At 53.4% G+C, this 132,248-nt stretch overlaps 5 protein-coding genes and 1 non-coding gene across 7 annotated transcripts; 2 read left to right on the top strand and 4 right to left on the bottom strand.

Annotated features, from left to right (window-relative positions):
* Positions 1 to 10,773: 10,773 nt before the first annotated feature.
* On the bottom strand, positions 10,774 to 35,860 carry DRAXIN (dorsal inhibitory axon guidance protein). 2 transcript variants are annotated; one of them, XM_065894208.1, is made up of 7 exons: positions 35,791 to 35,860; positions 21,968 to 22,428; positions 19,384 to 19,574; positions 17,954 to 18,065; positions 17,444 to 17,533; positions 15,604 to 15,693; positions 10,774 to 11,802 (listed from the first exon to the last, which is right to left on the bottom strand). In XM_065894208.1, the coding sequence occupies exons 2-7, from the start codon at positions 22,422 to 22,424 to the stop codon at positions 11,690 to 11,692; spliced, it is 1,053 nt and encodes a 350-aa protein (XP_065750280.1). In that variant the 5' UTR covers positions 22,425 to 22,428; positions 35,791 to 35,860; the 3' UTR covers positions 10,774 to 11,689. The 2 variants fall into 2 exon arrangements, with proteins under 2 accessions (XP_065750280.1, XP_065750288.1); XM_065894216.1 differs by lacking the exon at positions 35,791 to 35,860 and adding an exon at positions 19,139 to 19,141 and having other exon boundaries at positions 11,690 to 11,802; positions 21,968 to 22,418.
* Positions 35,861 to 38,944: 3,084 nt separating this feature from the next.
* On the bottom strand, positions 38,945 to 39,048 carry LOC136140564 (U6 spliceosomal RNA). The gene has a single exon (XR_010657633.1). It is a non-coding gene; the product is annotated as a U6 spliceosomal RNA (small nuclear RNA).
* Positions 39,049 to 42,728: 3,680 nt separating this feature from the next.
* MAD2L2 (mitotic arrest deficient 2 like 2) lies at positions 42,729 to 48,216 on the top strand. The gene is made up of 9 exons (XM_065883334.1): positions 42,729 to 42,836; positions 43,264 to 43,315; positions 43,410 to 43,528; positions 44,986 to 45,057; positions 45,653 to 45,753; positions 46,562 to 46,656; positions 46,980 to 47,053; positions 47,552 to 47,644; positions 47,884 to 48,216. Exons 2-9 carry the CDS (start codon positions 43,276 to 43,278, stop codon positions 47,923 to 47,925), a joined length of 636 nt encoding a protein of 211 aa, XP_065739406.1. The 5' UTR covers positions 42,729 to 42,836; positions 43,264 to 43,275; the 3' UTR covers positions 47,926 to 48,216.
* Positions 48,217 to 48,317: 101 nt separating this feature from the next.
* On the bottom strand, positions 48,318 to 63,862 carry FBXO6 (F-box protein 6). Its single transcript, XM_065877112.1, has 7 exons — positions 63,751 to 63,862; positions 61,932 to 62,065; positions 52,818 to 53,113; positions 50,566 to 50,692; positions 49,996 to 50,091; positions 48,975 to 49,110; positions 48,318 to 48,734 (listed from the first exon to the last, which is right to left on the bottom strand). The coding sequence occupies exons 3-7, from the start codon at positions 53,080 to 53,082 to the stop codon at positions 48,561 to 48,563; spliced, it is 798 nt and encodes a 265-aa protein (XP_065733184.1). The 5' UTR covers positions 53,083 to 53,113; positions 61,932 to 62,065; positions 63,751 to 63,862; the 3' UTR covers positions 48,318 to 48,560.
* A 1,283-nt stretch (positions 63,863 to 65,145) lies between these two features.
* On the bottom strand, positions 65,146 to 69,655 carry FBXO44 (F-box protein 44). The gene is made up of 5 exons (XM_065877094.1): positions 69,387 to 69,655; positions 67,835 to 67,961; positions 67,588 to 67,683; positions 67,344 to 67,479; positions 65,146 to 66,276 (listed from the first exon to the last, which is right to left on the bottom strand). Exons 1-5 carry the CDS (start codon positions 69,649 to 69,651, stop codon positions 66,133 to 66,135), a joined length of 768 nt encoding a protein of 255 aa, XP_065733166.1. The 5' UTR covers positions 69,652 to 69,655; the 3' UTR covers positions 65,146 to 66,132.
* Positions 69,656 to 70,852: 1,197 nt separating this feature from the next.
* FBXO2 (F-box protein 2) lies at positions 70,853 to 76,891 on the top strand. Its single transcript, XM_065885991.1, has 6 exons — positions 70,853 to 71,285; positions 74,498 to 74,872; positions 75,332 to 75,461; positions 75,533 to 75,628; positions 76,078 to 76,216; positions 76,447 to 76,891. Exons 1-6 carry the CDS (start codon positions 71,264 to 71,266, stop codon positions 76,579 to 76,581), a joined length of 897 nt encoding a protein of 298 aa, XP_065742063.1. The 5' UTR covers positions 70,853 to 71,263; the 3' UTR covers positions 76,582 to 76,891.
* Positions 76,892 to 132,248: the final 55,357 nt, after the last annotated feature.

The following is a 132,248-nucleotide window of genomic DNA, read 5'->3' as shown; positions in this document are numbered from 1 at the left end:
CCAGCTGGGGCCAGAGGCACTCTGGGATGGGGGTGGGGCAGAGTGCGAGCAGACCCAGCAGAGGTGGGGAGGGAGCCCACAGGGAAAAAGGAAAGTGAAACTGTTCTTAAAGCCAGAGTTCCTGCCATGATCTATCCTGACTGTGGAAAGACAAGGGGACCCCCACAAGGTACATTCCACAAGGCTTTGGGGTCATATTTTTAGGGGGTACACTTCTGGAAGTCAAGTTTAAAATTTTCATGTCCCTCACCAATCCTGTCTGTCTCAGCCGAGTTTTATCTTCATACCTTCAACAAAGAAAATGACACCACACAGCAATGTGAATGTACTTGACATTACTGAACTGTACACTTTAAAATGGTTGGGATGGTAAATTTTATGTTATGTAGTTTTTTTTTTACCATAATTGAAGACAAAACAAAAAACTGACATGCAGAATGGATTCATTCAGTCATTAAGGGAATAGTTATTGAACACCTGCTTGGGTGAATATCTAGGAATGGAATGGCTGGACCACACGGCACGTGTATACTTAAATTTTTAAGAAATCGTCAAACTGTTTTCCAAGGCCGTGGTGCCGTCCTATTTTTTCTTCGTAGCACTTATCAATACGTGACGGTATTGCCCTATCAATTTACTTGTCACCTTGTTTATTGTCTGTCCCCCCACCTAGACTGCAAGCCCTAGGAGGGGCTTGCAACCTTGACACTCGCCTGGTGCATAGCAGGTGCTCAGGGAATACACCAGCCGAACCAGTACGTGTGCACCACTTCCTCCCATCACGGGCACCAGGGAAGACCTGCCACCCAACTCTCTGCTCGTCCTCAGGGTGCCACTAATATAGTCCAGGTTCTGCCCTGGAAGCCACTCAGTCAATGTTGTTGGTTATGCAAATGGCCGATGAAGCAACCACTGCCGTTTCTTCCCCATAGTTGCTTGTGTCCTTCAGATAAAGATATTATTTGGATCCCTGCTCTGCCTCGCCTCCTCCTGGCAGAGTGATCTTAAAGCTCAGGGTGATGGTGGGGATCCTGTGAGAGAGTTTACACAGCATGCCTGGCACAACTCCTGGCACTTTGTAAATGCTCAGTAAGCAAATAGCTGCTGCTATGGGAAAACCACAGCATCTTCCAGCGTCTCTCAGGATCTCCTGGCCCCTGATAACGCCTGCTGAATTGGAGCAGCAGAGAAAGGCCCCTCGGATGGGGAGAAGACGCCCATAGCCCTTTCCTATGAGCAAAGCCTGGGAGATGGACCTCAGTGTTGCAGCACGCTGCCGCCTTCCCAACCTTGACCCCCTCGGCACTGCCACTCTGTATCTATGTGACCTTGGGTTAGTTGCTTAACCTCTCTGAATTGTTTTCTGCATCTAGAAAATGGGGACAGTGATAATCAGTCCTCAGGCAGTGTGAGGCACCAAGGAGGCACTGAATATGAAAAGGCTTTGAAATGATTTCCAACTGGCCTTTGGTCCACAGTGTACTAGACACCCAACAATTCTCATGTGACCCGGCCACTTCCTTCCCTGAGTGGGTACATCAAACTGGAAGAAACAGAGCAGAGAAAATAACCAAAACACCGTCTGAAAGTCACAGGCACCTGTGAGAGAGCAGGCCCTCCACAGGAAGCTCATCAGAGAGGGGCCTAGAAGGCAGAGCCGTGGACCCTGGGTGCCACCAGGATTCATGCTGGATCCGGATTCGATCTGGAGACCTTTCCTCCAGTGCTTCTTGGCTTGACCCAGACACACTGGCTCTGTGTTTCTTGGCCTAAGGTCTGGCAGGATGGGGGAAAGCCCGGGTGTTGTTGGTCAGGGTTGTTCCTTGTATCTGAGGATGTGATCTTTTCTCTTTCTGAGCAAAGACAGCAGGAAAGGAGGAGCAGAAGTGAAGGAACCGAGTGGCACCCTGTAGGGTTAGAGTCGGGGCATCTCTCTTAGGCTCTCAGATCCTGCGGCCCGTTCTCCGGTTGATGCCAAAATTCTGAAAGTATCGGAGATCATCATGACTTGTCAGTAAGATCGGCCGTGTCCACACATCATTCACTCGGAGCCGGGCAAGGGATGTGATCCTGGGGAAGCACATGCCCAGGGGGCATTAAGGTGGGCGATTCTGCTCCTTTCCTCTTCCTGGGTTTTCTGGAGGAGCTTGGACATTGCTGGGAGGTGTGAGAGCCCCCTCTCCAGAGAGGCTTTTGTTTGTGTGACTGGTCAAAAGCGGGGGGGCTGATTCCGAAATACTTGTCCCGGTGGCACAGAATTGGAACTTACGGCAGCGTCCACCACTAACTTTTATAGGCCACGGTCAGGCTCCTTAAATACTCCTCCTTGAGCCTTAAAACACAGCCAGTAATTCCTAATGTTCCTGTTGCTTTGCCGCCTCATCAGGGTCCTATGAAAATCACTGCTGGGTGAGCCCCATCCTGGGACGGCCTCACCGAACACTTAGTGATATTACCCTGTCCCTCCAGAGGCCGGTGTGCTCAAGTCAGGCATCAGAAAACCCATTGGAATGCCCCGTGGACCCCTTGGTGAGCGTGCAAAAGGCAGAAGGGAAATTGCCTGTGCCCTGCCGTGTCCCAGGAAACAGTGGTCCTGTTAGACACCAGCCAGAAAGAAAGCGATAGAAGTGGCTGTTGCCCAGGACAAAGCCAGCCCCCCGCTGCATTCTAATTCTCTATCCTGTGGCATTTTCTGCCTCCATACTCCAGCAATCCTCTTTATTTTTATTGAAGTAGAGTTGATTTACAATGTTGTGTTAATTTCTGCTGTACAGCAAAGTGATTCAATTATATGTTCAATTATATATATATACACATTGTTTTTCATGTTCTTTTCTATTATGGTTTATCACAGCATATTAAATACAGTTCCCTGTGCTCTGCGGTAGGAGCTTCTTGTTCATCCATCCTGTATATAGTGATTTGCATCTGCGAATCCCAAACTCCCACTCCAGCAATCCTCTTATGTCACCGTGTGTATGCGTGTGTGTGTGTGTGTGCGCGTACACGCACGAGTGAGCTCCCAGGCCATCACTAAATGTGTGTTGACTGCCTCTCGCCTCCCCCTGCCTGTGCCGGTTCTGTCCCTCTGTCCCGGTTCTGTCCGGAGTTCAGGCTGCTGCCTCCTCTCCTCTGTCGGGCCTCCCATCTCTCCACATGGGTAGGTTGGAATTCCAAAGGAGGCATCTGAGGGCTCCGGCCGCGCCTTAATGATCGCTCAGAAACCCAGACAAGGCCAGTTATGGCTGCTGAGGCCTGCGGCCCCCAAGATACCTGTCTGCGGTGGGGTTTATCTTGGTGTTTGCTTTCACCCGCTGCCCGCCGCTGGCTCACCGCCGATGGCCTTCAGTCTCTGCGGCAGGCAGGAGAGATAAGAGAAGAATGAGGACGCCGTGGTGGGGCTGGGCAGGGTGCCTCCATGGTTCCACCAGTTGGAAAGCCCCTGGGAGGAATCCCGAACTCTTTCCTCTCTGAGGAGTCCCCCAGGAGGTGGCCTGAAGGTGAGTGCGGGGCCTTCGGCTCAGGCAGCCCAGGGCTGGGACCTGCCGGCAGAGCTCCTGCCCACCCCGCCAGATGGCCCTGACAGCAGCCTTGACGGTCCTGGGTGAGCTGCCCAGCCCTGTGATGGGCGGAGTGGTGTGGTTGGGGGCAGGGGTGAGGATCGGTGACCCACTCCCAGTAGGTGCTCAGTGAACTGCTGGCCTTTGAGAGGAACGTGGGGTTGGTGGACATAATCAGGTTTCAGACTCAGAGAGACTCGGGTAGGGTCCCTGGCACTGCCACTAAGTAACTGTGTCACTTTGGACAAGTGGCCTTTGTTTCTTAGTGCCTTAGTTTTCCTCCTCTGCAGAATGGGCTCTAACAATTTCCGGCTACACCAGAGGATGGGTGCCCCGTGCAGGGCACTCAGCTCAATAAACAGAGGTCGGGGTTTTCTTTGGATGAATGCGTTTCCTCTCTAACCCTGGATTTCACTCTCTGCTGGGCGCTGACGCAAGGTCAAGGCTGGGAACACAGCGGGACAGTTCGGGACCACAATGTGCAGAACTGCCTAACCTGCCCTGCTGCACTGACCAGTCACCAGTGTGGAAGGAGCCCGGGTGTCCTGAGGCTGGTCCAGTGGCACAAACAGGCGGGTTTCGGGATAAACCATTGTGAGGGGTGTGATGAAGGGAAGGGGCACCTCTGTTAGCCACTTGCTTACGTGGGTCCACTCACACCACCCTCCCCCACCCTATGCATCCCGACCAGAACTTCACGTCCAGGCACTCCTCCGGGCACACCAAAGCACCCATGCCCACGTCCGTGACAGATGGTGGCCGCTGCTGCCACCTGATGCTAAGGCTAGCAAACAGACTGTGGAAGCCCAGTGCTTCGTGACACACCACAGACAATGCTACCACACACCCAGGTGTTGTGATCCAGATCTGGAGCTGGGGAGCCCAGCTCCAGGAGCCTTCCTGTGATGGTGAGTTTTCTCTGTCAACTTGGCCAGGCTGTCGTACCCAAGGATTTAATCACACACTGATCTAGGTGCTGCTGTGAAGGCATTTTGCAGATGTGGTCAACATCGACAAGCAGTTGACTTCAAGTAAAGGAGATGGACGTGCCAGAATGTGGGTGGGCCTCACCCCATCAGATGAACGCCATCAGAGCAAAAACTGCGGTCTTGGGGAACAAGAAATGTGACCTTGGGGCTTCCCTGGTGGCGCAGTGGTTGAGAGTCCGCCTGCCGATGCAGGGGACACGGGTTCGTGCCCCGGTCCGGGAGGATCCCACATGCCGCGGAGCGGCTGGGCCCGTGAGCCATGGCCGCTGAGCCTGCGCATCTGGAGCCTGTGCTCCGCAACGGGAGAGGCCACAGCAGTGAGAGGCCCGCGTACCGCAAAAAAAAAAAAAAAGAAATGTGACCTCAAGTGTGCACCATGAACCTTTACCTGAGCTTCTGGCCTGCTGGCTGTGGCCCCTACAACAGCATGAGCCAACTCCTTAAAATATATCTCTTTATACAAATACATATAGAAAGAAGAGATAAATACAGAGATACGTAAAGATACATAAATATATTGGGACTTCCATCCACCTGCCAATGCAGGGGACACGGGTTCGAGCCCTGGTTCCAGGAAGATCCCACATGCTGTGGAGCAACTAAGCCCGTGCGCCACAACTACTGAGCCTGTGCTCTAGAGCCCGCGAGCCACAGCTCCTGAGCCCGCGTGCCACAACTACTGAAGCCCGTGCGCCTAGAGCCCGTGCTCCGCAGCAAGAGAAACCACAGCAGTGAGAAGCCCGCGCACCGCAACGAAGAGGAGCTCCCCCTCGCCGCAACTAGAGAAAGCCCGCGCGTGGCAAGGAAGACCCAGTGCAGCCAAAAATAAATAAATTTTTAAAAGAAGATACATAAATATAAATATTCTATTGGTTCTGTTTCTCTGGAGAACTCTGAGACACCCCCAGTCTAGCCACCTGATCCCCTGAGGGGCAGCACCCACACTGCCAGGAAAAGCATCAAAGTGACTGTGGCCTCGGGTTCAACAGGTCTTGACTTTTCACTTCAGACTGCTCTGACTCTCGTTAGCAGAAATGGGTTTGAGTTGACATCCCACGACAGAAGGGGTTTATAGAAGCCCAGCATGCTTTCTGCAACCACTGACCCCGGGATCAGCCGTATAGACTAGGAGTTGGCAAACTACAGACCAATGGCAGATCCAGGCCGCTGCCCTTTGGTGTAAATAAAGTTTGGTTGGAATACAACCATGCTCATTCATTTGTGCTCATCTATTTCCATGTTGTCTATGGGGGCTTTTGCACTACAACGGCCGGGTTGAGCAATTGGGACAGAGAGGGTGCGACTTGTGACACCTATATGAAGGGGGACCTTCTGGGCTTGATTCCTGAGACCCATCCCCAGTGGGAGGTTTGCCAGCTCCCTGGGGCCTAAGCAGGGAGGAAAGTGAGTTCTCAGGAGGGTTTGGTGCAGTAGTTCTCAGACCTGGGGAATGAGGGGGGTGGTTATCAAACATGCAGATTCCCAAGCCCACCTCTGGAGATTCTGAGTCAGAGGCCCGGGTAGGCTCAGAAACCTGGGCCTGCTCCCCAGAGGAGCTTGATGCTGGTACCCCAGGCCCGTGTTATAGGAAACCCTGGATTAGCCAGTCCCTCAGTGGTGCCTGGGCATGGAGATCCCCACAGGTACACTAGGCCTTTAAGGGCTTCCCACACCTGTGGTTACCCTGGCCCCCAGGAGAGCCTGGACCCTACCTTGGCTTTAGGATGCAGAGCTGCTGAGAGCCATGACATAGCCTTGCTCTGATCAGATAGGCTTAGGGGGGTCTGGTCTGCAGAGCTGGGTGGTGCTGCCTGGAGCTGCTGGCTGGAGATAAGGGACGTCTTCCCTGGTGCTAAGCCAGGCTGCCCAGTTCGCACCCTTTCCCGAGATGGCATCGGAGCCTGCCCAGGCCTGGCCTCAGGCGGTGGTGCTTTGCTCTTCCGCGTTCTGCCCAAGCTGGCATCTGCTCGTCTCTGCACTCTGCCTGGAATGAGCCTGCCAGCCTTGTATGTGGCCAGCCTTGGAATCTCTTTGGGACTTTAGCTGCCCCAACTCTAAAATGGGAGAGAAAAATATGAAACTCCCACCCAGGAGGTCTGGTTAAAGGACCGTGATGCAGTCCAGGTGAGGGCAGAGACCCTGTCTGCCTGTTTACTGCTCAGCCCTGAGCAAATGCTCAATCCAAGGTGCGGAGTGAATGAGTAAGTAGCTGGAGAAATACCAGGCTCGGAGTCCCCTCCAAACACCCTGACAGTGCTCCCTGCCTGCACATCTCTGGAGGGGCAGAGAGAGACGACACGGCAGCTTATTAATCATCATCTCTTTATTTACGGCTCAAGAGAGCGCATGCAACAGGCCATCACAGGACTACAAGGGCGTAGCACCTCCCCCCTCCCCTGCTGCCCCAACACCTTAAAGAGGAACGACAGCCCCCACCCCCAGGGAAGTTCCCAAGAGTCAGAAAACCCAATGACTGAGGCCCCAGGCCCAGGTGCTTCAATTCATTTCCTCTAAAAATAAAGGCCAGTTCCAGCCCGGGAGACAGGGCCTCAGAGCCTGCGAGGTGGTCATTGCTGGTTACTCACTAGGCAAACTGGATCTCAGACTTGCCAACTCACATCTGAATGCAAACGCCCCCAAATCATCCAAATGTCCCTGACCGTCTGACAGTCCTGTCTCCCCCTCTGCATCCTAGGCCAACGCCTCTGAATCTTTATGGTGCACAAGCACGGCCTGGAGAACTTGTGGTTCAGCAGGTCCCGGCGGGACCGGGATCCCACATTTCTGCCAAGCTCCCAGGTCTTCGTTCCTTTTCCCACAAGAATGTGGAATGGACATTGACAGTGGGGAATTGTAATAGGGAAGAGCCTTTTGTATCCTATTACAAGTTAATCACTAAAGGGATATTGCCTATAAGCTCAAATTGTACACAATGGCCCATCTCTGGGAACCCTTCTTCCCAGATAATGAGCATTAAGCTAAAATACCTTTGTTTAGCTCACAAGAAACATTCTGGCCAGGCCCATCTGTGAATGACTGCAGGGAGGAAGAAATTAACACATCCCTTCTGGAGGCTGATGGGAACCGGGAAGTGTTTGACTTTACTCGCTCCCCTTATAGTATAAAAGGAGCCTGAATTCTAACTCTGGCAAGATGGTTCTTTGGGGCACGCGCTCCCCATCTTCTCGTTTGCTGGCTTCCCAGTTAAAGTCATTAGTCCTTGCCCCAGCAACAGCAATAACGACAAAAAAGGATGGAGGGACCAAAAAGCCTCTTGCTTCCAGAAGAGGCTGCTTGGCCTCCATCAGACCACCCGTCCTGACGTAGGGCTCAGAAAATACGCTCCCTGCAATGGAAGCCCCTGGCTCTTCAGACTGGCAAATCCTGTCACCCCTCCCCAGCACACACCCTGTTGTCTCCCGTAGGAGTGAAGGTCATCTTGAAGGTCATGGTGCACCTTTCAAGCCCATGAAGCCCCCCCAATGAGTAGCCTAAATGGTTTGATCTTCTGGCCCCTTCCCGCTGTCTCTTCCAGCATGTATTTTTTCCCTGCTCTTCTGCTGTTTTATAAACATGTTCCTTGCAGGTTGCATATATGTTCGCTGTCTCTCCAGCTGCAAAGCGGATCCCCTTCCAGGGAGCTGATGCCCACCATCTTGACATCAGATTTTATTGGATGTGTTGAATATGGCTTGAAGTAAGCATCCACTTGCAGCTTCTCAGTGGTGGAAGGGATCGTGGCTTTGGGAGATGAATCGTGGCCCCGTGACTCCACAAGGGGCAGGTAAAGCTGTCACGTTCCCACGTGGCGTGGCTTTCATGTCCTCTGACCCTTCACTCATTCCCAGCAGGCTCAGGAGCCCCTCTTGGCATCGCCAGACAAATCCCAGAAAGGCAGCCTCATGGGAACGGTGGGTATCTCTGGGGAGTGGCTGGAAGACTCCCGCAGGAAGAATGCAGGGGTCACAGGTGACCGTCCCTGCAGCTATTGGTTTCCACTTGGCCTCCTGCTCGGCTCTTCCCGGCCCCGGGGGGGGGGTGGGGTGGGTATTTTTAGAAAGTCCCCATCTTGTTGTTATTGCAAAGCCACTGACCCCTGCAGCTCTGCCTCAGTGGCCAGAATCTGTACATGCTGCCTCGGGCTGAGTCCAGAGCAGTTTTCCAAACCTCTTTGACCCAGAACCCCATCCCCTCTCTCCTAATGGAGCATCTCACGGCCCCCGTGTTCCAGGGGACACGCCTTGGGAAAGGAGCCTGAATGGCAACCTCTGAGTATGTGACGGATTGTTATCTCAAAAAACAGAACACCTACTAAAATCATCCTAAAAATAAATTAGCTAACACTGAGGGCTTCTTATGTGCCGGGCACTGTTCTGAGCATGTTACCAGGATTTTGTGTTTACATCTCACAGCACTCCTATGAAGGAAGATTTATTATCCCTATTTTACAGATAAAGAAATCAAGGCACAGAGATCTTAACTAAGTTTCCTAAGGTCACCGAGGTGGTGAGCGGTGTAGTAGGCCGTTTGTGGGCAGCTGTACCTGCGCAGTCAGCAGGGCGAGGGAAGGGTCTCGGGCCCAGTGTACATCAGAGTCACCGGGACGCTTTGCAAACGCACGAAGCCCAGAGACAACCCAGACCAATTAAACCAGCATCTTCGCAGGTGGGCTCGGGCATCGGTACCTTTGCAAGTTCCCCAGACTGTTCTAATGTGTGCAGCCAGGGTTGAGACCAGCAGATTAGAGCAGCGATCTGCAAACTGTGGCCCAGGGGCCAAATCCAACCCACGGCCTGTTTTTTGTGTAGTCTGCAAGTTAAGAGAGGTTTTTACATTTTAAAATGCATTTTAGAAAATCAAAAGAAGAATAATGGGTCTGTGACAAGGAACAATTACATGAAATTCTGTGTCCATAAACCATTTCATTGGAACACAGCCTAAATATTTATCTGGCCCTTTACAGTAACAGTTCGTTGAACCCTGGATTAGAGGAAATTGGCTTATGTCCCAGCAAAAGAAATTTAAGATAGACCAAGGAAGAACTTCCTGGTAGAGAGGTTTGTTAAACACACAGGGGGCTCTGGGATCCCTGACTCTGGAGTTATGAGGATTCCACCCACCCTGCCTTTGCAAATGCAAAATGCAAGTAGCTAGGGCAAAGAGATAGGCCTTGACTGTCTAGCTATGGAGCTCCCTTGGTAGTCAGTGGTAGTTCTGTGGGGCCTTTCAGCTTTGTCCCGATCGGTGTTTTCCATCATTGATGGCCCAGGGCTAGCCTAACTGCTGCCCTCCAGACAAAAGCAATTCTGGGTTCCCCGCCTGCAGCCACCCCTGCTAGGGTTCTATCACTATCTCGAATCTGCCACTCCATGTGAGGCCCACAGTGTGGGCCTTGTCTGGTCTCGAACAGACAAAACTGCCAGTGGATTCAGTTTACAAACAGCCGGCTTTGATCTCTTGCAGTCCCCCTTCTCCCCAAGATTCCCATGCCCGTCGAACTTGAATAGGGCAAAAAGAGCCAGTGTATTTGGTTTCTCCTAGATCTGTCTGCTTTCCTTGGTGCCGGACCCTTGACCCCCGACTGATTTTCCCAGTGGAGTAAACAGCCCTGGCATCTCGTGGGCGTGGTCCCCCGGCTGGGGTCCAGGCCAGCAAGGACTCTGGATGGAGAAGGCTTGCAACCTTCTTTGCCCTGGACCTGAGGGTTGGCCAGGAGTGAGATGCCAGGTGGGGGGGATTTAAGTGGCTCTCCTGAGGTGGCCACTAGAGTCACATCTGCTCAGAGAGGTGCTTGGGGTAGGCATCGTGAGTCTGGCCTGTGGGGAGCTGTTAGGAGAGGTGCCCCAACTCCTCAGTGGGTTCTGCTGCCGAAGTGTAGGCTGGGGGTCCTGGGATGGTCTCTGGGGGGCCTGGGAACCACTAAGACGTATGCAAAGTGGGTGCACACGGGCAACGTGCGTACTTTTTGAGTCCATGCTTGCATTAGATTCTCAAAGGACATGAACTACCAAAGCCAAAGAACCCCCCTGGGGTGGCAGCTTTCAGGCAACTCCAAAGTGCATGTCCCAGGACGGGGTGAGTGGGGCCACAGAAATAAGAAACAGCTTTACTGTGTACCCCAAACACTTCATGTCTCAGAATACCAGCTCCCAGAGGGCAGGGGTCAATCTGCCCAAATCATGCCTTCTAGGCAAGCAGGTGCTTAACGCACATTTCCTCTTGTTTTTTAAATTATATACCTTTGTCCAGGGAAAGAAGAGAAGAGTCGGTTATTCCAGCCTTCACCACAGTGAAAGGAACTACTGGAGAACACGTCTCTCTCACCGAAAGCCGTGGAGAACCTGAAGTGCGTCCTTAGTTGTGGAGGAGCAAAGACGTGGGCCTTGGAGCTGGTCGGACCCAGGTTCAGATGCCAGCTTCACCCTGAGTCTCCAGGACCTGGTGCTTTCAGTGGGGTCTTGGGTCCAGCAGCATTGGCATGCCCTAAAGCTTGTTAGAAATGCATTATCGACTGAATTGGAATCTGCATTTTAACCAGATCCCTGGGGATTCTTACACAGGTGAAGGTTTGAGGAGAATTGATGTGGGACCCTGGACAAGTCATAAAACCTTGCCTCAGTTTCCTCCCCTGTAAAATGGTGATTATGCCTACTTTAAAGGGCCATGTGACAAATGAGATAATGTATGCCCTTCATTTAGCACAGTGCCTGGTACATAGGAGGTGCTTCGTACTCGTCTCCCGCCCTTGGGCTCCCTTATCTCTCAGGGAGTTTCCATTCTTTTCCAGCTCGAAAACCTCTTCCTTTTTAAACTTGAAACAATTGCAGTGCTGCGGTCGGACGCTAGAGGGTGCTCTCGACGTTGCCATCGCGGAGAACGCGGACACCGGGATGCGCTGGCGGTGTGGCTCTCCCATTGGCCAGGTGGTGGCTGCAGGTGTGCTGCTGCTCGGCTCCTGGGCGGGGGCAGTTCGCCCAGGGCTCCCCTCCTGGGGCTGAGTGTCCTGGGTCTGAGCCTGCAGCCTCAGTCATCTGCCTCCCCATTTGATCTGCCACCGCGAGTTATAAACAAACTGCCCGGCTTCTCCAAACCTCCCTCGCTCAGTCCCCTGGCCGGTAGGGAGGCGCCTCACGCGGCCCGCTAGACGTTGATGAAAGATCCCTGGTCGCCGTTGGCCGTATCGGGCTCCACGCAGCGCCCCTTTCTCCGGGTGACCCTGCGGTTCCGGTGGAATTTGACGTAGCAGCGCAGCCCTGGGTGAAGAGAGGCAAGGGGGTCAGGGATGTGACCAGCCAGACCCCTCCGCGCCCTCTGGAACCCCCTGCATCCTCTCACCACCACCCCCTTCTTTTTTCCGTCCTACAACCAACCCATCCCCCGCAGAGCAGCCTGAATGGGCTTAAAAAAGCGAATCACAGATGGAGAAGGCAAGAGTGAACAGATGGAGCACAGGGGATATTTAGGGCCACGAAACTATTCTGTGTGATACTGTAATGGTGGGTACATGTCTGTACATTTGTCAAAACCCAGAGAATGTGCGACACAAAGAGTGAACCCCTAATGTAAATTATGGACTTTAGTGAATAAGGTATCACTATTGGTTCATCAGTTGTAAAAAGTGCACCACACTAAAGTAGGATAATAGGGGAAACTGTGTGTTTGGGGGGGGCATATGAGAACTCTGCATTTTTTGCACAGTCTTTCTGTAAACCTAAAACTGCTCTTAAAAAATAGTCCATTAGGGCTTCCCTGGTGGCGCAGTGGTTGAGAGTCCGCCTGCCGAGGCAGGGGACATGGGTTCGTGCCCTGGTCCGGGAAGATCCCACATGCCGCAGAGCGGCTGGGCCCGTGAGCCATGGCCGCTGAGCCTGCGCGTCCGGAGCCTGTGCTCCACAACAGGAGAGGCCACAACAGTGAGAGGCCCACGTACCGCAAAAAAAAAAAAATAGTCCATTAAAAACCTTTTGTTAAAGGGATGCAGATTCTGCCCTCCCCTATAAAACCTCCCATGACTCCCCATTGTACTCAAAAGGAGATCCAAACTTCCTACCTTGGCTTATAAGACCCTCTGGGACCTGGACCTGCCTCCTGTCTGCTCTCTTCACCTCCCACTCCCCTCCTCACTCTCTAACTCCAGCCACACCCAGTTTTCTTGCTTTTCCTCATACACCCATTCATTTTTGGCTCCAGGGCCTTTGCACTTGCTGTTCTCACAGCCAGAAATGCCTTCAGGTCTCACAGCCTTCAGGTCTCAAAGGGACCCTCCCTGACCACCCCAATTAAAGTAGTCGTGGCCCTCCTGGCCCACCAGTGGCAGGGGTTCCTGGCTGTGGCTCTATCGTAACCATATGTCAGGCATCCCCTGACATACATGGGTAGACATGTTTTTCATTTAAGGCCACAGAAGGCCACATCCTCCTGATTGGGGGTGGGAGGGTTAGGGGAAGAGATTGCTCAGTGTGGCCTGAGCAATCCCTACATTTCAGGTTAGGAGTGACCACAGGGAGAGAGGAGGACATCACCTGCTTAAGATCTGCTTACATCACTGTCAAGAGAATAAAGGAATTGCTGTGAAGTTTGTGCTTTGGGGTCTAGAATTGACACCTGGATCGCAGCTTTCAGACCTGTGGCCACACAAAATACACTCAGGAGGGGGGCAGGGGATTATAAGCAGGAGTGGTTGGTAGCCACAGAAGCCCTTCTGGAACCTTCCAGAATCCAGGCTGGCCTAGACTGCTGGACTTCAGCCCTGGAACCTGAATTCAACATTGTGGGATTTCTCAGAAGTCGTCAGGACTCTTGGTCCTCAGAGGGTTCCTGACAACCTCTTCCTGGACCATCTTTAATGAGCTGTCATTTCTACTCAATTTTTTTTTCCTGGAGCCTGAGTCTCCACGGAGGAAGCAAGAATTTTGGTGGGACCAACCAGGGTGGGAGAGGCCACGGGAAACGAGCAGATGGGCTTTTGGCCGCACACATATCTTTTGGATGCCTGAAAAGCTACCCCCTCCTACCCGAGGCCCTGGGGAGGAAGGAAGGGCGCCTTCCTGGGCAGAGGGGCTGGGCACCAGCTGGGTGTGTGAACTCAGCCGGGCCACATCCCCCTCACGTGGGCAGGATGGATCTGGAGGCCCTGGCGCTATTCCGGGCTTCCTGGACCTCCGGGCCATTCTGCACCTCAGTCTCCTCCTCTGCGAAATGGGCCGCCAGCCCTGCACACGGGTAACAGAAGGCAGCTCCCCGGCATCTCCACCCCTGCCTGCCTCCATCCCCTCACCTCCCAGCTGGTCCTCTGTGTCTCCACTCCCGCCCCCAACAGTACTGCAGCCAGAGTGAGCTGTTACACTCCTAAGTCAGACCAGGTCACTCCCCTGCTTAAAACCTGCCGACACCTTCCCATTATAACTCAAAGTCCTGCATGATCCTCCCCGCCAGCTTCTCCTACTTCCCCTTCTGCCACCTTCCCCGTTGGCTACTGTGTGCCAGGCGCCCTCAAACACGCCAGCCTCATTCCTGCCCGAGGCCCTTGGCTTTGCTCTGCCGCTTGCCTGGGACTCTCTCTCCCTCCCCCCACCCCCTCATCTTCAGGCGGCTGATTCTGCAGTCCGCTCCTGCCCACCCTTTCTAAAACACCTCCCAGCCTGCTCATCAGGCCAGTCTGGATTATTTTCTTGACAGCCCCTCTTCCTTTCTAGAGACATCTTGTCTGCTTATTTGCTATGTTCATCTCACTAGAATGCGATCCGTGGGCGCAGAGCTTGCTGGCTCCCTTTGCCGCTGAATCCCCAATGTCCTTATCAGAACCCAACACGTAGTAGGCACTCAATAAATATCTCTTGACAGACTGGATGAATAATTGGACCTAAGCAGCTTTATTGCTCTCACAGAAGATAATTTTTGAGGCTAATGTGAGAAAAAATTGGGCATGTATCTCAGAACGGTCAACAGAGGGACTGAGACTCAGGAAATGTGAGCCCTGGATGTGGGATGACACTCAGTAATTACTGTGCATTTTTGGTATTTTGTTTTTAAAAGAGTACTTATCTCTTAGATGTGTATACTGAAATATTCACAGATGAAATAGCTACACTTCCAGGAGTGGCTTCAAAATCCTATTGCAGGGACTTCGCTGGCGGTCCCGTGGTTAAGACTCTGCGCTCCCACTGCAGGGGGCGCAGGTTTGATCCCTGGTCGGGGTAAGATCCCACATGCTGCGCGGCGTGGCCAAAAAAAAAAGATTAAAAAAATCCTATTGCAACCGGGGAAGCAGATGGGAGGGGAGACAGCACAGATTGGCCACGTGTGAGCATTACTGAAGCTGGGTGACGGGAAATGGGGGTTCATTATACTATACTGACGACTTTAATATGTGTTTGAAATTTTTCAGAATACAAAATTTAAAATGTTCTCCCACTTTTCTAGCTATGTAGGTTTGGGCAAGTGGCTTAACCTTTCTGTGCCTCAGTCTGCTCTTGGGTAAAATGGGGAGAACAATAGCTCCCTTCCTGGGATCGTTGGGAGGATTAAGGAGATAATGGGTAAAAGGCTTAGCACAGAGCCGGGTACACCTGGGCCCACCTGGGCAGGAGGGCACATACCGCTCCACGTGGGAGCTCCGAGGAGTTAAAGAGGGAGCCAGCCGGGCAAGTGCATCCTTCCCTGGGACAGTGCTGGGAAATCCACCCCCCACCCCTTGTTATCACACTTGGAATGTCTCCCCTGGGATAGAATTCCGGTATGAAAGCACCAGGCTTCTCAGGTTTGATCTTATTTTAAAAGATACGCTCCTCTCTCCTCCCCTCTCCCGCCTCCAGATCATGGGAGATCATGCCAGCTTGTATTTCAAGAGGTGAGAAAAGCAAATTTGACCAACGATGCCAGGAATCGAGACTAAATGAGTTCACAGATTGTGAAGGCACCGAGCAAAGCTGTTCCTGCTTGTGTCTTCAGCTCCCCAGGGATTCTCCCACCCCCTTCTCTGCCCACCCCAGCTTGGAGGAGAAAGGGAGGTTGCGAGGTCTCGGCACCGAGGGAGCCCCCGACGTCGGGCTCACCTTCCACACACATGCAGTCGTCAAAGCATTTGTTGTTCAGGCCTCGGTTGTGGGGCGTGCAGAGGTGTTCCCGGAGGTCGCAGCAGGTCCCTGCCCACAAGGCAAAAGCACACTCGGTCAGCCACGCCGAGCGGACCCTCCCTGTGCCCTGCACACGCTCCCACTGGACAGGAGATATATCATCTCCATGGTGGGGCCATCCCGGGCAGGATGGACCATCTGGTGCGCAAGGCTCCCAGCTGGAACCACTGACGAATGTCACGGCCGAGGCCCCTGGGGGCGGGCGGCAGAGACCCCAGACGCCCCAGATGGGCAATTGATTGATCATGGGAGGAGCGAGGGCGCTGTGGGATTCCCCCCCTGGGTGGAACGGCTGGGGGCTGTCAGGTGTGAAGTTAGCATGGAGCTGGGAGGGGCCTCAGTGATCATGGAGCCAACGTCCTCTTTGGACACATGGGGAAACAGAAGCCCCCGAGAGGCAGGCCCTAGGCACGGCCTCGCCCACCATGGAGCCAACTCTCAGAGCCACTGTTCAGTTGGCCCAAACTTGAGCCTTTTCTTTCTGCTCAGGGTGAAAACAATGGTTTGGAAAGAAAACAGCCTTTCAGGGAGCTGGCGGTCTGGCTTATCCGATGCCAAATGGCTTGTTGGGTTGCTGTTTTGTAGAATATTCTGGTCACTGAATTAACGAGCATCGTGGAGGTGTGCACCTCAGATGTCCCTCCGGAAGGCACTTGCCATCCATCGGCCAGGAGAGCAGTTAGCTGCCAGCCTCCAGCTGTTAACACCTGCAGGAGCCTCCTGAGCCACTGTCACACTGTTCTGGAGCAGAAGAGCCCAGGCAGTCACTGGCTCAGCGGGGGTGCCAGGGCCCGGCTACCGGCCCAGCAGGGGCCTCTTCTAACAGGGAATCTTTGCTCTGGAGCTCCCCGCTGGGCTGGCGGGCGACTGCATCACAGTCTCCTGTCCATTCCTCCTTCGTTCCACTTTTATCGTTCACAGGCCTTACCCTACCCCCCACCCCCAGAAACCTCCTGCCCTTCTAACTCCCCCTTCCTGTCGTCTCCTCAGAAGTTCCGACTGACCCAATCAAGGGCCAGCAGTTTAGACCATCAATCAAAACCCCAGGCCTCAGGGCTTCCCTGGTGGCGCAGCGGTTGAGAGTCCGCCTGCCGATGCAGGGGACACGGGTTCGTGCCCCGGTCCGGGAGGATCCCACATGCCGCGGAACGGCTGGGCCCGTGAGCCGTGGCCGCTGAGCCTGCGCATCCGGAGCCTGTGCTCCGCAGCGGGAGAGGCCACAACAGTGAGCGGCCCGCGTACCGCAAAACAAACAAACAAACAAAACCCCAGGCCTCTGTTTTCAGACTGTCTTAATGGGGTCAGCTGCTGGACAGGTCAGGATGTCATCAAAGTATCCCAAGAAGCCCAGCAGTGTCATGATGGGACAAGGACAGAATTAAGCCCAAAAAGACGTTAGGAGAGAGAAGTCGAGAGAAGGGTCATCATGGTTTAAGGCAGCGTGGGGCATTGGTTCAGAACTAGGCAGACTCAGGTTTGAGCCACTTCCTAGCTGTGTGACCTCGGCTGAAACACTTAGCCTCTCTGAGCCTCAATTTCCTTGCCTGAAAATGGGGAATGACAGGGTCCCTTTCTCTGGGTTGCTGTGAGGATTAAATAGAACAAAGTATGACAGCAACTCTCAAGTGGTAGCCGTGGTTGTTATCATTTACCATCCCTAAAGGGTCCTGCTCATGTGTCTGGGAACACCCGCCCCCATCCCCATGCAGGTTTCCCCAGCGCCCGGCCTAGTGCCTTGAACGCGATGCTGGTTCGGTACCTGGCAGGCAGTCCTGGTGATGGTCGCAGGGCTCCACTTCAGCCGGTGATGTTTCATTCCCATCACTGGAGAGTTTGCCCCGGTGTTTCTCTGGGGAAAACAGGATCTGTGGTCAGAGGCTGAGGCTCAGCAGGGCAGAGAGATAAAGCACAGAACACCAGGGTGAGAGCGCTCACACCGCCACTCCCACAGTGTGGCTTGGATAAGACACAATACCTCTCTCTGCCTCCGTTTTCTCTTCTCTAAAGTGGGGTCAACAGCAGAACAGACCTAACTTTTTTTTTTTTTTTTTTAAGGTTAAGTGAGTAGCTACGTGGAAGGCGTTTGCCGTGCGAGAGCACTTGAGAGCAGCAAGTCCATTTCAGTTGTCCGTTCCATTACAGACTCCAGGCCCCCTATCCCACCTTGGACATATGTAGGTCAGGCTGGGGTCACTGAGGCCCCTACCCCAGTGGATGGTGGGAGAGGGGAGGGAGCCCAGCAAGGGGGTGGCGGGGTGGGTAGACATACCTTTCTTCTTCGTAGACGGCCAGACCTCAGGCTTTAAGTCTTCATAATCGGTCCAGTCAAACAAGGCCATGTCCAGTGTGGGCATCACCTCCCCGTCGGGCCTGGGATGAGCCTGCAGAAGGGGGTGGAGCGGAGGGAGCTTGAAGATCCCAACAGGTGAAAGAAGAAACGTGGGGCCCCAGGACCAGAGAGCAAAGGAGGGGCTCCTCAGAGGCCAGCTCATCTTGTGCTGGACAGCCTGCAATCCCAGCCCGGGGACATCGAGGGGCCGCCCAGAGCAGCCACCCCCAATGTGGGACGGTGCCTACAGGCAGCTGATGTAGTCGGGCAAGGGATCCACCAGGCCCTCTGGGGGAGGTGGGGGGAGGCAGCAGTGTCCGCTCAGGAGGAAGCCCAGCTGCTTGTTCCCCTGCCCCTTCTCTCCCCTGCAGACGTCATCAGCTCTCTGTGGCACTGTTGAGGCCACGGCCATGGCTCAGTTCCACTCACAGTCCTGGCCACAGTAGGATGTGAACCCACCTTCGAGGGCTGGGTTCTCAACACATGGGCTTCAGGGGCCCTGAGACAGCATGGGTAACCATGGATTCGTCGGAAATGGCGCATAGTCTTATCAGAATCTCAGGGGGGGGTGTAAGACCCAAAAAGAGAATAAGAAAGATCTACTGCTAAAAAAAGTTTTATTTCTTCTACACATATATTTATTTTTGATCATTTTTAATGATTTTATTTTGAAACAAATTTCAAAGCCCCAGAAGAGGTGCAATGATGCACCTCACGTTAATTGCAACAATAAGTCCCCTCCATCTAGACTCACCAATGGTTGGTGTATTTGCCACGTTTGCTGGCCTGCTCCCTCTCTGTATATCTTTTTGTTTCTGTTCTTGTTTTTTTAGTCTGTGCCACGCGGCACGTGGGATCTTAGTTCCCCGACCAGGGATCGAACCCACGCCCCCTGTAGTGGAAGCGTGGAGTCTTAACCACTGGATCTCCAGGGAAGTCCCTTCCATATATCCTTTTTAAAGGTCTGAAGCAGATGGGTCAAAGTGTTAACTAAAGCTTGTTAATTCTGGATCATGGGGACATGGTTTTAAAGATTATTATTCTCTGTACTTTTCAGCACGTATAAAATTCTTCCCCAAAGGCCCTGCTCTTCTAGATGCAGAGACCAGTGTGCTGAGCCAGCACTTGCTTCCTTGGCATTCCCTAGAGTGAGCCCCCAGGACCACTGCCTGGACAGCGGCAGCCCTCCCCGGCCAGTGGGCCCACTGGCCTGGACGGGCATCAGGAGACCTGGCTTCCATCCAGCCCCGCCGGCCTGGACCAGCTCCTTCCTGCCACTGTGCCTCAGTCTCCCTAAATGTACTAAGAGGGGTTTGCATGACATCATCTCAAGGACCCTTCCATCTCCGAGGCCGCCCCGGGCCCCTTACCTGGGGCCACAGGGATGTGACAGGCAGGATCAGGGACTCTTCTGTGGCAGGTGCTGCCTTAAAGGTGGTGAGGTAGAGTATGGTGGGGGCCAGGCTGGTGGAGGATTCCTCCATCGTGGCATCTGGGGCCTGGTCTTCTGACAGCTCCACCTTCTTCATCAGGGAGCTGGGACCTCTGACCAAGGCTCGGCCTGAGACAAGGAGCAGGAAACACAGCAACTGTATCTGCTTGCCACCCACCACCCCGTATCGGCCCACAGCTGGACCCACATTTCCTGCTGCGAACAGGGGGGCGGCAGGAACCATATGACAAGCTATTGGCTCAGCCGACATCGCTGCTGCCCACCCTCCTGCGGGGGTGGAAGCAGGAGTCTGGGGGCAGGACGAGGGGGAAAGTCTTGGATGAATTTGCAGTGTTGCTGGGGAGATGGCCCAGGATTCTTGCTCTAAAGCAATAGTCCAGCAAGTTCAAGTCTGGGTTGGTTGGGTGCAGCCAGCAGTGTAAGTGCAATGAATGGAACTTAGTAGGATTAACCATGGAAGGCTTCCTGGAGGAGAGTGAGTTTGAGTAGGGGAGCAACGTGATGAGGCTGAGAGGCACTGCAGGGAGGCAGAGGCCTTTGAGAAGGCTGGGAGGTGAGAGCTCCCTACGTGGTGATAATGACCCTGTTCATTGAGTACATGCTGTGTGCTGGGACCATGTTGTACGCTGGGTCCTGCTTTACAAGCACTATTTCACCTAACCTTTGCAGGGGCTCTGGCAGGGAGGTACTCTTTCAGCCTCATCTACAGGGAAGGAAACTGAAGCACAGAGAAGTTAGGCAACTTGCCTGAGAGCACACAGCTAGTGAGTATCAAAGTCTGAATTCGAACCCAGGTCCATCTGTTGCAAAACCAATACTTTTAACCACTGATGCTGCCTTCCAAGATATGTGGGCAGGATGGGGTAGGATGACTGTGAGGGGGGAGAGTGTGCAGGTTTGGGGGTGGTCCGGAACCAGGGGGCTTCGAGAAAAGCTAGAGGCCCCAGGCTCATCCTTGCCTCTTTTTCTCAGGCAAGATCTGACTTTAAGGTTGGTTGGGTCAGTTGGGGCCTCCCCACCATCCAGAGATGAACCCCAGAGAGTAGGAAGGGGACTCGGGGACCACTGAATCTGCTCTATTCATTTTACAGAAGGAAACTGAGGCCCCATCAGGCTGAGACCTTACAGCTGGTCAGCAGGCCTGGGCCTGGACTCCAGACCTCCACTCACCCACTCTCGTGGGAGCGCCCCGCTGGTCCACAGGAGCTGGGGCTGGAGCTGGGCTGGGCTGAGTCCACGCCCCGTGTATGCCTGCTTGCTTGCTGTCAAGGCTGCCACTGCCCCCACCCCACCTGACACGTGACCCCCAGGGGCGGGAGGCTGAGAGTTTAAGCTGGGCCCACTCCCCTGTGTTCTGTCCACCTGGGGGGTCTCAGCGGGCCTGGAAGGGAAGCAAGCCCCAGCTGTTTGCAGGAGAAGGTGGGGCTGAGGCTCCATCACCCACCTCCTGCACAGCCCCCGCCCCCATCCATGCCTGTGGCACTCGGTCTGCCCCTAGAGGCAGTCATGTCACATGTAGAGACTTGGAAGCCGAGGTTGCCTGCCTGGGCTCTGGCCAGGGGAGACTGGGGAGGAGCCTGCTGGGTGGGGCCGCTGGGACACGTTTGTTCTGGGGAGGCTGGGACCAGTGGGTGGTTCGGCTCACAGGGGATTTGGGAACGTGGAGGGAACTAAAGGAAGGTCAGAAAGACGAGGAAGAAACCCCATCAAACAAACAGAGCAGAGGCAGGAGAAATAAGGACGTGACCGCTCTCCTTGGTCAGCCGTGTCCAGGTCGGAGGACACTTGACTCAGCACTGAGAGAAAACCGAGAATTAACTAGTGACAACCACTGCCCATTGCCCCCGCCACGTGCCAGGCACCATTCTGGGTGCTTCAGATAGCAAGCCGGCTCTGAATCTACCCTGAGGGCAGAAGGGGCCATGACACTCACTTTGCAGAAACTGAGGCACAGAAAGATGACTTGCCAGTAAGTAGTGGAGCCAGAATCAGACCTGGGGAAGATGTGGCTTCAGAGTCTAAGCCCTCGGCCTCTGCTCTGTGCCTCGGACTTGATTAAGTGATGTGCTTGGAGGGCACCGAACTGTCCCATCTCTATTCAGGACTTACAGTAGGATGGATTTAGGTCAGATACGAGGTAGAACTTCCTGATTTAGGAGGACGATCTACTGATAGGACTGAGCTCCTATGGCCACATGTCCTTCTCTTCCTCCCATGCTCCATGCCCAGGCCTTTCCCAGCGTCCACTTCTTACCAGACCCCTCTGACTTCAGTGAGACCCCTCCCTTCCTCTGGGGGTCCACTACCTGCCCCCTTTGGGGCCTCTGGATGTCCTCCCAGGGACCTCACACCATTGACACCGCCGCCCCCCACTTCCCCCCCTCCCCCGCCTCCCTGTCCTGTCCCTGAAATCCCCTTGGCCATTTGGATCTGATCCCTCTCCCCGACTCTCCCTCCCCCTTTCGTTGCAGGGCCCCACCCCCTCGAAGACCTCCAGCTACCTCTGTGTAGTTTCAACCTCTCCTTACGTCTCTTGTGCTCCCTGCCTCGTTTCTTCACCCTCTCGGACCCTGGAGACCGGCTCTGCTTCTCAGGGTAGGGCAGTGTCAGCCCCAAGAGCAGATCCTTGTCCTGCAGCAGGCCTGCAGGACTCTGCCCAGGCAGCAGCCCCCCTGCCCCTGGCAGCCTGGAGGCCTGCCTGGTGGTGGCAACCACAGCCCCATCCTGGGCCCGGCCAGGTGTGCCTGGGTCGCGCTCCTTCTTGCCCAGGCCCTGCCGGCGGTGGTGGCTGGTCTGGGGCGTCCACACTGCTGGGCCCGGGAGGTCGATGTGATTCTCCGCGAGGTTCCGAGCAGAGCTTCCGGGTCCCAGGGAGACTGCCAGGCTCAGCTCCAGTAGCGGGAGGAGGGCGAGGAACAGCATGGGGGCAACGTGGGTGGCGGGCCCAGCCATGGGCATTTCCCTGCAAGAAAAGCAGGACTCTAAGGGGGCAGCCCTCCTCCTCCTGCACGGCCCGGCTCCCCAGTCCCCGCACCCCCACTATTATAGCCTAGTGTTCCTCAACAGGGATGGAGGGGGACTTGGCCCCCTCACCCCTCCAGGTGACATTTGGCAACATCTGGAGACAATTTTGGTGGTCAAAGCTAGGCAGCACCACTGACTTTACTGGGTGGAGGCCCGGGATGCCGGTAAACACCCTGCAATGCTCAGGACTCCCCCATGACAGGGAATCACTGGCCCAGAAAGACCCCAGTGCTGAAGCTGAGAATCCCTGGTTTCAATAGTTTAAGAAGCGCCCAGGTTCCAGATTAGATTCCTCTTTCTGTACAAACCTCTCCCTTTGGCTAAGTTCCCCGGAACGAGCTGAGTCCCTCCAAGCTCAGAAACAGGCCGACAGTCCCAGAGCCTTGCCTCAAAGCCTAAATTCAAACAGCTGGAATAATAGCATGTGAGCACGTGCTGTAAGTAAGAATCGTGTTCAGCGCTTGGTGTGAATTTCTATCACTTGGTCCTTTCACCGAGTCTCTGAAGTAACGCCTGTTATTTTCTGAAGTGGAAATAAAGGCTCAGAGAGGCTGTCACACGGAGTATGTGGCATTTATACAACTGCTATGCCTGTGCTCTGAGCTCCCACGTGCTGTCCCAGGACAGCCCAGGCCTTGCCTTTTCTTTTCCTCCAAGTTCCAGGCAGGTTCTGACATGGCAGGCACTGTCCCTGCTGGGGCCAGGGAGCTTTGGAGGCTGGACTCTGACCCTGCAGGGTGGGGTGAGCTGCCTCTGACCTACACTGGGGACAGCCCATCTTTCTGCACCAGAAGTGGTGTCTCCTCAGGGGACCTCACTGCTCCCCACTCTGCGCCAGAGGAAGAGTCGGAAGCCCCAGATGCTCCAGAAGCACTTGGAGCTAAGGCTCAGGAGACTCGTGGCTGGGGGACAGTGGGAGTGTCCCACCCCCCTGGGGCCCCTCCCCCATAGCCCTCCCCCCTACACCAACCTCACTGCGTCCGGCTGAGCCGGGCACCAGGTTAGCCAGGCTGATGGAATTTTCATGGCCTCCCTGGGCCCCCTGCATATTCCATTAGGTTCACAAAGGTGCTTACACAACCGTTTCCTTGTGATTTGTGGCCTTGTAATTACCCAGGGCTGAGGAAAGGCCGGTGGCCTGGGGATGACTGCTGGCTCTCTCCCTCCAGCCCCCTCAGTTCCTGCAGCCCCTGCACTGGCCATCCCACCCCAGGTTCACCGTTAGCCAACGCTGAGTGAGGGGCCCTTGAAGTGGCTGGGGAGGACAGGCTGACCCACCCTGGGAAGAGTGAGGGGTCTGGGGGAGGGAAGCGGTTCCTCCCCAGCTCGCCTGGTCACCAGCCTCCTGTTATCCTGCTGCTCCTTCATCCCCCAACTGGCGTGTAGTGGTCCCCTGGGAGGTGCGGGCCTCTACCGCCCTGGGCTCTGCCCCACCAGCCTCAGCCCCAGCCTTTCCATAATGAGGGCCCGGGAGGCCGGTGCTCAGGCAAGGCCTGCACTCCTGAGGCAGCCAGGTGGGAGAAGGAGGGGCCCTTTGAGAGGCCTGTCAGTCAAGCATTGTTCTGCCCCCGGGGACCCCTCAAACCCTATTTCCAGGCCTCAGGCAGATGCCAGGCTGCATTTACCAGACTCCACCCTCCTCTCCCTGTGGCTGAAAAAGGCTGAGTCTGTGTTGGATGCTGCCCTGACCCAGCCCCGCCCTTCTGTCCTGTGGGGACATCATATCGATAACCTGGGAGAAACCCACAGAACACCATCAACAGGGGACCTTTGGGACACTGGCCCGGTGAACAGAATCCCTCCACCTTGAGAGTAGAGAGGAGCAAGGTGGGACACCCAGAAAGTGCAGGCAGGGGCTTCCCTGGTGGCGCAGTGGGAAGTCCCACCTGACAGTGAGAGTCCGCCTGCCGGTGCAGGGGACACGGGTTCGTGCCCCAGTCCGGGAGGATCCCACATGCCGCAGAGCGGCTGGGCCCGTGAGTCATGGCCGCTGAGCCTGTGCGTCTGGAGCCTGTGCTCCGCAACGGGAGAGGCCACAACGGTGAGAGGCCCGCGCACCGCAAAAACAAACAAACGAACAAAAAAACCATATCTGTTGTGGCTACACAACACTATGAATGTACTAATGCCACTGAATTATAAAATGGTTAATTTTATATTATGTGAATTTCATCTCAATTTTAAAAAACATAGAGGGGGCTTCCCTGGTGGCGCAGTGGTTGAGAGTCTGCCTGCCAACGCAGGAGACACGGGTTCGTGCCCTGGTCCGGGAAGATCCCACATGCCGTGCAGCGGCTGGGCCCGTGAGCCATGGCCGCTGAGCCTGCGTGTCCGGAGCCTGTGCTCCGCAACGGGAGAGGCCACAACAGCGAGAGGCCCGCTTACCGCCAAAAAAAAAAAAAAAAAGTGCAGGCAAGGCACCAGATGAGGCTTGGCAGAGGGGTGAGGAGTGGGCAGCCCCACGGCGTGTATGGGCAGCGTGCTGTCCCTGTGGACACACATGAGGCCCATCAGTGACCCTGAGCCAGCCTCTGAGCTCAGTGACCAGCCTCGGCACTAGTCCCAGAGGACAGCTCCTCCCCTGCAGAGCCAGGAGCTGAAGTCCAGCCCCATCCCAACCCTACACCCCCATGCATCACGACCCCACCCATACTTGCCATCTCTCCCAATGAAGTCCTCTTACCAAGCCCTTGCCAGTGGCCATGGGTCTGTTCATCATACCCAGGAACCCCAACTTCAGTGCCATCTTTGTTCCCTCCCACCCTTTGCACCCCACAAATCATGTACGCAGCCAGCCTGGGGCAGGGAGCGGGGATTTCAGCGTGCAGACTGAAGCACCTGAGAGGCCATCCCTCTCCTGGATGGATATCAGCCCCGTCCAGCCCCTGGACCCAGCCCACACTGCCGCCAAAGTACTCTGATCCTGACCCTCTCCTGCCCAGAACTGTCCATGGCTCCCTATCCATTTCCCATTTAACCACAGACTCCTCACTGTGGCACTCAAGATCTTGTATAATGTGGCCCCCACCTAACTTTGCAGCCCCGACTTCTATTTCCTCCCCATCACAGCCAATAGAGACGATGCCCTGGGCCTCGAGCACCTCCCATCTTTCCTGTCTCTCTCTTCTCGTTGAGGCTGTTCCCTCTGCCCGGAACAGCCTCTCCTCTTCACCCTCATCTCTGTCTCTGTGGAACTCCTGCCCATCCTCTGGGACTCACCCCAAATGTCCCTTCTGGCAGCAAACTCCCCCCTCGGGGCTCCCACACAGCTCTGCCTGGCTCATTTCCTGCTGGGGCAATCAGCCTTTTTTAAAGTCCCCACTCGGAACCTCCCTGGTGGTCCCTGGTCCCTCCCGGGTTCGATCCCTGGTCGGGGAACTAGATCTCACGTGCCACAGATAAAAGATCCCGCACGCCGCAACTAAAGATCCCGCACGCCGCAACTAAGACCCGGCGCAGCCAGATAAGTAAATAAATATTAGAATAAATAAATAAAGTCCCTGAGAAGATCTGGGGAAGATCCCTTTCCCCTCTGTCCCTGTCAGATTTACAAGACCCTGCAAATAACAGGCACTGACAACTACAGATCGGGATGGAATCAAACTGACACCTGAGCAGAAGATCATAAAGAATTCCCAGGGAGGGTGTGCGTGTGCGTGTTTGTGTGTGCGGCAGAGAGACAGAGAAGGAGACAGCTAAGTGAGGGTTGGGGATGCTGACACCTCTTTGCCCTGAAGACCGCATGGAACCCTGTCCCCAAGCCCACAGCATTTGTACTTGAATCTTGGCACATTCCAGCAGCCAAGATGCCAGCCTGGCAAAGAGCCACTTGGGGAACACGGGCTGCTAGAGAAGCCGCACCAAGGATCCACAGCGATGCGGGCTCCAATCCACTCTGCCGGTCTGGAAGCCAGCTGGAGGCTGCCTCCCAGAGCACCAAGCAGCCGGGAGAAAAGGGGCAGCAGGTGCCCCACGTGCCCCACCCCCATCAGCCTGGGATGGTTCTGCCCGAGGTTTGCGCATAAAGCCTGCTTTTTGGGGCCTGGGTCGCTTTCCCTCAGGATTGGGGACGCTCAACAGCTTTCAGTCGCCCGGGACAAGAGAACCACCCAGAACCCCGAGACAGCCGTCTCACAACAGAGATCTACTAGTGACTCCTTAAAAACTACACTGAACAAGAGCAATCGTCATCATAGGAGCTGCCACTCCCTGAGCAGTTGGAAAGCCCAGGCTCTTACAAGCTTACTTCATCCGTTTCTTATTGAATCCTCTCAATTGTCCTGCACAGGGCAGGTTGTTCTCCATTATTTTTAAAATGAGGAAACCCAGGCTCTGGGAGGGTAACCCACAAACACAAGGTGACAGCACTGGTGAGTGACAAAGCCCCACCTCAAGGCCTGGGCTCTCTCTGCACCCCATCGCCCGTCCACTGAGCTTTACCGGGGGTCGCCTACCTCCCCCACGTAACCTCCTGCCATTGCCGAGAGTGCAGTCAGGGCCCCGGAGCGGGGACCAGGCAGCTGGGAAGATGAAACTGACAAAGGAGGGGAAAGGGGCTTGTCTGGCGCCCTTATCCTGTCCCCATACTGTGCAGGGTTGAACTGCCAGCATGGTCTCCATCCAGAAGCCTGCAGGGAGGCAGTGTTAATGCAAATGAGGGCAGCTGATGGAGCCCGGAGCTCGCTTTGATTCCTGAGCCTCCTCCCCCGTCCCCACAACAGCCTCGCATTTGGGGGCCGGGCGACTAGGGGAGCTCCTGCCCACCTGCCTGGCAGACAACAGTGAGGCCTGAATTTCTCCTTTACTGATCAGCTCACCCATGCCTGATGGGTTGGACGGGAGAAGGGGGCGGGTAGGGGGGTGGGAGGTGGGAGCAGTGCTGGCTGAAGGGGGTCCGATGGGAATCCTGGGCCAGGAATATCAGTGATGCTGTGATGGAGCCTAGGGATTATGACGCTCAGTCCAGGCTGTGAGCCAGACGACCACCCCCCAGGAGAACTTGGCCGTCAACCCCCCTCCCTGACCCTGTGTCTCCTTCTCGCGTGTGAAAGTGACGCATTTGAGCCACCATATGTGGTAGAGATGTCTCAGGGGTTCTCTAAGCCTTTGATTCTAACCTCACTTTTAAAAAATATTTGTTAAGCTATTTTGAAAACTGTAGGTGAAAACAACAGACACTCTCAAATGCGTCCTCTACACGCTTTTAACTCGGGCACAACCCCACAATAACCTGGCCTTCTCCCGGGTCACTGCAGAGTGTTCCAGGGATGCGAGGTGAGCAGTTTAAGAGAACTGTTGCCATTTGCAGCTACTTATTGACATGTTCCAGGATTTTCTGGACACCAACGACCAAAGCCTGTTAGAGGCCCGGTCTCATACCGACAAATGCAACTGACATCCATAGCCTGCTTTTATACCATTGAAGACAGCTTCTTCTTTCTCTTTGACTTACTGTAAAATGGGCAATATTGTACATTGGGGGCATAACAGTGGTCACACAGCATCTCCATGGAGGAGAAGCTGAAGAGAGTCTGACGGCATGTAGGGCTTGAAACTGTATCTGCACGAAACGGAGAACGTTTTGGTTTGGGGAAGAGATTATTGGTGGTGTTGGTGAGGTGCTACACCGCTCGTAAAATGCTGCCTTTATTGATTTTATATGTTGGGATTGTGGATAAGATTTCATGGGAAATGATTCGTACTGCGCAAAAAATAATGGGGGGCGCACTAGGGGAAGACCACTGGATCACTGGGTTAGATTAGATGGTCTCGAGGGCTCGGTCTGCCAAGGGAGCCCAGGAATTTATGATCCACAGTGACAAGACTCCTCCATCTGTCTGTCTATCCAACTGACAGCCCCCTGTGGGGAGGGATGACACATCATATCCTCCAGGTTCTGGAGTGATCCCCCAGGGACCAGGGACAGGAATTGTGAAGTAGCATGGATTCAGAGGACATATTTGTGAATGTTCAAAGACAAACGTGGGAATTCCCTGGCGGTCCAGTGGTTAGGACTCTGCGCCTTCACTGCCGAGGGCACAGGTTCAATCCCTTGTCGGGGAACTAAGATCCCGCAAGCAGCTCGGCCAAAAAAAAAAGACAAAACACAGCCATGCGTGCCCATTCCTGGGCCATCCCTCCCTCTCACTCGCTTTTGGAGGAGCTCTGCCTTGCTTTGGTCACCTCTCTAACCGTGACTGACCCCCAGCACCCAGATGAAACCCTAACCCACCGAGCCGCTGGGATGGACATCCTGAGACCAGTACAGGGGTCTCTGGGATGACTGGGACACTTCTGTCTTTCAAGGGCTCTTCAGAAAGGGGTGCACAGTGCTGGGGGTCAGGGATCTGAACAGGAAGGGGCCCTGATTCCTGCCACTCCCCTGGCCACAGCTCAGGTCTTGAAAGGACCCTCCACATGGAAACATCCTAACCCTCTTTAGCTCATAAGAAACTGGAAGGTAGCTGCCTTCTGCTAAACCTGGACCAGAAGGGACCTCTACCCCTGAGAGGCCAAGAAACATCTCCAAGGGGACCTTGCTCCCTTAAGAGAACCCAGCCTTCCTCTGGGGCAATCTGGGAGCCAGTATTCTTAGCCACAGGTGATGAGCTCTCCCGGCTCATGGGGGAAGTGGGTCTGGAGTTTTGTGGCCTGCTGGGCATCTCTGGGGACCCTGACACTAAGGGCTGAATTCTGTCCTTCACAGTAGCTGCCTCAGGCCAGACTGGACTCTGTGTAGGTGCCCCCTTATCGCAGAACTCTTGCCACATTCCCTGCCATGTTTCCAGTAACACAAACATTCTTCGGTGCTGCTGTCTGCCCAGGCCCCAGCTTATCACCCAAACATCCTCCACTTTGTGGTCAGAAGAACAAATCGGACACTAGCATTCCTGCTTAAAACTCTTCAGTGGACATTTCTGCAACTCATACAGCAGACAAGAGATTAACTCCTTAATATATAAAGAACTCTCACTCCACTCTCATCCCTGGGAGCCCTGGGGGCAGTGTTTGTATGCCCAGAACCCCAGGTCAGTAGCGCTTAGGACAGGACAGATTTTGTGAGATGCAGGAATTCTCTCGGATTTTGTTTCCACACTGCCGTGAAGATTTTAGGAATGCTCTAACTTGGAATTATCTGCCTGACTCTTCCCTCTGGCACCTCCTCATGACTTGACTGGACACTTCCTGGAATGGCTGGAATCAGACAATGGAGGTGGCCATCCCCAGGTACCCTCTTCTGCTCTTAGAACAGTGGACAGTGGGGCCACCTGGTAGTCAGCTCCACAAACCTGGAACTCCAGTTGGGGTCTTAGAGCATCTAAGACAGCAGGTTCCCGTCTTCTTTAGGGGGAGTGGATTCCCCCAGGGCTGGAAAATGAGTAGTTGTAATTGTTCAATCAAAATAGTTATGTCCCATAATTCAAAAAGAGTCATGTACCCCAATGTTCATTGCAGCTCTATTTACAATAGCCAGGGCATGGAAGCAAGCTAAGTGTCCATCGACAGATGGATGGATAAAGAAGATGTGGCACATATATACAATGGAATATTACTCAGCCATAAAAAGAAACGAAATTCAGTTATTTGTAGTGAGGTGGATGGACCCAGAGACTGTCATACAGAATGAAGTAAGTCAGAAGGAGAAAAACAAATGCCGTATGCTAACGCATATATATGGAATCTAAAAAAACAAAAAAAGGTTCTGAAGAACCTAGGGGCAGGATAGGAATAAAGACACAGATGTAGAGAATGGACTTGAGGACATGGGGATGGGGAAGGGTAAGCTGGGACGAAGTGAGCGAGTAGCATTGACATATACACGCTACCAAACGTAAAATAGATAGCTGGTGGGAAGCAGCCGCATAGCACAGGGAGATCAGCTCGGTGCTTTGTGACCACCTAGAGGGGTGGGATAGGGAGGGTGGGAGGGAGACGCAAGAGGGAGGAGATGTGGGGATGTATGTACATGTATAGCTGATTCACTTTGTTATACAGCAGAAACTAACACACCATTGTAAAGCAATTATATTCCAATAAAGATGTTAAAAAAAACAAAAAACAAAAATAGTTATGTCCTCAATGACAGTGGGGGAGAGGAGGGGGATCCTAAATTCTTGGGCTGGGCTCTTCCCAAGTCAATTTGGGGCTAGATTCTGTCTCCCTAGCCCCTCCCACGATCCTCCCACCATCACACCTCATCGTGAGTCATAATTTCCCTGTCTGTGAGATGGGGTTATTAGCCTGTCATGAGATTTGACTATTTAGGAAATGAGGACTTCTGTGTGATTGGGGAAGGGGAGGTTTCCAGGTATGGAAGGAACTCAGGCAGTGTAGGTGGGATGGAAGGCAGCAAAGATGAGCTTCCTGGAAGTGGGAAGGGGAGATAAGAGTTGAAACATCTGCCCTGGGGGGTACTCATCGGTGGATTGGCCTTGACAGTCCTGAGCTAGTCCCTACCCATCTCCCCTGCCGCCCTGAGGCTCTGTGCCCCCAAAGTGCCACCTGTCCAATAGGAAGGGGCCTCTCAGCGCCCCCTAGGCCTCAGAACAGCCAGAGCCCCACCTACCCCTCCACATGCCTTTGTGCCAACCTGGCCTCACACAGAGAACTCTGCCTCTTGACCCGTGGAGCCCCAGGGTGGAGACTGCCAGGGACAGTGAACCAGATAGTCACCACTTGCTGAGCTCTTCTGGGTGCAGGACCTGGATGCCATCCAAGGGAAACTGCTCTAGTCTGAAGACCTTGTCCCTGCTTCTGGAAATTGCCAGTCTGACTGGGGACAATAGCCTGGCCCTGGGGAGCTCCCACTGTAACAGGGAAGATCTTGGTCTTGCCTTGGAGGACTCTTAGACTGATGAGACACGGCTCCTGTCCTCAGGGAGCTCTCAGTCTGAACAAGAAAAGCAGCCCCTGCCCCAGGAAGCCTCCAGTGTAACAGGGGGGACCCTGTTGCTGCCCTTAGGGATTTCCCAGTCTGATAGGGGAGACACAGCTCTGGCCTTGGACGTTCCCAGAACATGGGGAAAACATACACTTCGCTGCAGGGAGCTTCTATTCTGTGGGCAAAGACACAGTCCTTGCCCTCCAGGTGTCCCCACTCTGACCTGGCAGGGAGGCCACAGACCTAATGAAAGATTGAGGCACAGATGTAATTATTATTGATTCAAACACAAAAATGTCAGCCCAAATCCATTACGCTGAGCCATGGGAGAGCCCCCCCCTGACCAGAGCGGAAGGAGCTCTGTGTGACCTTGGGCAAGTCATTTGACCCCTCTGAGCCTCAGTTTCCTCTCCTGTAAAATGCTGGAGGTTGCGAGAATGAGGGGAGGCAAAGGTATACAGAGTGAGTGGTACCCAGTAAGGGTGCAATAAACAGTAGCTGTTGTTATTATGAGGAGGGGAAAGAGCGGGAGTGGGGCTTGGGGGTGGGTTCCTGGAAGTGTTTGTGCATCTGTGCCTGCGTGTGCATGGGGGCAGGCACAGGTGGCCACGTCCTCAGTCCTTGGTGGGGTGATGGATGGCTTCGGTGGGGCAGGTCAACACAGGCCCAGGCCAGCCTGGAGGGGACCATTGTCTTGGCAAATGAGGTTTGGCTTTCCGCAGGGGCAGCACCATCTGCTTTTATTATTTCCAACAGCAGCCTTGGGAATTCCCACCCCCCTGAGGCCTCACACCTCGAAAAAACTGATGTAGGGCTGTTGTTTTGCGGGGAGGGAGCGGAGTCCTACCTCCTGCTACATTACAGGTACTCGCCACCCCTCCTCCTCTCCTAAGCCATCCTCCTGGCCCCCTATTCCCCAAATTTCATTATCTTGGCTCCCAGACAATTTGGTTGCACCCATCACTTAATCGAGTGACAAAATGCCCACTGTCAGTTCTGGCAGAGGTCAGTGTGGAGTAGAAAGACACCTGGAGTCAGACAAGCCTGGGTGTGAATCCTGGCTCCAGCATTTAATAGCTGTGTGACCCTGGGCAAGTCAATTAACCTCTCCGGGCTTCAATCCCACATCTGAAAAATGAATGTTTGTTCGGGTGTCATTTCTAGGGTATCAACTACTCTAGGCTTAGAGCTTTATATGTATTACCTAGTTTATAATTCAGCCCATTGAAGTGGACAATACTTTTCAGGTAATAACAATAGTAACAATGGTTCAACATTGGGACAAAGATTTGAAGGATTTGCTCAAGGTTACACAGTAGAGTGAGTGGTAGAGCTGGGATTTGAACCTGTGGCCACCTGACTCCAAAGGCAGACTCTTTGACCACGCCTCATGCTGACTCGGTAACTAATACTAGTGCTGACGCTGTGACTTTCAGGGGTGACACGTGGTGGGGGCCTTAACCCAGAGCCTGGCACAGAGGGGGCCCCTAAAAACTTGAGGTCTGCAATTACTTTATCCCAACTGCTCTGGATTCTAGCACCGGTACCCCTACACTCACTCAGGGATGTGTCCCAGATGGTCAATGCCAGGCCATGGTGTTGCGGTGTGCGAGGCTGCCAAAGCTGGGAACTGGTATGAGGGGGGCAGGGCCTCTAGTGGCAGGGTCCTTCCTGGGGAGGCCTGTGTTCCATTGGCTACGGTGGCCCACGTGAGAGGAAGGGCTGGGGTAGGACAAGCAGAGGGCCTGGAACAGCAAGAGAGGCGGATGGCACCTGAATGGGCCAGTGGAGAGATGTTAGTATGACACCTCCCCATCCCGGGAACATGCCCAGCTCGTGCTCTTCCCAGGCTGTGGAGTCAGGGAGGCCAGGATGCAAACCCCAGCTCTGCCACATTTCTGGCTGAGGCAAGTGAAGGTCCAGGTCACGTAGCTGCTAAGCTAGTCTGCTGAACTTGGGCAGTCAGTTCCCTGTCTAGCCGATTTCCTCTGTTCACATCAGGCACAGAAATCATCCTCATCTTCTGGAGGCGTGCAGAGCCCCCAGTACCACAGGGACTTTCCAGGAGGCTTGCTCCCCGCTCCACAACCTCACCAGTCTGCCCTAGGGCCAACTCTGCCCCTGGCCTGGCCAGCAGGACCCAGTGGAACCCACGGATAACCTGTGGCTTGCAATTGTCAGTTCATTCCTAACTCCTGGGCCAAGGATTCCATATATTAGAACAAATATGGACAGAGCACGTGCTGTGCTGCTGTGTGCCTGCTGCGTCTCAGGCACTGGAAACCCAAGTGGAACAGGACCCAGCCCCGCCCAGGGAAGTGCAGACCACGGGAGAGACAGGGAGGCAAGGGGGGGCAGGAGGGCTCCCCACAGGAGGGGCCATCTGACCTTGGCCTGCAAGGGGAGACATTTTAGTTAGAGGGGAGAGCCCTAGCAAAAGCTCGGAGGCAGTCAGGGCGTGGAGATGATCGGCCCTCCGTCATGGCTGAAACCCAAGATGCCGACAGGGGGTGTGATGGGAGGCAGGGAGCATAGTTAATTTAGTGGAAACAGGGAGCTATGGAGGGATTTAGGGATGCGAAGCAGGGTGAATTGAACGGTGGGAAGGGAGGCAGAGAAAGTGGCAGAAAGGATTGTGAGCAGGAGTCTGGATGGGGTGTGTGTGTGTGTCTGTGTGTGCGTGTGTGCGTCTGTGGGTGTTTCCAGTCCCATTCTTGCCTCTCTAAAGAGAAAGGCACTAGTTGCTAGCTCTGGCTGTGGCTGAAAAAAAAGCTCAGCTAGGGGAACCTAGAACTTTCCAGCCGGGAGAAGATGTCCCTCTTCCGAAGTTGCCCTCATTATGGCCCTAAGCCCACATCACTGCCCGACTCCTGGGGTGGTGTGTCACCTGTCGCGATGACACAGGCGACGGTCAGAGGGTTTGGGTGATTACACAACAGGTGCAGGGTCCAAAAGACAATCCCCCCCAGAGGAAAGGAAATGGCTCGTGAGCGAGAGCCATGAAAAAGGAAATGGGTGCAAGACAGAGATTCAGAATTGGGAATGAGTCACATGGATGCCTCACGATCAATGACCAGCTGTTGGTAACATCGACACAGCCACATTGATCTCATTTTGAAAGCAGACACTCTTTTCTTTCTGATTTTTAAGCTCCGATTTTAGGACAAGCAGAGAGGAGGAGGGAGAGAAAGAGAGAAGAGTGCCAGTAACAGTGTGTAGGGGGAGGTGACCATGATACGGGAGGGGCCACAGTCAGGTTTCCCTGCAGTGTCTCTAAGCCTGAATTTTTGATCCATTTCCCCCTTTCTGTGGACCCCCTATCCCCACCCCACCCAGGGACTGGGACTGTAGAATCCCCCGTGGCCACCGAGTGTGTGCCTCGCTGGCATCCGATATGTTTTTTTCACTGCTTTCACATATATCCCTATAGGTAGGTGCTATTATCCCCGTTTTATGAAGGGGGCACTGAGGCTCAGAGAAGTGCGTCCCTTTGTCCAAGGTCACCTCAGCCTCCGTCTGCCTGACCCCAGAGGGGTGGTACTGAACCAGTACTGGGACACTTCTTGCATGCCACCAGGCTGGGAGGTGGGCAGCATGGAAGACGGCTCCATGCAAGAGAGACCAGACAGAGGCGAGGGCAGAGGGAGCACGCAGTGTAGTAAGGCAAGACTTGGCGGGAAACCCAAGAAGTCTCACCACTCAAACCTTGGCTCCCGCAGGAGCCTGAGACCCCGGCGCGCGGTTGGAGAAAAGCCAGCAGTGGAGAGGGAGGGAGCCTGAGCCGGGGCCAGAAGAGCGAGGCCAGCGCTGTCGGGGTTGCTAGCGCGAGGAACTGGGCAGTGCTGGCGGGGGGCGCAGCCGGAACCTCCCTCTACCTGCAACACACCCCAGCCCCGTAGGCAGCCTCGAAAGAAGCAGAGGGCACTCCTGCCAGCTCTGTCCGGAGCTTAGGGAATCTTCCAATCTTCTTCAAACGATGTCAGATTGGGGTCCCCAGCCTGAGAGACCACCGGGAGACTCAGAGACAGAGAGACAAAGAGAGACCGGGTCCCAGAGGGAGAAGGCTAGTGCCGAGGAGGAGAGTGGGCGAGAGCCGCGTCCGGAAGAGGGCGGCAAGGGCGCACGCTAGGCAGTGTCAGAACGTGGAAAAGTGAGTGTCCGGCGAAAGGGGGGCGGATGAGGGGCCCAGGAGCAGAGCCAGGAGCCGAGGGGAGACGCGGCGAGGAGCGGAGGCGGCGGAGCCACTGACCGACGGGTCCGAGGGCCGGGAGGGCAGGGAGGAAAGCAGCATCCTCACCTCCAGCCTCAGTCCCCGGTGCGCCCCGCCCCTGAGCGCTCCAGGTAGCCCACCTTTGTCCCGGCGCGCAGCCAGGTGAGGCGGGAGGGCGGAGCCAGGGGCGGGCCAAGGCCAAGCCTTACCTGTCCAACCGGCGGGGCAGGGGCCGAGGGGCGCGGGGCCGAGCGCCTGCGGGAGCCGAGCGCAGCGGAAGGCCGAGCCGCGAAGCCGGGACCGCGCGGAGAGGTGCGCGGGCGGCAGGAGGATGTGCCGAGGCTGAGCTGGGCTGGAGGGAAGGGGGAGGGGGCGGGCGTGAGGGAAGGGGGCGGGAGCATGCGGAGGGGACGGGGGAGGGGCGGCGGCGAGCGGGCTCCACTGCCCCCAGCCGAGGGGCAGCCCCGGGCCGAGCCGGGCCGGGCCCCGCGCGCTCCCAGCCAGCGCGCCCTCGCCAGCTGCGCTCGGCGTTCCGGGCCCCCTCCCCAGAGGCCTAGCCGCCGCCGCCGCGAAGGCGCGGGGCAGACAAAGAAGGTAGACAAAGGCGGGCGCAGCCGGGCGGCTGTGCAGACACCGGGAGAGGCGGGCCCACTCCTCCCGGTGCGGAAGAGCCGCCTCGGAGCGGCCCGGGGCGCGTGGGACGGGCGGGGCGCGGGCAGCGGTGGCGCATCTGGAGCGGCCCAGCAGGGAGCGGGCGACAAAGGGCCGCGGCAGGGGGTCCCTGGCGGACCCCAACAATGGATCGGAGCTGAGCGCTCAGCTGCGGCAGCGTCTGGCAGCGCAGAGGCCGGCGGTTCCCCAAAAGGATTATTCCGCCTAGGCTGTCAAATGGGACGGAAGAAATGCCCTGTGCGAGGGAGGAGGAACGGGGCACCGCGGGGCCTCAGTAGCCTCCGAAAGTGCGCAGAGCTGGGGGCGAGGTTCAGGGAGGGGTCGCTCTTCGACGTGGGGGTCCAGGGGGGTCTTCAAAGCGCTACCAGGTGAGACTGGGGAGCACTGACGGCTGCGCTAGTGTCCGCCCCCCACTCACACACCCTGGGAGGGAAGGGAAAAAGACAATACCCCTACCCAACACACACACACACACACACACACACACACACACGCGCGCGCGCGCGCGCGCGGTCCGCCTCTCGCCACGCCCCGTCCAAAGTAGGTCCCCAACCCGGCCCAGGCAAGACAAAGCCAGCGCTAGGGGTGGCTCATCCATCACAGAGCAGGGTGCCGCGTCCTGCCGACCCTGGGAGTCCCGGAATGCTGTGTTATGGGTCCCGCGGCCCCCATAACTCACCGCGGGGTCAGGGGGGCCGCAGGCGCTGCAAAGATCAGAGAGCGGTGGGGCGGGCCCGCGTTCGCGGGAAGCAGCAGTCTTGCCTGGCGCCCAGAGCTGGCCCAGCGGCTTCCATTTCGACTGTTTTCTTCTTTCTCCAGCGTGGCAAATTATGGCTCAGAGTTTTAAGAGCTCCGCTCTGTAGTCGGGTTAGATGCCTGGGCCCCTCTTCTGCTGTCATTCGTTCCCCGTAGGCTTGGGCAAGGGGCCTAACCTCTCTGAGCTCACCGTTATCCGGAGCTCTCAGGGCTCAAGGATTAAGTGCAGTGGCCAGTGTAAGGAGATAATGTTCCTAAGGTCCTGACCCCACAGGATATGCTCTAGAATAGTTATCTGCTATTGTTATCGTGATATTATCAGCCTGATGGGCAGGCACGAGGATGGATTGGGTTGTGAGCAGAGCAGAGACATGATCTGACTTAGGTTTTAACAACTTCACTCTGATTCCCAAAGTTGAGAATAGACTGCATTTGGCAAGGACAAAAGCAGGGAGAACAGCTAGGAACAGTGGCAGAGAAGAGGTGATGGTGGCTTGGGCCTGGGAGGGGGACAGTGGGTATGATTCTCTCTGTCAAGGATGAAGCTGTGGCCCAGCATTTACTGAACCGGAAGCAAGTTATTGGATCCTCTGGTTCAAATGCTGTTGTGATGGCTATTCGCCAGTGGGGCGATCTTTCGCCGTGCTCGGACTCTCTGTTCTCTGGGTCCTCCCAGAGCAATGATGCAGGAAAAGGTGGATGTTAGGAGAGAGGTCCGGACTCCTATCCCATCTAGGTTATGGTGACTTTGGGTCTGTTTCCCCATGTTTGAATGGCCAAAGTGGAAACAACTCACATATCCATCACGTGAGGAGTGGATAAACAAAATGTGGTATATTCATACAACAGAATATTATTTGGCCACAAAAAGAATGAAGTGCCAGTACATATGCCGCAACTTGGTGAACCTTGAAAACGTGAATGCTACGTGAAACAAACCAGACGTAAAAGGCCACATGATTTACATGAAATGTTCAGAATAAGCAAGTCCATAGAGACAGAAAGTAGACTAGTGCTTGGTTGCCAGGGGCTGGCAGAAGGCGAGACTGGGGAAGTGGCTGCCAGTGTATGCGGGGGGGGGAGGGGGTTTCTTTCTGGGATGATGGAAATGTTCTGGAATTAGATAGTGGTGATTGACGTACAACTTTGCGACTATATTAAAAACCACTGAATTGCCTGCTTTAAAAGGATGAACTTTATGGTTTGTGAATCATATCTCAATAAAGCAGTTATTTTTAAAAAGTGGCAGTTGAGTTGGATCAAGGGTTCTTACCCTGTGGTTGAGGATGACTTCAGGTCCCGGCAACCCCTAAAATTGTGGAAAACATTTAGTGTCCCTGTGCATTTCTGTGGATAAAAGTTCAAAGTTTAAGAAGAGATGACCTGTCGGGTCCCCCTGACCAACAAGGTGTCAATGACACTGCGGAGTCAGCAGAACTTCAGGGACGGAATGGCATGGGGGCTTTGCCCCGGTTGAACGATTGGAAGCCGCCCAGTGTTACTGGCCTAAGGTCAGGGCTCTGACCTGGGTCTGAGGTCAGCAGTGGACCCCAGGATCTGGGGCAGCTGGGCAGGTCGGGCCTCACACCGGAAGACTAGATGAGCGGGGAGAAGAGCTGTCTTCAGCCGCAGCCACTTGTCTTTAGGCATCTCGGGCCATGAGGATGCATGCCCACCTTAAGGGCATCTTGGGGGCTGCCTGCTGCCTTGGGTAATGGAACTGGCAAGAGGGGCACAGCTCCGGATGTTTTGGATGGGGATTTGAAAGGCATGATGGCTGGTTCAGAGTGTTTGCTCTAGGGGCTTAGATAGTGTGTGTCGATCTTTTTTTAGAATTTTTATTGGAGTATAGTTGATTTACAAGGTTGTGATAGTTTCAGGTGTACAGCAAGGTGAATCAGTTATACATACACATATATCCACTCTTTTTTTTAGAAAAACGTGGAACGCTTCACAAATTTGCGTGTCGTCCTTGCACAGGGGCCCCACTAACCTCTGTATCGTTCCAGTTTTTGTATATGTGCTGCCGAAGCTAGCAAGGTGTGTGTCAATCTTAACATCATTGTCATAACAGCCAGTAATTAGGCATTTATGTGCCAGGCATTGTGCACTTTATAGTCTTACAAACATTATCTCACTTACTTCTTACTCAACTCTATGGAATTGGTGCTGCCATGATCCCATTTTACAGGTGAGGAAATTGAGACTCAGAGAGGGAAGGCCTCACAGCTGGTTAAGGGGCAGTGGTGGGGAGAGAAGCAGCAGCCCAGTGGGCGTGAGGGGCACCGCAGTGAGTAATCCGCAGCTCTTGCTTCATTTGTGAAAGCAGCTTTTCTCTGCACACCACCACCTAGAGCCCAAGCACTGAAATCAGAGGTCTTTGCCCCTCATCCAGACTAAATTAGGATTCATGTCAGGCAAGTGGCAGTGAGACACTGCCCACCATCATTTCATGCCTTCATTCTTTCATTTGCTCATTGGACACACATTCATTCAGAACCTGGATTTGGCCAGGCACTGGTGAGGTGCTGGACTAAGAGAATGAATGAGGCTGGGCCTCTGCTCAGGGCCATCCCAGCTGGCTGGGTTCCTGAATATCGTGGTATCAGTGGGATTGTCCCCGGGCTATACGAGCTGACTCTGTGGCTCCTCCCACCACCCTGTGTTTGGTGTCCTGGGAACCTTAGGCAGGGATGGGATGGATAATATGTCCTGTGATCAGGATGGTGAGAATGGGAGGGACTCTGGAAGCATCTTAGGGGTCTGGACACTTCATTGCCTGTTATTATACCCCATTCACTCATTGTGTGCTGTTCAATGAACCCCAGGAACCTTCCTTCACCCATGCAGTCTTTGCAAAACTTCCTTGCATCTCACCTTCTCTTAGTTTCAATTTAAATGTCTCTAGGGAGTGATTTGCTCTCCGTTCCCATTGCAGACCCTCAGGAACCTGCTTCAGTTGGCAAATAAGCTCTCTCCCCTCCTAAACATCCATCCTTCCCTCCCAGATGCCCTCCTACACATTGTTGTTATGGTGAAAGATATGCAAATACCTTTGAAAAACAGTCTCCCAGCAAGTGGGTATTCAAAAATGTAATAAATTAACCCCATGATGTAATCTGGGGTTGTAATCTGTAATCTGTAATCCGTGACCATCCATCATGCTGATGCGATTAAGATATGAAAAACCAGATGCCGCATGGATGGAAGTAACAGATGACTTTTCACAGAGCTCCCCCATGGCCCCATGCTGATTCGGCCCCCTACCCCTGTCCCATGCCCAGTTTCTTGGCCCCCATGGAACCCGAGGCCATCAGAGGTTTAGGGAACATCTGTCCAGCCTGTTCATTTCACAAATGAGATGGAGGCATTTTGGGGGCTGAGGTCGATCAGTTTGATCCCTCCTTATCTGTCTCCTAGCCCCCCTTCCTCTGTTTGTGGCTGGCTCCGAATCCAAAGCCCCGAATGGAGGTGTTTTTATACAGGTTACAGTTGACAGGGTGGGTGCCCCAGTGTCAAACAAAGCTGTTGGGACCTCAGTGTCCTCACTGGAAAAATGAGAGTTTTGGGGTGTATGTCCACCAAGGTTTCTCTGAAGTTCTTTAGCTCTGTGTGGCAGGAGACCTATGGGTGACTTGCACTGTGTCGTCTCAGGGCGGGGTGGGGGGGTGGGGGGCTGGGGCTTAGGGCCCATGAAGGAATGCCTGGCATGAGCGCCCAGGTCGCTCACACTGTGCCTCGGAGGCCACAGGAGTAGCTGGGCTCTGAGTTTCTCCACCCTAGACCTCAATCCTAAGGGACCCTTTACAAAGAATTACCCCCTTAAGACTGCCACTTTCTGTTACCAGTGAAAATGCTGCTTGAGCGGGCTCCAGGGACGGGCAAAGAGGGACCCTCAAATCTCTCCAGTTTCCAAAGCATCCTCAGTGATTAAATCTCAAGGAGCCAGGGGACACCTGTCTACAAGCAAGTGAGCTGCTCAGCTCTTTCCGTATGGAAATGGTCCTCTTCTATGTGACATGGGCAGGGTCCCCAGGTCTTGGAAAGGATTGCTGTGCCCCAAATGTGCTGCCAGGTGCATCCATTTCTGAAATAAATCATCCATTCCATTGGGTTAAGCATTGCAATTTTATGAAATGCAGACTTTCCCTGGAAAAGCCCAAACTACTGTGGCTGCAATTCCCACACTTTCTTGGGCATCAGGTCCCCTGGGAGCTTGTTAAAGGGCTAGTGCCCTGCTGTGCACCCCAACTGATCTGGTAGGTCCGGGAAGCCCAGGTTCCTGACGTTTAATGGGCTCCCTGGGGATCCTGATGCAGATTTCCTAGGACTGCTTTTGAGAAATGCTCTGCTGGCATTCTTGGCTTAATGGGCTAGGTTAGTTATTCTCTCCCCTGCCCCCACCCCATCAGAAGTGTGTAAATGCAGGCTTGAAAGCATCTGGGGTGAAGGAGTGCAGGTCTCCAATACTAAGCAGTAAACGGTAAACATTCCTATAGCTGTATCTGTGTACCAGCAGATGGGCATGACTCCTAACCAGCTTTTGTGTCCCTGGAGGTCAGAGACAAGATCCCCGGACTTCTGGCCCTGATTTGTTGCCATAACTCCTCAGCCACTTCTCTGACCTTAGTTTTTCCACCTGTAAAATAAAGGGGCTGAAAATAAGGTGAAGCCCTGGAATTCGAGTAGAAGTCAGAACTGGGTTTGTATTCCAAGCGTGTGATTTTGGCAAATTAGGGAACATCTCTGAGCCTGTTTTACCATCTATAAAGTGGGACTGTAAAATGAAGGCTTAGCTCCTAGGGTTAATGAGAGAATTAAAGAAATCAGTGCTTGAAACATATTAAGTGTTCAATGCATGTTAGTAATTATTTTAATATTAATATTATTATTTCCCAGGGTCCTCTCAGCCCTTCCAGAGTCCATGCCTCTGGGGGACTTCCGAGCTACAAAGTGTAGTGGCAGAAGACAACTATGCCCACCGCCTCCCCCAATAGCTGGGTAACTCGGGCAGGTTACTTCACCCCTCTGAACTTCACTTGGCTCATATGTAAAACGGGGACAATCATGGCAACTGTCGCGTGGAATTGTTTTGAGGATTTAGTGAGCTGATCCACGAACACACTTAGCCCAGTCCCTGGCACATGGCTGGACCTCTATAAATGTCAGCTGTTGCTATGATGCACGGCCCGGGAAGTTTTTACCTTCTTGGGAGGTAAAGCCTGGCTGCATTTAGGCTCCGGGTGGGGGTGGGGACGGGGACGTACCCGGTGCTCGCCGGCCCTCCCCTGTCCCCGCCCCGGAGCCGGCGGATTCGCTTTCGGTTGGGCAGCTGAGGTTCCGGGTATGGTGACTGCGGAGCTAGCGGTAGATGTCGCTGTCCATAGTGCCCAGCTGTGACCTCGAGCTGGCTCTCACCAGCAACACGTACGCTACCTCTTCCCGCGCCTCCTAAAGCGAGAGAAATGCCCTGGGGGGGTGGAAATACGTTGCGATCCGACCTGGAGACCAAAGTTGTCTCTTTTCGCGCCCACCTAAAACTGAAAGGAAGAGGCGTGGTGCAGCATCGGCCCTGGGATCACACCGGCGCCCAGGCTGGGCCCCACCCCTCCCAAGCCCCGCCCCCCTGGCCGTCTCTCCCTCCTGCACCCGTGGTTGGCTGCGCGGGGGGTGGGCGTGTCTGGAAGCCGGCGCTAGGACCCGCCGGAGCGCCGCGGACGTCATGGAGCGGCGCCTGGGCCTCTGGTTGAGCGCGAGGCGCGAGTGATCGGTCGGTGGATTCCCTCGCGGGGGCCTGGCCCCGAGTCCGGAATCGAGGCCGGAGCCGGTACCGGGGAAGAGGAGAAGGGCGGGATTCCCTCAGGGGAAGAATCCAGCCTGGCAGGAGGTGAAGTCTTATTCCAGCCTAGTTTCGCTTTCCGCGTGTCCGGCTACTGGCCGGCTACTGGCCCTGCGCATCCAGCTGTTCCCTCTGCGGCGGTGCCCTTTATGCGGGCACAGCTCTGGCCTTATCTACTCCCAGGAGACGGCAGGGCGAGGCGGCCAGTGCGCAGAGGCTGATCGCGGCGCAGCTGATGCCTCCGAGCTCTGACGCCAGCGTGGGGGGTCCTTCCCAGCTGCTCCGGTTCTGTGTGAAGAGACGGGCGGTCCTGCCCAGATTCCCCCCAGACGGAGGGGAGGGGCAGTGGAGGTGGGCGGGCCCTGCGGCTGTAGGGGCCTTAGGAACTAGCTCCCGCGCCTGCCCCACCCCCTAGGTATCAGGAAGGATGACCACGCTCACGCGACAGGACCTCAACTTTGGTCAAGGTAGAGAGGCTGGACCTGCGCACCCTGGCGGGGGGCGAGGGAGGTCCTGGGCTGGCGGACTTCCCCGAGCGCACCGGGTTCTGCCCCCTCGCAGTGGTGGCCGACGTGCTCTGCGAGTTCCTGGAGGTGGCGGTGCACCTGATCCTCTACGTGCGTGAGGTTTACCCCGTGGGCATCTTCCAGAAGCGTAAGAAGTACAACGTGCCTGTCCAGGTGAGCCCCACATCCAGACTGGGTGCACTGGGTCACCCCCGTATCACAGAGTGGGTAGAGAGGACATTTTTAACTTTCTTCCTTCTTCAGGCTCAGCCCTCTCAGTCCCCAGCGGCCTGGCCTTGCCTTCTAGTTCCCGGCAGCTGCTGATAGCCCGACAACCTCCCACCCCTCACCGCAGTGGCGTTTGTTTCTGTCCCCTCTGAACTGGGAGTTCCCCTTGCTAGAAGTTAGGGACCGGGCCCTCCGATTAGAGCCCCCCAGCCCCCCATCTTTGTATTTTAAAGGTCTCCTGAAGCTGGTGAATGGTTGGTTTGGGGAGGGGATTCCTATAAACCTCAGGCACCTTCCCTCTCCCCTCATTTACCCTAATTGTACGGGTTGCTTTAGGTTAAAAGGCAGACAAAGCAGTAAATATATGCTACTCTATCCTCAGCCTCAAGAAGTGCCTGTCCCTTAGAAAGCACTACGTAAATATTAGAATAAATGACCGAATACTGGAAGGTGGTGGAAGCTTAAAAGATATATAGGGGGGAAAAAAACCCAAAAAACAAACAAACAAAAAGATATACAAGGGAAAGGAAAAAAAGAATCAGCACTTACTGAGCACCCACTGTGTACTAGGTACTTATCTCACTTAATCCTCACTTTTTTAAATGAGATCTTCCACAGATGAAGTAACTAAAGCACAGAGAAGTTAAGCCTGAGGCCACACAACTCCTTAGCTCCAGATTCTTTTTTTTAATAAATTTATTTATTTACTTATCTATCTATTTATTTATTTATGGCTGCATTGGGTCTTCGCTGCTGCGCGCGGGCTTTCTCTAGTTGGCGGTGAGCGGGGGCTGCTCTTAGTTGCGGTGCGCAGGCTTCTCATTGCGGTGGCTTCCCTTGTTGCGGAGCACCGGCTCTGAAGGCACGCGGGCTTCAGTAGTTGTGGCTCGCGGGCTCTAGAGCGCAGGCTCGATAGTTGTGGCGCACGGGCTTAGTTGCTCCACGCCATGTGGGATCTTCCCAGACCAGGGCTCTTCCCTGCATTGGCAGGCGAATTCTTAACCACTGTGCACCAAGGGAAGTCTGTTCCAGATTCTTAATGTTCGAAAATGGATTAAATTTCTGGATCCCGTCTCTGGAAAAATGCCTGTATGCTCAAACACTCACGATTTAAAGACTTCTCAGACTCTGGAGGAGCTCAGTGACCCCGCGTTAGGAACTCCTAATGCTATATTAAATGCTAATGTTGAGACTGAATTCTTAGGATCTTCTAACTTCTCTCCCTCTGTGGATAATTCAGTCCTTAGCCTCGTGATGGGAAGTCTGTCTCTTGGGTGGGGAGCCCTAGGGAACTGCTGCGCCTCTCTCCGAAGGCAGACAGGCCCTTGGGCTGCTGGAGGGGGTCTCCAATGACTCCCCCATCAGTGCTGCAGCCTCACCAGCCATCATGGGGTTGTGTGCAGATGTCCTGTCACCCGGAGCTGAACCAGTATATCCAGGACACGTTGCACTGCGTCAAGCCGCTGCTGGAGAAGGTGAGGGCACCAGGCCCCTAGCCCACCCCACCCTCAGTGCTCCTCCATGCTCCAGGATGGGGTGATGCTGGGACCATACCGGGTCCCCATGACTCTTAACACCCAGAAGCCTGTGCCCTGCACTCTGGAGACCACCCCTGCCCAGGGACAGGCCCCAGGGCATGTGGGCACGTTCAGGGCGTGCTGGGCCCGGGAGCCCTGGTTAGTGGAGTTGGCTGACTGGGGCCTGCCCAGAGGGTTTTGGGTCCTTCTCACCTGTTCTTTTCTCCCCCTCTGCCCCTCAAGCTCTGTCTGAGCTTGGCCCCTCAGGGCTTCCTTATTCTACCTTATTCTGCTCCCTGGGACACGCTGGGACCCCTGCAGGGCCCAGGCATCCTCTCCTCTCCGCGGGTACCACTTATGTCTGGGGGCGCCTACTTCAACTTCTCAAACCTCTTTCTGGGCTCTCAGGGACTCTGGGCCTAGAAGCTGAGCAGGGCCGTGAGTGCACCTTTCCCATTCTTCCCTGGGCAGGGAGCAGGGGGCAGGGGCTGGGGGGTGGGGTAAGGGGGAGGCAGATGTCCAGTTCTGGAATCGGGGCTTCCTGTCCTTGCAGAACGATGTGGAGAAAGTGGTGGTAGTCATCTTGGACAAGGAGCACCGCCCAGTGGAGAAATTCGTCTTCGAAATCACGCAGCCTCCGCTGCTGTCCATCAGGTGCGCTGCCTCGTCCCCCATCCACGTGCTCACTGGTGTGAGGTCCCTAGTAACACGGCCACCCTAACCCCTTTAAGGCAGCCCTTGAATGCCTTGCTAAAGGCCTGAGAGGAGACATGGCAAGGTGTGCTAACCTAACGAGGCCTGTTAGTGTCTGAGTCACAGCCGGCCGCCCAGTGGTCTCTGTGGACATCACACAGGTTACACGGAGACCCTCCAGTATCACACCTGGAAAATCACAACGTTGGTGAATGGCTAGTCTCAACCTCATTTTATAGATGGAGAAACCAGGGTCCCGAGAGATGATCTTGACCTGGTCACCCAGAGCCAGGACACAGACCCCGTTTCCTGACTTCCCAGTCAAGCATCCATCCAGTCCCTAGTCAACTAGAAGTTGACCTTGGATGGGCGTGTTGGGCTGGTCAGCTGCCAGCTTCGTGCGGTGAGGTCAGGGCACTAGAATCTGTCCCCACTTGCTATGTGGCCTCGGGCAAACTCTGTCCCTTCCCGGCTTTGTGTCCGGTTCTCAGACTGGGCTGCATGTTAGAACCACCTACTGGGGTTCCCTGTGCCCCTTTCCCCCCGCCGCATTCTGACTTAATTAGCCTGGGATGGGACTCGGCTTTGGTTTTAAACTCCCCAGATGATGTCAACTGTGTAGAGACAGGTAGCCAGGGCCTCAGTAGTCAATATACTCAGAAGCACTAGGGGGACTCTGCACCGCCAGGGCTGCTCCCAGAGTTGCTTGCCTGCTGGTGGGAGGGGGACACCCATGTGCTGGGAGACCCTCCTCTTCTCTGCTTCCCAGCTCAGACTCCCTGCTGTCTCACGTGGAGCAGCTGCTCCGAGCCTTCATCCTGAAGATCAGTGTATGTGATGCTGTCCTGGACCACAACCCCCCAGGTGTGCTCACTCCCACCCCCTCTTCCCTGGGCATTTCCATGGCTACCTGTGTTGGTCTGTGTCCTCAGATCCCTACTTGGCTGCACCAAGCTCCCTCTCTTCCTTCCTGCCTTTTAGAACTCTTCTGAAAGCCCACCTCCTCCAGGAAGCTTCCCTGATGACTCCACCTGGGCTTTAGTCTCCCTGTTGACTGTGACTTGTCTGAACACTGGGTTTACACTCTGCTTTGCGGGGCTGCTGAGCCAGCTAGGGAGGTGGGAAGAGGCTGTGCCACGCGGCAGGCATGGGGTGGCCCAGGCTTGACCAAACTCTGGCCTCTTTAGGCTGTACCTTCACAGTCTTAGTGCACACGAGAGAAGCTGCCACTCGCAACATGGAGAAGATCCAGGTCATCAAGGTGAGATGAGACTGGTGTGGGAGGGTGGGCAGGGAGACCGCTGGGAGGCTCTGAAAACCAGAGTTCCATGAGAGCAAGGGCAGTGCCTACGGCAGGGCATTCATTACACTTCTTACGGCAGCGCCTGGCATCGGTAGGCTCTCACTGTGCGCTGGCTCTGTGGACACCCGCTTGTCTTCGCCCCACCTGGGCACTTGGCGCTGAGAGCAGGGAGAGCCACCAGCTCATTGGGGGTTCTCAAGGGAGGGGGTCCTTGATCCAGTTTCAGAACTGGTGTTTGGGGCTTGTTAAATCACTGGGGCTCCCAGCCCAGCTCAGATCTACAGACTCAGCCTCTCTCTGGTGGGGGAACCTAGGAATCTGCACGGCCAGCGATTCCCTGGTGATTCTGATGCTCCCCGAAGTCTGAGGATGCCAGCTCCGGAAGGGGAGAGGGCAGCAAAGTGAGGGCGGGCCATGGACCAGCCCCCTGCCACCCTTCCCTTGTCCCCTCCCTAGGACTTCCCCTGGATCCTGGCAGATGAGCAGGACGTCCACATGCACGACCCCCGACTGATACCCCTGAAAACCATGACATCAGACATCTTAAAGGTAAGCTGCTTGGGCCCGAGTGTGCTTTATTTAGGGTGTGCTGAGGCCTTGTCAGGCGGCTTTTGGATCAAGGCTCGGGGGAGATGACCAGGGCATGCCTGGCTTAGGCTCCCAACTCCCTCTTTCCCTTAAACCCTGGCTGGGGCCACACAGCCCACCCTTGTCGGAGACCCCGTGGGTTCTCCAGAGTAGCTGCCCTGGCTGTCCACCTGACCACGGTGTTCGTTCCTGTCCATTAGATGCAGCTCTACGTGGAAGAGCGAGCTCATAAAAGCAGCTGAGGGTGTGCCTGCCCACCGTGGATGCCACAGCTGTCGCACTTTGGGGGCCCAGCCTAGGGCAGTGCTGCAGGGTCACTCTGATTCCAAGTGCTCTTATTGCCTCTATGTATGGACCACCCACCCTCCAGCCCGGGGCTGCTCAGGCTTGGTTGCCTTCATGGAGGAATCCTCCCCAGGAGGGCAGGGACAGGTGCTGGGACCTCAATTTCTCAGCCTCCTGGGATTCCGCTGGCCAGCGCTGCCTCAAATACTGTGCTGTGAGTTGTTTCAATAAAGAGCCCCCAGGGCTGAGCTGGGCTGTCACTCCCTGGAGGGGAGGGAGGTTGCTTCTCTACCAAAGTGCCGAGGACCTTGTACCCCGACCCCTAGACCCGACCCCAGGCTGGTTTTACTGAAAACATTTATTACAACAAAATGTCCGAGCTACGTGACAATTAAGTTCACAGACTGGTGGGTTTGCCCCAGGTGGGAACTGGGGCAGGGGCCCTCGCTGCCTTGCCTGGAGGGGACCTTTGGCAATCGGCTGGCCCAGACGGAGGACGGATGAATGGCTGTCAGAGGACAGGCTGTCAGGAGGGCCTGTGGAGGAGGAGGGGGGAGGGCAGGCGGGCCACCTCCTCTGGCCCCTGCATGGTCTAGCGCGGAGCCACGGAGGGGGCCGGGCTCCTGGTCACCCTGTGGCTGATGACGATGCTGCTGTTGGTGACGCGGGGACCGTACCAGCCTGCCCAGAACTGGGTGTCCTTGCCCCCATGCTGGAAGAGGATGTGGCGGACACCTGGAGGGTAATCCGAGAAGGTGTGGGAGACCTGGGGGGAGGAGGGGAGAGGAAGTGACCACCAGCACTGAAGAGGGGATGAGACAGGATGACCACTGAGCTGGAGAGGGGACGGCTGGAGTCAGGTCCTGCAGGGGAGAGCCCCCCGGCCAGAAGGCAGGGACTCCAGACAGAGGACTGGTGCATTCTGGGCCCTGGGGCTGCCCCAGATTTCCTGCCATCCTGGCCTTGGGAGAAGTGGATGGCGAGGGGCAAGCAGGTGAGGCCTCACCTCTGTCCACCTGGCATCGTTCCACTGATGGACGGTCACGGGCGGGGGCTCGAAGGAGGCCAGGACGATGTAGTCGGCCGAGGCCAGCTGTACTCGGATGTGGTAGGTGCAGCCACAGTCCGCTCTGGCGGCGAACCTGGGGGAGGAGAGGGCTTGGGACTGTGCACCCCAGTACAGAGGTGGCCCTGGAGGCCACCATCTCTGGAGGTGGGCAGGCAGCAGGCCCACGAATCGGAGCCCCGAGTCTCATTTCCCTGCTCTGCCCACGAGGCCCAGCCGGCTCCAGGGCTCCCTGTGCCCCACCGTGCCCCTGGGGTAAGCAGTCTGTCTGCGCTGGGCCTCAATCATCCCATCTGAGCAAAGAGGTAACCCTCCTGGGTGTTCCAGTGAAGATGTCACCGTAAAAAGCGAAAGGCTCTCTACAGAGATGAAGTCCTGGGCTGTAGGATCTGTGTCGCCGCCAGTACATTACAATGAAGGTTCGGGAGGGGTGGCCTGTGTGATGGGGGCCGCACAGAGCTCCCCCTCTGGTCAGCTGCACTGCAGCCCTGCACACCTCTCAAGCCCCAACCCCCCACCCTCAGAGTAGTGGCCCTGGGGCCTGGCTGGCATTAGGGTCCTGCTTCTGCCCTGGGCCAGGCCAGACAAAGTTCTGGGCACAGAGTAGGAGCTTGGGATAGAGTCGTGGGATGAACAGTGAAAGGGGTAGGGGAGGCAGACAGGCATGTGAGTATCCACGAGGTCCAGAGAGGCTGGGTCCTAGTGTCTCTTGCTCCAGGGCCTGTTAGTGACAACTCATCTGTAGGCCTCAGTCTCCCCATCTGTAAACTGGGGCTAACATCTGCTGATGCAGGGTTGGGGCGGGGGGCAGTGTTGAATAGGTGCTGGGCCTGTCAGTAGGGAGGGGGGCAGCCCTCGCCCCAGGACTCCGCCGGGCTCAGTGGGCACTCCCGAGAGAGGTTCTCAGGAAGAGCAGAGGGAGGGATGCAGAGTGTGGGACTCGGGCGCGGGCCCCACTCACCAGTCCTTAACCACGATGTCCGGCCGGAACTTGTCCAGTAGCTCCTCCCAGTAGCCCTCGGCTTTGAGGTCTATCAGCTGCGACTTGAGACACATCCTGCAGAGCAGAGGCGAGGCGTGCGTCCCCAGGCAGGGCCCGGACCCAGGGGGCTGGTGCAGGGGCTGCAGGACAGGACCCTGGCTCCTGCCTCCGTGCAGGCCCGTGGGGAACGTGCGGGGAGTTTGACCCACTGGTGCCTGGGTGGCGATCATCCCAGTCCTTAGGCCCGGTGTCCTGGGCACCCAAGGAGGGCGCTTCCGTGAACTCAGGCCCCTAGACTGGGGACAACCATCCCTGACTTACCCAAACCACCTAACGGGCTCCCAGCCTCCTCAAACTGCTCGCCTCCCCCACTTGCCTCAACCCAGCCACTGAGTTGCCTCCTGCCCCAGGAAGAGGTAGATGCTGAGCTGGCTTTGGAACCCCCTTTCTGGAGCTTCACACACAGGCCCTCACTTAGGCCTGGGATTTGGCAAAAGGTTGTCCGGACCCTTTTCCCTCCACACAGCTTCTCAATTCAGTTCATCTTACTCATAGGACGTGGCAAAGTACTTCTTGACTTTGGGGTCAGGGAAGTCTGTGCCATGCGCCCCAGGGAGGCTCTCCACCTTCCACTGGTCCCCTCCGTTGGAGTCGATTTTCCAGGATCTCATATCCTCTAGGAAAAACAGAAGCTGCAGTAAGACCCTCTGGGTGAATGTTCAGCCTGGCCCTCTCCACCTGGTCCTGGGAGGGAGCAGGTAAGGCTTAGATCTCAAGGCATGCACCCCACGGTACCTTGGAGCCGCCCTACAAAGCCCCCCTCCCCGTGTTCCCACCTGTGCCCACCACATCAATTCTGATCTGGGCCCTCTGCCTCCCAGTTTGTCCCTGAGCAGGTCAACACTTAACGTGAAGCTGGAAAAAAAGAAGAGAGTATGACCAGAAATTCTAAATGAACCTTTCCTCACTTCCACGTTGCCCAGGGGCTCTGGAAATACCCAAGTTTCAGTTCTCGAACCATTAAATTATGAAGGGCCTATGTGGGGAATTCTGTTTTTTTTTTTTTGGTGGTACGCGGGCCTCTCACTGTTGTGGCCTCTCCCGTTGCGGAGCACAGGCTCCGGACGCGTGGGCTCAGCGGCCATGGCTCACGGGCCCAGCCACTCCGTGGCATATGGGATCTTCCCAGACCAGGGCACAAACCCGTGTCCCCTGCATCGGCAGGCGGACTCTCAACCACTGAGCCACCAGGGAAGCCCAGTAATTCTGTTCTTAATGGCTAATGTGAGTTTGTCCCAACTCAGACCACTTACTAGACGACTGGCATTCCCCTGACGTCGACGTCCAGGAGGTTAACTACATACTGGGATCTGGGGGGCTTTGCTGGTGGGTCGTGGGAACCTGCTCTGCCCACTCGGACCCCCTCTGCCCAGGGCAGGAGGGAGGACTGGGGGGCTGGGCATCCTCTGGGTTGGTGATATGTAGTAACCCCGTATTGGTGGAAGGGTCCCCACCAGGTTGCCTTGGCAGGTCTGTAGGCGTAAGGCTGTCCCTCCCATCTCCCGCTTCAGACTGAGCTGAGAGGACCTCAGGAAACAGTGCTTCTCTACCCAGGCTTTCCAGAACAATCACCAGGAGAGCTTTTCCAAATTATTCCTTTGCTCCCTCTACTAGGAGCCCACATCTATTCCCCAGGTGCCCCGGGAGCCCCCCAGTAGAGAACCAGAAGAGGAATTCAGAAATCCAGAGCAGGCCAGTGCCCAGGGCAGGCGCAGGGGGAGAGCTGTGCAAGGCTGGGTAGCCGGCTCTGCAGGGCTGTGTGAGCTGCGCTGGTGGCCCGGCCCGGCTGGGCAGCTTCTGAACAGGATTTGGGGCAGGCCAGGAGACTTGAGTGTCTGGGGCACTGTCTATGGGGCCCCGAAGAGGGGCCTAAGGGCCTTCAGCAGTCAGGACTAGACCCCAGAAGCTGGGCAGTTCTAGATCTTTGAGCAAGACACTCATCTGGGGGGCCTCACGCTCCCCATCTATAAAATGGAGCCAAACCCTTCTTATCTGGCTAACTCTCGGGATCTTCATGAGGATAAAGAGAGGAAGGGATTCTAAGTGTACAAACTATGCCTCTTCATCAACTGCTGCGATACCTAAACAGGAAGCATGATGCCTGGTACTACATGAAGATGCTAAATGAAGAAAATAAAAAGCCTGGCAAATATATGAGAACACAAGCCAAACAGGAGCCTCAAACCATGTGATCGTAGTTGCCTCTGAAGTTCATTTCCTTCCTCGTATCATGGGGTGACGGGAGGATGATGACATTTCTAAGACCTCAGACTAGTGCCTGGCACACAGGAAGCCCTCCCTCAACATTCGACAGCACAGACTGAACTAAAGGGGAGGGGGTCTGCAGTGTGCTTATTCATTCAACAAACGTTTCCTGAGCACACGCTATGTGGACACAGGGTGCAGAGTGGCAAGATCTGTCAGGCCCCAGGAACTTGAAATTTGTGGCAGAGAGAAAAAAAAAAAAAAAGATTCCATTATTACAGGTTATGACCTGTGCTATGAAGGAAGGAAATGGGGCGATGTGACAGACGTGGGGAGCACTGTTTGCAGACGGGGGATCAGGGCACGTCTCTGAACTGAGACCTGAAGAACGAGGAGAGGGACCAAGGGAGCATGACAGGTGTTGGGGGGAGTGGTGGTGATGAGAGAACATTCCAGGTAGTGTGGGAACAGCAAGTACAAAGGCCCTGAGGTTCAGGAAAGGGACAGAACCAGCCCAGCAGCAGGCCCCGGCCCACCTTCGGCACACGGGTTGCGCAGGAGGTTCCTGCGGAGGCTGCACAGGAAGTAGAAGACCTTCCAGTCAGCCACGGACTGGTCCCAGTCCTCAGTGACGTAGCCCTCGTGCAGGCATTTGCGCTTCCAGAGGGTCACAAGGTCGATGAGGTCGCGCCAGAGGCTGCAGACAGGGCGGCAGTTCAGCAGCAGCTGGCGAGCGGGCAGGTGCGTGAACACCTCCAGCAGGATGCTCTCGGGCAGCTGGTTGATGCTGACCAGGGCCATGGCCGTGGTGGGGTGAGAAGCATGCACAGGCCTGTGGGGAGCAACAGTGGTCATGAGCTCTGACCAAGGAGGTGGACCCCTTAGAGCCCCAGGGACCTGGGCCAGGGAACACTGGAGCCCCTTTCCAGTACATGGTAGACCCTCAAAATAAAGAGTGGCCACATGTTATGCACATTTGAAAGAGTGCAATAAAAATATTGATAAAGTCTTCAGGGACTCATTTTTTAAGAGACCCCACCCCCCATTAAAAAATTAATGGCTTAATTTTCAGTTGGTGGGCCTAGAGAACTGTAAGATTTTGCCAAGGCCATGCTGTTGTCTGTAAGCTCTGCAAAGGTTTTCAGTGATGTTATTTTAATACTATGAATTCACCCTTAGAACATAAAATCTTGGGACTTCCCGGTGGCACAGTGGTTAGGAATCCGCCTGACAATGCAGGGGGCATGGGTTTGATCCCTGGTCCTGGAAGATCCCACATGCCGTGGGGCAACTAAGCCCGTGCGCCGCAACTACTGAAGCCTGCACGCCTAGAGCCCAATCTCCACAACAAGAGAAGCCACTGCAATAAGAAGTCCACACACCACAAGGAAAAGTAGCCCCCGCTCGCTGCAACTAGAGAAAGTCCACACACAGCAACAAAGACCCAATGCAGCCAAAAATAAAAATATAATAATTTTAAAAAGTGTGAGGGAAAGAATATATATATAAAAAAAAAGAACGTAAAATCTTTATTACATCCACAGACTAGCTCACAATTTAAGTGATGGGCTGAGAAACAAACTTTCTCTCCCCAAATGGCCCACTTTAGCTGTGATAATACATCCCAATGAGGAGGCTCCCCACACGGTTCTGCGTTGGGCATCAGGCCACTCTGAAATGCCCAGAAACGGAAAAGCACGTTGAAGGTGAAGAAGCAAGATTGCTTGGGTTTGAATCCTGGCCTGGAGTGACTCGCTGGGAAGGTAGTCCCCCCCAAAAAAGGTGGTAACTGTCCCGACCTCAGAAGGGCTGGGAGGACTGAGTTAGTACAAGTAAAGCATTTAGCACAGGGCTGGTTGAGAAGTGCTCCACAGCATCATTAACCACACTCCTAGCCTCAGAGCAAAACAACTCTCCAGTAGTTGCAGAGGTACCCGCCCCCAAGAACACATTCCTCCCTCCTACATCTGAACTGTACAGGGTTTGGGAAAATTACAGTGCCACCACCTTGGCCTGAATCTTGCCTGGGGGGATCCTGGTTATCCAGCTGTCTAAGGGGATTCCCTCAGGTGGGTGGGAGTGGGCCTGTAGCCACTGTCACTCAAGATGGCTGGAGCAGATAGGCCTTATCTGCTTATGGGTGGGGAAGGGAATATTCTCCTGGGACATGTAGGGACACTGGGGAGACTTCAGTTTTCATTGCGACTTGGCCAGAGAAGCAGTTGTTGACGTAAAACAGTAAAACAGCCAGATATTTTACCAGCAAAACAGATTTATTTGGGAGCAGCAAAGAATTGAAATTTGGGACGTGCAACTAGTGAACCACTTGTAAGTCCTGTTAGGCAAAGCAGAGGGAATTCTTTTATAGAAGAGATGGGAGGGACTGTTATAAACAAAAAGTCTGCTGGAGGAAACTGGGAGTTCCAAATATAGTGACTTTTCAATGGCTGAGTTGTGACAGTCTACCATTAGCTAAGCTGTTGCCAGGAAAAGAGAAAATCTTTCTTCCTCCTGCTGGCACTAGTAGTGTTACTTCCTGCCAGAGATCTGTATTGATTCTTCCTGTATTGACTGTCAAGCACTCCCCGCTTCTGGCCTCCCGACTCCATTTTAGTGAGGTTTCGCTTCATTAATTTTCACATTTCCCCCTTTTGATCAAGATCTTTCTCCAAAAGCATCACTGATCAAGAGTCAGGGTTTTTGTCTGTTTTTTAAATCAGCATTCAGTGGCCTTTTGTCCCGTGATGCCAGGAATGATCTTTTCTGGGTGTCCTGTCCCATGTTAGAGGGAAAGTGCACAGATTGGAAACCTATTGTGGTCACATTTGAGTAACAAGGAGGGGTAGGAGGGAGATCTCTCAGGAACTTCCCATCCAAAAGTCTGTATCTTAGAACAGTGAATACAGCAAGGGCACACTCAAAACTGAAGGAATTAAACAAGAATTTTGTAAAGAAGATGTGGTACATATATACAATGGAATATTACTCAGCTATAAAAAGGAACGAAACTGGGTCATTTGTAGAGATGTGGATGGACCTAGAGACTCATACACAGTGAAGTAAGTCAGAAAGAGACAAACAAATATCTTATATTAACACATATATGTGGAATCTAGAAAAACAGTACAGATGAACCAGCTTGCAAGGCAGAGATAGTGACACAAATGTAGAGAACAAACGTATGGACACCAAGGGGGGAAAGCAGGGGGTGGTGGTGGTGGTGGTGGGATGAATTGGGAGATTGGGATTGACATATATAAACTAATATGTATAAAATAGATAATAAGAACCTCCTGTATAAAAAAAAAAATTAAATTAAAAAAAGAATTTTGGGGCTTCCCTGGTGGCGCAGTGGTTGAGAGTCCGCCTGCTGATGCAGGGGACACGGGTTTGTGCCCCGGTCTGGGAAGATCCCACATGCCGCGGAGCGGCAGGGGCCGTGAGTCATGGCCGCTGAGCCTGCGCGTCCGGAGCCTGTGCTCCGCAACGGGAGAGGCCACAGCAGTGAGAGGCCCGCGTAACGCAAAAAAAAAAAAAACCAAACAAACAAACAAAAAAAAAAACAAAAAAAGAATTTTGGAATGACACAGTGTAGGAATAAACATGAAGTAATTAAACAGTATTGTTATCTCAAAGGAAACTGTTTGGAATCAGATGTTTTATCAATGATACAGACTGTAGGTTGAAAAATTCAAGAAACTGAATTTGGATAAGAATCCAGAGTCAGTTTTATAGTCTAGATGAAAGAAAGACACTTCTGTGAATTCTAAACCTTCTAACAGGCCTTGTCTAGACATCTTGGGCAAGCTGTCTCATCAGATGTCATCTGCTTCAAATCCAGGAAATCTTTACCTTCAGGTCACCAGATGGTGTGCAGGTCCAGTTAGGGTCTGGTGCTTTCTTAGATGTGTCACATGAATCCAAGAGTCTGTTCTCTGAAGTTTGGAGGCACAAGGGTAGGTTAGCAGTACCTGATGGGGCCTTTCCAGTGAGGTTGAAGAGAGTCCTTCTTGAGGTGTCTTTTCCTGTACATGAAATCCCCAGGTTGAAAGGTGTGATGCTTAAGGTCTTCGTCTCCCAAGAGCGCACTATGAAGAAGATTGCTCTACCAAGCATTGTTATTTTTAATAGAAGCAATCAGGCCTTTACAATATTGAAATATATCTCCTTTCATCAGCTGTGGGTCAAAAGTGGGTGGGGCAAGGAACACTGGGTGTCCTGTGACTACCTCAAAGGGTGAGAGTTTGAGTTCTGAAAGGGGTGGATCTGAGATTTAGAAGGACCGATGGCAATGCTTTTTGGGGGGAGGGTCTCTATGAATTTTGCCCACTAGGTCTTAATATTGCCATCAGAACGTTCCACTAACTCTGAGGATTGAGGATAGAAAGTACAGTGAAAATGTTGTAAAACCAGTTAAAGAGCACAAACTTGTCGAAGCACCTGACCAGTAAAATGGGTTCCTTGATCACTGTGAAGTGCAAGAGGGGCTCCCCAGGTAGGGATAATCTTTTCTATCAAAATTGTAGCCACAGAAGAAGCAGTGGCCTGTCTGCAAGGGAGGGCTTCAATCCGATGAGAAAACATACAGACCATGTAATAAAATATATTTATATCCATGAGATGGGGACAGCTATGTGAAATCCATCTACCAAACTTTTATTTTAATTGGAATATAGTTGATTTACAATGTTGCATTGGTATCAGGTATACAGCAAAGTGAATCAATTATACATACGTGTATGTCCACTCTTTTTTGGATTCTTCCCCATATAGGTCATTACAGAGTCTTGAGTGGAGTTCCCTGTGCTATACAGTAGGTCCTTATTAGTTATCTATTTCATACAGAGTAGTGTGTATACGTCAATCCCAATCTACTGATTTATCCCTCCCCCGCTTTCCCCTCTACATCTACCAAACTTTGAATGGCCCATTACGCAATTCAAAGTGTCTGGGAACAGTGCAAACAGGTTTCCCTGGATTGTATTTTGGACAGGTGGGACAAGAAGGGAGGTACTTTTTGTGGCCTTATTAATATTTCCCCACCAACATTCATTCATGAATGCTATCATTTTGTCACTGGACCAAGAGTTCAATGCATGTACAGTGCTGAGGTGTGGGAATCAGAATTTCTGGGAGGACCAGTTTGTTATTTGGCCCAAACCAGAGTTTTCTCTTTCTATTGAACCAGCAGTTCCTAGATCCCCAATACTGTTTTACCTTTTCTGGGGCATTGGGCATTTCTAGATGGTTATCTTGGGGAGCATCCTTTTGGATCATACCGGAAGTTTGGTCATGGGTTCCTTCGAGAGCAGCATTTGGGGCAGAAATATCAGCAAGGTGGTTTCTTTCAGCCTATAGGGACTCAAGCTCGGAATGCCCAGGGATCTTAATAATAGTCAAGGCAGCTGTCAAGAGTATAGCGCCTAACTGATTTTGCATATAAGAGCCATTTTTAATCTTTTCCCCATTAGAGGTAGGGAAACCTTGTTTCCATGTTATTCCAAAGTCACGGGTTGCTCCAAAGGAATACTGACTACCAGTATAAATGTTTGCAGTTTTGCCCTTGGCTAAACTACAAACCTCAGTGAGGGCATATAATTCAGCCTGTTGCATAATTAAGCTGTAGGTAAAGGCACTGCTTCCACAATATCAAAAGGAGTGGCAATGGCATACCCAGCACGATCTTTACCACTTTCTCCCTTTAAATAAGAACCATCAGTAAACCATGAAAAATCTGCATTGGTTGGAGGAGTCTCCTCTAAATTATTACACGGAGTCAAAGGGTGACCAGTAAGGGTCAGGCAGTGGTGCGGGGTTTCGTCAGTGAAGGAGAGGAGAAGAGTAGCAGGGTTGAGGTTGGTGCAGTGTGAAAGAGCTATGTGAGGAGCAGTTAGCAAAAGGATTTCATAAGAGGTGAGGCAACTGAATGAAAAATGTTGAGTGGACGAGAATTTAGGAGGGCTTCCACTGCATGGAAGCATGCAGTACGAAGATGGGGTATGAAGATGGTTAAAGGGGATCCCATGATTGTCTCTTTGGTGGCCTTAACCAGAAGGACAGTAGAAGGAATGGCTTTGAAGCAAGGGGGATATACCTGTGCCACAGGGTCCAGCTGTTGCCTACAATACCCTCAAAACATTTAGATAACTGGGATCCCATTTTTCAGGGGTTTTTCTCTAGAGCAAAAGAATCATTCTCAAACAGCCCACAGGCCAAATACCAGCACAGTTCCTACAAGCCCCCTGTTTTTGGGCTCCGAGGACATTCCCTGCCTTCTCACATACAAAGAGGGAAAAGGGAAGCTGGTAATTAGGATGCCCAAGGGCAGGGAGTCTCATTAAGCTTTTCCTTATGTCTTCAAAAGCTGTGTCATCTTGATCTCCCCAATTAATGGGTTCCGATTTGCTGGTTTTTAATAAAGCACGTAGGGGCTGAGCCAGAAGAGAGAAAATTGGGCTCCGATTTCAACAGTAGCCAGATAGCCCAAGAAAACCTTAGGAGCTCAGTTTTTGATTCTGGGCAGTTCAGGATGTCATGGAGTCTATCTAGATTCAGTAGTCCCTGTTCTGAGATCACGTGCTCTAAATACTGAACCTGAGTTTGAGCAAAGTGCCATTTTTCTTTGGAGACTTTATGTCCCTTTAAGGCCAAAAATTTTAGCTGGTGGATGCTGTCTTCCTGTGAGGAGGTTTGAGAAGGACAGCATAGGTGCAAATCATCTATATAATGTAACAAAGTAGAACCTGCAGAAAACTTTACATCATCTAAATCAGCTTTCAAGATTTGTGAAAAGTAAGAAGGACTTTCTGTGAAACCCTGGGTCACTGCTATACGAGTATATTGTTGTCCGTTCCAGGTGAAGGCAAAAAGATATTGGCTAGCCTTATCAACTAGAATAAGTTGGAAAATACACTGCATAGATCAGTCACAGTGAAAAACTGGCTTCAAGTGGGAATGGATGTCAGTAGCATGCAGTGGTTAGGAACAACTGGGTGTTGAGAGATAACAATGTTTATTGCTCAGAGGTCCTGGATAAACCTCCATCCTCAGCCCTTGGGTTTTCTCACAGGTATAACAGGTGTATTACAGAGACTAGTGCAAGGGATAGTGAGGCCCTGAGCCTTGAAATCTTCTATCACGGGTTTTCTATCTGAAGGGCTTCTTTACTTACAGGGTACTGATTAATTCTGAAGAGAGTTTAGAGGGATCTATTTGGATCTTAATGGGAGGGTACACTGTGAATTTTGCCAATATCAGTTGGAGATTTTTGCCTATAAGTAGGGTGGTGGCTGATTCAATAGGGACAAATGATCAGTGTTTCAAGAATCGGCCCCAGCAGTGCCGGAAACAGAACAAATAAAAGATGTCGAAGGGTCTTTTAATTTACCAGGTTGGCTATTTAGATGGCTACTGTCAAATTCTAGAATTATTTCCCCCTTTTGGGAGAAAGAAATTCGGCATAATACTCTTCCAAGACGTCTTGGCCTAATAAGTGAATGGAGGGAGACGAGCTAAGGAGAGAAAGTGTGTCTCTCTCAAAGGGCCTAAACAAAAGGGAAAAGGTTCAGAGACAGGAGCCTGTTGCGGATTATCAGAGATCGCCACTATGGGAACTGTATTAGGGCTCTGCAGTGGGGCTGAGCACCGGGACTGTGGCTCCGCTGTCAGTAAGGACAGAGATTCCTCCCCAATCTGGAGAGTTGTTTCTTCGAGCTGATTAACAGGGAGGATTGGGAAGAGCCCCTGTAGTTCCTCAGGGCCCCCTCATTGGGCATTAGGAGGACACTGGAAAGGCTGAGAGAGCTGAAAACTCCTAGAATGCTTAAATTTGTAACGGTCTTTTTTCCGATGCCCTGGCTTTTTGCAATAGCCGAAGTTGGGTTTTTGGTTTTGTTTATGGACCTTCATTTGCTGGAGTTGAAGATTAAGAATTTAGTGGTTTGGGCTTCCCTGGTGGCGCAGTGGTTGCGAGTCCGCCTGCCGATGCAGGGGACACGGGTTCGTGCCCCGGTCCGGGAAGATCCCACATGCCACGGAGCGGCTGGGCCCGTGAGCCATGGCCGCTGAGCCTGCGCGTCCGGAGCCTGTGCTCCGTAATGGGAGAGGCCACAGCAGTGAGAGGCCCTTGTACCGCAAAAAAACAAACAAACAAAAAAAAGAATTTAGTGGTTTTTCTTTTTGGTGACTCATCTCGGGTGCAAGTGAGCTGATCTGCCAAATGCATCTAGAGTGGACACAGTTTCCCGCTCCATCCTGGGTCTTTTAAATAAAAGAACAAGATCCTGGTTCAGCCCATTAATAAACATGGAGGTGACAGTTACCCTAGTGGACTCAACATCTGAAGGAAGACCAGAGTTTTCTTTAAAAATAACCTGAAGTCGATTAGAATAGCCATGAACAGGTTCATCAGATTTTTGTATGCAAGGCTGACCTTTGTTCTGATCAACAGGCTTAGGAAAGGCGACTGTAATTCCTCAGGGGAGGTTTTCAGTGAGTGTTCTAGCCTCTTGCCAAAAGTTAGGGGATTGCTCTTCTAAATCCCCTCCAGAATGTTCCCATGGGCTAGTTTCATCCAGTGTTTGCTTGACCCTCACCAACAAGCACGTGGACTAACTGATATAAATCTGAGAAACCAGACTGGTAGGTTTGAACAAGTATTAAAATCTTCAGCAAACCTAAGGGGGTCCTCAGTTACTTTAGGAAACTCTTGAACTGTGGCTCACAAGTTGGCTTAGTCCAGGGAACATAAGTAATTTGGGGTTTATTTCAATCCTCAGAAGATTAACTTTAAGGAGGAGGTTCTGATAGGCTCAGAGGAGGGAGCAGGGAGAGTCAGCGGAGCTGTAGGGAAAAAGGGAAGTTCAGCGAGAGAACTAGACTGGGGAGGTGCAGAAGGAAAGGAAGATGGCGCCTGGGATGGGCTTGAGCACAAGACGACTGCCAGTACCCAGAGACAAAGAAGACGGGGTAGGGGAAAAAGAGACCTCAGAAGCCATTTTGTCTTATTTTAATATTTTATTTGCCTCAGTTACTTTAAAAATTGTATATTGCAAAGAGGCAATTTTAGACTCCTGATACGTTTTGGAAGCCTTAAAATACCAATCAAAATTGGTGTCCAGTTCAGTTTTGACAACTGCAGATCTGTGGCTGTCTAACACAATTTTAAGAAAGGAAGTTTGGGGAGTTCAGAAGTTCCCCATGCTGGTCACTGATGTTCTAAATTACGTCTGTTTCAATTGGTCCATTTAGTTAAAAATGTATATAAGGAGAGACAGCAGTTTTTAAACATAAAATTGCTCAGGGTCCCTGAAAAGGTGGGGGGGGGGCACCCTCAAAACATTTAGATAACTGGGATCCCATTTTTCAGGGCTTTTTCTCTAGAGCAGAAGAATCATTCTTAAACAGCCCACAGGCCAAATACCAGCACAGTTTCAATAGGAACAGCCTGGTTCCAAAAGTAGTCGGTCTGAAAGCTAGCACAGTTCCAGTTGGAACAGCGTGACTTCAAGAGTGAGGCTGAAGTGCCAACCAAGTACTCACAAACAAGGCCTTAACAAAAAAGGACGAAGCCTTCAAACAGATCCCAAATAAAACCTGGAGAGCTTCAAAACGCAAAAAGAGCGGAGCTCAGATCCAGGAGAAAAACTTACCCTCAAACTGCAAAGTTGGTGAGAAAGCAGTGAGTTCTGTGGGATCTGTGGGTACCAGCACCTGTTTGCTCACCAGCCTCGGAGTTGTTGGGGGTCTTCTCTGGATCTCAGTGAAACCTCCGTGTAATGTTAACCTAAAACAATAAAATAGCCGATTATTTTACTTGCAAAACAGGTTTATTTGGGAGCAGCAAATAACTACAAGGCAGGATATGCAACTATGGCGAACCACTTACAAGTCTTGTTAAGCAAAGGAGAAGAGACTCTTTTACAGAGGAGAAGGGAAAATTGGGTGGGGCCGTTATAAACAAAAAGCCCATTGGAAGAGACGGGGAGTTGGAAGTATAATGGCTTTTCATTGGTTGAGTTGTGACAGTCTCTCATTGGCTGAGCTGTTGCCAGGCAAAGAGAAAATCATTTTTTCCTCCTGCTGGCAGTAGTAGTCTCACTTCCTGCCAGGTAGGCTAAGTATGCCTCTTGATGTTGGGATTGTACTGACTGTCAAGTGTTCCTCTTCCTCATTTCCTGACTCCATTTTAGTGAGGTTTCCCTTTTTGAATTTTCACACAGCTCACAGTCTTCTCAAAGCTTTCATCCCATTAAAAAAATGAGGGTGGGCACACACTCCGGCACCTGCCCAGGGAGAAGTATTTTTCCATTACCAGAGAAAAAACCCCCCAAAAAAACAGATAAATAAGGTACTTGCAGCTTGTGCAAAATGCTATGATGGAAAAAAATATTCCACGCGGCCAGGTCTTCCCATTTTTCAGGAATTTTAAACATTTAAAAAATACATGAAATCTGTCAAATTTTAAATGTTGGCAACTTCTAAAAGAATTGTCTAGGTCAAATAAAAGTCCCTGGGCTCCAAGTTAGAGGCGTCTTAGGTACAAACACCTGCTCGACCTATCGTCCAAAGTCTGGTCTTTCGCTCTGGTCGCATGTCATCACTGGTCGCTCTGGTCGCATCCATCCCCAAAGCCTGAATGCAGAAGGGTGGAGGGGGTGAAGGTCATCCTGGGGCATTCTGGGGTGGAAACGTCCACATCAGCCCTAAGAAGCCACCTCGCATCGATTGGGCTTCCCACGTACCAGGCCCAGGGCCACACGCTGGCCTTTTCTCCATAGACCCTCCCTACAACCACTCGAGACACTGTTATTAAGCCCATTTCCGAAAACGGAAACTGCGGCTTGGGGAAGTTAGGCCCCCGTCCCAGGTCCTGCGGGCGTGATGGTGCCGAGTCCCTAGACTGTCCCCTGGCCGGGGCGCTGCACGCGAGGTTAAGCCGGAGCGGCCGCGGACGCCGAGGATACTCCGGGACGGCCAAGCCGGGAAGCGAAGAGCTCCGCGCCGAGTTATCAGACCCTAGAGACTGGCCCCGCCCCGCGCGCCGCCCCGCCCGGAAGCGGCTCCCCCCAGCACCCTTCCCGCGGCTGCCGGCTTCCCGGCCGGCCGGAGACAGCGTCCTCGGGCTCGGTTAACGTCCTGACGACCCCCCCAGCGCCGAACATCCAAGCCCTCTCCCGCACCTGTCGCCCCCCTACCCGTCCCCTGCCTGGGCCGAGATCTGGGCGCGGGTCGGAGCGCTCGGCGCGACCTGAGCTCGGGGTCTGCCTGGAGCCTACGGCCTCGGCGGCGCCGTCAGCTCTCGCCCCGCCCGGCGCCTGCGTCACGCGCCGCGCTCAGGCCGCCTCCCTCGCGGCCCCAGCCTGCTGCTCCTGCGACTTCGCCCCGCCCCACGCCGGGACCACTTTCCCAGGCGCGAGCAAACAAATCTGGTGTCCGCAGGGTCGGGGCGGCGTCAGGGGAGCTCCAGACCTCGTTTCCTGAAGCTCAGTCTTTCCTTCCAGGCGGTAGGCGGCTCAGCAGTGGGGACCCAGTTTCTGTCTGCTCCCACTTCCCTCCGGTAGGTCGGAGCCTCCTTCTGACCTAGCCCTTCCCCTCTGGGGGCCACTCCTTAGACCTCTATTCCGGTTCCCTGCAGGGAGGGAGGTGGGCCCCCGCCTGGAGGGTGACTGCTGAAACTCTGGCCTTGGGCCTGGTTCGTACGTCCCTAGGACTTACTCAGAGGTAAAAACCGCTCTGCGTTTTTGCTGGGATTAAGTTCATTAATTCCTTTCTTCATTCCACAAATAATTATCAAGCACCTACTTCAGCCAACCACAAGGGATCATGCAGGGTGTGCACTGCCCAAGGGTGCCTGATGCAGGCCAGGTTGTTAACTCAGGGCTGCATATTCTCCGAGGAAGAGTGTGTTTTGCTAACTTGCCATACAGTTAGTGGGTGGTGGTCCTGAGACAGGCTGGGACCTGGGACCCTTTGCTGCAGTGCTCGCACCTGGACAATCTCCTTGAGCTGACAAGCTACAAAGAAACTACAAGGGACTAAAAATAACTGCGTGCATGTGCAGTTGGGGCAAATTATGGACAACAAGATACAAAAAGACCAAAAACCCAACTGCCACTTCTGAAGAGCCCAAAAACAGAGCATTGGGAGCAAAAGCAGGGTACTGCACATGCCCGCTGAACACACCACCACCAAAGGGGTGGGCAGACCACCTAAGCCACCCCTCCCTTCACCCTATACAAGGAACCAGCTCCCCCACTCCCCCAGAGGGAGCGAGGGATCCAGCAAGGGAAACTGTTGCTTGATTTCACTCCCTCTTGCTGCAGCAGGGGTCCCAGGAAAGCCTTATCTGAAAACTCTTGTCTGGCCTCTTATCAATTTCTATTGATTAAGGAGGCCGAGAACCCTGGTCTGTAACAGTCCTTGCCCTGGTTGAGGCCCTAATCTAGCGCACTGTTGAGTCAGATAATGCAATTTAACAGTAGTTATTGAGCACCTACTGTGTGCCAGGCACCATTATAAATTCTTTGGCTTTGTCTATTATCAGTAAAGCTCTGGGCAGTGACAAAAACAACAGTAAGTAGTGTCTGGGATGGCAAGAGTTGCCCGAGATATCTGCACACTCCACCGCCAGCCTGCGGCCAGGCCTCCAGAGGAAGGTGGCAGTACTGGAGGGCTGCTGCGTGCGAGATGTCTGCAGCTTGTCCAGGGGTCTGTCCCAGGACCCTCATTCTTCGAAGTCTGGCTCCTGAAATGTCAACCCCTCTCTGTACCTTGGACAGAGCCATATAAGTTGCAGCTTCTACAGGCAAGGGGCAAGACCTCCCATGAAGTTTGCCTTTTCCCCCAGAAAGCACAGGGCACACGTTGGGCTGGGAACACCTTTTATTTGGCCACATGCATCAGGGGTAGGAGAACTGCTCTCTTTCCAGCAGGAAGGAGAGGCAGGAACGTGGTCCGACAGGGTGGGGAGGTCCTGGGAATGGCAGTTCCAAGGGTAGGGTGGGCGCTTGGAATGCTCTCCAAGCCACAGAGTGCCTGGCCTAGGCATGGAGGTGGACAGGTGGTCCTTGAACCCCCCCCCATCCCACTCATCCAGGGCTCACACATCCCAGCTCTCAGGGCCCGACCCTGCCCCCCACCTGCCCTGGGTTGCCGTGTGCAGGATTCCAGGGGGGTCTTTTGGAGAGCCCTGCCCTCACTTAATACACATGTGGCTTCTGGGGCTTCACTGACAGTGAAGACAGTCCAGACTTGGCCGGGACCCCACCACACCCTGGGCCTGCCTATCTCAGACCAGGCCTGAGCCTCTGGACCGAAGCCACCTCGCTAAGCAGGCGGACAGAGTGAGAAAGCCTGGGAGTGGCAGAGAATGGGCAGAGGATGGGCCAGCAGAGCCATCCTTCCACTCCCAGACCTGTCTGAGCTACATCATTGCTCAGCATCTGTATTATGCAGGGCAGCCACAGGCTTGCCAGATGTCCTGACTGTCCCAGGTCTGACGGCCCTCAAAGAAAACAGTGAGAAATGACCCAGCAAGGCAAGGTAGACACATAGATCTAGGTTACCAGCAGAGCTTGGAGACCCTCCCTCAGAGGCATCTGGGGGAACACCATGCACCCCCCCAACCTCAGGGGCCCCCTCATTCAGGTTGAGACCCCCGGGCAGAGAGCTAGCTACCCATAACATATGAAGGCTGTACAAACGAAGAGGCTCCATGAAGAGGCAACTGGGGGGGGCAAGGATGAACTAGGAAGTCTGGGAGAGCCTGGCCTCTACCTCCCCTTCCCAAGCCCAGTCCATCTCTGACAGCAGTTTATCAGTTGGGGTTAGGTGGCTGGGGGCTCGGGGGCGTCATGGCAGTGGGGGCCCGATGGTGATGCTGCTGTTGGTGACCCTCGGGCCGTACCAGCCGGCCCAGTAGTGAGTGTCCACGCCGCCGTGCTGAAACCAGATGTAGCGGACGCCGGGTGGATAGTTGGAGAACGTGTGGGAGACCTGGGGGGCGGGGGCAGGTGGAGGGAAGGAGAGAGGTCAGGGGAGTTGACCCTGAGCGGGGTACTGCCTGAGGGGGTGAGGGGACCAGGATGGCCTGAGGTCTCAGTGCTCAACCCAGAGTCAGCAGAATGGAATTCTAGTCCTCACTCTGATTTGGGGCAGACCACCTCCCCTGTCTGTGTCTCCTCAGTTTCCTCATCTGTAAAATGGAGCAAAATCCTGCTGGGTCCACTCCACGGGATTATCTAAGTGCAGATCAAATGAACTGAAAGAAATTTTGCAAGCTGCCAAAGGATGTCCAATACACTCATCACTGAGCACATGTGGCTATTTAAGTTAAAATTAATTAAAGTTGGATAAAATTAAAAATTCAGTTCCTAGTCGTACTATGAACTGGCTCTTATTAAGTTTTCAATTGTCACATGTGGCTCTTGGCTACCAAACTGGACAGGGCAGACAGACCATTTCTTTCTTTCTCTCTCTTTTTTTTTTTTTGGCTGTGCTACACCGCTTGCAGGATCTTAGTTCTCTGACCAGGCACTGAACCTGGGGCCATGGCAGTGAAAGCACCGAGTCCAGACCAGGGAAGTCCCAGACAGACCATCTCTATCACTGCAGAAAGGTCTACTGGAGAGCACTGGTCTGGATCAGGAGTTGGCAAACTATGGTCTAGGGGCCCACTGCCAGTTTTTGTAAATAAAGTTTTATTGGAACACAGTCATGCCCATTTGCTAAAGCTGCTTTCACAACACAACGGCAGAGTTGATGAGCTGAGTAGTTGTGATACAGTAAAACCTGCAAAGCTTAAACTATTTGTATCTGGCCTTTTAAGAAAAAGTTCACTGAACCCTAACCTAGATAATAGTAATAACTGATATTAGTAATTAATAATAGTCAATCTTTTTGAACATGGCTTTACCAGCATCATCTCACTGATAATCTTTGAGAGCTCAGAGCAGCCAAAGCCCAGGTAAGAAGCAGCAGAACTGGGATCTCAACTTGGGCCTGTCTGACTGCAGTCTCAGCCTTGGACAATGTGCCCCCTGTCCCCTTCCCGGCTCACACACCTCCCTCCACTTGGCATCGCTCTTCTGCTGGATGGTTGCTGGGTCTGGCTGGAAGGTCCCCAGAGGCGCATGCGCTGACGACAGGAGCTGAACACACAGCTGGTACTTGGACCCGCAGTCTGGCCTGGCTGCGAACCTGCAGGCGGAGGAAGGGCCCTTCAGGGCCTTGGAGATGGGGGGGCAGGGTGCGGGTGGGGCACCTGAGTGGCAGGGCCCCCCCCAAACCCTCGCCCCAAGCACTCACCAGTCCTTCACCTCGATGTCTGGCCGTGTGGTGTCCATCAGCTCCTCCCAATACCCTTCAGCCTTGAGGTCCACCACCTGGGACTTGAGGCAGGTGCTGGGGGTGGGTGGAGGGGTGGGAGGGGCTGGGGCTCGCCACTAGGGCACTGGGGGGCTAGGACTGCCCCTCCCAGAGCAGGAGAGACCCCAAGGTGCAGTGACTTGGGCTTCCCCCACCCCACCCCGCCCTGAGACCCCTCGGATCTTACTAATAAGAAGTCACGAAGTATTTCTTGACCTGGTCATTGGGGAATTCCTGCCTCTGGTCTCCAGAGAGCTCCTCCACCTTCCACTCATCGCCTCCATTCACGTCCAGGCTCCAGAACTCAAACCCCTCTGGTGGGAAAGCAGAGTTCGTATCAAAGGGAAGCCCCTCAGTGGCCGCCTCCCAAGTGCCCCTTGCTCCTGGCACCTCTCCCTGGATTTCAGCAGCTGCCCTCAAGCCTCGTGCTGAGGAACCCTGCACATCAACAGTGCCTGCCTTGCACTAGGTGCTGCCTGTGTGCCAGGCACCATGGTAACTGATTTCTACTGGGAATCCTGATGATGGGAACAACCAGACTACTTCTGGGATGGAATGCTCTGGTGCCGGTCAGACAGATCTGGGTCTAGTCCCGGCTCTACCAACACTGGGCTCTGTGACCTTAGGCAAGCTGCTTTCTCTCTCTGAGCCTTGGTTTTGTCCTCTGTAAACCGGGGTCAAGAACAGGGGCTGGCAAACTTTTTCCATAAAGGGTCAGAATACTTTAGGTTTTGTGGGCTACATGTTGACTCTATCACATAGTGTCTTGTTTTGTTTGTTTAAGATTTTTTTTTTTTTTTTTTTTTGCGGTACGCGGGCCTCTCACTGTTGTGGCCTCTCCTGTTGCGGAGCACAGGCTCCGGACACGCAGGCTCAGTGGCCATGGCTCACGGGCCCAGCTGCTCTGCAGCATGTGGGATCCTCCCGGACCGGGGCACGAACCCGTGTCCCCTGCATCGGCAGGTGGACTCTCAACCACTGCGCCACCAGGGAAGCCCTTTTTGTTTGTTTTTTAAATAACCCTTTAAAACCATAAAAACCATTCGTAGCTCCTAGGCCAGATTTGGCTTATGGACCACAGTTTGTCAACATGCTGATGAAGAACATGGCTGTTGGGGAGTCAAGTGAGTCAGGCATCTGAAAGCTCTGGACAGCTTGGGGTTGTTTTACTATCATTTTGCTCCAGAATTTGGCCACATAATAGAGATTGAGGTTCTCATGCCATCAAAGTGTCTACTTAGTCATTTACAGCACAGCAAGGGAAAAGAGGGGGCTCTGGATGACCGCAGAAGTCTTGTTTTACCTTTTGTTGGAATGTGCTGGGAAGAAGACCGGATCTCTCATTCTCTCATAAGCAAAGCCCCCTTTGTCTTCTGGGCAGTCCTAGTAGGCCTAGTCCTGGAGTCTGGGAGCCAGGCCAAGAAAATATGGCTCTGACTTCCTGGTCTTGTGTCTTGGGCACAATTCATTCCAACTGGCCAACATTCCCTCTCCTAGGAAAGGTCACTGGGGAAATAACCTTCAGAGTGGAATAAGAGTGGAACAATGCCACTCTTGGCCTCAGTTTTCCCATCTGAAAAATGGGTGCCTAATAGTACCTACCTCTTAGGATTATTGTGAGAAAGGAATTAAACCCCCCAAAGTGCCTGGCTGGCTCATAGTAAGTGCCTAACGAATGTTAGCTGGTATCACGACAGTGTGTGTGTTTGGGGGCACATCATACCCAGTCTGCACCCCACCTTCGGCGCATGGGTTATGCAGGAGGTTCTTGTGGAGGCTGCGGAGGAAGTAGAAGACCTTCCAGTCGGCCACGGGCTGGTCCCAGTCTTTGGTAATGAAGCCCTCACGCAGGCATTTGCGCTTCCAGAGGGTCACGAGGTCGATGAGGTCTCGCCAGAGGCTGCAGACCAGGCGGCAACGCAGCAGCAGCTGGCGGGCGGGCACGTGCGTGAACAACTCCAACAGGATGTTCTCGGGCAGCTCGTTGATGTTCCCCACCGCCATGGCTCTCCTGTGGTTGTTGAAAGCTACACTACAGACCTGATCCTCTCCCCAGGACCCAATATTCGCAGCACCCCGTGGTGGTGGAGGTTGCCTCCCAGCACTGCCATTGACTATCTCAGGAAAGTCACTGGGCCTCTCTGAGCCTCAGTTTCCTCCTCTGTAAAATGGGGCCAGGAACAATACTTACCTCCTAGAGGGGGTACAAGGAGCTTGGGACACAGCAGAAGCTCAGTAAAAGGTGAGCTCTGATTTTTTTTACTGGCACCTCACAATAGCCTCTAAGGGAGGCTAAGGAGGCAGAAGAGGTATCAGGATCTGCCCAAGGTCACACAGACAGGAGCAGAGGGGAAAGGAGCCTGAGCCGCTTCTGAATCTAGAGCCAGCTTTTTTCAATAGGTCGGACGGTCTTTAGCATGGAAATCACAATTCGCAGCCCCGCAGCCTGTCTGGTACCTTCCGCATTCTCTTCCCCATCCTCAAAACGGAGGAGCGGAGATATGGGGCGAGGGGGGGGGCAGGGATAATTATCATTGTCTCCGACCGAGGTCCAAAGGGCCCTAGCCACTTTTTCGAGACCACGGAGTAAATGCTCTGCCTGGCTGGGACTGGAGAAGGGGTGGGCGATGGGGAGCGGGCTTTCCTATACCCCCACCCCCATCCCCGTGGCTGGGCTCCAGCCCCGGGTGTCCCCGCGCGCCTTCGACTTCCCAGCCCTCCTCGTGGCTTTCAAACGTTTCCCAAAGTCTAGGCTTGGACCCCTGCGCATCGATGGCGACCCCAGCTCTGGTTCCTGCTCGCGCCGCCTCTCGAGGCCGCGCCGCGCAACCCCGCCGCCTGGGCCTTGTCCGCGCGGGCCTCCCTCGGCGCACTGCTGCTGGGCCCGGAACCGCCGAGCCCGCCCGCCCGGCCCCCGCACCCCGCGTCCCCGCCCCGGCGCTCCCCGCGCCCACTCCCGCCGGTCACCTGCCCTCTGCCACCGCTGTGCGATCCCGCTCCGTAGCAGGGGCTGAGCCAGCCTCCGCCTGCGGTCGCCGGTGGATGCAGCCCCGCCCCAGCCCGCCGAGCCCCGCCCCGGCCCCGCCTCCACGGCCCGCTCCGGTCCCCGGCCCGCGGGGAGCACCCGGCTTGGGGTGCGCCCCCCACGGATGTAGGAAAATTACCTGGGGCGGGGCGGTGTCGTGCCGGGAGGAGCCTCTGCCCACACCCTCCGCATGACCCAGACTCTCCCAGCCTCCTCGCCGCCGCCTCCCAGCAGCCACCCAAGGAGGGTGCTGGGAGACGCCCCAAATCGGACTCCCACCCGCCCCCATTAAAAAAAAAAAAAAAAAGAAACGACTCCCGACCTTTCTTGGCCTCCTGGGTCCGCCAAGGAACCGGGAGCCTCAGGCCTCGGGCCGATCGCTCCGGACTGTGGGGCGTCCCGGCGCGGGGCCAAAGGCGGGGCGGGGGCGGAGGCGGGGGCCTTTAAGAGGCGCGTCCGGCCGGGACCCGACCCAGACGTGAGCAGCGCCTGAACTCGCCGCCGCCGCCGCCGCCGCCGCCGCCGCGGGACTCGGACAGCCCGCCCGCAGCGCTCCGGGTCCTCCTCCTCTCGCGACAGCGCTCTGCAGCGATGGACGGAGACGGTGACCCAGGTAGCCGCCGCCGCCGGATCCACTCGCTCAGCCCTGGAGGGGTGACCGGGGCAGGCGGGCGAGTGCTACGGAGAGGGGGCATCAGAGAGCGAGGGGGCCCCGATACACAGAGCGACACTTTCACCCAAGCAAAGCCCTTGAGACAGTCTCAAAGGAGCACAGTCCTCTGTCTGGTGTCTTGATCTGCCGGAGGCCTTGAGAGATGACAGGAAGAGAGGGAGGACTCCCGGGTCCCATTTACCCGGGAAATAGCGTATGAGTAATCCCACGTTCCCACCTCCTGAGGGTCTATTGGACCCGGGTCTGGGACCTATCTGGGATGGAAGAGGCCACAAGCCTTTTTATTCCATCAGCTTCTTCCATTCCAACTCTGGGCAGTGAGATGCCTGAATCCCCATGAATTTCTTGGGGTTACTGGCCTCTCCTCACCCCATCCCAGCCTTCCTCCTGGGATCCCTTGTCTGGAGGGGCTGTCCTTCATTTAGGTGGCTGGATGCCCAGTGGGAACCAGGCTGGTGGTGAGGGAGAGTTGGGACATCAGCTCTAGCCGATGCTCAGGGCCCTTTGAGACTGCCCAGTCATCTTGTCTGGCACCAAAGATCCCCCGCTCCCCATCTCTAGAACTCTCTGCTGGGCCTGTAGGGGTTGCCTGCTGAGTCGGGGTGGGAACAAGACCTGCCCCCACCCCTTCCTCACCAGGCCCATCTGAGAGTGGCCAGTTGCTTGGGGAGACAATGGGAAACAGACTGGTGCTCACTCAGGCAGCTGAGCTCCCCACCCTGTCCCTCCAGCCCTGAAAATCCTACCTCCTTCCGCTCTTGCCCCCAATCTGTGGCCCCCTTGCCCCACACTTTATAGGGCCCCAGAATGGGTTCCTGCTTCTTCCCAGGGCCCAGCTATTCCCTAGACTCAGGGGCCCAATCCAGGTGAGTGAATAAGCCTCGGAGGCAGCTTCCAGGGGCCAGATAACTTTCCGAAGGCAACAATGTGGGGAGTTGTGTGTGCTCAAGAGGGGGTGGGGGGGGCCTGTAATCAGATCTGGGGCCTTGAGTGCCAGGCCTGGGGCCAGGAGAGGGGACTGGGCGAGGTGCACCTTTCGGGGGAGCATCAGGTGTCCACCAGGGCCAGGGCAGGGCAGGGCAGGGGGAGGGGTGGAGAGGTGAGGGCACTGGGCCCAGCTCCCCAGAGAGCTGTGGGCAGCAAGATGGGCAGGTGACATGGCTTCAGGGCAGGCATTTTCCTCTCCGCCATCCCACAGTTCTGCGGTGTGACTTGGGAGAAGTCAGTAAGACTCTCTGGGCCTCAGTTTCCTCCTTGCCAAAAGGGAAGTGTGAAGCCCCACATCATAAAGATGTGGCAAAACAAAAAACAAAAAACTAACAATGAAGGGAACTGTGCTGAATAATAAGATTCACTAAATAAGATTTACTGAGGACTCACTGTGTGCTCTGGGCTCCAAAGACGTAAACCCTGATTGGGCTCTCAGGGGGCTGAGAGTGTGGGCGGTGGGGAAATGCTGCATATGAGGAGGTGAAGGGCTGGCCGCCCAGGTTCTGGCAACACCCAGCCTTGGGTCTAGGCCCTGCTCGTTCCTCCCCTGGTGCCTGGCCTGTTTCCACCACCACCTTGGCTTTCCAGGGCCCAGCACTTAGGACTCCCCCAGCCCCACTGTCCTAGGTCTGAGAGCAGTGGCCATCCCCATCACCCAGAGTGGCTCTGTCACCTCCACACTGTCTTTCCCTCCTCCACTTGGTATCCACTTATTCAAGGCTTCAATGGCCCAGCTGAGGCCAGCCAGGATCCAGGAGACAGTCCAGCCCACAGCTCCCGATATCAGTCCCTCTTCTCATAATTTGGAATGCCCTTGCCCCCTCCTCAGAAGAGTTGAACATCAGATGACTGTCTGATTGGCCTGAGATTACCCCCATTTTACAGACGAGGAAGCTGAGGGCCAGGAATAGGAAAAGGAGTGAAGAAACCTTCTTTCCCAAGCACTTACTGCATCTCCCTATTTGATATACATGTTCTTTTTTTTTTTTGCCTTATGCGGGCCTCTCACTGTTGTGGCGTCTCCCGCTGCGGAGCACAGGCTCCGGACGCGCAGGCTCAGCAGCCATGGCTCACGGGCCCACCCGCTCCGCGGCATGTGGGATCTTCCCGGACCGGGGTACGAACCCATGTTCCCCTGCATCGGCAGGCGGACTCCCAACCACTGCGCCACCAGGGAAGCCCATACATGTTCTTTTTTAACTAGCTTCCCTCCCCCATCCCCAAGCCCCTGTTCTCCCTTCCCTTTAGGCCTCAGATCCCCGTATCCCCTGCCTGAATACCAGCAGTGTGACCTTTGGCAGGTCACTCCCCATCTTTGAACCTGAGCATTTTCATCTGTGAAATCAAAACCATAACCCTCAACTCAACGAATCATTTTCTCAGGGCAGTGATGGTTAAAGGTGGCTCAGGAGCCAGACTGCCTGGGTTCAAATCCAGGCTCCGACCACTCATTTGCTGCGTGAACCTGGGTGGTTTTACCTCTCTGTCCCTGTTTCCTCATCAGGGAAATAGGGATGGTGATAGGGACAACCTAGAAGAGATGCTGTGAGGATTTAAAGAGTAAAAATTAAAACGCTCAGAATGGTGCCTAACACTTGCTAAGTGACAGGAAGCCAGGCAGGGTGCCAGATGCCAAGCATGGGGGATGAAGCAGTGAGTTTCCCAGACCCGGTTCCTGCCCTCATTCCCTCAGTCTAGTCCCCGGGAAAGGTGTTTATAAACCGTCAAACCCTTGGACAAAAGCTAGGAAGGACGGAACTCCCAGCGGTGAGGTGAGAGGATGCTGTAGTAGGGGAAGTTGGGGAGGGCTCCCCTGAGGAGGTGACCGGAGCAGGGATCTTAGAGGGCCGTTGAGAGGGCTAAGGGGCTTCACTGTGTCAGGAGTATCATCAGTTCCTGCTGTCGGCTCAGGTATGGGGTTTACTGGCACTGCAGGGGAAACTGAGGCCTCTGAGGCCACTCTTCAGACTTGGAGCTGATCTGTGGCCCCGGGCTCCTGGGCCTCCTCCACAGGGTCCCAGGCTCTGGTCACGGAAACTCCGGCGCCCGCTGAGGACTGTCCGAGCGCGGGTGGGGGCGGACGCCTTTCACATCGCGGCCGTGGCGCGCGGCGGGGGCAGTCTGGGGGGAGTCTCAGCCGCGCCCCGCCCGCCCGCCCGCAGAGAGCGTGGGCCAGCCGGAGGAGGCGAGCCCGGAGGAGCAGCAGCAGGAGGCCGGCGCGGAGGAGGCGAGCGGCGGGGAGGAGCGGCCCGAGGACGAGGGGGAGGAGGAGGAGGCCGCGTACCTGGACGAGCTGCCCGAGCCGCTGCTGCTTCGCGTGCTGGCCGAGCTGCCCGCCGCCGAGCTGGTGCAGGCCTGCCGCCTGGTGTGCCTGCGCTGGAAGGAGCTGGTCGACGGCTCTCCCCTGTGGCTGCTCAAGTGCCAGCAAGAGGGTCTGGTACCCGAGGGCGGCCCCGAGGAAGAGCGCGACCACTGGCAGCAGTTCTACTTCCTGAGCAAGAGGCGGCGCAACCTGCTACGCAACCCGTGCGGGGAAGGTGAGGGGTCGCGCCCTGCCAGCCCGGCCTGGGGAGCTCAGCTTCCCCTTCTGTACCATGGGCAGTAACAAGGCCAGCCTGCTTTGAGCGGTGGATGAGATAAGGCGCTTGGCGCAGTGCCCAGCACAGAGTAGCCCCAGTACAGACTGTAGTATTATCCTCCGGTCCTGCTCCGGGGCGGGGGAAGTCGGGGAGGCGGGCGGGAGTTGTCTCTCTCCCAGATCCTTCCACCCCCCAGGGAGCTGGGGCAAGACAGGCCCCGCGGAGGACCCTCCTGGGAGGGAGAGAGAAGCTGGGGACAAACAGGAAGTGCTCACCATTCACGCCCACCATCGTCTGCCCACCGCGACACCATTCAAGGACCACGTTCATCCTCCCCCCCACGATAGGGGCAAGAGCCACCCTGCCACACCCTCGCAGGGGCTGGGTGACCAGCGTGGGGCTGTGGTGTTCCTACAGAGGACTTGGAGGGCTGGTGCGACGTGGAGCACGGTGGGGACGGCTGGAGGGTGGAGGAGCTGCCCGGAGACTGCGGGGTGGAATTCATCCATGACGAGAGTGTCAAGAAGTACTTCGCCTCCTCCTTCGAGTAAGGAGAAGGGGGATGGATGAGAAGGGGGGGAGGGGACCTCCACTCAGTCCTAACCCCCAGTCTCCCAGGTGGTGTCGCAAAGCGCAGGTCATTGACCTGCAGGCTGAGGGCTACTGGGAGGAGCTGCTGGACACCACTCAGCCGGCCATCGTGGTGAAGGACTGGTGAGCGGCCGTGGGGGAAGGGGAGCGGGGTTGAGGGGCGAACTGGAACCGGCTACTCTGCTTGAGAGACCGCTGCCTCCCTACTCTAGAGCTTGCAGTCACGTGACTATGGGTTTTCAGGAGAAGGTGAAAATCCATCTCCCCTCCTGAGTTTTAAATGTTGGCAATTTTTTTTGTTTTTGTTTTTTAATATCCACCTGCTGTCCCAACAAAAAGTGTCCCTGTGGGTTGGCTTTGGTCCCAACACTGGGTCTGGCCCCTCTGGGGTTTAGTCCTTGGGTTTGGGCAAGTCACTTTCTCTCTCCGGCCTCGGTTTCCTTATCTGTAAAATGGGAACATTGGTATTACCGGTCAGCAGGGTTAACTCCTGTAGAGGGTTGGGCCCGAGTACCGGCTCAGCAGGGCTGAAGCCTTCCCCGGGCGCTTCCTCCCTCCCTCCCTCGGGGCAGGTACTCGGGCCGCAGAGACGCCGGCTGCCTGTACGAGCTCACGGTGAAGCTGCTGTCAGAGCACGAGGACGTGCTGGCCGAGTTCAACAGCGGGCAGGTGGCAGTGCCACAAGACAGCGACGACGGTGGCTGGATTGAGGTGAGCTTGGAGGCCCGGGGGCGGTGGGGCCGGGCTCGTGAAAAGCCCGCCCACGGCCCGTGTGGGCGGGTCAGGGTTGGACTGGCCGAGAGGCTTGGAGGAGGGACGCTGCGCTGAGAAATCCAGGGGGCTAGACGAAGGTCAGAGTGCCGGGGTGGGGTGACTCGGGGAGGCCTCGGGACTCCGAGCCTGACCCTCCCTCCCCCTTCCCCCTGACTCCCCACCCACAGATCTCCCACACCTTCACCGACTATGGGCCGGGCGTCCGCTTCGTCCGCTTCGAGCACGGCGGACAGGACTGCGTCTACTGGAAGGGCTGGTTCGGGGCCCGGGTGACCAACAGCAGCGTGTGGGTGGAGCCCTGAGTGACCCCTCCTCCAGCCTCCCCCAGCTGCCTTGGAGGGCCAGAGGCGCGGGGGGTAGATAGGGCTTAGTCGGTAGCATCCTGACCTTCCGCACCCGGCGCACTCCTCTCCCGTCCCATGCTCGAAGACCAGCCCCCTCAGAGGGAAAGATGGGTTTTGTTGGTATATATTTGCACCTAGAAAATAAGATGGGTGAGGGCGTGGGCCTGCACTGGGCCCGCCGCTGCTGAATCCCCTGCACCTAACACTGTGCCTGCCACGAAAATGGGCGCTCAATAAATATTATTTGTCGGAGGAAGGAATGAATGAACACAGGGATGAATGAACTCCCCTCCCTTTGTTCCGTCTCTGTCTCTTGAGGGCCCCTGGCCCAGCCTGGAAAAATACTTGGTGGGGTTCCAGCTGCTCTGGTTTCCAGGGGCCCTTGGGCGGGTGCAGAGCCAGCCGGGCCTGGTCCCGCCGGACAAAGGCTGGGATTGTGAGGCCAGGGAGTGGGGAGCTGGGCCTGGCGCCCGACTGACACCCAAGCTGCCCAGAAGCCAGAACCGAGTGTGTGTGTGGGGCCCCCCTCCTGGCCTCTCTTGATCCCTCTCCCTGTTTTTTTTTTTTTTTTTTTTCCCTGAAGGCAGGATGGTGGGTGGTGGCAGCATCTCATCTAGGGTACCAATTCTCCTGGGCCCAGGGATGGATGCCAGTGGCTTGAGGTGGGGGATGGGGGGGGTGACAGGCTGGGGGGCACAGGAAGGATCAGCTTGGTGTCCCTCTTCAGTTCATGCCCACTTCACACTGTCCTCCTTGGCTTGGTATTGGATCGGACAAGAGTCATTAGCATCTGGTCTCATTGGTCATTTTCCAAGCCCTGCCCAGAGGCTGGCCCCTGGTACTGGTTTGAGGGGAGGGGTGGAGGGAAGGGTGTGGTGCCAGGCTCTTTACCAGGAACTCCCTTTCTGGCCTCCCCAGCAGCTCTCAAACCCAGCCCCCTCCCCAGGACTCTCAGCTGCTGGTCTTGGGGGTGGGTGAGGGTCTGAAACATCTCTCCTCTCCTAAAGGATGACCAATAAAATCTCTGTGCCCCTCCGGCTTTCCTTTGATTCTGAGCCCTGATGCCACCTGCTGGTCAGGCGGGCTTGCAGAGTTTAAGCTGGAGCCTGCCTGCATTTGTTCATTGCTTCGTTCATTCACTCATGATTCCTGATGCCCCAGCCAGGGGCCAGGCCCAGCACAGGGTCCTAAAGTTGCAGGGGTAAGTCAGACACTCCTTGTCCCAGGAAGAGTCACCAGCTTGGCCACATCGAGGATGGGGCATCTGGGGAAGGGATATATCCAGTGTCATTGGGGGCCTCCAGTCTAATGGTGGAGGCATAGTCCCTGCTCTGGGAGCATCCTCAGTCAGACAAGGAAAGACAAATCCCTGAGAACTCCCGGTCTGATGGTGGAGGCACAGCCCCTTGTTCCATGAGCACCATTGGTCCTTTCTAGGGGTTTTCACAGTCCAGTGGGAGAGGCATCCTCCACACCCACCTGAGTGGCCGATCAGACAGGAGAAGCGATGCTTTGCCCTGGGAGCCCAGTTTGATGAGGAGCCATGATGGAAGTGGGTCACCCCCATGAGCTCCCAGGTTTATGTGCAGGAGTGACAGGCAAAGCAACGCTTTCAGGTGAGGAGGGCCTAGGATGAGCGTGTTGGGAAACAGGTGGGGATGAGTCAGGAGAGGACCAGAGCCCACGCCTGGGCTGAAGGAGGAGGCTGGATGGAGAGGTGCGGTGGATGTGAGAGGCCAGGAGTCTGGGTCCAGGTGTCCAGAGGACTGGATGTCAGGGCGGGAATATGGGGGGCATGAAAGGTGCTGTAGGTGGGAGGAGCTCTCCCCAGGAGGCATTCAGGAAAGAGGGCCATAAGGAATCTGCGGCTCTGGGCTGGAGATAGAGGAGTTGCAGTGTCTGTGGCCAGCAGTCAAAGCCAAGGGCACTGGTGAGAGCCGGGAACAAGTGTGGAGTGAGTCAGGAGAAGGCCCAGGGAAACCTCAGCTTCTGGGGCCACGATGGGGGAGACACAGCAGCCAGGGAGGTGGGGGGCAATTGTGTAGGAGGATGCAAGCCCAGCAAGGCCGCCTCCAGCCAGCTGCCGGCTCTCAGAGGAAAGAGCCAGGAGGCCAGGGGCCCGACTCTCCCCCGAGGGCATGGGGCCCACAGAGGAGACCTGAGGGGCTTGGATAAGGGGGTGATGCCGACCGTCCCTGCGTGTCTGTGACTGGAGGGACCGCTGGATACACTGGTGGTGTTTAGCTTGGGAAGACGAGACAGCTTCTTGTGGGTCATCCGAGGGCTGACGCTGGGGGAAGAGGGGCCCACAAGGCTCACTGTGCACGGGGTACGTCCTGTCACACCACCCCTGTGACCCGGTTGAATATGGGGAAGGGGACAAGGGTATCGCTACCCCCTTCTACACATGAGGAGACTGAGGACGAGAGACTTTCCTGGCATGTGACACCCAGAGTAACTGGAGAAGCACAAGCTGTGATCCAGGTGCATCTGGCTCCAGAGAGCATGCTCCAAACCCTTCAGTTTTACTGTCCCCTACTCTAGAGGGCAGAGCCAGGCAGGCGTGGAAACTTGACAGTTACAGGAGGCAGCTATCACCTTCCATCGAGTAAGAACCTACACGCTGTCCAGCAGGGGGCGCCTCAGTGCCCTGAGGAGTGTGGAAGCCAGAGATGGCAGAGAGGTCGGCGATTAAGGAGAGAGAGGCCTGCATGGCCCCTAAGATCCTTTCTAATCAACCGATGTTTTTGAGCACCTATTCTCTGCCAGGCAGGGATAAAACAGACGAGGCCTCTGTCCTCCTGGAATATACAGTCTAGATGGAGAAACATAAACACATGCAGTTAAATAAATAGGATAATTACCAACATGATATGGCACTTAACAGACATGCCTGGCACCACTCCAAGACCTTTGTATATGTATTGATCCATCATGATAACCTTCTGAAGTGGGGACCATTATTATTTCCATTTTTACAGATGAGAGAACTGAAGCACAGAGAGATAAAGCAAGTTATCTGAGGCCACACAGCTAGGTAGTGGTGGAACTGGAATTCTACCCAGCCACTTAGGCACTTGACCTCTATAGTACAGTAAACAAAGTAGAGAGTGAGGGTGGGAGTGCTACTTTGGTCAAGGTGATCAGGGAGGATCTCTCTGAGGACGTGACATTTGAATGATGATGAGAAACCAGATATCTAGCGGAAGAACACTGAAGGAGCAGTAAGTGCAAAGGCCGTGAGGTGGGAATGAACTTACTTACGGATCAGAAAGGCAGCCAGCATGGCTGGAGCTCAGTGAGCAAGTGGGGAAGTGGTTTGACACGAGGCTGGAGATGTAGGCAGGCAATCCTGAGGGTTTCCTGAGCACCAACTGTGTGCTCTGTCTTATAAGATATAAACACTACAAGAAGCAGATGCGATGTCAGTGTCCTTTAAGGAAAAACCTTTATCTAGCAGGAGCTGGGTTGGGGAGTTAGATATCAGAAGCTTACAGTTTACTTGATGAAACCAAATTTCCCATGAGTAGCAGGATGAACAGGTTGATAATGACGATGGTAGTGAGGACGACAGGCATTTGCTGAGGCCTTACTGGTGCCGATTCCTGTGCTACGCACACAGGCTTATTTAATCTGCTCAGCGGCCCTCTCTGGTAGATAAAGATATTCCCATTTTATAAATGAAAGAGCTCAGACTTGGATGTTGGGTAACTTGCCCAGGGTCATATGATGAGTAAGTAGTTGAGCTGTCCCTAGCCACTTTTCTGTGGTACAGGGTCAAAGATGGGCACGTGCCAGAGGACAGAGCTAGGGCAGGAGGAATGGAAAGAGTTGGAAATGACAAGGACTGTGGGGCTCCAGGGCTTCTCTGCATATCATTGCCCCAGACAGAAGGAGGAGCTATTTTGGTTAAGGGATCAGGGAAGGTAAAATGATCTTTCTTTTATTGATTGATTGATTGCCGTGCGGCTTGCAGGTAGTTCCCCCACCAGGGATCGAACCTGAGCCACAGAAGTGAAAGGCCGGAATCCTAACCACTGGACCGCCAGGGAATTCCCGAATTTTCTTTTAGACTTCTTGGTGGAAATCTATTTAACCATTTTGAAATGGATAAAAGTCCCTCTTTCCCTTTCTGATCTGTTTACTTTGTAAATCTGAGTTTTTGTATACATGGTATAGCTTATCTGGGGACTTAGAAGGAGGAGAGAGGGAAGGACCAGTTCCTCTAAGCACCACTAGGTGTCAGCATTGTCAAGGGAGTCCCCTGGCGGGGCTGGTTAGGCCCAGCTCTCTACAGAGGAAGGGGCCTCAGAAGCCAGGATTTGAATCCAAATCCTGATTGCTTTCCATTGACTGGGGCTAGGTCTGGGTCCACAGAAGCTGAGCCCCCTGCCCTGCTTTGGGGCTGCTCTTATGCCAGAGGCTCCTGAGAAACATTTAGGAGGCTAAGTCCTCTGAGGCCTGAGTCCTCTAAGACTGGAAAGGGCTGGTGGTCTCCAGGGATCCAGCCTCAAACGGGTCTGGGGGCCTCACCTCCCCCCCCGAGTCTGTCCCCACCTCAGCAGAACTCTGGGCCTTCCTCGTGGCCCCTTGCCTGCAGTGAACACAGAACACCCAGGCAGATCCAATCCTGATCTGGTGAGTAATGACTTTGCTATTTTTTTCCCCATAAATTAAACCTAATCTGTGTTGACTCTGCTGAACAAGGAGAATAATGAAGATTAAGATGAGATGCGGGCTTCCCTGGTGGCGCAGTGGTTGAGAGTCCGCCTGCCGATGCAGGGGAGATGGGTTCGTGCCCCGGTCCGGGAAGATCCCACATGCCGTGGAGCGGCTGGGCCCGTGAGCCATGGTCGCTGAGCCTGCGCGTCCGGAGCCTGTGCTCCGCAACGGGAGAGGCCACAGCAGTGAGAGGCCCGTGGACCGCAAAAAAAAAAAAAAAAAGATGAGATGGTATTCATTCTCCTCCAACAAAAGCCAATTAATTGTCAGCAGGATTACCGCCCTAAGCCAGGAGCCGCCACCAGCTCTGCAGATGGGGTGGGCAGTGCCGGGGGCATCTCCTAGTGCTTCAGCCAGGGTCTGTTGGTGATGCAGCGGGAAAGATTTCTGTTAGATGTAAGGAAGAACTGCCTGGATTAGGGAGGGGGCTGGAGGCAAAGAAGTAGAGATGAAGAGCACAGACCCACCCACCCAGATGATGTTTGTAAGACACAGAGGGAGGCTCCATGGGAATTCCTGACCCCCTACACACGCCAGGCATTTGCTCCCTGAGGTCCCAGTGCTCTCTCATCGCTCCCCCATCTCCATCCCAGGCCGCCTGGCACCCTCCCCTACTTCTCCTCCCACAGGGGATCTCTCTGTGACCGGTCTCAGCCGTGTGGGCTCCATTCTGGGGTCGCCTTTGATAAATGAACCTGCATGCAGGGGTCTCCAGCCTCCTTCCCACCCCGCTTTCCTTCCTCCCTTCCTCTCCCAGGAATCAGGGAGGCTGCTTGTCCACGGTTAAGAGCATGGATTTGGAGGCAGAAACATCTGGATTTCACCTGACTTTGCCCCTAATCTTTATCTGCAAAGTGGGACTTGCAGCCACACCTGCCAACCTGCTTTGCTGCTCCAAGGAGCTAGGTTCCAGGCCCGGCTCCCAGTGCTGCCGAGGTTCCCTGCACAGGGTGGGAGGCCGTGGGATGCGGCCGACTGCTGCGGCTGGGGCTGCTGCTGTTGAGAAGCAGGAGGGAACAGCTCCCTCTCCATCTCCTACACTGGCTACGTTATTGGCTCCCCCAGCAAAGCTCCATTTTGTCATCCCAATTTATAGACGAGGAAGCCAAGGCTCTGAGAGGTGGATCTCATGGTCAAAGTCACAAAGCTGTAAGCTGCAGAGCTAGCTGAGATGAAGCCTGGGTCCAAGGGCCCCCAGTGCTCGTGCCCCTCCCCCCCACCATGAGCCTTCAATGCACTTGAAAGGCGTTCGATACACACTTGCTGAATGACTGAAACACCCATCGAGTGCTGTTTCAGGTGCAGTAAGTCCCTGTTTCAGACTCTCCCACATCTCGGTAACTCCCAGAAGCAAATGGATTGCGTGTGCTTTGCAAAATTCTTCTCGGTAATTCTTGGCAACTCACCCATCTTACTACTACTATTAAAAAAGAAAAATCCACCCTTCCATCCAGATCTCAGAGCTTGCTTCATTTACTTGGATTGATAAGGATTTGTTATTTTTCTGAGTGTGGCAAAAGGATCCCCAAAGCCTTCATTTGATAGTCCATGATCTTTCACACCTACTGAGCGCTCACTATGTGTGTTCAAAGCGCCGTTGGCGCATGGCTTTATTTAATCCTCCTAGCATGCCTGTGTACTATTTTCATTCCTATTTTGAGAGACTGTGACAGAACTGAGGCTCAGAGCAGCGCAGTCTCGCCCAAGGTCACACGGCTGGAATCCAGCTGACATCTGTCTCACTCCAGAGCTGGAATTCTCTCCACACCCAGAGGCTTTCCCACATGACTTTCATGGGGGATTTCAGTCCTGTAAGTGGTGGGATTGTTGGAGGGTTTGGGGCCTCTGGGTTTAGTGAACCAACAGGGTCCTTCCCTTGGGAGCTCACAGACTAGAGGAGGAGACACCTGGATTCCAAGTTCTGGCCATCCCTACCTGTGTGACCTTGGCCAATCACATAACCAGTCAGTGCTTCAGTTTCCTCGCATGTAAAATGGGGCCAGTCATAGGGTTTCTACCACAGGGTTGTTATGAGGATCAAATGAATTAATATTTGGAAAGCACTTGGATCAGGGCCTGCACATAGCAAGTGCTATGACAAGTTTGTTAAATAAATAAAATGCACAAGTCTGTCGACTACCATCTAATAATAAAAGGGCTGTGAGGGGGAAGCCCACTGTATTTTGGGAACCCAGAGGAGGGGAGGCTAACTTGGACCTTAATCAGGGGAGGCTTCCTGGAGGAAGCAGTGAGTGGACTCTTGATCTGAGGAGTAGTAGGAAGGTAAATTACTTTCTTAGCCAGCGCTTAGCTTCCTGTCCCATCGGTTGGAGCTGTGGTACTAACTGGTCTTTTCCCCGGGCTTATTGTTGCAATTGATCAACGTGCTAAGCGCCCTAATGTCATCTAAATTCAAAGAGAAACCTCCGTCCTCAGGGACCCATGATTGAGGGGGAGTTGGGCAGAGAGGGAGAAGGGATCCTAGATGGGGTGGGCAGGTGCAGGGAAGTCTCTGGTCGTGTAGGGTGTGGCGAGGCTGAAAACCTGCACAAAGACAAAGATTTTGTTCCAGAAAAAAATAAAAAGGAAAAAAAGAAAGGAGGGGAGAAGCAGGCAGGGAAATGGTTTTCTCTGCTGGCGTTTCTTGGGGAATTAAATCTTGTTTTTCGTCACCACAGAGTGGAATAATCCAATATATTAAAGCAGAAGCCCCCCTCCTATTTATTGCTGTGACTTTGACCTAACAGTCTCAGGGCTGCATTTGGAATCAGATGGTCCTGAAGAAGGAGAGAAGGAGGGAGGCATCAGCCCCATGGATCAATTACTCTCCTCTCCAACACCGGAAAAATGAATTATTCCCCGAAAAGCAGGCTCCTCATCCGATGAATTCTGCACTGCAGAGCTGCTGGATACACGAAATTGAATTTGGTATTTGAGAGACATTTAAAACCAGGTGTAGTGTGTGTGGTGGGGAGTGTCTGACAGCTGTGGGAGGCCTCTGTTGCCTAGCTGGGGAAGCCCCCTGCTTACAGACCTCTGGGGTTGGGGGCAAGAGGCAGCCATCCTGCCTGCCTGAGGGCCACCTGCGGTCTGCAGGGTTGAGACATTTTGTTCCCAGTCTGAGGCTCAGAGAGGTGAGGTTGCTTGTCTGGGATCACACAGTGAGCTGGTAACCATGGCAACCTGTCCTGCTGAAAATGGCTTCAGAGACTCCCTCAGTCCCCTTCCTCCAGGAACCTCAGGGGGATCAAGTTCCAGTTGGGAGCTTTTCACTCTGGAGTACTGGTTTGGCCCATCCATAGCTGTGTGACCTGGGGCAAGTAGCTTAACCTCTCTGGGCCTAGTTTCCTGATCCAAAAAATGAGGCGTGCTAAAATCCTTGCGCTTGTTGCTACTCTCTCGGCTATAAATCACAGAAATGCAACTCAAAGTGGTTTAATTAAAAAGCAGACTTGGGGGCTCACCTAACAGAAAAGCCCAGGATAGGTTTCTTTCAGGTAAAGCTGGATCCAGAAGCTCCAACAGTATATTCAGAACTCGGTTTTTCTCTCTGTCTCTCAGCTCTATGTGGCTTCATCCCAGGCAGGCTCACCCCGAAAGGGGCTGGGCACCTGCCAGGCCTATGTATTTCCAGCATTAAGTCCAGTGGGTTCACATGTCCACCTCTGAGCTAGTTACCATGGCATCCTGATGGGAAAGGCCTGGAATGGAGTCACCCATGGAGAACCACAGGGCTGAGAGGAGAGGGCAGACGCTGTGGGGCTCGAAGAAGGGGGCCTGGGTGCTGGGATGAAAGTCTAACTTGGAGTCCCACTCTGAACAGCCTCGGGCAGGGACAAGTGGGTGTCTGGCTCAGTGTCTGGTGCAGGGCAAGCTCTCAGCTGACCACGGCCCTGCTGACAGCAATAGCTTCCAATTTTCATTGAGGGAGACCCAGTGTCCTTTGGGGCAGGATAGGAGGGGCTCTGCAGGGACTGCCTCTGGCTTCCTCATGGTCTTCAGCTCTGTCTGCTCTTCCAGCCCACCCCCAGGCCAGATCCCAGCCTTTAGTCCTCAGCCTGGCCAGGGGTCCCCAGGGAGCAGTGGGGGGATCATTCCTTACCCCACACAGCTCGGGAGGAGCCGCAGAGGCTGCACTTTCACTAATGATGTGGGGAAGGGAGGAAAAAACTAGCCTGAGATGGAGCTATTTTAGCTGAAAAACCCTCCCCCTGGACTTGAGCAGGTTTTTCAGGGCTAATGAACTGGGGCCAGGGGAGCTGCCAGGATGGGGCCATGTCTGGTCCAGGCTGCGGTGCTGCAGGGGCTGGAGGCCTGACCAGGGAGAGGGAAGCGGGGCCCTGGGGAGGGGGCCGATGGGGGCTCTCACGCCACAGTAGCTCTGCCCACTCCCCAGGTAACCCTGCCCGCCTCATGCCCCTCCACAGTCTGATCCACCAACGGCCGAGACAATTTTGCCAAGCTTGGTTATCTCTAGCCTGTGTTGTGAGAACACTGGGTATCTGTTTTATTCCCCCCCCCCCCCCAGTGTAAAGTCATGTTATAATATGGCAGCTGCCTTTTTATATTACAACCCCACCCCCGAGCTCATCCAGAGAGATCTCATCCAGAGAGATCTACTCTGTCAACCAAACATCTGCCCTGGGGATCAAGAAAGGAGGAGGTAGAGGATGGAGAGGAGGAGAGTCCTGTTTCACACCCACCTCAGTGTCGTTTCCTTCTGTCTTAGGGATTTGCACTCAGGTCACCCCCCACACACACACTTCACAATTTTCCAGTTACAGATGAGGAAACTGAGGCCATGTTGGGGGAGGGGATGGATGTGCTTCTCTTGAGGGTCAGCCTCCTGGGTCCTGCCACCTCGGTTCTGGGATCAGCTGTGTGCGCAGGTGTGGGGACGGACGTCAGCATCCCTGCCCTTTTGCCTTTGGGTGGAGAGGAAGGGCTGAGAGGAGAGGGCCTAGGCCGGGAAGGGAGTGTGGAAACAGTGGGAGGACTCTGGAGCCAGGAAGGAAATGAGGTAGGAAGTGGGCAGAGCTGACAGAGACCTGGGTTCTAGGGGTCCTCAAGTGCCTGACTGGACTGCCTGGCCCCTGTCCACCAGGGACATGGGATCTCAGGAGCCAGAAGGAGAGGTGATGATAAACACAGAGCAATGGACTTGGAGTTGGGTTCTGAGAGACAGCAGAGCACCAAGGTCTGCAGCTCAGGCCTGGGTACAGAGTGACCAGCTCCATCCCTTCTTGGCTGTATGATGCTGAGCGAGGCTCCAGACCTCACTGAACTTGTTGCCTCATCTGTCAAATAGGAAGAAACTTTGGGCCGGCTTGTTGGGAAGTCATGAGAATGAAATCGGATGCCGTATGTAAAGCACTCAGTGCAACTCTGGGCAGTTAGTACTCAAAAGAAATATTAGATTTTATTAGTATTTTCCCCTAATACATAAAAGGTACTCCAGGCCTCTGGAAGAGGGGTCAGGGTGAGAGGCTCCAGGGGTTTGGGGAAGGGGCAGCAGGCATGTGGGAGTTGGGAGCACCTGCAGGGCTTATGGACCTAAGGAAGGGTGGGGTACCTGAGGCAGAGCAGAGGCTGGGTCCAGGGCAATTCAGAAGTGCTCTGCCTCCAGGGTACATTTCCAGAACCCCTTCAGTCCTCTCTGGCCACCCCCATCTCACAGCTACCAGCCTGGAGCAGTGGGCATGGTTGGAAAAAGTACAGGCAGAACCTGAGTTTAAACCTGTTTCTACCACTGGCAAGCTGGGTGGCCTTGGGCAAGTTATTTACCTCTCTGAATCTTGATAAAAAATTTTTTCCTTAAATTGACATAATAATGCCCACTCCATAGAGTTAAGTTTATTCTGTGTCAGGCACCGGACACACCACAGGTACTCAGTACCCCACGTATTGATGTGGTTTTGAGGTGCACAGGGAAGGATTCAAATTCCCTACTGGATCCAGCATATAGTAGATAGGTGTCTCCCTGTATATGGGGCCTTGCTGGTCACAGCTGCCCCTGAAGGCTTGGAGGACAGAGGGCAGAGGCTTCGGTTAGAAATGGTAGAAAGGACAGCAAGAGGGTAAGAGTTGGTGCATTGCCTGGGAAGATGGTGCTGCAGCCTTACCTAAAGCCAGATATGCCCAGTCTTGAAAGCACCGACTGCAGGTGTGCAGGGCTTAGGGGTGTGTGCGTGTGGGTATACACACCCATCTCCCTTCTTTGAGTCTGGCCCTGAATCCCTATAGCTTCAGTCTCAGGCCCCCACATTTTTGCACCGAGAGGGCATCTGGCCCCCCTGTCTTCTGCCAGCTCCCCTCCCCTTCTGAGTAAGGTGGCCTGGGGCGTGAGAACAAGGAGAATGGGGCTTCCCATATCCAGAGTTCAAGTTCACATGCTGCTGCTTTCTCCCAGGGTGGCCTTGGGCAAGTTACTTCACCTCTCTGAACCTCAGCTTCCTTCCCTGTGAAATGGGAGAATAGTCCTTGGCACATGGGCCTGCTGCCAGAGCTAAGGAGGTGAGTGGTTGAGAAAGTGCTTTGTGAACTTTAACTGTTCTGCAAACAAATTCCTGCCAGGGCCAAAAAGTTTTCTCTCTTATAAAACCTTCCCTTGGAGATCCAGCCACGCCCCAAACACATAGCCTTGGGGACCCTGTTTTAAGCAGATTCTAGGCTGCAGCCTCAGGATCCCCTCCTCCCCGCCCAATCTCTAATTCTTTGGGAGAACATTCATCTGCTCTGCTGGCCTGGTGTTGACTGGGGAATTAGACCTGACCTGATACACTGGGTAGATTTCTGGTTTTCTCTGGGCCTGCGTTAGCTGGACTGTAAAGTAGGGGTGATAATCTCTGTTTTATCCTTCCCTCAGCCCTAATTCCACCTGATCAGAAGTTGTTCTAGGGCGAGGGAACAGGCAGTGCATGCAAATACACAGTAATCGGCCTCTTGCAGCTTCTCCAAAGACAGCTTCCCCCGATACTGGAACCGGCACACATTGTGGCCAGAGAAGGCAGCCTGTCTACACCCTGTCCGGAACCCAAAAGGAGAGCAGGGGTCAACCTGGGACAACAAAAACCTCAGCTACAACGTGATGGAGCCCAGCAGCTGGACTTTTTCTTCCTGGCTGAAGCTGAGGATTTGCTATGTCAATGGGGGCTGGAGGTCAGGGACCAGACATGTTGCTCCTTTGAGAGCCTCTGCTCCCCAGCCTGGATTTTAGCCACTTTGGGATATGGGGAGGTAGAACCTTAGGAGAAGATTTGGACCTTCGCCACTCAGGTCACTTGCGGTAGCGACCTTGGGTGGGGGGAGATTCTCAGAGCAAGCCGACCAGGCTGGAGGAAGGAGATAACTCACCTGGAACTGAAAGGAAGTGTTAGGTGTGGTTCAGCACCGTGGACAGCGCCTCACTACCATCTAGGCCTGGAGACCCAAGGAACCGACTTGGGAGAGCTCTAAGTTGACGGGTGACAGTCTAAGGAAGGGAAGGAGAGCGGGGAGGCACAAGGATTATTGGGCACTTATATCAGCCAGCACCAGTGCTGGACACTTTAATACCTAATTCCAGCTTGGTCTCATCTTTATTCTCATTTTACAGCTGAGAAAACTGAGATTCAGCAAAGTTAAATAAGATGCTCCAGGTCACACAGTGAGTTAGTAGTAGAACACAGACCTCAGTCCAAGTCTGTATGGTTCCAGAATCTCTTACTGTTTCTTTGATCAGATGGGAGAGGCCACAAGCTTCTGTACACTTGTGGCAGTGATGACCCCAAAGCCACTGGATTTGTAGCTGGGAGTCTGGGTGTGTGTATGTATGTGTAGCTTTGTGAGTGCCTGTGGGAGTACATGAGGGTGAATTATTCAGTGGGGTGTGACTGTTTGCAGGAGGCTGCATGAGTCCCCATGGGAGCTAGAAGATGAGAGTTCTGTCATATTTCAGAGACACTCCCTCCTCCTGGGAAGGAGACCTAGAATTCACTGCTGGCTTTTTTTTTTTTTTTTTTAAAGCACTTAAAGAACAGACCAGAACTGAGAGCTAAATTAAACCTGCTGAGAGTGCCTGTTTAATTGAAAATGCCATCTGTAATTTAAATGTCAGAACCAGGATGGTTGTTATGGCCGCCTTGAAGACTGGGGCTCATTTCACAGTTTCAAAACAGACCAAGAAAAGCAGCAAATGGACCATGGCCTGTGGCATCTTGGAGCGATTAATAACTTCCCTAGTCCCGCTGAGATCTGGCTCCCACAGGGGTCCCTACAGAGGGAAAACTGGCTGGGGGCTGGGAGCTGGGAACTGGGGGCTGGGACCTGGGGGCTGGGGGCTGGGGGCTGGAGGCTGGGAACTGGGGGCTGGGGGCTGGGGGCTAGGAGCTGGGAACTGGGGGCTGGGAGCTGGGGGCTGGGGGTTGGGAGCTGGGAGCTGGGAGCTGGGGGCTGGGGGCTGGGGGCTGGAGGCTGGGAACTGGGGGCTGGGGGCTGGGGGCTAGGAGCTGGGAACTGGGGGCTGGGAGCTGGGGGCTGGGGGTTGGGAGCTGGGAGCTGGGGGCTGGGGGCTGGGGGCTGGGGGCTGGGAGCTGGGGGCTGGGAGCTGGGAGCTGGGGGCTGGGGGCTGGGGGCTGGAGGCTGGGAACTGGGGGCTGGGGGCTGGGGGCTGGGGGCTGGGGGCTAGGAGCTGGGAACTGGGGGCTGGGAGCTGGGGGCTGGGGGTTGGGAGCTGGGAGCTGGGGGCTGGGAGCTGGGGGCTGGGGGCTAGGAGCTGGGAACTGGGGGCTGGGAGCTGGGGGCTGGGGGTTGGGAGCTGGGAGCTGGGGGCTGGGGGCTGGGGGCTGGGGGCTGGGAGCTGGGGGCTGGGAGCTGGGAGCTGGGGGCTGGGGGCTGGGGGCTGGGGGCTGGAGGCTGGGAACTGGGGGCTGGGGGCTGGGGGCTGGGGGCTGGGGGCTAGGAGCTGGGAACTGGGGGCTGGGAGCTGGGGGCTGGGGGTTGGGAGCTGGGAGCTGGGGGCTGGGAGCTGGGGGCTGGGGGTTGGGAGCTGGGAGCTGGGGGCTGGGAGCTGGGGGCTGGGGGTTGGGAGCTGGGAGCTGGGGGCTGGGGGCTGGGGGCTGGGGGCTGGGAGCTGGGGGCTGGGGGCTGGGGGCTGGGAGCTGGGGGCTGGGGGCTGGGGGCTGGGAGCTGGGGACTGGGGGCTGGGGGCTGGGGGCTGGGAACTGGGGGCTGGGGTCTGGGAGCTGGGGGTTGGGCGCTGGGAACTGGGGGCTGGGGGCTGGGAGCTGGGGGCTGGGGGCTGGGGGTTGGGGGCTGAGGGCTGGGTGCTAGGAGCTGGGAACTGGGGGCTGGGAGCTGGGGGCTGGGGGTTGGGAGCTGGGAGCTGGGGGCTGGGGGCTGGGGGCTGGGGGCTGGGGGCTGGGAGCTGGGGGCTGGGGGCTGGGAGCTGGGGGCTGAGGGCTGGGTGCTGGGGGCTGGGGGCTGGGAACTGGGGGCTGGGGTCTGGGAGCTGGGGGTTGGGCGCTGGGAACTGGGGGCTGGGGGCTGGGAGCTGGGGGCTGGGGGCTGGGGGTTGGGGGCTGAGGGCTGGGTGCTAGGAGCTGGGAACTGGGGGCTGGGAGCTGGGGGCTGGGGGTTGGGAGCTGGGAGCTGGGGGCTGGGGGCTGGGGGCTGGGAGCTGGGGGCTGGGGGCTGGGAGCTGGGGGCTGAGGGCTGGGTGCTGGGGGCTGGGGGCTGGGAACTGGGGGCTGGGGTCTGGGAGCTGGGGGTTGGGTGCTGGGAACTGGGGGCTGGGGACTGGGAGCTGGGGGCTGGGGGCTGGGAGCTGGGGGCTGGGGGCTGGGGGTTGGGGGCTGAGGGCTGGGTGCTAGGGGCTGGGAGCTGGGAGCTGGGGGCTTGGGCTCTAGGACTCAACCTCCTGCCTCGCCTCCTCTGCACCTCTGCTCCAGCCTCTACTCAAATGCAGGACATTTCCAAAGTGCAAGACTTCTTGTCCCTCTTCAGGGTCTCCCTGGCACTTTGGGATGAAATCCCAACCTCTTAGCCTGGCATTCATGGCCTCTGGAAGGCAAGGCCCTGCCCACTTCTCCAGCTTTAGCTCCTGCCAGTGCTTGCTGCAGACATTCTGAATGCCTCCAGGCCTTTGCATAAGCTGAGCCCTCTGCCTGCAAAACTGAGGCTTCTCTTGTCTACCTGGTGAGCACCACTTAGCATGCATGACTCAGCCCTAGTGTCACCACCCCCAGGAAGCCTTCCCCGACTACACCATGCTTCCCCAAAGCACCAAGCCAGTCAAGGTTAAGGGTTTCTTTCCTGGTCTCCCATGGCCCCCTTTGCTCACCTCTGTAACTAACTTACCACGGGGACTTCTCTGGCAGTCCAGTGGTTAGGACTCCATGCTGCCACTGCAGGGGCACGGGTTAGATCCCTGGTCGGGGAACTAAGATCCTGCATTCCACGCGGCACGGCCAAAAAAAAAAAAGACTTACCACGGTGCTGTCTTTTCCCCATTCTCCTTGTACCATGAGCTCCTCAAGGACAGAGGCGGTGCCTTGTTCATCTTGAGACCTGGTGCCCGGCCTTGAGCAATCACAACAGCCAACATTATTCAGCTCCTACCATGTATCAAGCACTGTTATCAGTCCCATTTTAGAGATGGCAAAACTAAGGCATGGAGAGTCATTTGTTATAAGCCAGACAGCTACCAGTGGCAGAGCTGGGACTTGGATGGAGGCAGTCTGCTTCCAGAGGCCAAGATTTTAGCCACTATGCCATAGTGCCTCACGCCAGGCCCTCAGCTTGGAACATGTTTGACCACGGGGTACATAAATTGCTCATCAGGTGTGTTCCAGTCTACCTGGGGAGGACAAGCCATAATAAAATGATTAAGCATGAAGTGCAAAGGGAGTTAAGCCAGCCCTCGTGATAAGCTCAAGCCCTGGTGGAGGGAGGAGTCTACCATCCCCCCCGTGGGGGCCTGCTTAGATGTAGAAAGACATGCTGCTGGCCAGGAGGTCAGTGGACACAGGGGCCTGCAGGAAGGGGTCCTTGGGCCTAAGGCTCTTATGGCTTCAAGGTGGGTGTCCTTGTCCCCTCTTCCATCCCCTCCAAAAGCAACTCTGTGCCAGCCCACGCTCTGCCTATGACCCCCAGTGACCCCCTATGACCCCCAGTTGCATTTAACAAAGCAGTAAGTGCAGTGTGACAACCAGAGTTGATGTCCCAGCCTTCTGTTCACAGCCAGAGAAACTTGGCAGGACATTTCACGTCTCTCACCTCACTGTCTTCATCTGTGAAATGGGGCCATAACAGTACCTAACTCAGATTGTTGAGGATTAAATGAGAGCCTGGAGGTACAATGCTTCTCAGAGGCAGGTAGCAGAGGTCCAATGTATGATAGCTCTCCCTCCCTCCCTCCCTCCCTCTCTCTCTCTCAGTCCATGTCCAGGGGTAAGAGACAATGCCTGATCTGTGTTCCTGGGCCCCCAACTTACAGCTTTGGGGGATTTTAAGCTGCTTAGTGGAAAGAGAGTCTCCAAGATCACATTTCTGTTCTGTGACTGACGCCACCTCCATCATGCTGTCAGCATGACCCCAGTCTCCCGATCCCCTCCGGCCCCCACCCCACCTTCACATTCTGTCTGCCCTCTGCCCTGCTCTACGCCCTGGCCTCTTCTCTGGGTTGTCTTGCGACCATTTATTCCCTCAGCCAAGAGAAAAACAGAGAAACTCACTCCTAATTAGATGCGTTTCCGTCTCCCCAGGTCTTCACTTCTTGCATGTTCTTGACTTGTCAGAGGAAATCGTATATCGACATTGGTATTGACTTGCATAATTCAGATATAATTAGGAGAAAGACTTGCCAGAGTGGCAGGTAGCGGGGCTGGTGCTGCTGTATCCTGCTGACCCCGGGGAGAGTTTGGAACTGGGCCTTTAATCCTCACCAACTTCATGGCTCCACGGACACTGTACCCAGAACTTTACTTCCCCATGAAGTTTCAAGGCAACGGGAAAGCCCTCTGCCATCTAAGTAGCTCCTTGCCTGGCGTAGCATCTGCAATCCTGACTGACCATGAAGGCTATCCCGTGGGGGCCTGCTTAGATGTAGAAAGACATGCTGCTGGCCAGGAGGTCAGTGGACACAGGGGCCAGTTTGCTTATGATGCCCGCCAGGAGGGGGGAAGAGGACTTCAGGGCAGTGTCATTTTGACAGCTGGAAGAAAGAAAGAAAAACTAAGCAGCGCTTAAGGCCAGAGACTAGAAATTAGTGCGACTCAGTGAATTATATGGCTGCCGTGATGAAATGTGGTGGTGCGTCCTTGAAAAGATTAGGAACATAACGAGGCAGAGAAATAGAAGAAAAATGCACACCCATGCCTGTTCTGTTCTGTAACCATTTCTTCGCGCCTTCATTTATTCATCTATTCGTTCAACATATATTTGTTGAGGGGCTACTATGTACCAGGCAAATAGTAAAGAATTAGGTGTCAATGCTGGGAAAACAGATGTGATCTCTTACCGCTGTACCTGGTGGATTGGGTTCCCACCCACTCCAGCCTAGAAGGGTGGATACTGGTATAGGATTTAGGGCCTGGGGGGGCAGGCTCTGGGAAGGACTAGTGCCCAGAAGACCATATGATGCTTCCTTTGAATTGTGCCACTATTTCCTGTGAGCTGGTTCTGTCCCAGGAAGGCAAGTGACAGCACGGGGGTGGGTTGGGGGTACTTCCAATCCAGTGAGAACCTGGGAAGTGACAGCATGGGGGTGGGGTGGTATTCCCAATCAGGTGAGCTTCATGGGAAGCAGGAAGATGGGCAGGGAGTTTCTCTCCTTTCCCAACACCTGCCCCCAGTCCTGCCCCAGAGTGACCCCTCCTCCTCCCACGAAGCACCTGCAGAGCGGTTATCACCAGAAGCCGCATCCAACTTCCCCAGCGAGCAATCTCCAGGCCACTGATTTACTCGTTGGCTGTCACCAGGGGCACTGAATAATAAGGCCTCTTCCCACGGAAAGGATATTAGAGGCTGCAATGGGAAGGGCTAGGGCAGTATGATATTTATTTCTGGGGCATTTGCTGCAAGGAATCAGAGGGTTGTCTCTAACCTCCTCTCATACGGCACCACAGGCCCATCCGCGGGCCCTCGAGTCCCGGGGGGTCTTGCGCGGTGATCCGATCCAGAGCCCCATCCAGGATTCAAGCTGCCTGTTGTGCACATGCGTGGACGGAGAGAGGGAGGAGTCTACCATCCTCCACTTGGAGAGGACTCTGTGATTCATTCATTCACTCATTTGGCAAACATTTATTGAACATCTGTGTTTCCTGCTGTGCCCTGGACTGGGGGCTGGGCATACAGGGTGAACCAGACAAGCTTGGTGCCTGTCCTGGGGACCCTAAGTAGTGCTATATTTTCCATCCCTCTGCTACCACGTAGTAAGCAAGACTCTGTACTGAGGCTGGCTGGGGTTGGGAATTGATTCTCTGTTCTCTTTCCTGCCCCCTCCCCTTCAAACCCACCCCACCTCATCTCTGCTCAGATGGTTAAACAAGATATTCAGTCCCTAAATGCTCCAGTAACGTTTCTCAGCTTTGTGCCAGGACTCCTCTGCTTTCCTTGGGTGGGAGAAGGACACCCTTACCTTTTTGTTTTTGCGGTACGCGGGCCTCTCACCGCTGTGGCCTCTCCCGTTGAGGAGCACAGGCTCCAGACGCGCAGGCTCAGCGGCCATGGCTCACGGGCCCAGCCGCTCCGCGGCATGTGGGATCCTCCTGGACCGGGGCATGAACCCGTGTCCCCTGCATCGGCAGGCGGACTCTCAACCACTGCGCCACCAGGGAAGCCCAGGACACCCTTACTTTATCAGCACTAACCTCTGTCAGGCCCTTCCCGATGGTGATGTTACCTACCTGATCTCACTTAATCTTCACTGTGCAGATGGGGAAACTTGCACAAGGTCACACCTAAAGCAATGGTGTGCTGGGCAGACTCACTCCAGCCTGCATCTCTTCTCAACTCAGCCTTCAGTGACGTCAGGTTGCTAGTTTGAAACTGCCCAGGGTTGGGGTATTTATAGCATGGAAGTTGGCAGATGCTGCAAATCAGGGCTTTTCCCCCTTGGAGAGCTGGTTGGTAAGCAGCCCCCTGGGAGAGCTGGTTGGTAAGCAGCCCCCTTGGGGGTCATATTGGAGCAGACAAGGATGTTCCTCCTGCCGTAAGTGGCTGCTTCGTCCTGGGAGAACTGAGGGAGAGCAAAATGAGTTCCCATTGAGGAGAAAGGAGTTGTCAGCCTCTGGCCGCTTTGCAACATCACAGGTCGTTTTGGGAATCAGATGCGGTTCCCGCTACCTTCCCCTCCAACCACCCGGCTACTGATGGAGTTAAGACCTTGCGGCTAATTGAGGTCTGACTCAAGGTTAACTGGTACTTTTATTGGTGTGAGTGATAGCTTTTTGCAGGGCTCTGAGGACAAAGCAGGAATCTGGTGGGGGGAGTGCATGAGGTCCCTCCTCAGAGATAAACACAGACACATCCTCTAGAAGACCCTTTTTAACGGCTGGGTTTTTCCCCGCCTTTTATCCTTTTGATTGAATCTTAAATGGCCTCTCCTCAAGGAGACCCCGACCATCCTACCTACAGTATGTTTCTCTGCCTCCACAATCTTCTCTTCTAGTTTATTTTCTGTTTACTTCTTTCTTTGTTTCTTTCACTAGAATGCAAGCTTTGGGAAACCGAGGCAAGTGGTTTTGGATGCTTTTTATTTCTTTTTTTTTTTTTTTTGCAGTACGCGGGCCTCTCACTGTTTTGGTCTCTCCCGTCGCAGAGCACAGGTTCTGGACGCGCAGGCTCAGCGGCCATGGCTCACGGGCCCAGCCGCTCTGCGGCATGTGGGATCTTCCCATACCGGGACACGAACCCGTGTCCCCTGCATCGGCAGGCGGACTCTCAACCACTGCACCACCAGGGAAGCCCAGTACTGGATGCTTTTATTCTGCATTTCCTCACTGTGGCCTCCTGATTCCTGATCTGGGGCGGACATCACTCCCAGCTGTTTTCATAACTTAGCTTGGATCTGCTGGGCTTGGTGGCAGAGCCTTGATTTTGCACCCCGGTTTTGGGGCTGACTAGCTGTGGGCTCATGGGAAAGGAACGGAAAGGACAGCCTGGAACAGAAGCTCTGGGAGCAAAGGAAGCCCACCGCCCTCTGGCCCCCAGCCCAGAACTCTGTGGCTTGATTCTCCCGGGTACAATTTTCCTAGACACTCTAAGGCCTTCCCTGCCTTAATCTTTTTCTTTTTTACTTTTGATATGATAAAAATAATGCGTTCCACTGGAGAAAATTTGGAAAATGCAGAATATTAAGACAAAGGAAAAGTCATCTTTTAGGTAAGGGAATTGTGTCAGCTTTATTCCCTTCCTTTCCTGAATTAGCCCGGCCCACTTGAGCCCAAGACCCCACCTCCTCCAGCAATTATAAGTAATCTTAAAACTGCCTCTCTCTCTTTTTTTTTTAACATCTTTACTGGAGTATAATTGCTTTACAATGGTGTGTTAGTTTCTGCTTTATAACAAAGTGAATCAGCTATACACATACATATGTCCCCATATCTCTTCCCTCTTGCATCTCCCTCCCTCCCACCCTCCCTATCCCACCCCTCCAGGCGGTCACAAAGCACCGAGCTGATCTCCCTGTGCTCTGCGGCTGCTTCCCACTAGCTATCTACCTTACGTTTGGTAGCGTATATATGTCCATGCCTCTCTCTCACTTTGTCCCAGCTTACCCTTCCCCCTCCCCATATCCTCTTGAACCAAGTTATTACTTCCAAGAATAATAGTCTCTATTACTACAAGAAACTAATTAACAGCACGCAATGAGGGGGAAAACTTCAATTCATTAGTGGCTTTATAAGCACTAGCAACGAGTCTGGGCTTGGTTTGGGAGCTGGGGTTGGGGGGATGGCGACCCCAAGAGGGCTGGGGGCGGGGGCTTGAGAGGTGGGGATGAGTACGTGGAGGCTGGGGAGTGGGTGGGGTACTGAGGGAGCCTGGGAGGCTGCGTGGTCCATGGCGAGCGAGCCCTGTTTCTCATTTCGCAAGATTTTTGCTCCGCCTCCTTGGCTGAGGCGCTGGGCCGCAAGGTAGGGGTAGCGTGTTGGAAAGTTCTTCGTCTCTTCCCAGTGTGGTGTTTTGGTGGCTGCACGGGAGGTCAGGAAGTAGTTCCCTTCTCTGCCCTGTGGGCCGGGGGTGGGAAAGGGAGCTAGGAACTCGGGGCCCTCTCCTTGCTCACAGCCCCGCCCCGCCTCCTTGAGTCCTCCCATCCCTCTACCAGAAGCTTGGAGTCACCCGGACATTGCCCCTTCCTCAAGCCCCACCTCCAATCTGTCCTGAAGTCTTGCGGCTGCTAGTTTCTAAGTGGTTCTCCCAGTCCAGGCCCCCTATTCCTCTCCCCTCCCCATTGTCCACGTCCTCTTCCTGGGATTCTTTTTTCTTCTTTTTCTGGCCGCCCACGTGGCATGTGGGATCTTAATTCCCCCACTAGGGATCGAACCGGCGCCCCCTGCGGTGGAAGCGAGGAGTCTTAACCACTGGACCGCCAGGGAAACCCCTTCCTGGGATTCTTGAAATAACCTTCCCAGCGTCCAGCTCCCCATCCCTCCATCCCACTCTCCCCCCAGCAGCTTCACTGTCCTGCTCACCACTGGGGAATCAGAGGCGTTCAAGGTCCTGCTTTGAGCTTCAAGGTCCGGCTGGTCCGGCTCCAGCCGCCCGGCCCTCCTCACGCCCCCACCACTCTTGCAGGCCCTCTGTGCCCCAAGCACCACGCCTGCTTTGAGTTACCTGAATGGAGCAAGTGTGAATGTGCCACAAGCCCCGGCACTCAAGGCTCAGGGTCTTTCTACCGCACAGGCCCCTTCCTCGAGCATCGCGTCCCCACAGTCAAGCGTGTGTGTAAAATCTGCTGACGTCGATGATGTTAACCGCAGTCCGTTAAGCCTGCTGTCTCTGTCCACTCAGGCTCCTCTGCCTTCCCGCTGCCCTAGGATCAGGGGGCTCTGGGGTGGCCATGGGCAGTTTTAGAATCCGTCTAGGTCAAGGCTGAGCGGGGGATTCGTTTAGTGTGCGTCCCAGGGGGGAACTATGTATGTGGTCCACAGTCTCTGAGCCTAGTTAAGAAGCACTCCTACCACCCACCCGTGACTCGCCCAAGGTCGTGACATGAAGACAGAGGGGCAGGGGTTGACATGCAAGGTGAGCATGTCCTGGGGGTCCTGGCCTGGAAGGTCTGACACATGTGCAGCGGGAAGCAGGTCATTGGATGTGGACGTTTTATTTTTACTTTATGTTTTAATTAACCATTTTATTTATTTTAAATTTTATTTTATTTATTTTTGGCCATGGTGTGGCTTGTGGGGATCGAACCAGGGTCCCTGGCAGTGAAAGTGCCAAGTCCCAACCACTGGACCGCTAGGGAATTCCCTGGATATGGGCATTTTAAACAGAAGATTTAAAGGTTCTCATCGATGCCTCGTTAAGACAGGAGTTGTCTGCACTCAGGAACATACTTGGGAACATATCATGTACAAGTATAAATGCACTCTGTGTGTGTGTATTTTTTTTCCCAATGGCAATCATGTGAAATGGAATTGATTCTACTTCCTGTGTTTGTAGGTGTATTAGTTTCTTATTGCTGCTGTAACAGACTACCACAAACGTAGTGGCTTCTACAATACAAATGTGTTACCTTACAGCTCTGAAGATCAGAAGTCCCAAATGGATCTCAAATCGAGGGCTGAGATCAAGGTATGGGCAGGGCTGCATTCCTTTCTGGAGGCCTTCAGGGAAACATCTGTTTCCTTGCTTTTCCAGCTTCTAGGGGCTGCCTGTATTCCTTGGCTTTTGGCCCCTTCCTCCACCTATGCTGGGCCGAATCCTTCTCATGCTGCCATCTCTCTGGTTCTCTGTCTCCCTCTTCCTTTTTTTTTTTTTTTTTTTTGCGGTATGCGGGCCTCTCACTGTTGTGGCCTCTCCCCTTGCGGAGCACAGGCTCCAGACGCGCGGGCTCAGCGGCCATGGCTCACGGGCCCAGCTGCTCTGCAGCATGTGGGATCTTCCCGGACCGGGACACGAAACTGTGTCCCCTGCATCAGCAGGCGGACTCTCAACCACTGCGCCACCAGGGAAGCCCTCCCTCTTCCATTTTTAAGGACCCTTGTGATTACATTGGGCCCACCTGGATCATCCAGGACAGTCTCTTTATTTTAGGTCAGCTGATCAGCAACTTTAATTCCATCTGCGACCTTAGTTCCCATTTTCCACGTAACTGAACGTGTTCACTGATTATGGAGATTAGGGCATACACATCTTTGGGGGACCATTATTCTGCAGACCACAGTAGGGTATAAACCTGCAGCAGCTCTACAGACAATGAGTGTGTCTGTGTGTGAAGCCATGTGTTTCATGCATCCCATATAACAAAATATATTTATTATACATATATATAGATTAATATACCTATGTGTTTTATGTGTGGGTGTATTTCATTCAACCATGCTAAAGGAATTATCTATCTTCTCTCTAGAAAATATTACAAAATCTTGACATACGAAGAGGGAATACAACAGTTTGCAGCCAAAAATGTAAGAAGAAACTATTATAGAGGCGCTAGGCAGTTAATAAAGATGCATAATCTTTTCCTGGATTTTGGAATGTTTGTGGTATTTGTCAGCTTTAAAAACTGTGTAAGTTGTGCTTTTTCATTCTAAATAAACATTATTTCATGATAAACTTTATTTAGAGCTTTATTTCATTGTAAATAAACATTAACTTTCACACCTAAATTTGCATTCTTTTGAATTCACTCTTTTGAATGATGAATGCAATTTTGCATTCTTTTTTTTTTTTAAAAAAGCCCCCACTTCTCGCCCAAGTTGTATAAACTTCAGGTCCCACAAAACTAGGATCCCCTGCTGCTCCCACCCGAGGACATTTGCACATTCTCCGCCCTGCACTGAGAGCTCTTTACGCCTCCCCCACCCTCCTCTCTTGGCTCATCCTTCAGACCTCAGCTCAAGCTGAGGTCATTTCATGGGTGCCCACGTGGTGGGTGGCAGAGGCATGTGTCAGCAAATTCTAAGGTGGGAAGTTGGTGAAGAGCCAGGCTGCATTAGACTGGGGGGGGGGTAATAGGGAGCCACTGCTTGTTCTGGAGCACTACCGGCTGTCATGGTCTGCCCTTGTGGGAGGCTCTCTGGAGAAGAGTTCCCTGGCCTGGCCCCATCAGCTCGGTGGGCAACTGGGTTACAGTCTGCAGCCCCACCTGCAGCCCGCCTGGTTGCACTGACCCATCTTCCCACAGTACCTTGATTATGCCTATTAAAACCGGCCTCTGTGGGCCAGCCGTTTCCAGAGGGAGGCCGGTAAGGCATTTATTGAATTTATGATTTTAATTTATGACAATTCTAATCCCATTATGGGTTCTCTTTTGTCTGCAGCCTGCACGGTGGTGGAGTTTAATTACGGCCAAGCAAGATTTCCGCGGCTCGGGGTGGACCTTTCCTGCCAGTCCCGGAGGTCCACCCCCCCCGTTGCTTGAGGGCATTTAGTGGCCTGGTGGGGGAGAGTTTCCCCGGTCTGCAGGAGTGACGGGCTGTGCAACAGTCCCCGCGGTCGGCAGCTGCACCGTGCAGGACGTATGGTGTTGCCTAGTGAGAGACAATTAAGACGGCAGCCTGTGGGTGTGTGTGGGGGTGTGTAGACAGTGCCCAGCCGCACAGCTGTCTGGGCATTGCTGGGGGGCTCCGGAGTCAGGCAGAGGAAGAGGCAGCAGAAGCTCAAGGATCTGCCAGGGCTTGTGTGTCAAAGGCTCCGAGAAAATGATTACCCTGGGGGGGTCCAAGACTCCACTGCCAACCCCAGAGAAGGGGACGTCTCCCTCCCAAGTGGTGAGGGTCCCGGGAGGGAGGGCCAAGCAGGGGAACGATCACAGTGATAACGGGCAGAGGCCCTTCTCAGCTTCTGTGGAGGGCCGTGCAGAGTGGAGAGGGGAGCGTGGTAAAACAGGGGCTGGTCCCAGTTCTGCCGGCAGCAGCTGTGACCTCGAGTCACATTTAGCCTCTCTCTATGAATGCTCCTTCTCCAGCTGGGAACTCAGTGGCAGAATCAGGCCCCACCTCAGCCTGGGAAAAGAATATAGCCGGGTGGGCTGTAAATGGCAGAGGCCGAATGGAGGGCCCAAATACAGGGTCAGTGGGAGCTCCAGGCTCGAGACCCCTGAGGCCCAGGTGAAGGCGAGGGGGGCCTGGACCTGGCCCTAGAGCTCAGGAACTACCAGGAGAGTCAAGGGTGACGAGGGGGAAAACAGCTTTGGCTGGGTGGCAAGGGAGACCTGGCACATGACAGCAGCCTCATATATTGCAAAGAGGGACCCAGAGTCTTGCCTCAGTTCCCTCATCTGTAAAATAAGCATGTGAACAACGCCAGACCTGTTTCCTGCCTCGGGAAGGAATGGGAGTTGTGACCGTGTTGGTGGGACGGGGCTGGATGTCTGGGCGAGCGTGGAGCAGAATTTCATGGCTCTCTGTATCCCAGTCTCTCATCTGTAAGTGATGAGTTAGGACCAGATGACCTGCAAGAATCCTCTTAGCTCAGGCCCTGCAGAGTTGATGATTAAACAAGGAAGGCTTCCAGGAGGAGTCGGTCTGAAGCAAGAGGAAGGGTGGAAATTTTTTCAGATCTTCAGGTCTCAGATCCTGATTCTTTACGAATCGGATGAGGGAGGAGGAGGCAGCGTGGTTGTAGGGGTTGAAACCCAGACACCTGCAGGGATGGAGCAAGTGACTTAAATGAGCCAGGCATACACGGTGTGACAATAGGGGATGGTGGGGACTGTGGCAAAGTGGAATGTGCACGTCCCACCTCAAGGGGCAGCCGTTTCTCTGCTCCAGGGATCGTTGCCATGCGAGGATGCTGATCTTGGGTTGTCAGATGCTCTCAGTCTCTGCAAGTGCCCCCATCTGTAAAATGGCACAATGATATTATCTGTCTCACGGAGTTGGAATGAGGATGAAATGAGCTAGTATATGCAAAGTGCTTAGAACAGCGCCTGGCACATAGTAAGTGACATTGACAATTACTATGATTATTGTTGTCATTTTCTGTCTGCACAAGAGAACAGCTGTCTCGCTCCTCTGACCCCCAACACACTCTGGGTGGGAAGGTCGGGGGAGTCTATTCGTTGTAGTCTGGTTATTTGGGGTCTTTGGGGCAATAAGCTTCCCTGGCCGAGATGGACTTGGCCCGAGTGGTTACTGTAGACAAGAAATGTGTGTGATGTGGGGAGAAAGCACGTGCTGTTAAAGCTGCTGTGAGCAGAACCCGTTAAGTTATCCGGAGTCACTTCATACATGTTTTAATTTTACTTTGGGAGGTTGCGCTGAGCCTGAGATGTACACGTTTGCAGGAAGGATCTGTCAGGCTTCGCTGGGCCAAGAGGGCTGTGACAGAAAATCGTGGGGAGGGGGGAGTCACGCAGGGAGGTGCAGAAACAGTGCCAGCTGGAGAAGGGGCTGAATTGTGAATCTAAAAGAGGTTCCCCCAAAATAAAAAAACATAAAAGAGATTCCCAATTGTGTTCAAGGACAAGGAGGGAGACATTAGGAGCGGGAGTGAAAGGTAATTGTCTAGCCAGTCCTCAACTCTGCATGCATTCTTAATTCTGCCTGGGCTGGCAGAAAGGGCGGTGTGAGCACATGTGTGTGCACACGCGTGTGTGCACATTGGCACCGTGTGTCTCTCTACCAGCTGCTCCACCTCCTTCAACACCCTCTCTGTGTTTCACCCCAGCTGGCCTGGATTACACTTCATCCCTTTTCTCAATTTCCAGTCCTGGATCTTTGAATAACCAGCTGCCTGTCCTTGGGTGAGTCGTTTACCTTGCTGTACCTCAGTTTACCAATCTGGAGAGAGCGCCCATCACTCTGGCCCTACCTGCTCCGGAGAGGTATCATGGGGCGGCAGGCTGATGGCAGGGTCCTCAAACGGCTGCCTTTGGGTTTGGACACGCCTCCTCTCCTCTGCAGCGTCCTTTTCCAGTTTCCAGGCTCTTTACAGCATCATCACATCTGATTCCCGCCGAGACCCTGTGAGGCAGAGCGGGCGGATGCAACCCCAGGTTACAAATGGGGAAACTGAGGTTCAGAGAGTGTTTTAAAGTAGAGTTGTATCATTGTTTAGGTGTGGTGAGACCAGGAGACCATGAGGCAATTGCCATTGAAAACACAGTTTGTGACTCACAGATCCAAGAGACGATCAGGGGAATGAGAATGCTGGGCAGCCTGGTCCAGTCACACCCCCCTCACGTGTGTGTGTGCGTGCCTGTGCGTGTGTGTGCGTGTGAATGTGTTGTACAGAGCACTGTGACCAAGCTCCATCAGGACCACATGGAAGGGGGACAGATGGGCAGAAACAGGCACTGTCTGTCTCCAGTTCAATGCTCTTCATTTCCATTCAACAGTTCTCTGTGAAGGTCTCGCTCTTTCATGGCCTCCAGCCCTGAGCTAGAAGGACTTTCCCGCTGTTCCCACAGATGGCCTAGAAGAGCAGGCATCCTGGTCTGGGAGCCAGGACAGCAGGGTCTGAGTCAGATCACCATCACTGAGTCACTCTGTGACTCAGGACAAGCACCACAGGCCTCAGTTTTCCCATCTGTACGATGGGTGGGCTGGGCTAGGGGGTCCTTAAGACGCCCCCAAGTTTGACCCTCTGTGAATGAAGTGCTCTGACCAGTGGTTCCCAAGCCCACTCTCCAGAGTGAGCTGAGTGGGAACAAGAGGCTTTTCAAATCCAGATTCCTGGGCCCTCTCCTTGACCTGCCAGATCATACTGTCTTGAGAGTGGGGCCTGAGAAGCTTTATTTAAAAAAATATTTATTTATTTATTTGGCCGCGCAGGGACTTAGCTGTGACATGCGGGCTCTTAGCTGTGGCATGCGGGCTCTTAGCTGTGGCATGTGGGCTCTAGTTCCCTGACCAGGGATTGAACCCGGGCCCCCTGCGTTGGGAACGTGGAGTCTTAACCACCAGACCACCAGGGAAGTCCCATGAGAAGCTGTATTTTTGAGATGCGATTCTGATGTTGTTGATTCATAAGCTGACATTTGGGCGCCACTGCCTAAGGAATCTGGTTCCTCAAAAGGGACAATGAACTGATTCCCGTTTGTGGCATCGTTTGCCTCCTGTGTTAGCCTGAGGGCCAGCGGGGCACGTCTCACATGAAATCGGAAGAGACATTGGCTGCCGAGCCCAGGCCACGTCAGCTTCCTGGTGGTGACTGTTCTGTGTCCACAGGTGGTAGGTGGCCCATTCGGGGACTCGGCCCTGCCACGTGATCTTGGAGCTTGGAGCTCTCCCTGGAGCTTCATCTGGACGTCTTACTCCATGCCAGTGCCTGGGATGAGGATGCAGGGAAGAGATGAGGGTGCCGGCTTGGGGTGGGCACCAGGAGGCTGTGGAACAGGCTGCTGGAGACCAGTGGGCAGTGGGAGGAGCCTGTGACCTTGGGCAGGTCAGGTCATCTGCTCTGGGGCCTTGGTCTCCCCACCTGTAGAATGGGCGTAGGAGTGGATGAGCTGGCTTGCCAGATCTTTAGAGCTGGGACATTCTGCGTCTAGTCTAACCCCTAGAGAGGGCTCAGCTGGGGAGAGGGGCCATCGAGGGCAGCTGGTGGGAGGGTGGTGGCGGAGGCAGCTGCTGTCGGAGCAGGGAGGAGGGCTCAGCCTGCAGGAGCCTGTGGGCACCCATCTGGCAGAGTGGGGGCAGGGGAGCTAGAACTCAGGAGGGGAGGGAGGGGGTAAAGAGGCAGAAATGCTTCTGATGGGCAGCCTGGGAGAAGCTGCAGGACGACTCCGGGGGTCCCTTGTCCCTGCCAAGGAGGGGAAGGAGCTAAAAGCACAGACCCCAGAGCTTCTTTTTCTGGATTCAAATCCCAGCTCAGCCTCCTCCCAGCTGTGTGACCTTGGGGAAGCCACTCTACCTCTCTGTGCCCTTGTTCCCTCACCTATACAATGAGGGACGGTAATAGCACCTCCCTTGGGGGTCCTTATGAAGACTGAGGGCTAAATTAGCTATTGTTGGCATTACTGTTATTAATATTAGAGGGCAGTGTCCCCTAGTGGTTACAAGCGGGCCTCTGGAGGCTAAGCCACTGACTGGTTGGCTGTGTGACTTTGTTGCCTGACCTCCCCATACCTCAGTTTCCCCACCTCTAAAAGGACGAGAATGGTGTCTATTTCATTACAGTGGGTTAACCCAGGTGAAAGCTTTAGCATTGGGTCCAGTGCATAGAAACGCTCTAAAAAGAGCAACTCTTATTGTAGGTACCATTAATCCAGTTGGACTGAGTTGATTACATCAATGATGTTTCTGACTTGTTTTCTCCAAGCTCCAGGGGTGGAGGTGGGGCCCGGACCTCTAGGCAGCCCAAGGCCCAGACGCTGCCCTCCAGGGGTTCATTTGAACTCAGTGTGTTTTGGTTTGATCAGCATCGTTCCTGACGTTTGTGCCCTGGTGTGAGGCAAGAGCTGAACTTTGAGTCCGAGGCCTGGGTTCAAGTCCCAGCCTCGGCCCTGGCCAGGATTTGCCCTCGGCTAATCTGAGCCTCGGTTTCCAAATCTGTGAAGTGTGATGATGCTGCCTATTTTACCAGGACGCTGGGAGGTTTTAGAGGGAGCAGAGCGGGGAACCAACCCAGCAGAGCCAGCTGTGCAAACGGAAGGGGTTGATGGCCGTGGTGGCTCCACCCAGCATGCCGCTAAAGGGACTTGACTTTGCTTCGCAGCCCCGCCACTCACGAGCTGGGGGACCCTGCGGCAGGTCCCTCCACTTCTCTGAGCCTCACCTCCTCACCTGTACAAAAATTGGGGCTATTTTGTGAAGCTTGCAGGTTATAATGAAGTTAAAAATGAGATTTCATTTGCCAAGCATCCAGCACACAGGATGCAGGACAGGGTGGCCAGGAGGGATGAGCCACAGGCTGGACCTCAGTCTGGGGGGAAGGACAGGACAGCTTTCTCCTCTTCCTCCCCTCCTGCCTCCAAGCCTCCCTCCCCAAGCCTCTAATCTTTTTTTTTTTTTTTTTTTTTTTTGCGGTACGCGGGCCTCTCCCGTTGCGGAGCACAGGCTCGGGACGCGCAGGCTCAGCGGCCACGGCTCACGGGCCCAGCCGCTCCGCGGCATGTGGGATCCTCCCGCACCGGGGCACAAACCCGTGTCCCCTGCATCGGCAGGCAGACTCTCAACCACTGCGCCACCAGGGAAGCCCCCCTTGTAGTTTTTAAGATTAGACTTTAGTGCTCGTGTCTTGAGGACATGGATGTGACACGCTGGTGTCTTTGCAGATTTCTCCTCTGCAGCCTCAGCCCCGGAAGTGACAGCAAGCACCAGATCCTCTCACTGCAGTAGACGCAGAGGCCGGCTGCTGCTCCTTACCCAGCTGTGCGGACCTGCAGTTACACGGGAGGAATTTTCTTCCTTTTGATTTGTACTTCTTGCCTCCTCATCCCCTGTGCTAGATGTGGTCTCTCCCCTTTTCGTGTGATGTTCAAGATTCTAATTAAGTGGAAAAGGCTTTTACTCCTTGCAATTCTCCGGTTATGACTAATGATACTGGCTCATAAGTGAAAGCTGATTTTCTGTTGAAATTCTCTGTGTGTTTTTGTTTTAAAAAAAAAGGTAGGAAACCAGGGCTCTTGGGTCATTTGCAAGTTATTAATTTCAAGAGGAGCTCTTAACTAGCTTATTAACGGTGAGGGTATTACAGCTGAGTTAAATGGCTGCGATATTAATTAACTTGCAGGCTTTCATGTATGGAGAAATGGCTTATTTCCATGTTGGTCTAGGTGGAACTCCCCTTCTGAGAGGCATGAGAGGAAGTGAGTCCTGGTGAGATGCTCCTTGGGTAAATACTGGGTCCCAAGAATTGTTGCTGGGAATGTTTCCCTGGGTTCTGGGGCAAGGTGTCTGGACATGCCATGGCGCTGGGGCCAAGTGTCTCAAAGACAGATGCAAGTGGGGGAATGGACATGTCTTCCCAACACACAGGACTGTGTCCCCTTGGCCTTCACCTCCACTGAGGACAGGCCAAGTAGAGGTGGATTGACATGGCGGCAGGAGACATTTCAATTAGTCCTCAGTGTTTCTAAAATCTCAGTCATTTCATCTGTTTTGGCTATATCGACCTACCGCCTGTTCTATTATTTACTTACTATATTTATTTCCATTGACTTACTTAAAAAAAACTTAAACTTAGTTTAAAGGGAAACTTTATATCACCACCATAAATGGGAAACCAGCATCACTAGTCACAAATGCAAAGCAACATAAAAATGAATGCATGACTATTAAAATAAAAAATGTCCATTCGGTACCACCTGAAGCGAGTCCCACATGGGCAGTGGTGCATTGACCACCTGGCGGGAAACCTGGACTTCTTGACCCATGGCACGTGTGCCCCCAGGTTGGGGGTTGGGAGACACGTGAAGGGGAAAGGTGATGAACCAGCAGAAGCAGTGCTCTCTGGGGTCCTTCCACACGATACAGCTAAAGCTAGGAGGCTGTATGGGAAAAGGCAGTTCTAAGGAATTTCCATATATTTTGAATTTCAGGGAACAGCATGTAAACGACATGCAAATCCCATGCCAGCAGCATTTTTTCTGGGGGCCTATTACTCAGGTGTGTTAGGTTGGCAGTGTGGCTCACCTGCTTGGGGCTCCTGCTCTCATCTGGTCCCTGCATTCCCAGGAGCCATGGGAGAAGCGAGGGGATTGTCCAGAGAGCACTGGCCTGGGAGTCAGGATGGAAGCAGCCAGGCCCTGCTGCTACATTGCTCTGTGACCTTGGACAGACCACTGGGCCCTTCTGGACCTCTGTTTCTTCGTCTATACATGAGGGTGTTCAAAAAGATGCATCTGGGGATGGTGCTCTGATGGTTTATTTTATGTGTCAGTTTGGCTGGGCCATGGTGCCCAGATACATGGCCAAACATTGTTATGGATGTTTCTGTGAGGGTGTTTTTGGATGAGATTAACATTTAAATCAGTGGACTTTGAGCAAAGCAGATTGTCCTCCATCATGTGGGTGGGCCTCATCCAATTAGCTGAAGGCATGAATAGAACAAAAGACTGACCTCCCCTGAACAAACAGGAGCCCTGCAGCGGAGGCCTTCGGATTTGAACCGCAGCATCAGCTCTTCTCTGGGTCTCCAGTGGTAAGTCAACCTCCAGGGTTATTTGACTCAGCAGCTCAAGAAGTATCACCAGTTGTCCAATTAGTTTCCCATCTCTCCACTCTTTTCCATTCCGGGTGTTAGTTTTGACAGGAGAATGGCTCCCCTCATGGTGGCAAAATGGCTGCACAGTTCCAGCCACACCTCCTAGAACAGAAGGAGAGAGATGTCCGTCCAGAATCCCAGCCAAAGTCCTCAGCGGAGGTGGGCTGACTGGCCCACTTCAGAGCCAATGCCTGTGCCAGAGGAATGACATGAATGGATCAGCTCAGACCTGGTTTATCTAAACCAACTACTGTGGCAAGTGGCATGGGACTACCATGTGACAAGGGGGATTGGGGCTAGACTGGGGTTAGCCTCATGCAAACAGGGCTTTTTGGGGGGGCATGTAGGGATGCTGAGCTCAGAGTTTCAGCACTGTGTGGTCCAGGTGCCACTCCCTTCCCTTTTTCCCCTGCACTTCCTTCTCTTCTCTCCCCTCCTCTCCCATTCCTCAACCCCCTTACATCTCCTTCCCTCTCCTCTCCCCTACCCTTTCCTCCCCTGTGGTCACAGACTGCATCCTCGCCCTGGAAACTGCCCCGTCCCCCTTCTGGGAATCCCTGACTATCCAAAATATCCCTATTGTTTGTATCTGCCCAGCATCAGTTCCTTCTCTTATGGTAACAGAAGCCCCCTCCTTTAGGGGAACAACCCTCCTGTCCATTCTGTTTGGTTGTGGGGAGCTCTTCATCACTGGACCCCTTCCAGCTTACACAAGTGGCCATGAGATCCAGGCAGGGCCAATCAGAGTTCTTCTCTGGGATTTTATAGCCTCTCTTTCCTCTGAAGTCACTAGTTGGGATGATGTAAGCTGGAGCTGTTTGTAGCCTCACTCTCTCCCTACCAAGTGGAGGAAGCTGTGTGCAGAAGAGAATGAGAGAGAGAGAGAGAGAGAATGCTAAGAGGTCGAAGGACACTGCTTAGTGTCTGGACCCAGCTGTGTCCAAAGCTAGCTCTGTCATGCCAGGACTTTTCAGTTACTGGAGCTGCTAAATACCCTTTCCCTACGAACTAGCTTGGGTTGAGGTTTTGTGGCTTGTGACTGAAAGCACCTGCCTGGCACACCAGCTTTATTAACTTTATTAACTTTAATTATTAACTTAGCATGCATTCACCACTTCCTTTGGGCCAGGTAATTCTGGAAGATAGGTACTATTATTTCATAGGTGGGGAACAGAGGCATGGAGAATTTAAGCAACTTCTTCAAGGTAACAGTGGAGCTGGGATTTGAACTTGGTTTTGCCTGTTTCCAAACAGTCAGCTCTAGCCAGGAGCTGCTATGAAGCCATCCATGTGGGGTCTGACAGAGATGAGAGGCCAGCTTTCAATTAGACACAAATAATAATAATAACAACAACAGTCGTAGCTGCAGCGACAACAATAACATGTAATGGAAACTCACCACGTACCAGGCGGTATTCCAAACACTTTCCATGGATGATGCTCTTGAGGGGGGCATATTTATTTTATCCCCATTTTACAGATAAAAAACCTCTGAAATTCAGAAGGATGAAGTAAGTTGCCAAAGATCATGCGGGTTGGAAGTGATGGGGCCCAGATTTTCTCATGGCAAAAATTTCCACTTGAGGTCAGGCCCAGGACTGGGATTGGATCTCTTCTGTTCCAGAGGGAGGAAAGAGCCCCCCAGGCCATTTGTGGCGATAAGCACTGAAGTTAAGTGCCCATGGGCCCATGCCTCCTTCCCTGGCCTTCAGCCCCCTGGGCCAGGGGCCTGACCCATTTCCCAGAAGCCGAGTCGGTCATGCAGAGTAAAAGTGGCCTTGGCCTGTAAAAATAAAAGTGTCCAATGAACCTGACCTCAGACATCGTTGGTGGGGTGGAAGTGGGAGTGGGAGGTGGGGAAAGAATGCAGAGGGGCTGGTGCTCAGGAATCCAGCTCTGCTCCAGGCTGGGGGCCAAGTGGTAAGTTGGGTCTTTGGTGGCAGACCCTCTTGGTGATGGCCCATCACCCCCAGTTCTCCAGGGTCCTGGCCTTCCTGCTGTGTTGAGGGAGTGGTGGGAGGCAAATCTTAGCGTCAACACTCTCTCCCTCTCAGTAAGAACTGTGCATTATAACAGAGGCTTCTAGAGCCAAGGTCTTACTCCAAAGGAGAGGTAGAGCTGAAGCCACTAGAATAACTGATTCATCTTCCTGGGGGTCCCCACGGGGGCCAGGTCCATGGACGACCCCATAGAAATTGGGCAGTTTTTGCTGGATCGTGTGGGAGATCCCCCCTCTCATCTCCTCCCCATGCTGCTTCCTCCCTGCCTTCGCCTGGTCTGGGTGAGACACTCGGGATGAAACCTGCTGCCTCCTCTGGGATGCCTTCTTGGATGGGTCCAGTCTGCCTTGCTCTCCGCCCCCCGGACTGGTCGCAGCCACAACTGTCAACGTTGTACACATTCAGTACGGTTATATTCAGCTTAGTGCTTGGTTAAGCACTGTTATTTACTTTTTCTTAAATTGCCTTATCTTTTCCACCTGATTTCAACCCCTACCTCCTGTGCTGGGACCATCCACTTGGTTGCATTCCACAAGTACTTTTGGGGTCCCTCCTATGTACCTGGCCCCAACCTGCTTGGGCATGGAAGGGTCCAGACTAAACCTTTGAAGGGTTGGCTTGAAGGATGTCTCTTCCACAGTCAGTCTCAGGTTCAACACTGCCCTGCCCTTGGGCTGGGGGGCAGGCTGGGAGAAAACTGGCTGACCATCTGAGAGGCATCACACTGGGTGGGGTGGGTCGGGTTGTGCTGTGATAAGAGCCTCAGCATCTCAGTGGATTACCAGCACAAGGGTGTGTTTCTCACTCACTAATCATCCATCGTGAGTGCATGGGGGCATGCTCCTGTCTTCTCCCCACCAGGACCCAGGACCCAGTTGGTGGAGCTGCCACCATCCTTTTTTTTTTTTTTTTCTTTTCCAGCATGTGGGATCTTACTTCCCTGACCAGGGGTCGAACTTGCAGCCCCCTGCAGTGGAAGCACAGAGTCTTAACCACTGGACTGCTGGGGAAGTCCCCGACCACCATCTTAAGTGTTGTCAGCAACCTCGACCAGAGAGAGCCCTGGAGGGTCTGGGATGCACTTCATTTCAGCCTGCAACTCACTGACCAGAACTGGCCGCATGGCCAACCTCACCCCATGGGGGCTGGAAGAGAAGGGCTGGGACTACGTGGGGAGCAGCAGTGATGACACCCTAGAACCCAGAACCTAAGAATGTACAGCAGAAGCCTGCTTATCCCCCAACCCACCTCCCACCCACACGCTGAGGCTCAAACCAGGAGGCACCCTGATCACTCTTTCCCTCCTTCCCAACCAGCCGGCTGGGGTGCAAGCAGAGGGACCTTCCCATTGTCACGTGGGTGCCATCCCAGGATGACCGCAGTGTCCTCTACTGCCCTGACTGCCTCCTGTTCCCTCCCAGCTGCTTACTCTCCAGAGCAGCCAAAAGGATCTTGTCTTTTTTTTTCTTTAGATATAATTCATACAACATAAAGATTACTATTTTAAAGTGTATAATTTAGTGGATTTTAGATTTTAGTATAGTCACGCTGTGGTACAACCATCACCACTATCTAATTCCAGAACATTCCATCGCCCCAGAAAGTAACCCTGTAACCCATTAGCAGTCAGTCCCAATTCTCCCCTCCCCCCGGCCCTTGACAACCATGAATCTGCTTTCTGTCTCTATGGATTGCCTATTCTGGGTATATTTCATATAAATGGGATCACACAGTATATGGCCCCTTATGGCTGGTATCTTTCACTTTGTGTGTTCTCAAGGTTCATCCAATACATAGTGTGTATCAGTACTTCATTGCTGTTTATGGCTAACATTCCGTCGTGTGGCAGACCACGTGGTGTTAATCAAAGGACCTTAGAGACATGGGTAAGATCCTACCGCATCCCTGCCCACAGCTCTCTAAGGGGTGCTTCAGCAATTAGAGTACACCCCACATTTCTTCACTGGCACCAAGGCTCTGCCTGGTCAGGCCCCTCCTATGTCTCTGACCACATCTGACTTTCCCACCACCAGCCGCCATGCTCCAGCCACACTGGCCTCCTTGAGCTGGCCAAGGTCAACCAGCCTCAGGGCCTTCGTAACGGCTGATAACTTCTGCCTAGAAAGTTCTCACCCCAAATGCTGTTTTGTTTGTTTTTACTTTTTATTATGGCAAGTTTTCAAACAAATACAATAGGAAAGACAATATAGTAATGAACCTTTCCTCTACTCATCATCTAGATCCAACAATTATTAATTCACAACCAATCAGTCTTGGTTTATTTATAGCTCTACCCACTTCCCCCACTATATTATTGAAAAGCAAAACCCAGACGTGTCATTTCATCTGTAGCTATTTTAGCATTATCTCTAAAAGAGAAAGAGGCTCTTTCCAAAAACATAACCACAATACTATTATCACATCTAAGAAATAAACTATATTCCCTCAATATCATTCAACATCAAGTCAGTGTTCACATATCCCCCATTGGCCCATACTTATTTTTTTTAAAAAGCAATGTTTCAATTTATTTTTGTTGAGTTTTCACTTGGAACACCGTTGGTTCCTGCCTGCCTCCAGATTCAGGTGGCTTCCTAATTCAGCTAAGCATTCTTTTATTTTACCCTTAAAATAATTAATTAATTAATTTTATTTATTTATTTTTGGCCGTGTTGGGTCTTCGTTGCTGCGCGCGGGCTTTTCTCTAGTTGCGGCGAGCGGGGGCTACTCTTCGTTGCAGAGCACAGGCTCTAGGCGTGCGGGCTTCAGTAGTTGTGGCACACGGGCTCAGTAGTTGTGGCTCGCGGGCTGTAGAGCGCAGGCTCAGTCGTTGTGGTGCACGGGCTTAGTTGCTCTGTGGCATGTGGGATCTTCCCAGACCAGGGCTTGAACCCGTGTCCCCCGCATTGGCAGGCGGATTCTCAACCACTGCGCCACCAGGGAAGCCCTTATTTTACCCTTGATTATGACTTCAGCCCCATTTGTTCTGTTTTCCTTGAGAACACATGTTATACTTAGGATGAAGTCTTCATGATTTCTGCAATTGCTCCCTTTCTCATTATTCTCTTCCTGACTGTTTTCTTCCGCATGCTAGAAGGATCTTCTCCAGAACTTGATTCTTCATTGCCAATTTTGTTTCCCATACTGGCCAGTCTGCTGTCATACATCTTTTAAAAGTTTGTAAATAGTTTGTACAATAGTTTAATAGGATAATCTGAATGTTGCCATTTGTTGATATGTCTTTTAAGTCTTAATTAATCTGTAGGTTAACCCGTCGTCTCTCTCTCTCTCTGTCCTTGCAATTGATATGGTGAAGAAACCAAGTTGTGTCTATTTTAGAGTTTCCTGCTGTCTGGAGTTTGCTGGTTGCATCTTTCATGGTGTCACTGAACGTGTTCCCTTGTCCCTTGTCTCTACAAGATCTAGATCTAGAGGCTTGAACAGCATTAGGCGAGATCATTTAGCAAGAATACATCAAAGGTAATGCTGTGTATTTTCACCGGGGGGCCCACAACTGCTCATTTTCTCTCTTGTGAGTTTCGCCGCCACCAATGATCATGGCACAGATGTGTTCACTCATTAGGCTGGTATTCTGGTATTTGAATCCAGGGGTCCTCAACCGGGGGTGGTTTTGCGCCTGAGGGACATTTATCAATGGCTGGAAACATTTCTGCTCGTCACAAATGGGGAGATGCTACTGGCTTCTGGTGGGTAGAGGCCAGGGATGCTGCTCAACATTCTGTGATGCCCAGGACAGCCTTCCCAGCAGTTATCCAACCCAAACGTCAGTCTTCCCAAGATAGAGAAGCCCTCTCCTAATCTAGCATCTTCTTTGTGGAGAGTGAATTTTTGCTCCCAATTCTTCATTTTTCTTCAATAAACGTATGTGTCCCACAGGCTGTGGCCTCATGGTGAGTGGAGAGGACTTCCTGCCCATTGACTTTGGGCTTGTTGGGGCCGATGGGGTGCTCACAGACCTGATGTGAGCAAAGATTTGAACTGTTCCCTTCCAGTGCTTATGCATTTTCAAAACGTAAGCATGCAGTTTCCTAGATAAACAGCAGCATGTTGTACACATCTTTTTCCACTCCGACTTCCCACTCAATAATATATCCTTAATGATAAGTCGCTGAGTAGCGGTGTACAGCGAGCCTTCTCATTCCTTCTTACAGCTGAGTCCCTGCCATCCCGTGGCTGTGACATCGCCATTCAATCCCCGCTCCCCCCCCCACGCCGCCCACTGATGTTATCTGGGTCACTTCCAGTCCTGTTTTTACAAACAGAGCTTCAGTGAATAACTTGTGCAAACTCCTTTTCATATTTTTGCCAGTGTATCTTTGTTACTGCAGATTTTTTCTCGACCATCTTCTTACCATCCAGGATTCAGTTTAAATAAATGTCACCTCCTCAGAGTGGTCCTCCTTGATCACACTGGCCAAAGTGACCACCCCCATCCCCAAGTCACCCTATTTTTTTTTTAATTAATTAATTTATTTTTATGTTTTATTTTTTGACTGTGTTGGGTCTTCGTTTCTGTGAGAGGGCTTTCTCTAGTTGCGGCAAGCGGGGGCCACTCTTCATCGTGGTGCACGGGCCTCTCACCATCGTGGCCTCTCTTGTTGCGGAGCACAGGCTCCAGCTGCACAGGCTCAGTAGTTGTGGCTCACAGGCCTAGTTGCTCCGCGGCATGTGGAATCTTCCCAGACCAGGGCTCGAACCCACGTCCCCTGCATTAGCAGGCAGATTCTCAACAACTGCGCCACCAGGGAAGCCCCCCAAGTCACTCTTAAACTACCCATCACCCCCAGTTATTTTCTTCTGCCTGTGCTGGTGATGTGTGTGTGTTTTTCTCTCCTCAATCCGGTGTAAGCTCTTAAGGGCAGGGGCTTTGTTTTACTACCCCTGTAGATTCACAGCTCAGCACCTGGCTGAGGGACTAAGGGTGTTCCCAGGGCACAGGACTTGCTGTCTTAAGACCTTGGGCACACTGGGACAATATGGGTACCCTGACTGTCACGTAGTGGGTGCTCATTAAATATTTATTGAATACATTTGTGCAAACTGAGGTAAGTATGTCTTGTTTCATCTACACAGCACCCAATTAAGTGTATTTTAATTAGATAACTTTTACAAAGCAAAGTATTTCATATCAAAATCTGGATTCCTGTTTTCTGGAAAAAATCAGATGACCTCACAACATGGGGCCTGTATTCCTGCAGGGCAGCTGTCAACTGGAACTCAATTGGGGCCAAGAGTATAGATGGGGCGTGTGCTTGTCAGATCCCTACAGCACCCACTGCTTGCATTTGCTCACCTCCGACCTGCTCAGCCCTGGCAAGCCTTTGTGGTTTTGGGGGCCTCATGGCCTCGTGGTTGGCTGCACAAACTTTTGAACCAGATGGATTTGGATTCAGGTGGGGGCCAGGATACCTACTAGTTCTGCCACTTTGGTGGGTTCCCCCAGCTTTCCGGCCTCAGTCTCCTCCACTTCACCTCCTTTTCTTGTCCTTGGGGTTAAGGCATTGACACTCCCATTACAAAGTGAAGGTCTTACCAGGTTGGAAGATGTATTAACCCATCATTCCTCCCCTCCTGCCCGCCCCCCTCAAACCAGAGAGCTGGGCCCTGGAGGGTCTAGTGTCCCTCATTCTCCCCCTTGCCTTGTGGGGTCACTGGGCTCAGTGCCAGCTCAGCCAAGGCTCGGGGTGCTGTGTAAGACCCAGTGTGCTCCTGGCTAGTACTGGGGGGCAGGAGCCAGGGTGAGGGTTACCATGGTGATCACCCCCCAAAGATGAGCAGCCAGGAGTTGAGTCTGGAGACCAGAGGGGGTAAAGGAAAGGGACAGGTTTCAGGCAAAGGCTCATCGAGGGGTGGAGGCTGGAAAGCAGGCTGAGGCAGGGGATGGGTCTTTCTGTTCCAGGAGCTCTGATCCCTCTTAAAATGCAAATCCTCTGGGAGGACCGGTTTCTCCTTTCTTCTGCTGCCGTGGAAAGTGGAAGATTTGAGGCCCTGGCAGCCTGAAATCGGGGCTTAGAGTTGCTCTGGCAGCCTCCCTCTCATCCCGGAGTTGCTGCAGCTAGAGGCAAGCATCAGGGGTCTGGTTCCTCCCCCAACTCTTCTCGTCAGGAGCTGGTTCTGCCCGCCCTGGGCTCTGTTGTTGCCGAATCACGTATCTCATCCCTCTCTCTAGGCTCCTCTCAGAATCCCCTCCTCCCTGCCCAGCTGAGCTGTCCCCTCTTCCAGGAAGTCTTCCGGAACACTCGCTCCCCAGCCCTAGTGAGGCAGACCCACTGGGCCACCTGGCAGCCTGTATTTCCTCCATCAGAGCTTTGGGTCGTTCTCTGTGACTGCCGTACTTGTCTACTTCTCCAGTGCGTTGTGAATTCCAAGGGCGCAGGGGCTGTGATTTGCTGGTGCACCGCAGCGTGCCTTCTACCTAGTAAACGTGAGTAAATGTGCGTAAGTGGATAGAGGAAGACACGGTTCACTATAGCAGAGTCTAGATGGGGCTGCGGGGGAGGCGAGAAGGGCGTGCGGATGATTGAGGGAGAGCTCAGAGAGGGAGAGAGCTCTCTCCAGCTTGGATGGGGACTTGCTTGCAGCAAGCCCATTCCCTTGGCAGCCGGGTGTGTGTGTAGCTGAGGCCACTGTCCCACATGTCATGGGTCGTTCAGGACCCGATCACGGTACCCCTCATGAGGGGACAAGTCTGCCAGGGCATCCCTTCCTCTCCTCTTCCCCTGGGCACGTCCCAGTCTGTTCAGCTTTTTCTCCAAGCCTCCTTAGCTTGGGTAGAGGCCACTGCTGAGCTGGCAGAGGAGGCACTGGACCCAGGCACCTTTACCCAGCAAAGCTCCCTTCAGGTGGGGGCTGGGCAGTGGGAGGGGTTTCCCTATTCTGGGGCCCTCTCCCTGAGGTCTAACCCAGATCACTTACACTGCACGTACCCGCACTTCCCTGGGGAGCTTGCCCTTGTGCAGTCCTGTCCTGCCCAGATGGGCAGCTGTCAGCTGGCCGACTGCACAGGGGAAATATTGTAGCCTTTTCCCCTTTCTTTTCCCCCTTTCTCTCCATTCAATCGAAAAAGGGAGGTCATGGATGTGGCAGGTTCACTAACTAGAAAATATACTCCAAGCCACACAAATGAAATCCAAGCGACTAGCCAAACAACATTTTTTATCGCTTTGCTCTTCATGGGTGAGAGGGAGGTCTTTGTATCTGTCTTCGTGTGGTTCTGAGCATTTCTGCACCGCGAGGCTGGCAGCCCTGTGGGGCTTGGCCTTAACTAAGTACAGTTCTAAAATGTCGATCCCGGGGATGGGTCAGCATTGCAGGGTTCATCGATGGCTGGCAGGGCCCCCAGAGAGCAGGATGGGGAAACTGAGGCCCAGAGAGGTTTGGTCCCTTTCTCAATCAAGGTCACGCTAGCTCTTTGGAACTACAAGCTTTTAAGGAACCTGCAAAAATATCTGAGACCTTAAAATATTTATTGGCTATAAAATTGGGGGGAAAAAACCCTGTGAAATCGAAATTAATAAATGTTAAATGTCTACCAAATGTAACATTAGGTCAACGCCATTAATTACTGCATTTGGTATTCATAAAAGTGTCATTACACATGAAAACAATTTGTCAGCTACATTTTCTCAATCAGTAAGAGATCCTGGGTAGACAAGAGGATGGATGGGAAGGCATAGCCACCGCCAATTAAATCAGTGCTCGGCAGCCAAAGAAGTCCAAGAGCAACATTGTAAAAATCCTTAAAAAAATCGTGGCGAAACTGTTATATTTAATACGATCTGTTGGTGCCCTTTGCTCTGATGGAAGAGAGGGCATTAGGAATCCTCTTGTCTCGGGCTTGTTCCAGGTCGGGGACCTGCCCTTGGCATTTGTGAGATCTCAGCCAGAGCCCTTCTGGCAACTTCACTGCCAGTAACCCCTCACTGCGAGAAGGAGGGAGGGCTTTCAGAGGACACGGGAAGGACCCGGAGGAGGCCCACCTGTCCCTCTGATTCCATCGCCAAGTTCTCTCTGCCACCTCCCTGTGAAGAAGAGCTCCTAGGAGTCTGGGAACACAGTTGCAAATCCACAGCAGGGACAATGTTGGGATTCAAGCCACAGGCTTCTTGGGGAGAAGTGGGTCTTGGGAAAATCCGGAGGGTTGGGTCTGGCTTGGCGCCAGCTGGGCAGCGGTGTCTCAGAACTGGCCGATGGAAGAACGCTTATGACTGGACTGGTGGCCCATGTCTGGTCCAGCACCAGATCTTAGCCTGGCTCTGCCACAAAGAGCTATGTGACCTTGAGTGAGACATTTTTGCTCTCTGGGCCTCAGTCCTTCACTTGACAACTGAGGGTATTAGACCATCCCTTTTGAAATTTGAGAGCAAAAAGAGGTCTGCTAATGAAATCTCCCCATTTCACAGCTGGAAAGAATGAGTCCTAGAGGAGGGAAGGGAAGACAGTATGGTACTGGCACGAAAACAGAAATATAGATCAATGATTCAGGATAGAAAGCCCAGAGATAAACCCACGCACATATGGTCACCTAATTTACGGCAAAGGAGGCAAGAATATACAATGGAGAAAAGACAGCCTCTTCTATAAGTGGTGCTGGGAAAACTGGACAGCTACATGTAAAAGAATGAAATTAGAACACTCCCTAACACCATACACAAAAATAAACTCAAAATGGATTAAAGTCCTAAATGTAAGGCCAGACACTATAAAACTCTTAGAGAAAAACATAGGAGAAACACTCTTTGACATAAACCACAGCAAGATCTTTTTTGACCCACCGCCTAGAGTAATGAAAATAAAAACTAAAATGAACAAATGGGACCTAATTAAACTTAAAAACTTTTGTACAGAAAAGGAAACCATGAACAAGACGAAAAGACAACCCTCAGAATGGGAGAAAATATTTGCAAATGAAACAATGGACAAAGGATTAATCTCCAAAATATACAAACAGCTCATGGAGCTCAATATCAAAAAAACAAACAACCCAATTAAAAACTGGGCGGAAGACCTGAATAGACATTTCACCAAAGAAGACATACAGATGGCCAAGAGGCACATGAAAAGATGCTCAACATCACTAACTATTAGAGAAATGCAAATCAAAACTACAATGAGGGGCTTCCCTGGTGGCGCAGTGGTTGAGAGTCTGCCTGCCAATGCAGGGGACATGGGTTCGTGCCCCCGTCTGGGAGGATCCCACATGCTGCGGAGCGGCTGGGCCCGTGAGCCATGGCTGCTGAGCCTGTGCGTCTGGAGCCTGTGCTCCGCAACGGGAGAGGCCACAAGAGTGAGAGGCCCGCGTACCGCAAAAAAAAAAACAAAAAACTACAGTGAGGTATCACCTCATGCTGGTCAGAATGGCCATTATCAAAAAATCTAGAAACAATAAATGCTGGAGAGGGTGTGGAGAAAAGGGAACCCTCTTGTACTGCTGGTGGGAATGTAAATTGATACAGCCACTATGGAGAACAGTATGGCGGTTCCTTAAAAAACTAAAAATAGAACTACCATATGACCCAGCAATCCCACTACTGGACATATACCCTGAGAAAACCATAATTCAAAAAGACACATGCACCCCAATGTTCACTGCAGCTCTATTTACAATAGCCAGGACATGGAAGCAACCTAAATGTCCATTGACAGATGAATGGTTAAAGAAGATGTGGCAATGGAATATTACTCAGCCATAAAAAAACCAAAATTGAGTTATTTTTAGTGAGGTGGATGGACCTAGAGTCTGTCATACAGAGTGAAGTAAGTCAGAAAGAGAAAAAGAAATACCGTATGTTAGCGCATACGTATGGAATCTAAAAAAAATGGTACTGATGAACCTAGTGGCAGGGCAGGAATAAAGACACAGACATAGAGAATGGACTTGAGGACACAGGGCGTGGGCAGGGGGAACCTGAGGCAAAGTGAGAGTAGCATCGACATATATATGCTACCAAATGTAAAATAGCTAGTGGGAAGCTGCTAAAAAGCACAGGGAGATCAGCTCGGTGCTTTGCGAAGACCTCGAGGGGTGGGATAGGGACGGTGGGAGGGAGGCTCAAGAAGGAGGGGATATGGGGATATATGCACGCATACGGCTGATTCATTTTGTTGTACACCAGAAACTAACACAGCATTGTGAAGCAATTATACTCCAATAAAGAGGTATTTTAAAAAAAATACAAGAAGAAAAAAAAAAGAAGAGTTCTGTTAATGAAATCTCCCCATTTTACAGCTGGAATGAATGAGTCTCAGAGGATGGAAGGGATCCATCCAAGGTCACACAGGGAGGTAGGATGGAAGTGAGACCAGCGCCCCCTCTGATTCCCACCATGCCATCCCACTTGGGTCTCCACTGCCCCACCACAGGGCCTTCCTGCAGGGACCCAGCCCCTGTAGGGAAAGTACCCAGAGCCCTAGGTTGCTGGGAGCAGGTGACCTCATATCATTCCCCCAAGAGACTCTTTCTCCATCCCTTCCCCCACCCCTGAGAGCACGCTGGACTTGGAGTCAGAAACCTGGGCTTCCTAACTTCCTCCCCATGTAACAGATGTGTGACCTTGGGCGAGGCACTCAATCTCACTGATTCTCAGTTTTCAAATCTATAAAATGAAGCAGAGATGGGCTCTGCCCACCTGGTAGGGTGGCAACAGCTGCCAACAGCCATTTGCTCTGGAGGAAGCAACCCCCGCCCACCCAGGAAATATGTCATTAGATCTATAAGTTGTCACATAAACTTCCTCTGGAGACAGGAGGAAGAATCTGTTCCTTTCAGAGGCTGGGGAGGGAGGGGCCGGCCTGGTGCCAGGAGCTACAAATACCATCCCCCAGGACCCCTCCCTCTCCCAAGGGCCTAGGGGGACCCAGCGGGACCCAGGCTCGAGGTGGCAATGCTGCTGCTGGTAACTGGCTGAGCTCTGGCTTCCTCCTGTCCCCTCCCACCCTCGGTCTCCTCCCCCCTGATCAGAAAGCCCGAAGGGTCCAGAGTCCCTGAAAGTTGCCAGGAGCCTCTTGATTGGGGTCTTTGCTGGAGTGAGGTCCTGGGTCTCCGGCGGAGGGGATGCGGAGGGGTGGGGTTTCCGGGCCTATGCCCAGGACCTTCCTGGTCCTATGCCCAGGACCGGGCACCTGGGCCGAGCAGCAATGAGTTTCCAGCCTTTGGTCAGCTGACTCTGGAGAATGTTATGAATAACACGGAACACAGGCTCCCCTGAGCCAAACAATCTGGGAGGAAACGGAATTGGGGTTTATTCACGGGAGAACACCGTGACCCTCTTTTCTCCATCTTCATCTCATTCCAAACAGGATGACGGATTCCAATAGGGAAGACGGATCCCCTCCCTTCTCGAGCACTTATGATGTGCCTGGCCCTGTACTGCCCATTTTAAATGTGTCATCTTATCTAATCCTCACCACAGCCCTTTGGGAATAAGTACTATTTATTATCCCCACTTTACAGGTGGAGAAGCTGAGGCTCAGGTGCCTGGCCTAAGGCCAGCCCTATCCCCTAACCACTAGGTAACACTGCCCTTGTTCACACTTTGTCTGACAATATTCTGGGAACTGAGGCTCTAACTGGGAACCTTGGTACAGCCACCCTCCTTCTCTGGGCCTCCTGGCGCCAGGAACTGGGTCTGACCAGCAGGGGGCACTCCAGTAGCCTTCCCCTTGGCTCCCAAGGCCCGCGTGCCTGGCCCTTGAAACCCACCTCCAGGTGCTCCCCGTTCAGGTCTCCCTAGCAGGGAGCCAGGGACAAGGAGAGATCAGGAGCCAGAAACCTGTGGGTTGAGTCAAAGTAGGGAGGCTCCAGGAGAGGCCCATGCAGTTAATGAGAAATCTGCCCCTGCAGACCTGGGCAGTGATATCACCGTGATGGTCTCTCTGCCCGAGGCCCCTGGCCCTGCCCTGTTGACCCCATTCAGTGTCATTGATTGGCAGGGGCCCTGTAAGAGCCAAGGGGCAGGAGAATCGATGTCCCAGGGCCAGTGGGGCTGTCCCTCTGGAGCAGGGTGAAGAGAATGTCTTGGGTTGGGGCCCCAACTGTGGTCCTGATGACATTTCAGACCCTTGTCTGCAGAGGGAAGGGGATGCCTTCCTAGGAGACCAGGCGATGGGGGTCCTGTTTTGTGGCTTCCTACCAGTCCCCCTCTGCAACGACCACCAGGCGTGTTTCCCAGGGCAGAGGCTCTCCTGCCCAACCGGCTTACCTGACCAGCGCCTTCTCTCTAGGTCTTCCTACCGCTTGCTTGGACCATGCTGTGGCCCCCAGCTACCTCCTGTGTTACTCTATACCACCACCCCTCACTCTTCACCCCCTTCCCAGAGTCCCATCTCTGACTCTGAACACTTTCCTGAGTTCCAAACCCAAAAATCCGCTCCCCATTGGGCACCCTCACCTGGACAATCCCATGCCCCTTGGGCTCAACAAAAGCAAACAGGACTCGCCATCTTCCTTCTACAACCTCCCCGCCACCTGGTTTCCCTGCCCTAAGTTTCACCTCCCCGGCGAATGGTAGAGACGCACACTTTACGAACACACAGGTGAACAGGAGTATCAGGTGGTGTTCCATGTGATGTAGGGGAGCTAGCGGGGTAATGAGGTAGAAGTGACTGGGAGTGGGGTGGGCTGTGTCTGATAGTCAGGGGAGGCCTCTCTGAGAAAACGAATAACCTGAGAGCTGAATGACAAGACAGAGCTGACTTTGCAAGGATCTGGAGGAAGAGTTTTCTGGGCAAAGGGGAATAGCAAGTGCAAAGGCCCTGAGGCAGAAGCAATGAGGCTGGTGTGTCTGGGAAGCAACAGGAGAGCCAGTGCAGGGTGAGGGGGGTGGGCTGAAGTCAGAGAAATCAGCGGGCAAATAGATGGAATGTTTTTCTAGGTGCAGTAGAAGCCACTGGAGGCTTTTAGGTAAGGGTGGGGGGTCACATTATCTGATTCATGTTTTAAAAGGATCCCTCTGGGGGCTTCCCTGGTGGCGCAGTGGTTGAGAGTCCACCTGCCGATGCAGGGGACGCAGGTTCGTGCCCCGGTCCGGGAGGATCCCACATGCTACGGAACGGCTAGACCCGTGAGCCATGGCCACTGAGCCTGCACGTCCGGAGACTGTGCTCCGCAACGGGAGAGGCCACAACAGTGAGAGACCCGCGTACCGCAATAAATAAATAAATAAATAATAAAATAAAATAAAAGGATCCCTCTGTCTGTTGGGTGGGTGCAGGAGCTGGAATCATTTAGGCAGTTGATTTGGAAAAGGCAGGTAAGGACAAGATGTATGAGGTAGCAGTCAGAACTGGGATGTGATTTGGAGACAGAGCCGACAGGACTTCTAATTTGATGCAGGGTGAGGACAGAGAGTGGAAGGCAGGACTTGTTCTGCCTGGACTTGTTCTGAGCACCTGAGATGGGGAACAAGGAGGGAGGAGCAAGTGGAGAGGGAAATTGAGATTTCTGCTTTGAATTCCCGTCCTCGTGACAATTTCAAGAAGGCAGCTGGATGTATGAGTCTGGAGCTCAAGAGAGATGTCAAGGCTGGAGAGATCAGTGTTAGCAGGTAAACGTGAGTCCAGCCTCCTGGCTTTGTGCTCACCCTTTGCTGCCAGTGTCTCTGCTTCCTATTGGAACGTGAACTCCCTGAGGGCAGAACTGCGTTTTATTATTGTTACAGCTCCAGAGCTTTGGGGCGGATGTGACTCAATAAGTTGTTGAGGAGCGAATGAAAGCATAAGTATCTATTTCACGTATTCATTATAAAATATTTCCTTAGCACTTACTCTGAGCCTGGCTCTTCTCTTGGTGCTGGAAATACAGTCGTGAATGAGATGATGTTCCTGCCCTCTGGGAACTTAGACTTCGGTGGGTGAGATGGGCCAAAACCAAACCAATGAATATGTAGTATAATGAGGAACAGTGACAAGAATGAGGAAGAAAGATTAAGGAAGATAAGGAGATAAAGGGCACTAGGAAATATTCTTTATGAGGGTAGTTGGAGAGGTCTCTTTAAGGAAAGGACATTTGAATAGAAACCGAGAGTGAATGAAGGGTAAGCTGTATAAATATCTTGGGGGAAGAGCATGTAGGCAGAAGGAACAGCATATGCAAAGGCCCTGAGGTTGGAACAGAGATGTCCCTATGCTGGAGGCTAATGACACCTCAGGGCAGACACATTTGAGGGCTAATGAGAGTAAGTCAGAGTCTTCTTTTTTTAAAGTTTAAAAAATTTTTTTATCCCTCCCTGCCTTTCCCCTTTGGTAACCGTAAGTTTGTTTGTTATGTCTGTGAGTCTGTTTTTTGTTTTTTTTGTTTTTAGATTCCACATATAAGTGATATTTTTCTTTCTCTGTGTGACTTACTTCACTTAGTATGATAATCTCTAGGTCCATCCATGTTGCCGCAAATGGCATTATTTCATTCTTTTTTATGGCTGAGTAATAGTCTATATATACATCTATCTATCTATCATATCTTCTTTATCCATTCATCTGTCGATGGGTGTTTAGGTTGCTTGCATCTCTTGGCTATTGTAAAGAGTGCTGCTATGAACATCGGGGTGCATGTATCTTTTCACATTAGAGTTTTCGTCTTTTCCAGGTATATGCCCAGGAGTGGGATTGCAGGATCATATGGTAATTCTATTTTTAGTTTTTAAAAAATTAATTAATTAATTAATTTTATTTATATATCTGGCTGCGTTGGGTCTTTGTTGCTGCGCGCAGGCTTTCTCTAGTCGCAGGCTTTCTCTAGTTGCAGTGAGTGGGGGCTACTCTTTGTTGTGGCACACGGGCTTCTCATTGTGGTGGCTTCTCTTGTTGCGGAGCACGGGCTCTTGGCGCAGAGGCTTCAGAAGTTGTGGCACGTGGCCTCAGTAGTTGTGGCTCGTGGACTCTAGAGCACAGGCTCAGTAGTTGTAGCACACGGGCTTAGTTGCTCCGCAGCATGTGGGATCTTCCCAGATCAGGGCTCGAACCTGTGTCCCCGGCATTGGCAGGTGGACTCCCAACCACTGCGCCACCAGGGAAGTTCCTATTTTTAGTTTTTTTAAGGAGTCTCCATACTGTTCTCCATAGTGGTTGTATCATTTACATTCCCACCAACAGTGCAAGAGGGTTCCCTCTTCTCCACACCCTCTCCAGCATTTAGTATTTGTAGATTTTTTGTAGATGGCCATTCTGACTGGTGTGAGGTGACACCTCGTTATAGTTTTGATTTGCCTTTCGGTCAGAGTCTTCTTCTTTCCCATACTCGTGTGACATAAATTCCCTTGACTAGTGACTAAAGATAGAGGCTTGACAATTTGCTAGCTGAAATATTTTTTTCCTTTCCCGTGATCTCTAGGCTCCTTCTAGGGAAGGAGCCAGTGAGTAGAGAGGTCAAGAGCCTCTTTTAGGGGAAAAAGAAAAAGAAAGTCCCAGTGTCTCTCGGGCAGGACACTCAGCCCCCAAGTGTTTGCTCTAGAATCCCTTCCTCTCACTGGGGGAACGGGTGCGAGTTAAATTCAGTGACACAAAGAACCTTCATGACAACGCTGTGTAATAACTTAATGCCTTCATAGAGCTATTGTCTATGATCACAGAAGACTCCAAATGCCACTGCCTAAGAGTGCTGGAACGCAGCCTCCGCCCCAGAAAGTTTCATCCCGATCATGGTATTTTAGCCTCATAACATTCCCACTTAGAGGTAGGGGGGCAGGACAGCACCCCCACTGTAACAATGTCACCTTCAGGGGTGGAGATGGACCTACGATCAGAGGCTCCAAACTCCCCATTCTGGCTCTTCCTCCTTCCCCAGGTGTTCTGGGGAAACGGAGGTCGCTGTCAGCTCCTCCCCACCTCAGCCGAGAAGCCTAGGCAGAGATTTGGCTCTCTCCTCTCAGCCCCACCCTCAGCTTTTCCCCACAGCTGGGTTTGGTTGCAGGACTCTGATCAGACCTCTGGCCAGAAGGAACCGTGAGAGGAATGAACGTGTGTAGCATCTGGGCCCATGGCCTCCCAACCTCCCAGAGGAAAACATCCTTTTGTCTCTCAGCAACCGACTCTTTGAAGATGCTGTCCAACTCATGTCCTTATTTCCCACTGGCCACGCCTCTCCAGGGGCCTCTGGCCCTTGGGTCTGGGTCTATATCTGGTCTCCTCTCCACCCTGCCCTTCCCGTCCCCGAAGCAGAAATCCTGGGGGAAGCTTCACACAAGTCTCTGGAGTCCTTGGGCTAGGAGAGAGAAACTCACAACAGGGGACAAGACCACTCCATTTCAGACTCATTGGACTAACAACAGCAGCAATAATAATAAGCGCTCGTCACATGCTGAATACTTTTCATACACGGTCGCATGATTGACGGTTATTTCCCCATTTCCCGGCGGTGGAAACGGAGGCTTGAAGAGGCTAAGGGACTTGCCCAAAGCCACACATTCAGGGAGAGGCAGAGGAGGGATTTGAACCCTGGTCTGGCTGACTGCATTGCTCTCTCTGCCCGTGCCCAAGCTCCCACCTCTGTCACTCATCAGGGGGCCTTGACTGCTGCCTCTTCTTGGCCACCTCTGGGTGTGGCTGCTCCTGACAGGGGCCTCTGGCGCTAGTTTTCCCTCCGTGGGCAGGCCGGCCTCTCCCTCGAGCCGGGCAGGCTGTTGACAGGAAGGAAGTTTGGGCTGCAGGGCAGGCCTGTGAGCTAGGCACTCCTCCCTGATGGCCCCTGCTTCTCCCAGGGGCCTCCCTCCCAGCTGTTTTCTGGAAACCCCTGGAACTGCAGGGAGGTGGCTCCTGGGCAGGACAGGACTCACTGTCCTGCACGACCCCTGGCCCGGAGGCCCAGAGCTAGCAAGGCCTGATCTGTGTGTGCAGGGACCGGGGGCGGGGGACAGGTGGTAAGGAAAGGTTGTGGAATTTCAGATGCTCCGGGGGCCCTCTGTTTGCCCCTTCCCTGTGCCTGCCTCCACCTGCCCCTTCCCTCTCATCTCTTTAGAGGCTTCTGTCGCTTAGCCTCGACCCAGGAGGCCAGGAGGCCAGGGAGCATCACTTCTGCTGCTACGCTTCTTCCACGGTTTGCAGTTCTCAGAACTTTCTCACACACCTCTCTGTCAAAAGCCCTGGGACGTGGGAGGGGACATTCACAGCTCATCCGGGAGGGGTCTGAGGGGCCCAAGACCGCAGAGTGTGTCGGGGGAGAGCCGGGGCCTGGTCTTCCAGTGGTGGAAAGGGAGAAACAGATTTTACCACTGGCCTCAGCCTTGACCAGCCTGTCCTACCTGTGCTGAAATATTTCCTCCTGGGGAGGAAATGGAAACAACAGTAATCAACATTTGTCAAACAGTTGCTAACCTGGTACTTCTGAGGGCTTTGCCTGTACTACTAATTAATTTTGCCACAGTCCTGTGTGGTTGGCACTGCTATAATCTCCATTTTACAGATGGGGAAACTGAGGCATAGAAAGGTTACTGTCACATAGCTAGTGAATGGTACAGCCAGGATTCAAATGCAGGCTGCCTCCAGAGAACTGCAATGGTATTTGATAGTGATTTACAGAAAAAGATATTAAGTCTAAAAATTACATCAATGTACGTGTATATTTACACAATTGCCTTTATTGAAGAGAATGCAATAGTATGAAATCAGGACTATCTCAGAGCATCTGCTACATGTTTCTGCCTGTGTTGGGAGGCTGTGAGGGGCAGCCACAGGCAGGCAGGCTCTGGTGTCATGTCAGGAGGTCCTGGATTTAAGTCCTGCCTTCCCCACTCACTAGCTGTGTGCCCTTGGGCAAATTACAGAACTGCTCTGAGCCTGTTTCCTTCTCTGTAAGATGAGGATAATGCTATTCTCCATGTCATGGGGTTGTTGGGAGGATGAAATAAGAAATCACGTATAAATACTTTGCCTAGTGCCTGAGATGTAGTCACAATTGAACAAATGAGCTTTTATTATTTAAAGAAAGCCGCACCATGTTTGTGGTGGTTTGGTGGGCAGTCAGGTGGTGTGGTGGAGAGATCTCTGGGGTTGTGTCTCCGGTGTTCATGTTATCTCTTGCTGCATACAAAAGTCACCCCAAAACGTAGTGGCTTAAAACAAAAGCCTTTATTTTGCTCCATATGGGTAAGGCTTGAGGGCAACGGTTCATCTCTGCTCTGTGTGGTATCAGGAGGGGAGGCTGGACTGGGGATGGAGCACCCATGTTCAAGAGGAGCTACTCATATCTTGATGAGTTGGTGCTGGCTGACAAGTTGGGATGGGTCAAGGTCTTCATTTTCTCTCCATGTGGATCTCTCTGCAGTCTTCTTGGGCTTCCTCACAGCATGGTGGCTAGATTCTAAGTGTGAGCATCTCAAGAGAACCAGGTGGAGGCTGTCTCACCTTTAATGACCAAGATTTGGAAGTCATATAACATTGCTTCTATTGAAGCAGTCATGAAGGTCCTTCAGACTCAAGGAAGGGGACATAGAACCTAATACTCAATGGGAGGAGAATCAGGGTCTCATTATGAGAAGAGCATATGGGATGGGAGGTATGGTTTCATCCATCTTTGGAAAGTATGTTCTCCCACACTCAACCACTGGTCTTTTCATTAGCCAGGACAGGTGAAGCTTTGCCTTGAATCTCAATGGAAGCCATACTTCTCACTCTACTGGTAGCCCATGCAGCTTGGCCAGTGCCCATTGCCTGCCCTCCCACATGCAGGAAATAGGAGATCCTGGTTCCTTCTGCTTTACTACACTGCCATCCTAAACTTGTGCCTTTGAAGTCAGTGTATAAGAGGGAGAGAGAATATAGATGAAAATACAGGGGGTTATGGCCAGACCTAGAAATGACACCCAACACTCAGCCTGCTTCTCCTTCGGCCAGAACCTAGCCAGATGGCCCCACCCCTACTGCAAAGGGAGCTGGGAAATGTAGTTTTCCTGTGTGCTCAGGAAGAGGAAAGGGGATTGATGAGTACTTAGTTGGGCTCTGCCACACCCATCTTCTAAGACCTCACCTAGAGAGCACAGGGATTAAGGTCCTGGTGTTCACTGTTGTGTTCCCAGTACCCACCACATTGCCGGCACATAGTAAGTGGTCAATACAAATTGTCTTAAATGAATGAATGGACAGGGAGATGGCTTCCACTTTGCTCCTGGCTTCTGAGCTTTGGGGTTGGGTGTAAGAAGCTGAGTAAGTCTTAGCGTTGATAAGGTTTGGAAAGTGGTGGTTCTCATGGTTTGATCTAGAGTTCAAGTTTAACCCCACCTTCATTAACCCACCGAAGATCCCCTGTGGAAGAAGCTGTGCCCTGGGTGTGGCTGAAGTGGCTGCCGTGTCAGCGGGTACCCATGCTTTCCAGGACTTGGGGAATGAGTTGCAGGTGTTTGCAGGAGGCAGCTTCTGTGCGTAGAGGTGAGTGCCAAGGGGCATGGGTGGGGCACCGACAGTATCTGTCACATAGGGAAGGGGGAGGATTAAGAGGGTTCCTGAGGTGAAAGATGAGCCATCCTCCAAATGTAAGGGATCGTGGTTAAAACTGATTGAGCAGGAATACCCACCCACCCCTGTCCTAACACAGAAGTCCTGGAACTTCCTCAACTCCTACAACACAGAGTGACTGGCAAAATGAGAAGTGAGATCTTGCTTGATTTCCAAGTGAGAAATTAGCTTCCTGGATCAGGAAGCTGGTCGAGGCTACCACCTGGGGGATGCTGATGCTGCCAGGGACCCTGAAGGGCAGTAGAAATGGGGTGTCCATCAGCCCCCTGCGCTTGGAAGCTTACCCTTCTTACTCCCCCTGAGCGCCCTATCACCCTGTCCCTTCTCCCGGCTCGAAGTGTCCATAAGTCATGGATATTGGAGCCACTAGCAAGGCTAAGAAGTCAGGATGAGCAGTGTTGGGAAAAAGGTTGAGAAGAGGAGGATTTGAGGATGCTAAGTTTGAGGGGTTGGAGAGCATCCTGGTGCAGACGGGTTACAAAGTAGGCAGCGAGAAGATACTCCACAGGGGCTCCATGACTTTGGAAAAAATAGGAGAATCTTGTAAAGCACGCCCACTTTTATTAATGATCATGGTAATAATGAAGATAAAAGCAACGTCTGCCATTTACTGGGCGCTAGCACCACCCACTTGCAAGGAGTAATTTATAAACATTTTTCTTATTTAATCCCCTCCCCACAATGAGACTATAGGTAAGGCACACAGAGGGCCTCCCCAGGTGGCTTGTCATGTGTCAACTCCTTTGAGGCAATCAGGGCTGGATGGGGATGTGGGAGGGTGGCTGGTGCCACTTCTCATGGAACCCGGGCACTTGTCTCTGAAACTGGACCCTCAGGGTCACTTGATTTGTGTCTGTTTTTCCTGCTGAACTGTAAGTCCCAGGAAAGTGAAATCAGTGTCTATTTTTCTCCCAGCTGTATCTTTACTGCTCACATGGTGAAACTTAATTCATATTTGTTTGATAAATAAGCCAAAGGGTCAGTTTCTCCAAGAACTCTGACAGGTTCACTTGGACCTGGGAATGGTGGGTCTCACGGGAGATCTAGAGTTCAAATTTAACCCACATTAACCTCGGAAGGAGGTGCCCGAGCACCCTAGTCTCCCACTGCTAGAGCTTTCTGACAACTCTCTCTCCTTCTGAAAGCCAGTTATATGCTGATGATAAATTGCTGTGTAAAAAACTGCCCCCAAACTTAGCAGCTGTATTAGTCAGCATTCTCCAGGGAAACAGAACCAATAGGAGATAGATATAGAGAATAGGAAGGGTGGGTATTTATTATAGGAATTGGCTTACATGGTTATGGAGGCTGAAACGTTCCACCACCTGCCGTCTGTAAGCTGGAGACCCAGGAAAGCTGGTGGTGTAATTCAATCGAGTCCAAAAGCCTGAGAACCGGGGATGCTGATGGAGTAAGTCTGAGCCCCAAAACATGAGAATTAGGGGACCAGTGGTGTGAGTTCTGGTCTGAGTTTGAAGGCCCCAGACCAGGAGCACTGATGTCCACAGCAGGAGAAGATGGATGTCCCAGCTCAAGCAAAGAGAGGAAGTTTGCCCTTCCTCTGCCTTTTTGTTCTATTCAGGCCCTAGATGGATCAAATGATGCCCACCTGCGCTGGTGAAGGATGATCTTTTTTATTCAGTCTACCAATTCAAATGCTCATCTCTTCTGGAGATGCCCTCGCAGACATGTGAGGTAGAAATAACGTTTTACCAGCTATCTGGTCAACCCTTAGTCTAGCCAAGTTGACACATAAAATTAACCATTGCAAGTCCACCCCTGGTCAACTTGGCACCCATATACATCCCCTTAAACATACTTAATCTCCGAATAAAGACAATAACAAGGTCATAATTCCACCTAACGTGATAGAACTACGCTTCATACAACCAAAAATGCACTGATCCCTTTCCCAGAAGAGGAGATAAAGTCCCTGAGTGATGTTTACTCTTCTCCTGATACGCCATAACTTAAATACTATGATGTAAAATGAACAATATGTAAATACTGACATAAAGTCAGTACATTTTATGTTACATGATAAAGGAATAAGAGAGGAAAGAAAACAAAGATATTCGCTTAATATATGTATATACACGCAAAAATATTCGTAACAAATAGCGAGGAACTACTCATGACAATTAC

The sequence above is a fragment of the Phocoena phocoena genome, chromosome 1, assembly GCF_963924675.1.
Source record: "Phocoena phocoena chromosome 1, mPhoPho1.1, whole genome shotgun sequence".
Classification (NCBI taxonomy): Eukaryota; Metazoa; Chordata; class Mammalia; order Artiodactyla; family Phocoenidae; genus Phocoena; species Phocoena phocoena.
This window is presented reverse-complemented; position numbering and strand designations above follow the sequence as displayed.

Coding starts and splice junctions, on each gene's coding strand:
- DRAXIN (XM_065894208.1), bottom strand. CDS start 22,424: ATGCCCATGGCTGGGCCCGCCACCCACGTTGCCCCCATGCTGTTCCTC. Junction 15,694..17,443: donor TCACCAGGACTGCCTGCCAG/GTACCGAACCAG, acceptor CCTTGTGGGCAG/GGACCTGCTGCGACCTCCGG. Junction 11,803..15,603: donor CGACTGCATGTGTGTGGAAG/GTGAGCCCGACG, acceptor CTCTTCACCCAG/GGCTGCGCTGCTACGTCAAA.
- MAD2L2 (XM_065883334.1), top strand. CDS start 43,276: ATGACCACGCTCACGCGACAGGACCTCAACTTTGGTCAAG. Junction 43,316..43,409: donor GGACCTCAACTTTGGTCAAG/GTAGAGAGGCTG, acceptor GCCCCCTCGCAG/TGGTGGCCGACGTGCTCTGC. Junction 47,645..47,883: donor TGACATCAGACATCTTAAAG/GTAAGCTGCTTG, acceptor CCTGTCCATTAG/ATGCAGCTCTACGTGGAAGA.
- FBXO6 (XM_065877112.1), bottom strand. CDS start 53,082: ATGGCCCTGGTCAGCATCAACCAGCTGCCCGAGAGCATCCTGCTGGAG. Junction 50,092..50,565: donor TACTTTGCCACGTCCTATGA/GTAAGATGAACT, acceptor TCTGCTCTGCAG/GATGTGTCTCAAGTCGCAGC. Junction 48,735..48,974: donor ACGATGCCAGGTGGACAGAG/GTGAGGCCTCAC, acceptor TCCTCCCCCCAG/GTCTCCCACACCTTCTCGGA.
- FBXO44 (XM_065877094.1), bottom strand. CDS start 69,651: ATGGCGGTGGGGAACATCAACGAGCTGCCCGAGAACATCCTGTTGGAG. Junction 67,962..69,386: donor GCATAACCCATGCGCCGAAG/GTGGGGTGCAGA, acceptor CTTTCCCACCAG/AGGGGTTTGAGTTCTGGAGC. Junction 66,277..67,343: donor GCGATGCCAAGTGGAGGGAG/GTGTGTGAGCCG, acceptor CCCGCCCCCCAG/GTCTCCCACACGTTCTCCAA.
- FBXO2 (XM_065885991.1), top strand. CDS start 71,264: ATGGACGGAGACGGTGACCCAG. Junction 75,462..75,532: donor TACTTCGCCTCCTCCTTCGA/GTAAGGAGAAGG, acceptor CCAGTCTCCCAG/GTGGTGTCGCAAAGCGCAGG. Junction 76,217..76,446: donor ACGACGGTGGCTGGATTGAG/GTGAGCTTGGAG, acceptor CCCCACCCACAG/ATCTCCCACACCTTCACCGA.